The 138874-nt window shown below is 48.7% G+C and overlaps 5 protein-coding genes and 1 long non-coding RNA gene across 12 annotated transcripts in view; 2 read left to right on the top strand and 4 right to left on the bottom strand.

The window, feature by feature from the left end:
- Positions 1 to 17234: 17234 nt before the first annotated feature.
- Positions 17235 to 32187, top strand: TARDBP (TAR DNA binding protein). Of its 2 annotated transcripts, XR_004681793.1 has the most exons (7): positions 17235 to 17359; positions 18327 to 18578; positions 20477 to 20640; positions 23616 to 23756; positions 24681 to 24851; positions 25235 to 26442; positions 27177 to 32187. XR_004681793.1 is itself a non-coding variant. In XM_035019812.1 (6 exons), exons 2-6 carry the CDS (start codon positions 18341 to 18343, stop codon positions 25763 to 25765), a joined length of 1245 nt encoding a protein of 414 aa, XP_034875703.1. In that variant the 5' UTR covers positions 17235 to 17359; positions 18327 to 18340; the 3' UTR covers positions 25766 to 32187. The 2 variants fall into 2 exon arrangements, 1 of the variants encoding a protein (XP_034875703.1); XM_035019812.1 differs by having other exon boundaries at positions 25235 to 32187.
- MASP2 (mannan binding lectin serine peptidase 2) lies at positions 31455 to 44531 on the bottom strand. Its single transcript, XM_035019811.1, has 10 exons — positions 44467 to 44531; positions 44151 to 44379; positions 43838 to 44015; positions 42888 to 43019; positions 40731 to 40927; positions 40510 to 40657; positions 36481 to 36599; positions 35065 to 35143; positions 32411 to 32542; positions 31455 to 31908 (listed from the first exon to the last, which is right to left on the bottom strand). Exons 1-10 carry the CDS (start codon positions 44469 to 44471, stop codon positions 31799 to 31801), a joined length of 1329 nt encoding a protein of 442 aa, XP_034875702.1. The 5' UTR covers positions 44472 to 44531; the 3' UTR covers positions 31455 to 31798.
- A 5847-nt stretch (positions 44532 to 50378) lies between these two features.
- On the bottom strand, positions 50379 to 54399 carry SRM (spermidine synthase). The gene is made up of 8 exons (XM_035019810.1): positions 54208 to 54399; positions 53492 to 53612; positions 52885 to 52977; positions 51947 to 52100; positions 51303 to 51386; positions 51001 to 51146; positions 50787 to 50909; positions 50379 to 50685 (listed from the first exon to the last, which is right to left on the bottom strand). The coding sequence occupies exons 1-8, from the start codon at positions 54372 to 54374 to the stop codon at positions 50665 to 50667; spliced, it is 909 nt and encodes a 302-aa protein (XP_034875701.1). The 5' UTR covers positions 54375 to 54399; the 3' UTR covers positions 50379 to 50664.
- A 317-nt stretch (positions 54400 to 54716) lies between these two features.
- On the top strand, positions 54717 to 60448 carry LOC118020011. Its single transcript, XR_004681792.1, has 3 exons — positions 54717 to 55724; positions 58655 to 58827; positions 59624 to 60448. It is a non-coding gene; the product is annotated as an uncharacterized LOC118020011 (long non-coding RNA).
- Positions 59085 to 80132, bottom strand: EXOSC10 (exosome component 10). Its single transcript, XM_035019808.1, has 25 exons — positions 79982 to 80132; positions 78258 to 78394; positions 76702 to 76825; positions 75276 to 75380; positions 74801 to 74966; positions 74530 to 74644; positions 73408 to 73483; positions 73120 to 73230; positions 72764 to 72907; positions 71624 to 71814; positions 70459 to 70615; positions 70176 to 70324; positions 69946 to 69996; positions 69183 to 69294; positions 67651 to 67701; positions 67412 to 67490; positions 67216 to 67325; positions 65011 to 65106; positions 64612 to 64686; positions 63340 to 63427; positions 62165 to 62238; positions 61501 to 61672; positions 60622 to 60683; positions 59883 to 59959; positions 59085 to 59226 (listed from the first exon to the last, which is right to left on the bottom strand). The coding sequence occupies exons 1-25, from the start codon at positions 80090 to 80092 to the stop codon at positions 59196 to 59198; spliced, it is 2664 nt and encodes an 887-aa protein (XP_034875699.1). The 5' UTR covers positions 80093 to 80132; the 3' UTR covers positions 59085 to 59195.
- A 3410-nt stretch (positions 80133 to 83542) lies between these two features.
- MTOR (mechanistic target of rapamycin kinase) overlaps positions 83543 to 138874 on the bottom strand; it is a 124292-nt gene continuing 68960 nt past the window's right edge. For 4 of the 6 annotated variants that reach the window (XM_035019805.1, XM_035019803.1, XM_035019802.1 and 1 more), the window contains 30 exons: positions 126906 to 126981; positions 123867 to 124006; positions 117335 to 117435; positions 115400 to 115515; positions 114123 to 114200; positions 113807 to 113914; positions 110235 to 110360; positions 110006 to 110137; positions 106321 to 106436; positions 105242 to 105359; positions 102565 to 102816; positions 101804 to 101904; positions 100638 to 100734; positions 100276 to 100374; positions 99874 to 99996; positions 99577 to 99759; positions 99034 to 99168; positions 98657 to 98831; positions 97256 to 97391; positions 96520 to 96667; positions 95553 to 95675; positions 94304 to 94386; positions 92631 to 92703; positions 91781 to 91855; positions 91256 to 91391; positions 90522 to 90587; positions 87879 to 87959; positions 87520 to 87600; positions 85165 to 85270; positions 83543 to 84473 (listed from right to left, as the gene is read on the bottom strand). In XM_035019805.1, coding sequence (XP_034875696.1) covers positions 84458 to 84473; positions 85165 to 85270; positions 87520 to 87600; positions 87879 to 87959; positions 90522 to 90587; positions 91256 to 91391; positions 91781 to 91855; positions 92631 to 92703; positions 94304 to 94386; positions 95553 to 95675; positions 96520 to 96667; positions 97256 to 97391; positions 98657 to 98831; positions 99034 to 99168; positions 99577 to 99759; positions 99874 to 99996; positions 100276 to 100374; positions 100638 to 100734; positions 101804 to 101904; positions 102565 to 102816; positions 105242 to 105359; positions 106321 to 106436; positions 110006 to 110137; positions 110235 to 110360; positions 113807 to 113914; positions 114123 to 114200; positions 115400 to 115515; positions 117335 to 117435; positions 123867 to 124006; positions 126906 to 126981 — 3400 coding nt within the window. In that variant the 3' untranslated portion in view covers positions 83543 to 84457. Of the gene's footprint in view, positions 84474 to 85164; positions 85271 to 87519; positions 87601 to 87878; positions 87960 to 90521; positions 90588 to 91255; positions 91392 to 91780; positions 91856 to 92630; positions 92704 to 94303; positions 94387 to 95552; positions 95676 to 96519; positions 96668 to 97255; positions 97392 to 98656; positions 98832 to 99033; positions 99169 to 99576; positions 99760 to 99873; positions 99997 to 100275; positions 100375 to 100637; positions 100735 to 101803; positions 101905 to 102564; positions 102817 to 105241; positions 105360 to 106320; positions 106437 to 110005; positions 110138 to 110234; positions 110361 to 113806; positions 113915 to 114122; positions 114201 to 115399; positions 115516 to 117334; positions 117436 to 123866; positions 124007 to 126905; positions 126982 to 138874 lie in introns of those variants that run through there. The other 2 variants (XM_035019806.1, XR_004681791.1) reach the window with 2 other exon arrangements.

The following is a 138874-nucleotide window of genomic DNA, read 5'->3' as shown; positions in this document are numbered from 1 at the left end:
CAGATGAACCTCAGAAACACTTTGCTAAGTGAAAGAAACCCAAAATAGAAGCGTACACGCTCATTGATTACATGTAGCAGAAGTTCCAAAATAAACAAAACTAGCCCTTGGGTTTGGAAATCTGGACAGTGGTGACCTTCAGGGAGGAAGGCAAGAGTAATGAACGGTTGGGAAGAACCTGAGAAGGGCTTCCAAGGAGTGGATGTTCTATTCCTTGTCCTGGGTGGTGGTCCTAAGAGGGTTCTCCTTGAAACAATGAATCGAGCCGCACCACAGAGCTGAAGAGAAAAACTGTGAAATTCTTAGAAGTGGATTCCCCAAAGCATGCAAGGTTTCTTCAGCAGAAAACTGGGTGTTGTCTAGTGCCCCCTTCAGGATTATTTTATTCTATGCACTCTTCATCATCTGAGCTGTTTTATTACAACGCTCTAAGTTGTTAAAAAAAAAAAAAAGACAACTCTCCACGTTGTTGACCTTTGGGAATTATGCAAATGATTCTTGTCCCGAAAAATACACATGGTGTCCAGCGAAGTTGCAGTTGGCTGCGGACCTATGGATGTTGACCAATGTTGTATCTACAAAGCTGATCCGTTCCGGCATTCTTGGCTGCCTTCAACCCCGTGATAACATGGTACTGGCTCCCTGAATGAATTAGATAAAATCCCTGACACACGTTCATTTCATATGTGTAGGAAAGTCATGCTGATACCCTTTTAAAAACTTTTTCCTTTCACAAAATCTGTATGTTTCCCTGTGTGAGTGTTAGACTTCCGTTAAAAAAAAAAAAGGTTAGGGGCGCCTGGGTGGCTCAGTCGTTAAACGTCTGCCTTCGGCTCAGGTCATGATCCCAGGGTCCTGGGATTGAGCCCTGCATCAGGCTCTCTGCTCCCTGCTCCGCGGGAAGCCTGCTTCTCCCTCTCCCACTCCCCCTGCTTGTGTTTGTTCCCTCTCTCGCTGTATCTCTCTCGGTCAAATAAATAAATAAATAATCCTTTTTTAAAAAAAAAGAAAAAGGTTAATAAAAAAAGTTAAATTCGGGGATGCCTGGATGGCTCAGTTGGTTAAGCGACTGCCTTCGGCTCAGGTCATGATCCCAGGGTCCTGGGATCGAGTCCCGCATCGGACTCTTTGCTCAGTGGGGAGCCTGCATCTCCCTCTGCCTGCCCACCCCCCGACAAATAAATTAATAAAATCTTAAAAAAAAAAAAAAGTTAAATTCAAAAGAGCAGGAAAGGTCACCCTGGTTCTGCATGAGGCTGCTATCTTCAGGCCCTTCAGTACCTGGGTGGGACGGGGCCAGGCCAACTGCCAAGAGTGGGTTGGCAAAGAATGACTAGAAGATATCCCCAGCCTGGAATCTGAGCCAAAGCCTGCAGCCTTAGGGCCTGAGGAGCCTGAGGCTGGGCTGCTCGCAGCCTAATTTCATTCACAGAACTCAAAAGTAACTGCAGAGTCCCTCTCCTAGAAGGTGGGCTCGCCCCCAGCTCCTCCTCTGGCTGATCGAATGGCTGGAGGATGCTGAGCCTGCTGGGGCCTCCCTCGGATTCCCAGCAGTGGGAAGCGTTATTATTATTTGATTAACTCACAAAACAAAGACCTGGCTGGGGCAATCGGGCTTGAAGTAAGGTTCTCAGAGGGCAAGTAAATCTGAAACAGAGTAAATCTGGAGCAGAGAAATAAACCAGGGAAGGAGAAGTGGATGTCCCTGACATTTAGCACCCTCCTCGCTGGGGAAATTCACATGCCCCGAATTTGAATTTCACATTCAAATTCGGGGAATGTGAAAGCCTTCACATTCAGGAAAGCTGCGCAAAATCCGAACTTGCAAGAGGCCAGGGGCGCTGGGGAGGTGGCAGACGGCCACCCCTCTTTCCATAGCTTCTCCGGTACTCCTCCTGGAGCTTCTGACCCCGGTGAAGATTAACATGTGGTTGGGAGAAAGATGTGGGTTTGGGGTTTTGCCCCCTCATTTCTGCAACCCAGCTGAGCTGGCCCCGTGAACTTGCCCATCCCAGCCTTGGGGTGGGGACAACACTTCATCCCAAAGCTGAGCCCCCTTGTTGGGCATCCTTGAGGAGTGGGTGGGACCCAGGAACTGCGGGAAGCGGGGAGGGGGACCGTACCCAGGCTACCTCTGAGCTGGAGAAGACAGGCAGCAGTTCTGTTACAAAGAAAAATGAGATTTTCTCTGTACTCTCACGATTCAGTAGCTTGTGGTGACAACCCCATCATTTGAAAACTCCTTGAAATCAAGCATCTCTTGGTCAGCTTGCACCCTCATTTGTGTTAAGAACCCCTCCAAGAAACACAAAAAGTGTTCAGTTTCCTCCGTGTTCTGGAGAACTCGAGATCCGGGAGGCAGGTGCACCCGACAAAGCCTGCCCCTCCCCTAGGCAGCCCCAAACCCAGTCCAGCCTCACACGTTTAGGCTCCTCTTTACACTATGAAAAAGGAGGCCACAGGCCCCAAATGGAGTCATTTGTGTGAGGCCCTGCGGCAGCAAAGCAAGACTTAATGCCTCACCTGATTCCAGGCACAACCTTCCTCAGAAGTGCAACCTTCAACTAGCCAGCCCGGAGTTTCCTGGCCGGCCCTCGGAAATGACCCACAGACCCTCCGTTCCCCTCAGGACCTGGGCCTTGCCTAAGTGTGTTCCCTGCTAATGATTTCCTCTTTTCTGTTCCTTCTTGGCCTTAAAAGCCTTTCTGTTCCTTCTGTTCCACGGAGCTCCCTTCCATTTGCTAGATGGGTGCTGCAGATTCATGAATCGCTGCATGAAGTCAATTTGATCTTCAGAGTTATGTGGATGAATTTTGCTGTTGTTGTTGTTTTTTAAGATTTTATTTATTTATTTGACAGAGAGAGACAGAGAGAGAGGGAACACAAGCAGGGGGAGTGGGAGAAGGAGAAGCAGGCTTCCCGCTGAGCAGGGAGCCCGATGCGGGGCTCGATCCCAGGACCCTGGGATCATGACCTGAGCCGAAGGCAGACGCTTAATGACTGAGCCACCCAGGCACCAGAATTTTGGTTTTTGTTTTGTTTTGTTTTGTTTTGTTTTTTAAAGATTTTATTTATTTATTTGAGAGAGAGAGAATGAGAGAGAACACATGAGAGGGGATAGGGTCAGAGGGCAAAGCAGACTCCCTGCCGAGCAGGAAGCCCGATGCAGGACTCGATCCAGGGACTCCAGGATCATGACCTGAGCCGAAGGCAGTCGCTTAACCAACTGAGCCACCCAGGCGCCCAGGATTTTATTTTTTTTTAACGCCACTTAGATGTGAGGTTTCAGGCTTCCAGTGGAAAATACTTGGTCTCTGCTCCAAGGCGTGTGGGGAGGTTTAGTGCTCCCCTGGCTTTTCCCAACTGCCACAGTGACCGGGTAAGGCCTTTCTGGATGGCTTAAGTAAGGGACCCTTAGCAGACAGCCGCTGGGGTCCCCCACATCCTGGGGCTCGGCCGCTCTCTCCTGCCCCGGACGAAGCAGAACCAAGAGCACAAATGAAAGGTCAGCCTCTTTCCTTCCCCTCCAGCGCAGGTCTCAAGGGGCACTGTGGGGCCTGAAAGCACAGGTGGGTGCCACCATCTCTCAACCCACCCCCCACGGCCCCCTTCTCTGGTGAGATTAGCTGCTGTAGCCCTGGGAGCTCCAAGTAAGAATGGATGCTCAGGAGGATGACAAGAGACCAATGCCCTGGAAAAGCAAGGCCCCCACCTCAGCTTGAAGGAAAAGGTTCTGTAGGGAGGAGAAAAAATTTCCTCCACTTCTTAGGGTCTCTGGCGACACTAGGGTCTGCAAATCAACCCGACAAAGACAGATTATAGGAGAAAAACACACACATTAATTTAACATGAGTTTTATAGGATGCGGGAGACTTCATAAGGAAATGAAGACCCGAAGAAATGGTTAAACCTGAGTGTTTTCATGCTAGTTTGATGCTCAGGGTAGTAAACTGGGGAGACCTAGCAAGGCCCGTGCACTTGGATGCCTCCCAGGGTCCCTCTATCTTGGGGATAAGGATGCTCCTTTCCTCCATGTCTAGGGAAGGTCTCCCACGAAGGTTCTGTGACCTGCTTCAGGGGAAGGTGGGAAGGCCACCTGCACCTGCCATGTTCTCAAACTCCATCAGCTTTACAGTATTCAGTATACCAAAGTGCCACATTTTAGGGGAGCGTGTCCTGAGCCCTGTCAGCTGCCTCCAGGCCAGATGAAGAAGCTCAGAAGCCATGTTTAGCTTGAGAAACAGTCATGTTCTCTTGACCCAACTTCCCAGAAACTCCCCGGGGCCCCTCCCGGTGGAGTCCAGGGGTTGCTGAGAGCAGGCCACACCAGCGGGCTGAGGCTTAGAGGGTTTCTGAGAGAATGAATGGAGATTTTCTTTTTTTTTTTTTTTTTTAAAGATTTTATTTATTTATTTGACAGAGAGAGACACAGCAAGAGAGGGAACACAAGCAGGGGGAGTGGGAGAGGGAGAAGCAGGCTTCCCGCCGAGCAGGGAGCTGGATGCGGGGCTCGATGCCAGGACCCCGGGATCATGACCTGAGCCGAAGGCAGACGCTTAACGACTGAGCCACCCAGGCGCCCCTAGAGATTTTCTGAATGAAGCAGCCGAGGCGAGAGACATCACAAACAGAGGAGGGAAATGAACTGACTTGAGGTTTTTACATTTTATTTTTTTTTTTAATTATTTATTTATTTATTTGAGAGGGAGAGAATGAGAGAGAGAGAACACATGAGAGGGGATAGGGTCAGAGGACGAAGCAGACTCCCTGCCGAGCAGGGAGCCCGATGCGGGACTCGATCCTGGGACTCCAGAATCATGACCTGAGCTGAAGGCAGTCGCTTAACCAACTGAGCCACCCAGGCGCCCTGACTTGAGGTTTTTAAAGGGTCACTGTGGCTGCTGGGTTGAGAATGGCTGGGAAGGGGGTGAGGGAAGAGGCGAGGAGACCAGCTGAGAGCCTGCTACCACCATCCATCCAGGAGACAGGTGTCTCCTGCACACACGTGGTCCTTCCTGCCTTCCAGTCGTGCCTTGTGCAGTCTGCACTCTGCTCTCCCACCCACCCCTCCTTGCACGTGGCAAGACTCAGCAGAGTGAGCATCCTTGGAGCTTTCCTGGACTAACAATGCGTGCCTGGATCTTCTTGTGGGATAGTTTTGAGCATGTGGCGCTTTAGTCCCACAAAGCAAGGCTGCCAATAAGACTGGAAAGAAGAACCGGAAGTTGGGAGACACATCCTGGCCCGAGTTCTGCTGCTGATGAGCTTGGGCAAATCGCCTCATATCCCCGTGCTTATCTTTCCATACCTGTTTTTACTGGCTGAGCTGCAGCCTTCCAGAATGCATAGGCCTAATCCTCAGTACCTCAGAATGTGACCTTATTTGGAGGTAGGGTCTTTATGGAGGTAATTGGGCCCTGAGCTAGTCTGACTGGTGTCCTTATAAGAGGAGTAAGGACCTAAATATACGCAAAGGGAAGACCACACGAAGACAGAGAAGACAACCACCCACAAACCCAGGAGAGGGGCCTCAGAAGAAAGCAACCCTGCAGACACCTTGATCTTGGACTTCCAACCTCCAGACTGTGAGACCATAAATTTCTGTTGTTTAAGCCACCTGGTCTGTGGTCCTTTGTTACAGTCCTTTGAACTCACAACCCTGAGATCAAGAGTCATATGCTCTACAGACTGAGCCAGCCAGATGCCCTGGATCTCTTTTTTAAAATGAGCCAGAACATTTTCCCAGCTACATCAAAACTGAGGGGTCTTGGGATAATATCCTTTTTTTTTAAATTGGATCTCTCTCCTTACCCAGAGTTTCATTACGATAATTTTTAAACATACAGAAAAATCTGATGTGTGTAATGAACCCTCGTGTGTATACCTGCTGCCTAGATTCTAGGTTCCTATCTTGTCTGTACCTGTACATTTTCCCCCTGCCCCCAAAGTCTTGCCATCATTGAAAAGTCAAGGAATGTCCAACCCCAGCAGGGTCCTGGGCACACTGTAGCTTTCAATAAACGCTTCCTGAATGAATACAATAACAACAGGGCAGAAATAGTAAGGAGTAGCGCAATATAGTGGATACTTATTTGACGAATGTTCGCTGAACACCTATTACGTGCCAGGCCCTGTTCTAGGTGCTGGGGTCACAGCCATGAACAGGAACTGTCTTCTCTGCCCTCATGGAGGTGACATTCTAGAGTGGAAGGAGCAGAGAATAATCCATAGACACATGACATGAGTAAATTATGTAATATTGCTCGTCGGTCAATCCCAGCTACTTACTGAGCAGCAATTTTGTGCCAGGAGCTGCCCCAGAGGGGGACAAGGCCATCCTCCTCCGTTTCAGTGACAGTCCAAATCAGCCGCTCTATTAGTGTTTGAGGGTGCCACAACCTCGGTGACTTAAAACAAGATCTATTCTCACCGTTCTGGAAGTCAGAAGTCCAAATTGAAGCCTTCTCTGAAGGCCCTGAGGGAGGATTCTTCCTTGCTTCTAGCTTGTACGGGCTGCCAACACCCCTTGGTGTTCCTTGGCTTGTAGCTGCATCCTTGCTTCTGTCTTCACACGCTGTTCTCCCCATGCGTCTCTGGTCCAAATTTCCCTCTTGTAAAAACACCAGTCAACAAATGATCAGAACCCACCCTAATCCAGGATGACCTCATTTTGCCTTGATGACATCTGCCAACATCTATTTCCAATAAGGTCCCATTCACAAGTACCAGGGGTCTGCACGTACCTTTTTGAGAGACACAAGTCAACCCACAATAGCCACCATCTTGCTTTGTTTGCTTGGTGAGCAAGATTATGGCAGAATTTAAAGGTCAGGACTCTGTCAACTATATTTCAATCAAAAAAAAAAAAAAAGTCAGGACCATATCTATGCTTGGAACTAACTAAGCAACTAATTCTGTTCATCTTTTTTGGATCCATTTTTGGTTTTGTTTTTGTTTTTAAAGTAGGCTCCAACACCCAACCTGGGGTTTGAACGTACAACCCTGAGATCAAGAGTCACGTAGTCTACTGACTGAGCCAGCCAGACGCCCTGGATGTCCTTTTTTATTTTTTTATTTTTAAAGATTTTATTTATTTATTTATTGGAGAGCGAGTGAGAGAGAAACAGCATGAGAGAGGAGAGGGTCAGAGGGAGAGGCAGGCTCCCCGCTGAGCTGGGAGCCCGATGTGGGACTCGATCCCAGGACCCTGGGATCATGACCTGAGCCGAAGGCAGTCGCTTAACCAACTGAGCCACCCAGGCGCCCATGGATGTCCTTTTTTAAATGAGCCAGAAGAACATTATCCTAGCTACATCAAAAATTGGGGGATCTTAGGATAATACCTTTTTTAAAAATTGGATGTCTCCCCTTACCCAGAATTTCCTTATGATAATTTTTAAACACGCAGAAAAGTCAGATGTGTATAATGAACCCTCGTATGTATCCCTGCTACCAAGATTCTACTTAGATTGTTGATCTATTGCTCCATCTGTGTTGGATTATCTCTCCTTTTAACTCATCTCTCTGTTCATCAACATCCTTTAATCCCACGTTGCTGCAGATTTATAATGAGCCACCTGAGCAGACTCGGGGTTGGAAGTCAGGAACCAGCGTGCTGTGTGGAGCCTGGGCGTTGGCAGGGTCTGTCCACACACAGATGACATTCAGTAGAACACACAGGAAGGGCTCCTGTCTTGGATATTCTTAGAGAACGCAGTTTCACTCCGATCTTTTCAGTTGGGCTCAAATTCCCTTTTTCCATTTGGGAAAAATCACACTTTCAAAACTGCTTTTGCTCAATAGATTAGAAGCACCAGGGATTGGCTGACTCGCAGCCCCTGCACAGTTTCACCACGGTTTTATTTATTAACACCCTCCCTCTCTTGCAAATGAGAAATTGTGAAATCCGGGACGCCTGGGTGGCTCAGTCGTTAAGCGTCGGCCTTAGGCTCAGGTCATGATCCCAGGGTCCTAGGATTGAGTCCCGCATCGGGCTCCTTGCTCAGTGAGGAGCCTGCTTCTCCCTCTCCCTCTGCTGCTCCCCCTGCTTGTGCTCTCTCTCTCTCTCTGACAAATAAATAAATAAAAATCTTAAAAAAAAAAAAAAAGAAATTGTGAAATCCTTTTTAAACTGAGGGCTCTTCTACTTACTGAGCCGGTTTTTCAAAAAAGCAGAAACCACTGACCTACTGACGGTTTCTTTTGATATTTAGAGGTCAAAGATTAATAAAATATACTTCCATTGCCAAGCTTCCAAGGCATTTTAAATGTGCCCATCTCGGTGAGATCTGGCACCATCATTACCACTTTATAGATGCGGAAACCAACATTTAACCAAACAATGATCAGACTGGCTGAAAAGCTCCCCGATGAGTCAATTACAAAACACGCACAGCCTGAGAACCAAGAAATGAATGGTCAACTAGTAGTGATATAGAAATACGACTTTCTTCTTTGCTCTATGAGGAGTGATTTAATCCATTCTAGGGAACAGTTCCTTCTCCTCCTGGAACAGAAAGCAAATCTTTGACTCTCCTTGCCTCCCAGAGGGGAGCCCAGCTCTGGCATGCCTCCAGAGCCAGACCCGGTTCTAAGACCCAGAGCATCTCATTTGGGGATCCTTACCCAGGGTCCACCCCGAGGCCTGAATAGAATCTGGGGGTCCTTGAATTTGGATGGGGAAAAAAATTACATCTTTATTTCCACTAACTTCTTTTTTTTTTTTTTAAAGAAATTTATTTATTTATTTGACAGGGAGAGAGAGCGTACAAGCAGGGGGAGCAACAGGGAGAGAGAGAAGCAGACTCCCCACTGAGCACAGAGCCCGACGTGAGGTTCCATCCCAGGACCATGGGATCATGACCTGAGCTGAAGGCAGACACTAAACTGACTGAGCCACCCAGGCGCCCCTAATTCCATTAACTTCTAACTGGACAGAAATCCCAAATATTTTTGTACTACAGGGCTATCGTCAGGGAGCTCTCCAGAAATCCTTTACATGCATCATTACTTTTGATTTAAAGTAGTGAATTGACCCACTGACATTTAGTTCCTAAGAAAGCGGTGTTTATTACATCATGCAGCATACATTTGCTTGATAGTTTAATAAGTGAGTTTTGATATAATTCTTTTCTGTAAAGCACCTCTTTTTATTATTTTTACATGTGGTAAAAACCACATAATATAAAATTGACTCTCCTAACCATTTTTAAGTGTCCAGTTTGATGGCATTAAACACGGTCTCTCGGTTGGGCAACCACCACCAACAACCACCTCCAGAACTCTTTCCATCTTGCAAAACTGAAACTCTGCCCCCACTAAACACTAACTCCCCATTCTCCTCTCTCCCCAACCCCTGGCAACCACTGTCCGACTTTCCTTCTCTATGAATTTGATTCTTCGAGGGACCTTTTAGGAGTGGAATCATACAGTATTTGTTGTGCTCGCTCTCTCTGTCTCTCTCTCTCAAATAAATAAATAAATCTAAAAAAAAAAGAAAGAAAAAAATAAAAGTCCAGTAGTATGGGGCACCTCAATGGCTCAGTCAGTTAAGCATCTGACTCTTGGTTTCAGCTCAGGTCATGATCGCGTGGTTGTGGGATCAAGCCCCATGTCAGGCTCCACGCTGAGTGTGAGTCTGCTTCAGATTCTCTCTCCCTTCCCCTCTGCTCCTCCCTGCCCCTCGCTCACACTCTCTCTAAAATAAATTTAAAAATAGGGCACCTGGGTGGCTCAGATGGTTAAGCGTCTGCCTTCATTTTGGGTCATGATCCCAGGGTCCTGGGATTGAGTCCCGCATTGGGCTCCCTGCTCCTTGGGAGCCTGCTTCTCCCTCTGCTTCTCTCTCTCTCTCTGTCTCTCATGAATAAATAAATAAAATCTTTAAAAAAATAAAAATAAAATAAAATCTAAAAAAAAAAAAAAGCCAGATAGTAAATATTCTAGGCTTTGGGACCATAGGGTCTCTGGTGCAGCCTTAGATGATATGCAAATGAAGGTGAAGCTGTTCCAATGAAACTATGGACATTGAAATTTGAATTAAATATGATTTGCATGTGCCACAAAATATTATTCTTCTTTTGATCTTTTTTCTCCCCAACCATTTAAAAATCTTCGACTGCACAGAAACCATACAACTTTGTTGTACCGAAACTGCGGTGGCCCAGATTTGTCCCTCGTTTGTTGAGCCCTGTTTTAGATACACATCTAAACATGACATCTAGATACACATCTATCCATAACATGACAAATTCTAAAAACACAACAAACAAAGCCGGTGCTCTCAGGCAGGATGACAGTCAGAGAGAGATGACCACACATCCTAGTTTTCCAGGGACAGACAGATAGTGTACCCCAAGTTGTCCCAGGAATTAATAGCCTCTCTTTCACTCTCAAAAGTCCCAGATGGGGTGATGAATTATATGCACCCCTCTACCCGGTAAAACCATCATTCTTTTTATATAAATTAAAAACATATGTTCACCACTGTGCCCTAACATCTAGAGCAGGGCTCAGCAATTATTTTTCCTGTAAAGGGCCAGATAGTAAATATTTTAAGCCTTGTGCCATAAAGCCCATGCAGCGTGAGAACAATATATAAATGGATGAATGTGACCGTGTACCACTAAACCTACTGATGGACACAGAAATTTGGAATTCCACATATCACAAAATATTCTTCTTTTGATTTTGTTTCAACTAATTACGTAAAAACCATTTTTAGCTTGTGTGTTGTACAAAATCCGGCAATGGGCTGTAGTTTGTCGACCCTTGGTCAGCAATAACACCTACTACCTGGTAGGCACTGCATGCATGTCTGGTTTTGCTGAGTACATTCACTGAACAACCGTGCATGTTTTGCAAGGACAGGTGCAAACTGAAGGACAAATGGCAAATTCCTGGGGGAAGATGGAAGGGGATAGGGATTAGGAATAAATGGGGAAAATAGTGAAATAAGAGAGACTTTGCTCAAATGGAAGAGGATGGTGGGTATGATATGCAAGGGGTGGTAAACTCAACACCACTTCCAGGGCCCAGAAAGAAAAAGACAAAGACAGAGACAAAGAAAGGAATGCCCTGAAGCTGAATAGCCTCCATTTGAAATCCTGGTGCTGCGCTCACTATCTGGGGATCTTGAGTAAGTTTCGCCTCTCAAAGGTTCTTTGCACAATGCAACTAAATACAATACCTACTTCATAGAACCATTGTGAGGATTACATGAACCCATCCATGTAAAGTGCTTGGAACAGTGTCTGGCACTTAGTAAATGGTCAATAAATGTTATGATGTTGTGGTCGTTTTCTATAAAGAATAGAGAAAACTGTGTTCGGGGAGGGGGTGGGCAAAATGGGTGAAGGGGAGTGGGAGATACAGGCTTCCAGTGATGGAATGAATAAGTCATGGGGGTGAAAGGCACAGCACAGGGAATACAGTCAACGATATTTTAATAGTGTTGCACGGTGACAGATGGTAGCTACAATTACGAGCACAGCATAATGTAGAGTTGTCGAATCTCTATGTTGTAAACCTGAAACTAACGTAACATTGTGTGTCAGCTACACGCAAATAAAAGCAGTTGTTCCCCGGGGTTCCAAATAAGGTGATTGATTAGAGGTGATTAAGAGGACAGGTTCTGGAGCCAAGAACCCCAGCTCTGCCATGTACTGGCTGTGTGACCTTGGCCAAGTTACACGACCTCTCTGTGCTTCCCAGTTTCCTCAGCTGGGAAGTGCTAACAATAATAGTACTTACCTGATAGGTTTGAGGTAAGAATTACTCAGAACAGAGCCTAGCATATAAGTACTCAAATAAATTAGTATGTTATCACTCTGGACCCACAATTTCTGGAGAAAGTAATAAAAGGAGTCAGAACAAAAACCGCCTGTGAAATACTCCAAAAGGTCCCAGGAGGTGGGCTGTGGACGCTGAGCAAAAATTCTGTTGAGAAAACCTCTAACATGAAAGACAAGACCAAACAGAAAATAATTATCCTGATGAAACAGACATAATGTTGTGTGCACAAAAACAGCAAGGAAATTATCATTAATGTCCTCAGAGAGTTAAATAAAAATATTACTTCTGTGCAAAAAGAACAGTTGCTATAATTGAGGAGAAATCAACAAATAAGAAAGATCTCTGGGAAAATAAAAATATAGATGCTAAATTTTTTTTTTTAAGCCAATAGAAGGATTGAAGGTAAAGTTGGAGAAGCTCCACAGAAAGGACAATGAAAAGGAAAATTTGCACAACAGAAGAAAAAAGATTTTTTTTTTTAAATGGTGGGTCATTGCAGCAACAGCTAGCTAATAGAAATTTCATAAAGAGAGAACCAAGAAAACAGTAGGGAAGTAGTTGTTAAAGTAATACTACAACAGATTTTTCCAGAACTGAAGAACAAGAATATCTAGGATGAAAAGATCACCATATGCCTGGGACAATGAACAAAAAAAGATCTCCAGGAAAACAAAGTCATCATCTTGAATTTCAGGCTATGAGTGATAAGGAGAAGATTATGTATGTTTCCAGAAAGAACATGCAAATTATATGAACGACCAAGAATGCAATAGACTGCTCAAAAGCAACAAGAGAAGCTAGAGGGTGGTGGGAAAATGTCTTCAAAATGTTGAGAAAAAATAATTTGCAACCTAAAATTCTATATGCAACCAGACTATCAGTCAAGTGTGATCACTGAATAAAGCCATTTTCAAGCATATGGATGTCCCAGGATGACAGCTGACAGATTTGACTACAAGGAAAACTTTGAGAGGTTCATACAGTTTTTTGAGGGTGTAAGAGAGATTTGGATGTTCAAGAACAAAACAAGTGGAAAAACAAGGCAATTATTAACTCCAGAAAAAAGAAAAAGTGCACAAGAAAGAATACTTCTTGGCTCAGTATTGAATAAAATTTATTTAGTTATAAATAATGAAAACATTGAATGTGTACTTAGCTAAAAATTGTGATATATTAAGAGGATGGAGGAAATGATACAGGAGTGTTTGTGAGATGAAAACCTTCACTGATCATAATAAGAAATCAACATATAATCTCTAAAATGAATGAATCAAAATTTTGCAGACTAGATTTATTATTTAAATATATATAAGTATATATATGGGGAGAACAAGGGACTACAGTTTTTTGTTATTGGTATTTTTGCACTAATTGGCTGTTTACAAAAAATAATTTTAAAAATCTAAGACCCAACAGGGAGGCATATCTTAACTTTGGCAGGTTCCAAGGCACTTAAATTAAAAGAAAGTAAATTGTGATGAAATAAAAATACCTTGCCTTGATATTATGTGTTTTTACCTTTCAAAAATGCTTGCGATAACCACAGTAGCAATGAATACACATAATGCCCAAATTCTACTTTCTAAATGTCTTTTCTGACTAAAAGGAATCAGAGCTCTTTAGAGGAATGGCTGATTCCAGGGCTGGTGCAGGGAAGGTATAAGGTGAACTTTCTGTGCCAGACAGCAAGAACAGGCTCAGAGACTAATAGGGACACATAAAAAGGACCCAAAGCTAGTTTAAAGGGCTCCCCTGGCCACCATTAGGACAATTTGATCATTAAAAACACTAATGACTGTAACCTATTGTAAATCATTGAATAAATAAAATCCAAGGGTTCATAGTGGTTATCAAAAAAGAGAGAAAGAGAGAGAGAGGCACCTGGCTTGCTCAGTCAGTGGAGCATCCAACTCTTATCTCAGGACTGTAAGTTTGAGCCCCGGGTTGGGTGTAGAGATTACTTTAAAAAATAAAATCTTTGGAGCGCCTGAGTGGCTCAGTCGGTTAAGCATCTGACTCTTAATCTCAGTTCAGGTCTTGATCTCAGGGTCATGAGTTCAAGCCTCATGTTAGGCTCCATACTGGGTTTTGAGCCCACTTAAATAAAATCTTTTTAATTTAAAAGAAAAAGAAGAGAGAGAAAATAAAATTTTCGTGATAGCATTGGAGGTGACTATTATGTCAACCTATTCTGAAAATTGATAAAAAGGTAAGTATTTAGAAGGAATTGTAGTTCATCCTCCGTTGATGAAGGAAAGTTCTTCCTCTTCTTCTTTTTTTTTTTTGCAGTGTTTCTGAAACATGTTCTTGTGTTTTATTCACCTGCAATGAAACAGACATGGCTTTACTCACATAGTGTTCTGGCCATTATGTCTAACCTAAATGTGATCATGTCTTTAAACCTAACTTCCTGTATGCAGGAAAAAATAGGGGAGAGAGGAATGAGCTAAGTTAATGCTATGAGGAACCAACCAAATGAACCTAAAATGTATTCTACAAACTATCTAGTTCAGATATCTTTAAAAAGTCAGTATCTTGGATGGGGAGATTATTCTAGATTTAAAATGATTAAAGGATGGGGCACCTGGGTGGCTCAGTCCAACTCTTGATCTCAGCTCAGGTCTGGGCTCCACACTGGGCATAGAGCCTACTTAAAAAAATAAATAAATAAAATGACTAAAGGACGTAATAACTGAAGGCAATGTGTGAAAATTAATTGGATCCTGATTCAAGAAAACGGCTATAAAAGACATTTTGGGAGCACCTGGATGGCTCAGTTGTTAAGCATCTGCCTTCGGCTCAGGTCATGATCCTAAGGTCCTGGGATCGAGTCCTGCATTGGGCTCCTTTCCCAGCAGGGAGCCTGCTTCTCCCTCTGCCTGCTGCTCACCCCCTGCTTGTGCGCTTGCTCCCTCTCTCTCTGACAAATAAATAAATAAATAATCTTTAAAGACATTTTGGGGATCAATTGTGGAAATTTGAATATGGACTGGATATGAGGTGATATTAGGAAATAATTGTTAATTATTTATAATTATAAATTATATAACAATTAATTGTTATATAATTATAAATTATATAACAATTAATTGTTAATTATAGCATTGTGGTTATGTAGAAGAGTGTCCTTGTTTTTACAAGATGCGTGTTGAAGCATTTAGGGGGTGAAATGTCATAACGACTCTAACTCCGAAATGGTCCAGCAAAAAATGGTCCAGCAAAAAATGGCCAGCTAGATAAACAAACAGTACAAAATAGTAACAGTCATTGCATGTGGGTGTAGAGATTACATATATACATACGTAACTTTAAAAAAAAATAAATTATTTCACAGTAAAAAATTTTAGAAAAATCTAAGTTAGACCTAGACCAGTTGGAGAGACAGCTTCTAATTTTGGTGGGACCTAAAAACTCAGGGACTAAGAGAAAAGTAAATCTTGATAAAGTTACTTTTATTTAAATACTTTTATTATCTTGGTATTTCTTTTAGTGTGCAAGAATGCATTTAGAACTCCATCCCATACACTTTCTCAAGCTGGCAGACCATGTTTGTTGGTCTTCTCAACTGGCCTGAAAACTTCTGGGGGAAGGGATGGCTTTTGTGGTTTTGTCCCTGTTTAACTTTTCTCCAGTTTCTGCATACCCTGCTCCTCCCACCTATGGCTGGCATCCAAGGCCCACAGAGCTGCCCACACTAAATACCTCAGTCTCAATCATGGCACAGAGAGTGGCCCAGGGAGGAGGATGGGACACAGCTTCAGGGACTGATAGACCTAGAAGAGGAATTTATGGGCTGGGTGACGCATTTGGGCAAGTGTTTGACCTCAGGCAAGTCACACGGCCTCTGAGCCTCAGTTTCTTCTGCAAAATGGAGAGATACTAAAACTAACTTCTCCCCACAAAATGGCCAAGTGGATTGGTTCAGATGACTCGGGCCTCCAAGCTCATCCAGAGCTTCAAAATGGGCCATGGGGGGCATGTGCCCAATTCTGCTGTCCTCTGTGTACAGGGCCGCCCTTGGACGAGGTAAAGGTTACTCAATCTGTCCTCTTCCATTCTCTCTTCACTTATCTCTGCAAATCGATTCAGGAGTAATCTGGTTAATATAAACAGCACCCATCTGGACTTGCCGGTCTTAATACTTATTCCCTAGGAGGCTGTAAGGAGGAGGCAGTAGAGCTCCTCATCCAGTGCCAGACTGCCTGGGTTCAAATTCCGGTTCCACCACTGACTGGCCCTCTGAGCTTGGGCAAGGCGTATCCTAATACACAGTATTATTATTAGAGGCCTGGAGCTGGAATATGTTAGCATTAGGGTTAGGGTTCAAATCCCAGGTCCACCATTTACTAGCTGGGTGACCTCATGCAAGATCCTTAACCTCTGTGTGCCTCAGTTACCCCCTCACCTGTACATGCGAATTGTAACAATAGCACCTTGCACACACGAGACCATCGGGGCAGATAGTAGGCGCTATCATTTGTTTCTTTGAAACAAAGTCATCTTTCCAGGTGTGGAGGTTGGCTAGGGGCGGAGGAGAAGATGCACCTGGCTGGCTTTTTTTTTTTTTCTCTTTTCTTTTAAAGATTTTATTTATTTGACAGGGAGAGACATAGCGAGAGAGGGAACACAAGCAGGGGGAGTGGGAGAGGGAGAAGCAGGCCTCCGCGGGAGCCCGATGCGGGCCTCGATCCCAGGACCCTGGGACCATGACCTGAGCCGAGGCAGACGCTTAACGGCTGAGCCACCCAGGCGCCCCCCGGCTGGCTTTTTTTTTTTTTTTTAAAGTTTTTTTATTTATGTGAGAGAGAGAGAATGAGATACAGAGAGCATGAGAGGGAGGAGGGTCAGAGGGAGAAGCAGACTCCCTGCCGAGCAGGGAGCCCGATGCGGGACTCGATCCCGGGACTCCAGGATCATGACCTGAGCCGAAGGCAGTCGCTTAACCAACTGAGCCACCCAGGCGCCCCCCCCCCCCCCACTGGCTTTTTAAACAAAGGGTGCTTGGCTCCCCTGCTCGCTCAACCTCCGGAAAGTCAGGAAGACCCCGCACCTGGCTCCCCGCCCCCGTTTGGCCCCGCCCCGCCCCGCCCCCACCTCACCTGGCCCCGCCCCGCCCCGCCCCTCCTAGCCCTGCCCCTGCGCTAGTCTCGCGCACTTTTAGAGTGCGCGAGCTCGGGCGACCCGGGGCCGACGGTTGGTCGGGCGGAACCATCTGTTACGCTACGTGGGGGGAGCCAACAGCCTAGGCTTCCTTATTTTTTCAACTTTTCGCTTTTCTGGTCCGGGTTCCTAGTCTTATTGTAGCCCTTAAATCCGCCCCGTTTGCTCAGCCTCCCAGCAGGGAGCGCTGCCTCTCTGGGGAGAAGGTCGTTGTGCCTCCGTGCGGCGTCCTTCCCCTCCTGACGCCGACCGGTGGGAGAGGACGACGGCCGGCGGGGGGAGGAGGCGGCCTTAGCGCCATTTTGTGGGAGCGAAGCGGTAGCTGGGCTGCTCTTGGGTCCCTCGCTGCTTCGGTTTCCCTGTCGGAAGAGAAACCAGACCGGGCTTCCTAGCAGCGGCCTAGCGGGTGAGTCGTGGACGCTTCTCACCGAGGACGCCCTGGGCGTTCCGGCCCCCGCGTTGCGCGGCCCGAGGCGGACGCAGCGGGTTCCGCCTCCGCCCCGGGAAGGGAGCCGTGGGGCCGGGCCTGCCTCGTCCTGCCCGAGCGGGCTCGCGCGGGCGCGTCGTTAGGGCTTGGCGCGGGGTGGCAGCCGGCGCCGAAGCAGGGACGCTTGGCCCGCGGGGCCGTGCAGCCCGAGGCGGAGCTTTGGCCTGGCCTCCGGGCCCGGGCCATTGCCCTGGGCCCTCCGGCACTTGGCACGCCGGGCGACCCTGCCAGCCTAGGCCCCGGGTCCCCGCGTCTGCACCTCGGCCGCCACGCACTGGCTTCTGGGAGGTAGCGGCCCGCGTCGGGAAGGACCTGTGGTCGCTGTCCTTGGTCAACTTTGGAGACCCCCCCCCCCCGGAAGTCCCACAATGAGGAACAGGGAGGAACTTTTTTCCTGCTCTCTTCACGTGGCTCAGTGCTTCTGTTCCTCCTCAGGACACAGCTTCTGCATCGCGTTCTTAGGGAAATGTGCTCTCATTCCCACACGCGTCTCAGCTTAGGTTCTCCTCGGCCCCCAAGATGATTGACTTCTTTCTAGTAGCCTGTATCATGGTTGTAATAAATAAATGGCTTGTTTGCTCTCATCTCTGCGTCCCCCCCGCCCCCCGCGCCCCTTGTAGCCGGCATGCCCCCCGGGACTGACGGGTTGCAGCATCTGATGCATAGTAGGCACTCAGCAAGTGTTTAGGGCAGGAATGAACTAGCAAGGCACTATCCTTGCCGTTATCTCATTTCAGTGATAACCAACACCTATAAGAACCCCAACCCCAAAGTTGTTCTAGAAGTCCTAGAAGATTGACATGGTAGTGTTTATTAATCGGGTGATGTTAAGGAAGCAGTTACTTTGACACGAGTGTTCGTCATTAATATTTCTTTTTCCTTTAAGAGAAATAAGAAAAGATGTCTGAATATATTCGGGTAACGGAAGATGAGAATGACGAGCCTATTGAAATACCATCAGAAGACGACGGGACAGTGCTGCTGTCCACGGTTACAGCCCAGTTTCCCGGGGCGTGTGGACTGCGCTACAGGAATCCAGTGTCCCAGTGTATGAGAGGTGTCCGGCTGGTGGAAGGAATTCTGCATGCCCCCGATGCCGGCTGGGGAAATCTGGTATATGTTGTCAACTATCCCAAAGGTGTGTTGCCCTTTGCTTTTGCAGTACTAAAGCATAGTCGTGTTTGTGTCTCCTGAGTTGGATCGTGGCCTCATTTCACGGCGTCTCCTGTAACACAAGTATTTCTTTAAACGTTGCTAATAGACTAGTTTGGAACGCCACTACTCTAAATTAGTAAAAATTGGAAATACAGAACATTTTTTAAAGGAAAAACTATGTACTTAATTATTTGAACAAGTGTTGCCAACTTAATGCCAGATTTAAGGAACAGCTAAGAATGTTTTGCAGTGATCAGTCTGTGGTAAATAGATTCTTTTTAAAGTGCCCGATATTTTGTTCTGGTTCCTTACAGGCTTATATCATTCATTCAGTTAATCTGATTTTTCCGTCCTTAAATGATTATCAGTTGCAGTAACCCAAATCTTGAATTAGTGCAATTGTAGTTTGGGGTTTTGGTCTTATTCTCACTGCCACTTATCCCTGATGTTCTAAATCTTAAAAAAGGAAACATGAAGTTTGTGGAGGAAACAGGTACATTTTATCAATAAGAATTTACTTTAGTTGATATATCTTTGTTACTTTTATTACAACTCGATGTTGCAACAAAGTATTGTAGTTGGTTAGTATGCAAGATGTTGACTTAAACTTTGAGAACATTTTTAACAGCATCAACTTGGTTTTTCTTTAGTATGCTGTTACCCAAATCTAAAATGTCATTTAGATGATGATATGTCGATGTAGGTTCATCAGTTGTAACAAGTGTACCATCTTGGATGGGGCAGGAATATCATGATAATGGGGGAAGCTATGCACCTGTAGAGGTAAAAGGAGGGTATGGGAAATCTCTGCCTTTCTTTCCATTTTGCTGGGGACCTAAAACTGCTCTAAAAAATAAAGTCTGGGCGCGTCTGGGTGGCTCAGTCAGTTGGGCGTCTGCCTTCAGCTTGGGTTGTGATCTCGGGGTCCTGGGATTGAGCCCCACATCAGGCTCTCTGCCCAGTTGGGCGTCTGCTTCTCCCTCTCACTCTCCCTCTGTGCGCGTGCGCTCTCAAAAAATAAATGAGAAATTTTTTAAATAAAATTTAAAAAATCTATTTTTTAAAATGTCATTTAGTTCCTCCTCCTCCCTTCCAAATACTGTTTTTTAAAAATAACCCAAGACTTTCTTTTTAATGACAAAATCAACATGAGTTCATGGTTGAAAGTTTAGAAAAGAAAGAAAAAGAAAATTGAAATCACCCTTAAATCCACAGCTGGAGATAAAAGTTTGATCACTTTTTGGTATATAACTTTTAAGTTACGGACATTAAAATAATTAAGCAAATCTATTTAATAGGCACAAAGATAGTACAGCACGGTTTTTTAGCCTGTTTTCTTTTTTTCCTTACTGGGTTTTTTTTTTTTTTTTTTTTTTTAAAGATTTTATTTATTTATTTGACAGACACAGCGAGAGAGGAAACACAAGCAGGGGGAGCAGGAGAAGGAGAAGCAGGCTTCCCGCTGAGCAGGGAGCCTGATGCGGGGCTCGATCCCAGGACCCTGGGATCATGACCTGAGCCGAAGGCAGACGCTTAACGACTGAGCCACCCAGGCGCCCCTCCTTACTGTGTTTTTAAAGTCGAAGTGAAGTAGAATTATTTTTGTTTTTGATGTACCTTTTGAGAGGGAAGAACAAACCATCATAATCTTGAGATCTCACAAAACCAGAGGTGGGAATCCCGGCCATTGCACCAGAAAGCCCCTCAGCCACTTCCTCAGTCCCTCCGTCTGTCTTTGAGAGCTGACCTCTCTCTTTGCCAAAAGTTTTCAGTATCTTATGCTTAGAATCTTTGTGCTTATCGTTGTTAGATGTAGGGGCTAATGTGTTTTAAGACCTGTTAAGTGAGGAGTTTTGAAAGGTTTCTGCTCATTTTGTTTAGATAACAAAAGAAAAATGGATGAGACAGATGCTTCATCAGCAGTGAAAGTGAAAAGAGCTGTCCAGAAAACGTCTGATTTAATAGTGTTGGGTCTTCCATGGAAAACGACTGAACAGGATCTAAAAGAATATTTTAGTACCTTTGGAGAAGTTCTTATGGTTCAGGTAAACTTTGATTTCATATTAACGATTTTTTTCTTCCCATAAATGAACATCCAGAATTCCTGTAGTTTGGTAACACTGCCCTTCATGCTCAGCAGACGGTATTTTTAATATTTATTACGTGCATGCATAGGGGATGCTGAAAAGAAATTTGGGTTGGGGTGCCTGGCGGGCTCAGTGGGTAGAGTACACAACTCTTTTTTTTTTTTTTTTTTTAAAGACACATTTATTCAGCGTCATGATCAGACTATTACATTTAGCAATCAACAGCATGGGTGCAAAAAAAAAAAAAAATCTACATTAAAACCCTTTGTTGGAATGCTTTACACTTTCCACAGAACAGAAACTAAAATAACCTGTTATACAATTAGTCACAAATACAGTCCTCGAGTTTTTTGCCCATACACATGAGTATTGGCTAAAACATGTCTTCTTTGTAGCAGCTAGGCCCTGCCACCACTGTGCTTGGCTGAGTTCACAAATCTGTTGTAACCTGTAGCTTCCCTGTCACTTCTCTGGCTCTCCTCACCTGCTAAGCTTTGTTTCCTGGCAGTAATTAAAACCTTCTGCCACTGCCATAGCTACTGCTGCTGCTGGAACCACCGTAGCCACCTTGGTTTCGTGGTTTGGCAAAGTATTGGCCTCCACCACCATAGGGGCCAGAGCTTCTGCCTCCAAAATTTCCTCCTTTCGTGGGTCCAAGATTTGAGGATTGATTGTTGTAATTGCCAAAATCATTATAGCTTCCGCCACCTCCAAAGTTGCTTCCATCATTACCAAATCCGTTATAGCCATCCCCACTGCCACCATATCCACCACCACCTCGACTGCCACCAAAGCCACCTCGACCACTGAAGTTCCCTCCACGACCAAAGTTGTCATTCCCACCAAACCACCTCCACGACCACCACCAAAGTTTCCAGAACCACTTTGACCTCTTTGGCTGGATGAAGCACTAGCCATCTCTTGCTTAGATAGGGCTTTCCTTACTTCACAGTTGTGGCCATTCACAGTATGGTATTTTTGAATGACAATCTTGTCTACAGAGTCACGGTCATCAAATGTTACAAAAGCAAAACCTCTCTTTTTGCCACTGCCCTGGTCAGTCATGATCTTGATCACTTCAATTTTCCCATACTGTTCAAAATAATCTCTTAGATGATGTTCTTCAGTGTCTTCTTTAATGCCACCAACAAAAATCTTTTTCACAGTTAAGTGGGCACCAGGTCTTTGAGAATCTTCTCTTGAGACAGCCCTCTTTGGCTCCACAACTCTCCCATCCACCTTGTGTGGCCTTGCGTTCATGGCTGCATCCACCTCCTCCACAGTGGCATACGTGACAAACCCAAAGCCTCTGGAGCGCTTGGTGTTTGGATCTCTCTATTACCACACAGTCCTTAAGCGTTCCCCATTGCTCAAAATGGCTCCTCAGACTCTCATCGGTTGTTTCAAAGCTCAAACCTCCGATGAAGAGCTTCCGCAGCTGTTCAGGCTCTTTGGGAGACTCTGACTTAGACATGACGGTGGTGGGAGGGGAGACTTTAACGATGCTTACTCGGCGGCGTCCACGGGCAGAAAGCGAGTACACAACTCTTGATCTCAGAGTCGTGAGTTCAAGCCCTATGTTGGGCCTAGAGCCTACTTAAACAAAAACAAAATTTGGGTTGTACTGTTTCTCTTTATGCATATAACCTATGTTTTTGCCTTTGACGTTATAAAATGCTGCATAAAAGCTTAAGGGAAGGTGGTGACATTAGTCTATTTCTTTTTTTATTTTTTTTTAAGATTTTATTTTATTTACGTTATTTCTTAACGACTGAGCCACCCAGGCGCTCCATAGCCTATTTCTTTATAACATATCACTGGGAGATTTAAAAACACTTATTTTTAAAAGGGGGGGGCAGTTGGCTGGCTCATTCGGGGGATCATGTGACTCTTGATCTCAGGGTTGTAAGTTGGAACCCCACGTTGGGTGTAGAGATTACTAAAATAAATAACTAAAAAGAAAAACACTGGGGGCACTTGGGTGGCTCAGTCGTTAAGCGTCTGCCTTCGGCTCAGGTCATGATCCCAGGGTCCTGGGATCGAGCCCCACATCTGGCTCCCTGCTCGGTGGGAAGCCTGCTTCTCCCTCTCCCACTCCCCCTGCTTGTGTTCCCTCTCTCGCTGTCTCTCTCTCTGTCAAATAAATAAATAAAATCTTTAAAAAAAAAAAAAAAACACTGGGCGCCTGGGTGGCTCAGTTGGTTAAGCGACTGCCTTCAGCTCAGGTCATGATCCTGGAGTCCCTGGATCGAGTCCCGCATCGGGCTCCCTGCTCAGCAAGGAGCCTGCTTCTCCCTCTAACCCTACCCCCTCTCGTGTTCTCTCTCTCTCTCTCTCTCATTCTCACTCTCTCAAATAAATTCTTTTTTAAAAAAAGTGATTTTCTGTTTTTCCGACTTAAGATTTGTAAATATTAGATCTAATTTATCTTTGCATTCTAAAACATTTTGTTAGAATTCTGTTTTGTGACATGATTAACTATTAACATGATCTGGATTCCTAATGATGTAATGTATGGGGATTAACATAAGAATAAAATTAAAAAAAAAAAAACATCTGGATTCAACGTTTACTCTCCTGTTGCTTTTTTACCTCAAGAATAACTTGGTTTAGGGGCGCCTGGGTGGCTCAGTCGTTAAGCGTCTGCCTTTGGCTCAGGTCATGATCCCAGGGTCCTGGGATCGAGCCCCGCATCGGGCTCCCTGCTCGGCTGGAGGCCTGCTTCTCCCTCTCCCACTCCCCCTGCTTCTGCTCCCTCTCTCGCTGTATCTCTGTCAAATAAATAAATAAAATCTTAAAAAAAAAAAAAGAATAACTTGGTTTAAGTTTTAATTAAGCAGTTCCATCGAAGTAAAGCCATTCAAATTACTCAGGAACTGATTTGGATGTGTGTGTGTTTCTAGTAAATTTCATTGTTTTTTTTCCCCCCCCAGGTCAAGAAAGATATTAAAACTGGCCATTCAAAGGGGTTTGGCTTTGTTCGTTTTACGGAATATGAAACCCAGGTTAAAGTAATGTCACAGCGACATATGATAGATGGACGGTGGTGTGACTGTAAACTTCCTAATTCTAAGGTACTTTGCTCTTTTTTCCTGTGCTTTGGGAATTTTTGCTGACAAACTCCCTTAGAAGACACCGTAAAATAACACATAAAATGCACTCTTAAAAGGTGGTGGCTGGTGAATTCCTGAAACCTTTTGCCTTGTTAAAGCCTTAGGACCTTCATGCGTGCTGAATATTTTGTTTGTTTGAAATCTTTAGTTTATTACCTCTCTAAACTAAAAGCTGGTTCGTTTTATTCTTTTCTTTTGTTATTTCTACTGAGTGGAGAGTTTCTTATGTAGTTACAGGTTTAAAACACAAGGACAATGAGAATACATTAATCTTGTCACGAAAGCCTGACTGGTTCCAAGCAAGCAAGACTGACTTGGAGAGTTCGCCTCTTTGCCAGGGTGTTTCTATCATTGACTGTCCTTAATCCAAATACAGTCTTTTTTTTTTTTTTTTAAGATTTTATTTATTTATTTGATAGAGACACAGAGAGAGAGGGAACACAAGCAGGGGGAGTGGGAGAGGGAGAAGCAGGCTTCCCGCCGAGCAGGGAGCCCGATGCGGGGCTCAGTCCCAGGACCCGAAGGCAGACGCTTAACGACTGAGCCACCCAGGTGCCCCCAGATACACAGTCTTGAACTTTAAACTTTAAAATGTGGGAGCGCCTGGCAGGCTCAGTCGGTAGAGTGTGTGACTCCTGATCTCGGAGTTGTGAGTTCAAGCCCCATGCTGGGTGTAGCGAGAACTTAAAAATTAGATCTTTAAAAAAGAAAATGTTATTTTTCACTGTTCTTAAAGAGCAGTGCTAATGCAGAAAACTAAGAATGTACCTCCTTTTTAATGACTAACAGAAAAGGCAGGTAACTTTTGTTATATCTGCTATCATAATGCTCTTTTCATGCTTGTAAAATATTTCTCATGTTTTTCTTTTCTTTCCATCCGCCCAGCAAAGCCCAGACGAGCCTCTGAGAAGCAGGAAGGTGTTCGTCGGGCGCTGTACAGAGGACATGACCGCTGATGAGCTGCGTCAGTTCTTCTGCCAGTACGGAGAAGTGGTAGATGTCTTCATTCCCAAACCGTTCCGGGCCTTTGCCTTTGTTACCTTTGCAGATGATCAGGTATTTTTGTCTTGAATAATTTTGTCCCAGCTCTGTTAGGTAATTTGTCTTGAACTTCTCCCACCCAGCTAATTGCCATCCTTAGCCAAGCTTTCTGACCTTGTGAGCTGTGGGATATATGGGTCTAGATAGTCGTGGTAATCCCTTGATTTTTTCAGTATGTGGCACTGACCTGGGAGTGTTCTATGTGTTGAAAATAAGCTGACAAATCCCTGCCGCCTTACTAGAGCTAAAGGCGATTTTATGGGTTTAAATGAAACGAGCGTTCATTGCTTGTTTTTCCTCCAGCTTAGACAGTGGCTTGAAATCTTAAGTGTTATTGCTACTTTGATGCGTGAGTCAGTGGTTTAATCTCCTTTATTTACACCCCTTATTTCTTATAGGTTGCCCAGTCTCTTTGTGGAGAGGACTTGATCATTAAAGGAATCAGCGTACATATATCCAATGCTGAACCTAAGCACAATAGCAATAGACAGTTAGAAAGAAGTGGAAGATTTGGTGGTAATCCAGGTGGCTTTGGGAATCAGGGTGGGTTTGGTAACAGTCGAGGGGGTGGAGCTGGCTTGGGAAACAATCAGGGTAGTAATATGGGTGGAGGGATGAACTTTGGCGCCTTTAGCATCAATCCGGCGATGATGGCTGCAGCCCAGGCAGCGCTGCAGAGCAGCTGGGGCATGATGGGCATGTTAGCCAGTCAGCAGAACCAGTCGGGCCCATCAGGTAACAACCAGAGCCAAGGCAACATGCAGAGGGAGCCAAATCAGGCCTTTGGTTCTGGAAATAACTCCTATAGCGGTTCTAATTCAGGTGCAGCAATTGGTTGGGGATCTGCATCAAACGCAGGGTCTGGCAGCGGTTTTAATGGAGGGTTCGGCTCAAGCATGGATTCTAAATCTTCTGGCTGGGGGATGTAGACAGTGGGGTTGGTAGAGACTGGTGGGAATTCAAATTTTTCTAAACACATGGTAAGTATATTGTAAAATACATATGTACTAAGAATTTTCAAAATTGGTTTGTTCAGTGTGGAGTATATTCAGCAGTATTTTTGACATTTTTCTTTAGAAAAAGAGGAAAAGCTAAAGGAATTTTATAAGTTTTGTTACACAAAGGGTTGAAATATTGAGTGTTTGAAAGTGAACTGCTGTTTGCCTGATGGGTAAAAACCAACACACTACAATTGATATCAAAAGGTTTCTCCTGTAATCTTTTATCCCTGGACTTGTCAAGTGAATTCTTTGCATGTTCAAATGGAAACCATTGATTAGAACTACATTCTTTCCTCCTCGTTTTAATTTGAACCCCACCATATGGATTTCTCCCTTAGGAAAATCTCCTTTTTGGAGATCATGGTGTCACAGTGTTTGGTTCTTTTGTTTTGTTTTGTTTTTTTTAACACTTGTCTCCCTTCACATGCAAAAGTACAATACGAAGCCTTCATTTAATCTCTGCAGTTCATCTCATTTCAAATGTTTATGGAAGAAGCACTTCATTGAAAGTAGTGCTGTAAATGTTCTGCCATAGGAATACTTCTGTCTGCACGCTTTCTCATTCAAGAACTCGTCAGCACGCTGCACAGGCTGCGTCTTTGACGGTGGGTGTCCCATTTTTATCCGCTACTCTTTATTTCATGGAGTCGTATCAACGCTATGAACGCAAGGCTGTGATATGGAACCAGAAGGCTGTTTGAACTTTTGAAACCTTGTGTGGGATTGATGGTGGTGCCGAGGCATGAAAGGCTAGTATGAGCGAGAAAAGGAGAGAGCGCGTGCAGAGACTTGGTGGTGCATAATGGATATTTTTTAACTTGGCGAGATGTGTCTCTCAATCCTGTGGCTTTGGTGAGAGAGTGTGCAGAGAGCAATGATAGCAAATAATGTACGAATGTTTTTTGCATTCAAAGGACATCCACATCTGTGGGAAGACTTTAAGTGAGTTCTGTTGTTAGGTGACCCGCGTTAGCTGAATGTGTTAAGTGACACGATACTTGTACCTCCCCCGCCCCTTTGTCAACGGCTGTGAATGCTGTATGGTGTGTGCCCTCTCCTGTTACTGACCTGTAAGTGTGCTCATGTGAACTGAAGCTGGTGGCTTGAGAACATGGACGGAGCTTGTGGCGTGCTTTGCAGGAGTACGTGGAAGCAGAGTTCACCAGTGAGCTCGGGGTGTCGCAAAGAAGGGTGGAGGTTCCTCTGTCTGTTAGCCGCCCATGAGAATGCTGTCTGATGCAGTTCTGTGTCCTGTGCTTGGATGCTTTTTATAAGAGTTGTCAACGTTGGAAATTCTTAAATAAAACTGATTTAAATAATATGTGTCTTTGTTTTGCAGCCCTGAATGCAAAGAATTCATAGCAGTTAATTCCCCTTTTTTGACCCTTTTGAGATGGAACTTTCATAAAGTTTCTTGGCAATAGTTTATTTTGCTTCAAATAAACTTATTTGAAAAGTTGTCTCAAGTCAAATGGATTCATCACCTGTCATGCATTGACACCTGATACCCAGACTTAATTGCTATTTGTTCTTGCATTGTCCAAAGTGAAAGTGTTTTTGTTTTTTTTTTTTTCTTTTTAAATCTAGTTTTTAATAAGTCTGGGTGACCGCACCTAAAATGGTAAGCAGTACCCTCCAGCTTCTTATTAGTGCCTCTGTGCATTTGGGTGATGTTCTATTTACATGGCCTGTATAAATCTCCATTGGGAATCATGCCTTCTAAAAATATTTGGGCGAGTGGGAAAAACAATGTTAATTATTTTCAAATGCTTTGTAGCAAAGCATAGTCAAAAAGAAGGGAATATCAGCACCTCTTTCTGGTTCGGGATTTGAAAAGTGGAATTAATTGCGGTAGGGATAAAGTAGAAGAAACCACAAATTATCTTGTGCCTGAATCCATTACAAAGCCTGATAGCTTTAAGAACTAGCAGGGTGGGTTGTCTGTCTGGAAGTGTTAAGTGAAATGGGCTTTGTCCTCCACAAGTGGGGGAATAGAGTAATGTTGAATAAAATCGTTTACAAACTCAGATTAGACTCTCACGACGCATTGTGAAGTATGTAAAAGCAATAATCTGTTGATTCTCTGTTGTACTTTTGATGTAACTACTGTGAGGGTTGAGCTTGTTTTCTGATGGAAGAATGAACAGTTTTTGTGTTGGTAGTTTTACCTGATGCCCTTATCTGATTAGATTATGATAAATAGGTTGGTTTGTCATTTTGCAAGTTACGTGTTTTAACTTGTAGAAATGAAGTCGTCCTTTAGACTTGTGATCGCCACGTTGTTTCGTTATTCAGTTTCCTCTGTAAAAGGATCTTGCGTTGTTTTAATTTTTTTTCTGCATCTAAGTTGCATGATTTCCAAACCCTGTACCATCTGAATTTTGCATTTTAGCACTTGCACTATTACTCAGCAGCAGTAACATGGTAACACTTAAAATGGTATTCGGGGACCTCCAAAGACTAAACTGACAAGCCTCCAAGGAGCCCGGGGTAAGTTCACTTGTCAATGGCATGGTTTTAATCCCTTATTTACACTTGTTGTAAACCCGTCTTAGAAGGCTTTCAGTGTGGAGCAGCCTTCTGTTAACATGTTCGCGGCACCAGTAGCTGCGGGTATTTAATTCCACCCTAAAAAAAAGAAAAAAAAGAAAAAAGAAAATGAAGTCTAGAAGTAAACCATTTCGCAGAGATTTGTTTTTAAAAGTCTATTTGGTCATCTCAATGCATTCATTCTCAAAACTTTTTTGAACCAGTTGAATAAAAAATTTGTTGCCACCACAGTTTAGTGTCTGGAGTCTTACTGGAAAAATAGTTTCTTTTTTGTATGTGACAAAGGTGATGGAAAGATACCTTTAAAAAGGGAGTCTCAAGAAGTTCCCCTTTAACGTGCACAAGAGGAATCGGGCCAAAACTCACAATGAATTTTTACATGAGTGATGATGATTTGGCTAGAATGAAACCCTTTGTTAAATGTGAACCTATTAGAACTTCTTAAGGAGGAACAGCCAACGAAAATGACATGAGATTTTTAAGGTTAAGTCGGCTTAAATTGTGTCCTTAGGAGAAGGAAGATGTATGTGATAATTAGAATAATTTGTTGTTGAGTACTAGGTGAGTAGCTCTTACTTGTGTATGAGTTCTACACTCAGCTATTGTATGATTTGTGATCCGTTGTTCGTTAAGTGTGCCCAAGTATTTCCATGTTTGTTGTAAGAAGGAAGAAAACACTATAGATTTATCTATAATAACACCACTTAATTCTAATATATTTCTTCTTAAGGAAATGGCACATTCGATTCAGCGCTTTTCTGTATGTGGACATTATTTAGTCTATTTTCAAGTGCCAGGAACATCCTCACAGCTAAAATAAATTCTTAACATTGGAATTACTAGGTCAAAGACTATGCATGCTCTCAAGGCTTTCCAAATACATTGCCAGATTGTCCTTTAGAAAATGTGTGTTGTCTTTGACAATGTGAAATAGTGCTATTCCATGTTCTTTTTGTCTGCCAATTTGATAAGTGAAAAATTAGGTCTCACCAATCTGTGGTATTGGTTTTTAAACATGGGAGTCAGCCAGCACCTAAGCCAAAGTTATCGATGTGTCCAGTTTATTTGCTAAAAAATCATGATTCAGTGTTATCCCTGAGCCAGTATTGCTATAATATATAAAGCTGTGTTAGAGATCAGTAAGAACAAGCCCCCCCTTGGTGGAATAGTCGTCAGAGAACATGAACAGGCAATTCGTAGGAATATAGATAACCATTACAAAATGTACTGGACTTTGTAAGTAATTAAACGCAGATTTAACCAGCGAGTTTCTGTTGGATTGGCAAAGGTGATCCCACCTAATTGTCTGTGTCCCCTTGAATCAAAGAGTAAGAGGCGAAAAACCTGGCGAGTGAGAAGCGCCCGGAATGGGTCTGACCCATGGTGTGGCGGTGGGTTGGGGGTTAGAGCGACAACTGATGTGTTCGTGTCTCTCAGGCCACATGGCTGCTAAGACCTTTTACAGGAATTTTTAAAACTAAGGAATCATTGAAGACCTACAAATTAAAAATTGTTAATTATGTTCTTGATCCAGGGAATATAGTTAATAACTTTGGTGTAGACTCCATACTGATTTGCTTCCCCACAATTAAAGGAACCCCAGGACACTATTCCTCCCACAAACCATCTCTGTGTCTCATTATCTTGAAACACTAACGCCCCCCCACTGTCCCCTCTACAGCTGTCCTTGCCCCCACCTTCTAAGCCAGCACAAAACATGTTCTCCGTTACCCTCCCCCCTGGATAGGAGTGCTTCTCATACGCAGCAGTACATTTCTGATGGTCGACCATTGGTATGTCAACAAACATTAGATTTCTGGCAAGAAAACCCCTCTGGGTTAATCCCCATCCAGATGCGGTCCCAATGTCATTTGTCCTCATGAAGGATTCAGCTTCCTTTCCTGGCAAACAGATAGGCAGGATGTTACTATTGATTACAACTCTGTTCTTCAATTTAATCAGTGCTATGTCGTTCTCAAAACCAGCATCATGAGTATAACCTTCATGTATAAAAATGGCCTCGGCCCAGGCTTGTGTGTAATGAGCCGACAGTCTCTTCACGGTACCCATTCTGATGTCTAAGGAGGAGGCAGCTTCTTTCTGCGCGTATACAGCGTGAGCAGCTGTTAGGATCCAGCCGTCCTGCAGGAGTGCGCCCGCTGCTGTAGCTTGACCTAGTAACAGGACTTGCCAGGGGAAATGACCAAGCTTCGCCTTCTGCCCTCCGTATATACGACCTCCTATGGTACGAGTTGATATTCCACAAACTGGGGAAAGAAGCAGAGCCTTTATAGAAACCCCGCGGTGGTTTTTCCCACAATTATTACCACTTTGGAATTGTGTCTGATGTCATCCAAAAGTTACCTCGGGTTGATGGGGCGCCCACCTAAACAGGTGAGGCTGCTTTTTAAAACACAGTTCAAAGACCCGATAAAACCTCTTGGTAAAAATGAGGTGAGTGGAAATTAACATTTAGAAACTAATTTGTTTTGCTAAAATAATTTGGTCTACACGATCGGGAAAATTAATAGGGCAAACAGGAATTGTATGAGCTGATGTACTGGGTGATGTGATTAGAAAGTGAAAGGAAATGACCTTTTCATTGCTTATTTTCCTACTTGTAAAATGGGGTATTTTCCATGTAGTTCTGGGAAAGCAGGAACTAAGGTCACTACCCCAGGATTTGCAAAATTCGTTTCACCTTTGAACATACAAATGTTTTAAAAATCAGGATGTTGCAGTTGTAGCCAGGAACCTTCAGGTTCAGGAATTTTTTGGTCTAGTTGAGGCTTCCAAACTAAATTTACTGTGTATGGCTAACAATGTGCTCATTAATGTAGCAGCTATGCTTCCTGTTGTGTCAGAATACTGGCATTAAAACTTAAAATGTTGTGTCAGCTAAGATACCATTTTTTTTAAGCCAAATAACAAAGGAGTAATGAATATATTACCACCTTTCTTATTTTTTTAATCACTGTACTCAACTTTATCTTTAGAGCCAATTCTGGTAAAAAAATTTTTTTTGAGTACTATTAAAAGGCAAATTGCATTAATGTTTAAAAACTAGATGTCACTGAAAACAATTGCTTAGGGAAATAATGAAGTTATTAGCTTTGGGGTTTTAATAGTTACACAGAGAAAAGTAACTCCGCAGCAGAACTCGTGTTTATAAATGTATAAATGGTTCAAGATAATTTTTAAAATAATTTTTTATGCTTGCCTGGTTATAAGGTCAGATATAATCAAGTGACTGATAAAGTCAGCACCTAGCAACCTCTCCGACCGGAAAGGGGGTGATAAGAACGTAGTATTTGGAAATAACAACTTGGTGTAAGAACCAAGTGCTGAAGTTCCATTTCTGCCCACCACAGCTAAAGCTCCGCTGATGTCTCCCACCCAGTTCTACTTCCATCAATAAGAATCTCCTGTATAAATGTATCCATTACCAGGCTCACAGACTGGGAGTGATGTTTCTCCTTTGGAGCTCGTCCAGAATCCATCAGCCTCACACACATATTTACCTGCAAGTCATTGGAAAAGCAAAAATGTTTAACTGCATGTATAAGGTGGTTGTCATTTGCTTGAATACCCCCTTGAAAAATGTTGATTCTTGAGCATCAGTGGGAAGTAGAGGTGTCTGAATAACCATTTTACATGATTTCATGAATAGGAGGTCTCTGCATTAACCATGTTTGCTTGCAAAGTGGAAACCTTTTAGATGTGTAACTTGAATATGTATCAAGATCTCAAGTGCTTAATGATAAGGTTTTGACTTGTTAAATTAAACCATTTGGAATATATTGTGTGTTTGTAGTAGTCATTTACTAGAGAAGATCTGTTTTCAGATTCCTGCAAATTGACATTAAAAGTCACTTAAGCTGTAATATTTCACTTAGCGGGTGGAAGAAGTGCCTTTTAATCTTTTGTGTAGCCTTAGCCAAAAATGTCGGCTCAAGTTTAGTTTCAGATCATGAGGGCTTTGGTTCCAAATACCACGCACCGCCAACTTTGAAGTTTGCTTACCGTCATCAGGTGTCATTGTGTAGAACTCATCACAGCGGTACTGAATCACCGCTTTGTACGTGGTCACTTCAGGGCCTGTGATGGACTCCGCTTGGCCGCTGGGTAGGTCATCAGGAGGGCCACAGTCAACAACTAGTGAACACGGGGGGAGGACAGTAAAAAGACAAGACTGACAGGTGGTTGTGCGCGGGGTGCTGGAGCTCGAAGCCATATTCATCCCACCCCGTGCGGTGGACATCCTCCATCTCTCTCGAGAGGGAATTGCCTTAGTGTGATTTTTTTTTAAGATTTTTATTTATTTATTTGACAGCGAGAGCAGGAACACAAGCAGGGGGAGTGGGAGAGGGAGAAGCAGGCTTCCTGCCGAGCAGGGAGCCCGATGTGGGGCTCCATCCCGGGACCCTGGGATCATGACCTGAGCTGAAGGCAGACGCTTAACCATCTGAGCCACCCAGGCGCCCGCCTTAGTGTGATTTTAAAGACAACCACTCCTTCCTGTTCTGAACTAAATGGCTCGAGTGAGGTGAGGCCCCTGGGGTAGGAGCCCTGTGATTCCTTTCATAAAGGAAGGGAGTTTGAAACCACTTGGGCTCCTTAGCACTTTTTTTTTTTTTTTTTTTTTTTTTAAGATTTTACTTATTTGAGGGGCGCCTGGGTGGCTCAGATGGTTAAGTGTCTGCCTTCGGCTCAGGTCATGATCCCAGGGTCCTGGGATCGAGCCCCGCGTCGGGCTCCTGGCTCGGTGGGGAGCCTGCTTCTCCCTCTCCGTCTGCCTCTCACCCTGCTCATGCTCTCTTGTCTGTATCTCTGTGTCTCAAATGAATAAATAAAATCTTTAAAAAAAAAAAAAAGATTTTACTTATTTGAGAGAGAGCACAAGCAGGGGGAAGAGGGAAGAAGCCGCAAGCAGCCGCTCGGAGGGAAGAACCGGGCCAGGCTGCACGTGCCTGCCCGGGCTGGATCCCCAGAAAATGGTCCTCGGTTTGCAGTTCGGTTGGCCTTAAAGGTCAAAGAACAACACAAAGAAGGACTTGGCTGCTTCTTAGGTTCCTTTTCAAAAATGTGTAGGGGACCCGGAAGTCATAATACCTTGACTTTGCATTAAAATGCACACCTGTGGGGACATAATTAAGGTGAAATAACTGCCCAGTTTAGGAGCCCAAGTGCAGTCTAGAAGTCTGGTTCCCACAGAAGAGCTAAAATTCGATGGATTTCTCTGGATATTTTAAAAGGTTACATTTAAGCCGTTTTCCGCAACTTCACAGCTGTGTGCCTGGTTCTGTGCCAAGTGCTGTCCACTTCTCCGTGGAGATGCCCACACCCAACTCGCTTAATTAAAGTGACCCGGCTGGGGTTCAAATCCAGACCTCTCACTCCTCCCAGCTCTGCTGCTTTTGAGACAGAGAGAATGAGAGAGCATGAGAGGGAGGAGGGTCAGAGGGAGAAGCAGACTCCCCGCCGAGCAGGGAGCCCGATGCAGGACTCGATCCCGGGACTCCAGGATCATGACCTGAGCCGAAGGCAGTCGCTTAACCAACTGAGCCACCCAGGCGCCCCCCAGCTCTGCTGCTTTTGAACTAAGGATTGACAGTCTCATTGGTGGGAATGTAAATTTATGAAATGAAAATATTTAAATTCCCTAGGAATTCTGTGGAGAAACGTTTGCACGCAGTATGCACAAATATATTTACAGGGGCGTTCACTACGGCAGTGTATGTAATAGTTAAAATCTGGGAGCACTGCGGTGGGGGCTCCATGCTGTCGTTAACAAGGATGAGTGAGCGGCTCTGCTACTACTTGGATTGATGTGGAAAGAGATCCCGACGACGTGGAGGGAAAGAGCGCAGTGCGATCAGACTTAGTACCCCATTTTGGTTAAAAAGTATGTAATAGCGGGGGCGCCTGGGCGGCTCAGTGGGTGAAGCGTCTGCCTTCAGCTCTGGTCATGATCCCCGGGTCCTGGGATCGAGTCCTATGTTGGGCTCCCTGCTCAGCCAGAGGCCTACTTCTCCCTCTGCCCCTCCCCCTGCTTGTGCTCTTGGTGTCTGTTAAATGAATACATTTTTTTAAAAAATCCTAAAAAAAGGTAATTTTAAAAAAGTATATAATAGTGAAATCCCTTCATGTATACAGCATAGGAATGAAGGAATGGGCCCTAAACCCTCAGCAGTAGTTTGGGGATTTGGGCAAGAGGGGTTCTCACTATGTTTTTGTAAATTTATTTTTTCTAATTAACATGTATTTTATAATTGAAAAAATATTTAAAATAAGATGTGATGCTTACAAAATGGTAATGTACCCCCTCACCCCAGTTTGGTGTGTGTGTACACACGTGTGAGAGACGTGTGCGATTGGAGGGATGTCGTAACAGTGGGATTGTGCGAATTAAAAGGTCTCATTTTCTCTTTCCCATCCTCAATGAATATTTTACACCTGGAAAAAGATTTTTAAATATCATGCTTTTCCAAAGGAAATACTTTTCCTGGTAGCTTGGTTCCGTTTGAACCTGTAAGTGCACAGAGAGGCTGGGGAAGAGAAGCGACTTTGAAATTCAGTTCCTGATAAGGAGACCGTTTCAGAAAACACCAGAAGCAGTGATCAAAGCAGGCAAAGCAGCAGAAGCCGCCCCAGGACCCATGGTCACGTGGACTTACTGCTGCACGTGGGCATCGGCTGGTCCCAAGATCCATCTTTCTGACAGACGGCAGCAAATGATTTCAGGGGCAAATCACCCTAAAGAAGAATTCAGCAAATATTACTTACCTTGTTTATATCATGACGCCGCGCCCCAAGGCTGAGCTCCTACACCCGTTCCTCTGGGGGGGGGGTTCGGGAGGTGCCCGGCGTGGGGTGCCACACCCACATGACTGGACACACCCCAGTAGCTCTGCGGGGTTTGTTCCCTACGGGATGATCTCCTCTTTCAAGATGTATTTGGCACTAAATGTGGGCCTCTGCAGCAGTTTATGAATATTTCTTGCTTTCCCCTTAAATCCAAGGACACATCAGATCTCACAAGTTCCTGCTGATTTCCCACCAGTTCTTTATATAAAGTGCCAAAGGGGGGTGGTCGGAATCTGGGGAAGGCCAACCTGCTCCAACACAGAGCGGGTGTGCCTGGATTTTTCTAGCCTGTGGCCATTAGCTGCAGGACAGTTATTAAAAATACTTCGATAAGCTTCACATGTGTATTCTCAGTTTTTACTGCTAGTATTGTTTACGGAGAAACATTTTTCTAAAGTTTATGAAAGATCACTTTGGCAGAAGAAGCCTTTATGCTTAAAAGGAGAGAAGGATGATTTTTTAATTTTTTCTTTTTTTTTTTTTTTTCAGATCAGAAACTGAAGAGGTTTGCAGTCCAAGGAGCTGTGGGAAAGAGCCTTCCCCGGGGCACTTTGCAAGGTGGGAAAAGTGCCTTCTTTGGGGGGGGGGGGGAGGATTTGTCCCTCCACAGGACTGGATTGAATAGCTATCACTTCAGTGTTATTACTTTTTACCACTGGGATTCAGTGACAATTTTGAGGAAGGTTAATCCCTTACCTGTGCCCCTAAAGCAACACAGTAAGCATTTTTAAAAATTACCCTCCCTTTCCCTTCACAGAGGTCACTATTTATAACTTTGCAGAATATACTGTTTCCCAGGGCCGTTTAATTTTTTGTGGGCCCAGGAGTGGTGGCCAGTTAAGGTCATCACGTGGCCAGGGGGCGGGGCCTCACTTAATGCAAGGCGGTCTCGCAGAGCAGGTGGAAGGAGGATGGCAAACTCATCCTTCCCTTGTTTCAGCCGCTTTACAAGAGCTGCTGTGATGTGTGACGGAGGAGTCCACTTTAATCACCAGCTTTCAATCAAAGCCCTTTTTAAAGCTCTTTGTATAAAGGCACAATTCCTAAGAATAAAAAATTCTCCATAGCCATCTCTCTTCTCAGCCGCGTTTTCTTTGATTTGTATTGTTCAGTCACGGGCAAAAGAAACCAGCATGCTGACCACAGCTCTTTTCCCACTTTCGCACATGTATGCGTTATCAGACCGATCGCGATCCTGCTGCACTTACGGTTTTGTATTAACTTACTTGGAGAAGCTCATAACCGGTCTCGCAAAAGACGGCGAGGCGATCCTTCAGGATGTACTCGGCTTGCACCGGCGCGATGTGGCCATTAGGTGGCGCCACCGGACCAGGGCAGGGCTGAGCTGTTGGGGGTGGGGCGGAGAGGGAGGCCGGGCTGAGTGAGGGCTTTTGATGCGGTCTCCAGCGCGCCGCTCTGAATTTAGCCATTTAAAGGTCTTGATTTATACATGGGTCCCGCATCACAAAAAGAGCTCGCCGCAAGTGGGGTAGCGTCCGTCAGATTTAAAACCCCAAAGGCAAGAATACACTGGGTCGCTTATTGCCCAAATGAGGAATTGCAGCCGGGCCTGGCCTCAGCCAAGGCTGCCAGGCAGGCGGGCACGCGGGGAGCCGGGGCGGCCTCCACACCCGCAGGGCAGCGTCCGCTCCGCGCCGGAACCTGAGCCACGCGGCCCAAAACCAAGCCACAGTGTCGGTTGGGGGAAAAGAGCTAGTCCGCATTCCCAGCAGTTACTTTCAACTCCGTGTGCGTGTTTCCTCAGCTGTGAGATGCGGAGGGGAGAACAGTCACTCACCCTCCAGGGTTGTCGTGAAGGCCGGATGTAAAGCACCTGGGCTGGGCAAGAGTGGGTGCATGTGACCCCCCACAACAGCCCTGTGGCATGGCCTTCGCTGCTCGGGGAAACCTGGGGTCCAGGTCCTCTCCAGCACCCAGGAAGCCTCCTGCTTCCCCTGAGAGCACGTACGTGCCCACAGTGTGCAGGCCTCCAGGGAGAGGTCCTTCACTCTGGTCCCCAAACCCTGGCCTGTTGTCACCCCAAGGCTTCAGCCCACCCCCATCGCTCCCCCTCGGCCTGTGCCAGTCTTCTGCTGAGTCACCTTCTCCCTCCAGCTGTGTGTCCCAGGGCAGCTCTCAGTCCCCTGCAGGCCTGAAGTCCCCACCTCCAGGGACAGCATAGGCCGGCGCCAGGCTGGCACCTTCCCTCCCTCACACAAGCCTCAAGGCTCTGTCCTGGCCCTTCCCCCACCAGCCTGGCAGACCTGACTCCCCCTTTGAGTCACTCTGAAACCAGCACCTCGGTTGTAGAAGTTTTATTACTTTGACCTACAGGAAAATGAAAGACTCAGAAATGAACAGGAGACAAACGAATTGTTCTCATAGTGCTGGGCTCCCTCCTACCAACCAGTCTCGCCCCTTCCCACATTTCCAACAGAGGTGGCCCAAGGGTTAATCTTTTCTAATCCAATTTTCTAATTTAAAAACTACCCCAATCCCTTTAATCCAATTATCACTTCCTCTATGCCACACCCTGCACCCAATGCTTTCCCTGCATTAGCCCACGAGTTGACACCTTTTGAAGGAGACATTGTCCTCAATTGGAATAATTGGGACATTAAGGCTCAGAAAAGTTTTGTGAGAGGTTCAATGTCACATAGTCAGGAAACAGGTTTGTGCCTGGACACAAACCTAGGCAGTCCGACACCCAAACCTGAGCTCTAAGCTTCCTGGATGGGTGGTTGGTTAGAGAGAAGGATGGATGGATGGATGGAAGGAAGGAAGGAAGGAAGGAAGGAAGGAAGGAAGGAAGGAAGGAAGGAAGAAGGATGGATGGATTTTGGAAGGAAGGAAGGAAGGATGGATGGATGGATGGATGGATGGATGGATGGAAAGATGGATGGATAGATGGATGGATGGAAGGAAGGAAGGATGGATGGATGGATGGAAGGATGGAAGGACTGAAGAATGGAAGGACAGATGGATGGATGAAAGGATGGATGGGGGGGCGCCTGGGTGGCTCAGTCGTTAAGCGTGTGCCTTCGGCTCAGGTCATGATCCCAGGGTCCTGGGATCGAGCCCCACATCAGGCTCCCTGCTCCATGGGAAGCCTGCTTCTCCCTCTCCCACTCCCCCTGCTTGTGTTCCCTCTCTCGCTGTCTCTCTCCCTCTGTCAAATAAATAAATAAAATCTTAAAAAAAAAAAAAAAGGATGGATGGGTGGAAGGAAGGAAGGATGGATGGATGAAAGGATGGATGGGTTGATGGAAGTATGGAAGTATGGATGGATGGATGGATGGAAGGAAGAAGGATGGATGGATGGATAGGTGGAAGGAAGGAAGGAAGGAAGGATGGATGGATTTTGGAAGGAAGAATGGATGGAAGGATGGAGGGAGGGAAGGATGGATGAAAGGAAGGATGGATGGAAGGATGGATGGAAGGAAGGAAGGAACAATGGATGGATGGATGGAAGGATGAATGGATGGAAGGAAGGAAGGATGGATGGAAGGAAGGAAGGATGGTTGAAAGGAAGGAAGGATGGATGGAAGGAAGGATGGATGGATGGATGGATGGAAGGATGGATGGAAGGAAAGAGGGATGGATGGATGAATGGATGGATGGAAGGAAGGATGGATGGATGGAAGAAAGAAGGATGGATGGATGGATTGATGGATGGATGGAAGGAAGGAGGGAGCCAAGGAAGGAGAGAAGTTGGGAGAGATGCAAGATCACCAGGAGAAGGTGATCTTGCCTAGAACAATCTTTTCTTTTGCTTATTATCTTTCTTGCCCTACCTTCCTTCCTATGAAAACCCTCCATTTTGTACAACTCCCTTCAGAGCTCCCCTCCACCTGGTAGATGGGATGCTGCCCAATTCACAAATCATTTAATAAAGCCAGTTAAGCCTTTAAATTTACTCAGTGGAATTTGGTTTTTTGTTTTTGATGGATGGATATGAAGGGTGGCAGAATATGGCACTCCAGAATATGCCTCTTTGGCATAAGGATTATTTTGAGCTGATTATTTTCAGAAATAGCAGACACAGGAGAAGGTCTGAAAACAGAGCAAAAGTTATCCTTTTGTAAGGGAACTTTATATTCACACAAGAAATGTCCATTAAGAGCGTCTCCCTCTCCGTCCCAGGAGAAGGATGACTAAATCACTAGAAACTCGTCCCTGGAGAAGGCAGGGTCTTACATCTGTATAACAAACCTTACTTTCATTTACCGTACTTTTCCCAGTCATGGGCACCTCCCCATAACTGGCTTCCCCCACGCCCTCCTCTCTTTTGTCTTTAGCTGAAGATGGTACTGACGCCTTGAGTTCTAAGTCCCCATTCTCCCGTGGGTAATCTCCCACGTATGCACGAGACATACACCTTAACAAACGTATTTGTTTTCCTCTTGTTAATCTGTTTCTTGGTCCCAGCCAAGAATTTAGGAGGGCAGAGGGAAAATTGTTTTTTCCTCTCCTACAGATGGAAGGAGGGCCGGTTGAGTGGATGGGTGGTTACAAGAAGGGAGGGAGAGAAGGAGGAGTGAAGAGAGGGAGAGGTGGGTGGGTGGGTGGGTGCGTGGGTGGCATTTCCCCTTAGGGACCACTGTCTCACAGACCACCCTCACTCAAACCTGGTTTGTCTTCTGATGGAGTTCAGGACGCACTACCCCAAAATACAGCTCCTGGGCATGTTGAGTATTTGAAGCTGAAGGAGTTTGAGAAAACGGAGGCAGGGAGATCCCTCGGACCTCTGCCCCCTCCCTCACCCTTCTTCCCCATCACAGTCAGAAGACCCTCACGTACCGTCACGTGACAGTTGCCCTCCCTATACCGGGAGGGAAGGAGCATCCTTATCTCCAAAGACAAAGGGAACCGAGAAGAATCCAAATAAAGAGGCCTTGCTAAGTTTCCCCCATTTACAACACTTGCCTTAACCTGTCATTTTTCCCCATGACTGTCTCCTCTTCTGCAAACCCCCCACATAGAAATACGCAAGCCTAAGTGTTCCTCTGGGTCTTTTCTGCCTTGCGAAGTCTCCCATGCCACGTAGACCTTACATTACGTAAGTGTGGATGTTTTTCTCCTGTTGATCTTTGTCAGTTTACTTTTCGGACCCAGCCAGGAACCCTAGAGGGCCGAGGAAAACTTTCGACTCCCCTGCACTCCCCAGGCCTAGTCAGGAAGAGTTCCAGCCTATGTAGCTCCTCAACACTCCAGGAAGAGCTTGCTGCCGGGATCCAAGACCCCCTTGCCCTCACCTGTGCTGGCGTAGTGGATCTTCCAGCCTGTGTGGTCCCCCGACTGATCAGTGACAAAGGTGATGGTCATGGCATTGCTTTTAGTTTCAATCCTAGGGGGCAACGTTGTCCCACAAAATGGGCCATATTCCTCTTTGTCTGTTTGAATCTGAAAGCAGAAGGGGCTCTGTCACCTCCGGACCCGCCAGAGCCAGAGGAGGTCTAGACCCAGGGAGCCGGACCTTGAGGGTGTCGTAGGGACACTGGGTGTCCGGGTGTGTCTCCACGTCGAAGGACCCCACAAAGTCCAGGATAATGCTGAACCCCTCCTCCAGCTGGATGCCATAGGTGCAACTTGAGAGTTTGGGGTACGGCTGCGGGTATTCAGGGCTGCTGAGCACCCCCGACCGGTTGGTGAAGATCTGACCTGAACACAGGGCTGAGAGAGGATGGGGCGCTGTGAGAGGGTGCCAGCAGCCTGATTCCGCCCCCCCTGGCTGCCCTCACTGCCCTCTGGCCCAGTCAGATAGAACACCCCACCTCATGGGTGAAGGAACAATCTAGAGTTTCTTGGGCTTCCTGGATTTGGTTGAAACAGGTGGCACTCAGATGTACATCCTCCAGGACCCCACCCACACCCCCAGGGGCTCCTGGGCCTGGGGAGTTCTGGGCCTGAGTCACAACTCTGGGGTTGACAAAGTGAGCGAGGTTAGATTCTGCTGAGGGGGAAGGAGACGAGGGGGTCCTTCATCCACCCCTGACCCCAGCAACTCCCAAATTCATCCACCACGGGGCTCCCACCTGCACCCAGCTGGGACCAGTCCAGCCTTCCCTGGGTCCCCACGGGGAACAGAGGGGCCTCCCCTTGTCCACGTTCCCTCCCACCCTGGGTCTGGGCACTGCCCTGGGGGTTAGTTGAGGGAAGTTCAAGTTCACACTGATCAAAAGCATGTCTGGTGCCCTCTTTCTCCACTGGGCCAGATGGTCGTGCGCTTGCAGAGTGAGCTTTTTCTGCACCAGCCATGGGAGGCATCTGCCCAACCCCACCCCAGGCTGCAGAGGGTGTCTGAGCTGGGAGGCTTCCAGAAGCGAGGAGTCCCAGCACAGCCCACCTTCCTCCGTGGGCCTGCTCCCCACAGGGCAGAGGGAACAGCCCCTGGATGTGGGGGACCAGCCTGCCCATCGATGGCTATCTCCCTGGGCTTTTCTGCTCTGGGTCAGGCTCCCCCAGCCCACCCCCCCCTGGGGCAGGAGTCATCCCCTGAACAGGAGCTGGTCCAAGGATGCTCCCAGCTCAGCCACTGGGGACCCAGTGGGAGAGTAGAGAGAGCTCGGTCTCCCTGTGTGAACTCAAGCAAGCCCTCGTCCCTCTCTGGGCCTCAGTGCCCCATCTACAGAATGGATTGGGGGATGCTGGACAAGGCTTTCTGGCAAAGGATCCGGTGGCCCCATGGAGGGGGTTCCCACCAACTAGGGTTCATCCAGGCTGTGATGAGGGGAGGGAGAGAGTGGAGGGGGCCAGGGTGCACACCACTGCCCTCTCCCCACCATGCCACCCAAGAGACACGAAGCAGTAGGTGGAGCCGGAAGCAGGTTTATTTTTAGGTCCATGGAGGGATGCATGGGGTGGCTGGGGGGCTGTAGGTAGCAGCAATCTCGGCCCAACCCAGACCGGAGCCAGAGGTGAGGCTAGGGGCTCTGCTCTGGAAGAGAGAACAGAGAGACAGGGAGAGACACTGGGGGAGAGGCCCCAGGCCGGGGGAGGCAGGGGCAGCACTGAGGCTTGGGGGCTGCCCCCTCCCCAGGGCACCCCCGGGTTTCCCATCTGGGCACCTGGCACCTGGCAGGAGCTTGGAGGGTGCGGGCAGTAGAGGCCAAAGGGGTCGGCCTGCTGGGGAGCCAGCCGCCTTGAGTGCGCCCTGCCCCGACTGGGAAGTTTTGTGCAGGGAAGCCTGTGTGAGCTGAGCCTCTGTTCCCCAGTCCTCCAACCTGGGAGCCCAAGGAGGGCGAGGTGGCTGTAACAGGGGCCCAGAGCCCAGACACGGTAGGTGCATAGTGGGGGCCCAACACATATGATCCAAGGGATGGGCTGAAGACCCATGAGAGGGAGCCGAGGATGGAACGGAGGAGGGGGAGGGATTCCGGATTGTCAGCGATGGACAGATGGCAGGAGCGGACCGAAGATCAAAGATGGCAGGAGAGGACAGCCTGCCAGGAGGGGACAGCCTGCCAGGAGGAGTGCCCAGTAGGCCAAGGTCAGTGGTCCCTCCAGACCCCTGGGCAGAGCACTTATGGCTTTTAGGAGCTGGCTGTATTCTGGGCCAAGGTGGGGGCTGGCCTGGGCAGTGTCCGCCCCATACCTTCCCCAGCCCCCGCTCACCTGAGCGGGTGCAGCTCACCTGAGCAGGTGCGCTTGTTCCTGTGGAGGACGTAGCCCCTGCGGCAGGAGCAATAGAAGCCACCCAGGTGGTTGTGGCAGTGGTGGTCGCAGGGAGATGCCTGTCCCGGCGGCACCTGGCACTCATCGATGTCTGGGGGAGGGGCAGGCCAGGCAGGGGGTCAGCGGGGAGGAGCCAAGGCGGTACTGGGGCCCGGGAGCAGGCTCGGCCTCACGGCTGACCCAACAGGTGTCTCCTCCTGTCTGGAAGTGGCTGATGCCCGGCCAAGCATCGAACAGGCCGAGGCTCATTATAACCTCAGAACACTTGGAGGTAGATGTCAGTACCCCTCTTTTTTCAAACGAGTGACGGGTTAAGTGTCCCTGCTCAAAGTCACGCAGCTAATGGGCGGCCAGCGGGCGGAAGCAGCCGTCGAGCCCAAGGAGCGGGGCTGTGACCCAGGTTCCAGCAAACCCTGCTGCAGCCTCCTGAGGAGCACAGAGAGGTGGAGCCACTTGCCCGAGGTCACACAGCTGGTCCCTGCAGGAGCCCCTATCTGAAACCAAGTGTTCGGCTGGAAGCCCACGCACAGGGAGCACAGGCTGGGTGTCCTCAACGGGGCTCAGGCCGGTGGGGCTGTACTTCCCATCCAGAGGGGGGCTCACTGGGCCCTGGCCTCACGGGGGGCGGGGGCTGCTGGGAGCACGTCCCTGGCTCAGCACCCCGCACACCATCGGGCTCAGCCGGAGGGCAGGGGTCACAGCTGTTACTGATATTTGCCCTGGGGCTGGTGTTGGATGCAGGGCTGGACTCCTCGCCCGCTGGTTTGCGCCCGCTGGTTTGGCAGGAACCCAGCCTCGGGGAGGTGAGGGGACCGAAGGGAGAGCTGGCCTGGCCTAAGACAGAGTCACCCCTGGGCAGATGGGCCATCTCGCGTCCCTCCCCCGGACCCCAGCCTCCTCTCGCCTCACCCTCTGCTGCATAGAAGGCCTCAAAGCCCGTGAACGGCTTCTCGTTGGAGTAGTCGGAGCGGAAGGTGACGTCCAGGCTGGAGGCCGGCGAGTAGAAGGTGTCATTGCCGGGGGCGCGCTCCGTGTCTGTGCTCTCCTGCCCGCACAGCGTGGTCAGCACCTTGCTCCCCGAGCTCAGCTGTAGGGTTGGAGTCATGGGGAGGGAGGGCGAGACGCAAGGCCCGCACTCGCTCCCTCCCTCCCTGCTGCCAGGGGTCCCTGTCCCCCAGCCCTCGAGAGGGTCCGGGTCGTCCCCCCCGCCAGCTGTCGGCACCTTGACATAGTCGTACTCGCAGAGGTAGGAGAGCTCCAGGTGGAAGTGGGTGAAGTAGAGGCGCAGACGGTAGCCGGGGGGTGCCGTCAGGGTCCAGCGCTGCTCCTGGTTGTTGGCGTACTCCCCGGGGAAGCCAGGCGATGCCAGGCGCCCAAACATGGGCTCAGGCCACTGTGGGCCAGGGAGTGTGGCTGCCCAGCCCCACAGCAAGCCCAGGAAGACCAGCAGCCTGAGGGCGGCGGCAGGGGGGCGGGTGAGGAGCCCTGTTCTGACCCCTCGCCCCTGCCGGGGAGGCGGTGGGAAGGCTCCCACTCACCTCATTGTGCACCCGTCCAGCTGGCCAGGCCCGGTCTGGAGCTGCACGGTGTCTCACCTTTGGTCTGTTTGTCCAATGCCTGGCCCTGCCCCCAGCCTCCCTGACCCTGGGATTCTGGGAGTTGACCCCATGACTCCGGATTGCCCCGAGTGTCAGGCAGTGAGGGGAGGTCGCTCTGGGAGCCAGGAGGTGGACCTGAGCGACACAGCCCCAGAATAAATCCTGGCTCTGTCCCTTACCCTTAACCTCCGTGTTCCCTCCCTCAGTGTGTGACTTCCAAGGCCAGCCGGGGGGGGGGGGGGGTGGGCAATGACAATGATCAAGACAATGATGGCTTCTGGGGAGACTTGGGGATGTGTCTATTTTTGCTCCCTCCCTCCTGCATCTACTTTTTCCCTATGCAAGATGGGAAAGAGAATTTTTAAAAACATGTGTGCACGAGGATGGGGGATATGGGAGAGGAGGCAGCCTCACCATTTTGAAAGCTGGAAACACAGACGGACAGGTGAAAACTGCCCTCTAGAAAGCAACTCTAAGTCCCGCTGAGCAGGGAGGGACAGCCAGAAAACAGCGCTGAGCAGATAGACTGAATGTTGACAGCCCCAGCCGTCCTCCCGATTCAACTCCTAGAACCAGGCAGCCCCCCAGACAGGCTTCTCCCTTGTTGCTGGACAAGTGTGGCCAGTCCAGGAGGAAGGGCCTGAGGACACTGACTTGGAAGGTTCTCCCGGCAAATGGCTCAGCCATGTCTCCTGGGGTGAAAACTCAGCAGACAAGTCCCAGTCATGTGCTCAGAGCTTCCAAATAGTTTTTTAGTCCCCACTCTTACATATGAGCAGAACATTCAAGGAAAACCTCAGACACGAGAGAGAGTCTTCTAAATCAGCCAACCAACCAAAGAGTACAGAAACAAAGTAGGGAGAAGAAAATGCCCCAAACCAAAGTGAAAGAATCATTAACATCTTCAGAGGGAAAAGAGAAGCAAGAACAAGAAGCAAGAACAGGAAACTACTTAAAAAGAACATTCAGGGTGCCTGGTTGGCTCAGTCGGTTAAGCGGCTGCCTTAGGCTCAGGTCATGATCCCAGGGTCCTGGAATCGAGTCCTGCATCAGGCTCCCTGCTCAGCGAGGAGCTTGCTTTTCCCTCTCCCTCTGCCTGCCACGCTCCTTCTCTGACAAATAAACAAATAAAATCTTTAAAAAAAAATAAAAAGGGGGTGCCTGGGTGGCTCAGTCGTTAGGTGTCTGCCTTTGGCTCAGGTCATGATCCCAGGGTCCTGGGATCGAGTCCCACATTGGGCTCCCTGCTAAGCGGGGAGCCGGCTTCTCCCTCTCCCACTCCCCCTGCTTGTGTTCCCTCTCTCGCTGTCTCTCTCTCTGTCAAATAAATAAATAAATAATCTTTAAAAAAAAAAGAACATTCAGAGAACAAAGAATAGTTTTGGGAAATAAAAAGTATGATAGAAATGAAAAGCTCAATCAAATATTTGGAAGATAAGATGGAAGAAATCTTCCAGAAAATAGAGCAGGAAAGAAGTGAAAAACAGTAAAGATGAGGACATTAACAGATTTGTACCGTATGTCAAAGACTGAAGAAGAGGAATTCCAGACAGAGATAAAGGAAATAGAGGAGAGGAAATTATAAAGAAAAGAATGCAAAGAAATGTCCCCAAACAGAACATGAGTTTGTTGACTGAAAGTGTCCCCAGTGCCCAGAACAATAGATGAAAATAGAAGTTTACACATCATATCTCAAAAGGCTCGAGAGAAAAATGATTTTTTCTACAAACTGAGAGAGGAGAGAGAAAACAGAACAATCCGCATACAAAATATCAGGAAAAGAATTATTTTAGAGCTCCCCAAACAACACCAGAAACTAGAAGGCAGCATCCAAGATGGCCTTTAAAGGTTCCTGCTTTGGGGTCCTCACACCCTTGTATGCAGTCTCCTCTCAAATGGAGTAAGGCTTGTGGGTGGGATATGGCTGAAGTGGTGTGTTACTTTGGGGCTCGGCCATATAAGACCCTGCAACTTCCATCTGGCTCTCTGGAATCCGTTGCTCTGGGAAGCCAGCCGCCATGTTGTGAGGACACTCAGTGTCCCTATGGAGAGGTTCGCATGGGGAAGAACGGAGGCCTCCTAGCAACCACCGGTGTGATTTGCTGGTCGCGTGAGGGAACCGCCTGGGAAGCTGATCCTCTAGCTCCAGTTAAGGTCAGGTGATTGCAGCCCTGGTCTACAGCTTTACTGCAACCTTATGAATGACTCTAGGCTGGATCAACTAGCTAAGCCACTTCCCAAATCCTGACCCACAGAAAAGACATCACTCTGCTATGTCTGGGCTAATCTTCAACACAGCAATAGACAATCTATGAAAATGGAAAAGAGCAGGGCGCCTGGGTGGCTCAGATGGTTAAGCGTCTGCCTTCGGCTCAGGTCATGATCTCAGGGTCCTGGGATCGAGTCCCGCATCGGGCTCCCTGCTCCTTGGGAGCCTGCTTCTCGCTCTGCCTCTCTCTCTCTCTCTCTCATGAATAAATAAATAAAATCTTTAAAAAAAAAAAAAAAGAAAAGAAAATGGAAAAGAGCAAATCCCAAAATGCTAAAGGAAGATGATTTCCAACATAGAATTCTATACCCATCCGAATTCTATACCCACCAATTAAGCACGAAGATGGAACAAAGACATTTCATGGGTGTCAGAGTTGTAAAACTTTGCATCCCCTGTCCCCTTCCTCAGAAAGTTACCACAGAATATGCTCCACCCAGACAAGGGAGTAAACCAAGAAACAGGAAGGTATGGAGTCCAAGGAACAAGACTTCTGATAGGGAGTTCCACTGGGGCTAGTCAGAATGCTCAGGACAGAACACTCGTAGAGTCTAGAGGTTTAAAAAAAACTTTTCCCGTAGTTTTTGTTTCTTAAATGAGAGTGTTATAAACTTTCTGGTATAAATCATAATGGAGAAGTGCATGTTATGTATATTAATATTTCCTATTAGTGAAATTTCCAATTCAGTGTGATCGTGAATTGACTATGAGTTATAATGTGCTGGATACTAGGATCTCATAACCAAAAAATTGATTAGCATTCTGTCCAGATCCTCATGACATGTACTGAGTCCAGAGATCTTAAAAAAAAAAAAAAAAAAAAGCTTTCAAGATTTGGTAAAAAGTTCGAGGCTAAACTGGTGATGAATTTATTACGAATTAAGCAAATGCGAAACACCTCCAGGGGCAAGCAGCGGCTGCACGGGGGATAGACTCGAGTCCCGGCCGAGAGCGGTGTTTACAGAGATGTGACGGCACTAACACTATAAACATGGCCCTGACCGAGGTGATCATGTTGTTGTTGAGTGTGGTTGGGTCAGGGGAGGAAAGAACTAAATCCTCAACTTCCCTAGTGGCAAGTCAACAGATTATGACTGAAACCGACAAGCTAAAACGCGGTAATACAAGAGGATGCAGACGTGCAGGTAAATACCAGAACCATCAGCTGGGAGAGGTACACGTGGCTGGCTCTGCAGGAAGCCAAGTGGCTGAGGAGGGCCGCCATTTTCCTTCTAATGATCCACCAGCAACTACTGGAATCCTTAAACCAGGGCAGCGCTAGTTTCGATAAATAACTTCCAAACTCTAGGCAGGGGGGTGCCTGGCTGGCCCAGTCAGTAGAGCATGCGACCCTTGATCTTGGGGTCGTGAGTGGGAGCCCCATGTTGGGCCATAAAGCTTACTTAAAATAACAACAAAACCCAAGAAGCTCTAGACAGGATCAGTTTTATCCTCGATGCCACAGGCAGGGCCTGTTCATGACCCTCTCTGGGATTTCTGGGACCTCGGGGCTCAGGCCACGCCTGCACCAAGTGCCCCACTTCTGCTTCAGGCCATCAGTCTGTGTCTCCATCACATCTGTCTAGATGTGGGGTCCAGCGCTAGTCCTTAATGTGCACCCCTTCAGGGAGGCTTTACTAAAAGTTGGGGAAGTGGAGGGATTTACACAGAGACAACCTCAATGTCCAGGTCAGGCATCCTTGTTTCCCCAACGACCCCTCTCTTTCAACAACTTGGGGCCTCCTCTTCCCTTCCTCTGCCCCGACGGGCAGTCCTGATTCCCACTAGTTGCACGAGCATCACATGACCCATGCTGCTTAACAGAGCCTGTCACAGGTGAGGACCATTGCTCCCAGAGACTTGACAGACAAGACAAGCAAGCCAGGAGCTGTGAGTGGCTCAACGCCAGTCAATGGGAAGGCAGAGTTGAGATTCAGATTCAGGCCCAGAACCCCTGCCAGCAGCATTCCTGGGGTCACCCTAGGGATGGACCTTCCTGGAGCTTGGTAAGATGAGCTGGGGGAGAAGAGTGGATGTCTGGTGATGTCCCTGTTGGGGCCCAAGGGTGCTTGGGCTGAGCTGCAGAGGAGGCACGCAGGGCAGGTCGAGTGGAGTGGCTCTCCAAAGGCCGGCTGCCTGGTATCCTCCACCGTGTGCTTACTAGGTGTGTGGCCTTGGGCATGTCATCTACCTTCCTCACGAGCAGCTGGAAGGTTTAAGGAAGGAGAGAGACCTGGGTTGGGTCAGGGCCTCATCAGTAGCCACCACGTCTTCCTTTAACGGACACTCTGCCGTGTGACCCACACATCATGACCCTACCTCATCTCCCCAGGAGTGGGGAGACCTGGGGAAACCATGTTCACCCCCAAGCCTGGGTGTAAGATTGTTCTAGAGTTGGGGGGTGGTGGGATGGTGAAGTTAACTTGCAATCACATGTCAGAAGGTGCTCCAAGTCCAGTGAGGGGCTGGGGGTGGGGTGCGTGGAGCCCAGAGCGGGCAAGTGACCTCCCTGATGCCACTCAAGAAGTGGGCTGTGCAGCTGGAGGCTTGTTCCCCACCCCCACGATGACTGCAGTTCCAGGCCTCCTGGAAACTATCAGGTCCAAGGTAGCTGCGCAGGGCAGGTGCAGGTCGGGGGTGTTCTAGCACCCCACCTCCCTGCCGGGGCCACTCCCTTGTCCCCTTCCTGCCAAGTCTTCCAGGTCAACCCATCCTCTGGCAGTGCTTCTGTTCAGGGTGGAGAAAGGGGTTGGTGAGGTCAGCTCTTCTAGAGAGCAGGGCCCTTTCCTGCAGACCCTGAGACAAGAGTGGGCTGGAGGCCCCCTTCCCCAACCTGCACCCTGTTATGGTGGCTCTTCTCCTCCCAGGAGAGCCTCAGTCCTGGTTGTTGGGAAGGGTGAGGTGCCTGGGGCAGAGGATGGAGGTTCAGGACCTTGGAGAGGGGACAGTCCTGTGCCCACAGAGTCCTGGTACGGCCACCCACACCTGCTTTCTCAACCTCTCAACCCTTGGGGGGTACTTCTGAGAATTTACCAGAGCATGCTCATGGGTTGGCAGGCAGGATTTGAACCTAAGTCTGAATCCTGAGCCAAGTCAGGGCACCTGATGTGCTTAAACAGGCCCAAGTAACTGGACACCAACCACGCACCAGCCAGCCGCCTCTGGAGTCCCATCCAGCATCGCCCTGAACCCCCAGGATGGGACCTGACAACCCTGTGAGTGACCTGGATTCTTCTGAGACAACAAAGCCCCTGAGTGACCCCACCATGATCTTCTCAACCCCACAGCCCTTGCCCCAGGGGTCTGTCATCTCCACCCTCTGTGGGGCTTGGTGAAGGAATGACTACAGCAGTGTCTTGGTACAGATTTGGGCCCGGTCTGCTAACCGCTGCGTCCCCTGGTGCCAGAGGTCAAGGGGCCAGTCCCAGGCGACACAGAAGGGCCGGGTCTGCCTATTCACCGACATGTGGTGGATACCTGGAGGCCAGACGCTGGGGTCAGCTCCAAGCCCAATACACAGGAACGCCCAACACTGGCTGATGTGGCACCTGCCTGGGCCCATTCAAGGTCTGGGGACACACGATTCGGAATTTGTTATAAATACACGTGTTTGGTGAGTGAGGGCGACAGAAGGTGGAGAAGGTGCTGTACACAGCTGGTAGAGGCTTGGAGGCTGGATGCCACATCGACAGAGAGACAGTCCGCCCAGCAGGGCAGCCCGGGCAGCATTCTGGGGCCTGTAACACTTGCTTGGTGGGCACACCGGCGGGGCGGGGGGTGGGGGGTCTCGTCCAGGGCTCGTCGCGCCCAGGCACCCTGGAGGCTCCCTGGCCTGAGGTCCTGGGCGGTGTCAGCAGGGGCGCCTGGGCTCAGCTCACATCATTCAGGGCCTGGTGGGACAGAAGGCCTCGTCAGGAGGATGCTGGGTCATGTGGGGGCTCGGGAGGCCCCGAGTCCCCTTGGTTGTGGCCCCGGCCGACAGGCGGCTCACCTTGCGTGCAAACTCGGGCAGGACGAAGGCGGCCTGGTGCACGTCTGAGTTGTAGTACTTCAGCTGCATCTGCTCCACCTGTTTCTGTGTCAGAGGCTGCACGGGCTTCTGGAAGTCGGTGCTCTGGGGACAGGGGATGCGGGCATCAGGGAAGTGCTTTCGGTGCCCGCCTGCCCCACCCCCCCTCCAGCCCCCGGGAGGGCACGCAGCTCACGGGATTTTTGCTGCACAGCATGAAGCCTATCTGGCCGCTGGGGTAGGTGGGGATGGTGCAGTACGCATAGGCCACCACGGGGAAGAGCGACTTGCAGAACTGCCGCATCTGCTTGATGAGGTCCAGGTGCAGCCACTGACACTCGCCTGTGCGGGGAGCAGGGGGGCATCAGCCCCAGCAGGCCGGCCAGCCAGCCAGCTGCCCCGCCCCTACTCCCATGCTGGAAGCCTGCTCACCCTGCCCACGCTGGAGGGCTGCCCCGCTTGCCCGACCCCCGCGGCCCCCCACGCTGGCCTGCTCACCCTGGCAGCAGAGGACGCCATTGTCCTTGAGGGCCATCTTCATGAGCTGGTAATAGGACTCCTTGAAGAGACTCTCTGCAGGGCCTGCACCGGCGGGACAAGGGACAGTGAACACTCCGGCTGAGACCTCCCAACCCGGGCCGGGATTTGAACCCCGGTCTGTGGATCCAGAAACCAACCACAAAGATGGTGCTTTTGAGGAGCGCAGGGATCCAGTGTCCCAGTATCTGAGGGGGCTCCACGTTTCCATCCCATTCCTTGGGGGGGGGGTCCTCACTGCCACTGTGTCAGGGGACTCTGCACCCTGGGCCTTGGGTTGAGACTAGGTCCCACCCCTTGCCCCGATGCTAGCCTATTAAGAGCAGAGAGGAGACTGAAGAGGAAGCTGGGGCCTCCGTGGGCCACGGCCGGAGCCCCACTCTCCTCCAGGTCCCCAGTCAACTCGTAACTTTGGGCAGCAGCATCCTCTCCCTCCTCTGCTGAGCCAGGTCTGGGGTGGGGAGGGGAGTGACCAAGAAGGGGAAGGTGCAGCTCTCACTCTGGACCCGCCTGTCCTCCGCTCTGCAAATCAGCTGTGGGCCCAGCGGGAAGGCTGGCCTCCGGACGGTGGCTGCCCGGGGCCCCAAGGCCCATGCCTTGCTTACCCATAGGGTCTGAGGAGTCAGTGATGATAACATCGAAGGCATCCTGGTTCTGTTTCATGAACTCAAAACCGTCGCCCACGTGTAGGGTCAGTTTGGAGCTGGAGTAGCCCACGGCCATGCCCGGCAGGAACTTCTTGGAGACCTGGATGACGTCCTGGGGAGGGAGGAGGGACCCGGCTGGGCCGTGGGGGTTGAGGGCCCTCCAGCCCTCCCTCTAATACTCTGGTCACTTGGGCAAGCCATTCATTTTGTGGAAACCTGGTACTCTGCTGCCTCGCCTTCCATCATGGAGGGCTGGCTCCTGCCTCACCATCCCCGTTCTCCATCCCCGGACCAAACCGTCCCATCCGAGTGACTTTCTTGCTGGGTCAGAGGAAGGGGAGTCCAGCCTCCACCAAGAGGACCTCCCCTGCCTCCACATGGCCAGCTGCTTCTCATCCAGGCCTCAGCTGAAACCCATCTCCTTGAGGCAAGCACTGACCAGCCTTCACCCCTAAGCTCTGAGCCTGCTTTTTCCTTTCATGCCCTGCACCCGCCGTGTCTTCATCGGGATTCCTCCTCACTAAAATATAACTTCAAGGGGGCAGGGACTGGACCTGTCCATTCACCACTCTACCACCAGCATCTAGATCATTGGCTGCCACGTATAAGATGCTCATTAAAAACGTGCCGAGCGTAAAGTGTAGACACACAGGTAGTTGCAGTGCTCCTGGGTCTTGCCTGGGACTTGACGTAAAAACCAGCTTAGTCTTACTAAGAACCAGCATCGTGGCACACCTACTATGTGCCAGGCCCTTTGCTACCCAGTTTTCCTACCGAATCCTCCCAACACGTTTTTGAGATGAACAAAGAGGCCGAGCAACATTGAGCGACTCGCCCAAGGGTATACAGCCAATTCAGGGTGGAACTGGGATTCGAACCCAGAGCCCGGCACTCACCTCATCAATCTCACACTGGACCACAGACTCCACGGAGGAATGCTTCAACACCTCCCGCAGGACACCTCCGTCCCCACCCCCGATGATCAGCACCTAGGAGGGGCAGGATCATTCAGAAGCACAGCCCCGAGCCTGAGCACCGGCCCCACCAAAGAGGCTCCAGCAGGACTCGGGGGCCCGGGCCCGCACGGGGCAGATGCACTCACACAACACCATCCCAACAGGGTAGGTTTCTCAACTCCTCAGATGCACAGACAGACCTTATTACTTCATTTGCTACTCTCAGAAATGCTTTCCTGCCTCAGGAACCTGTCACAAGGTGTCCCCCTGTCCTGGAAACTCCTCCCAGGGCTGCTCCTTCTTGTGAAGCAGGCCTCAGCCTGAACCGTTTGCTCCTCAGAGGCTGTGGCAGCCCCACCGCTTGTGAAGTGGGCCACTCGCCCCACTTACTTCCCTGGTTCTTGCTAGCACTTTCTGACAACCATTTAGGAAGCACCTGGGCTGAGCATGGGCACAGCTGGGGCCTCCTGCACTGTTCTGTGGGGCACTGAGCAGTGGGCTTCCTATCTCCGGGCTCGGGGCTGAACCCTGGCGGGAGCGGCGATACCTTCCGTGGGTTTGGGTGGCTGCAGAGGGGCAGGTTGGCTATCATCTCCTGGTAGGAGAACTCGTCCCTCTCCGTGCATTGGATGACACCGTCCAACACCAGCACGTTGCCGTAGCTCTTACTGAAGGCAGGAGTGACAGTCAGGGACCTGGGTCCCCTGGAGTGGGGGCAGTGCGCTCCCACTCGCCCCCGGTGAGAAGAATCTCCCCCAGCCTGCCAAGGGGTCCCAGGGGTGAGTGCTGGGGGTGACACGTGGCGAGGATGGCCAGGCAGGCCCGCCGGGTGGGGGGTGGGGGTGGACTCAGGGTCCCGGCTCTGACGTGTCCGGGGCTGACACGTGGAGCTCGGCGCGTGGGGCCGGCGCAGACTCCGGCTCCCTCCCCGCCCAAGAGGACCGCCCGAAACGCCGGCCTCCTGCGCAGGGAGACGGGATGCAGGGTGGGGAGGGGGTCTCGGGAGGGGAGGGGCCTAGTTCCCCAGAACTTCTGACAGTTTTGCAGGGGGTGGGGCGGGGACAGAGACGGCCCGCGGGCGGGGCGGGGGGGGGGCGTCCGGAGGTAAAGGGCGCAAGACAGGGGTCCGGAAGGAAGAGGGGCGGCCGGGGCTGAGACCGGGGCAGGAGGAGCCCCGGCTGGCTCCGGGGCGGCGGGCAGCGGGCGGTCTGGGCTGAGGGCCGCCGCACGCTCGGGGGCGCGGGCCCGGGCCGGCGGTGGTACCTGCGGAAGACAAGGATATCCTGGTACTGCGAGCGCTGATGGTGTAGCAGCTGCTCCACCTGCAGCGACAGGGCCTGGCCGGGCCACAGGCTGCACGTCTCGCGGAACCAGCCCTCGTGGATGTCAGCGGGGCCGAAGGCGGCAGGGCCGTCGGGGCCGGGCTCCATGGCGGGCGGGCGGGCGGGCGGCGCGGGGCGCGGGCCCGGGACTGCAGGCCGCGCGGAGCCGCAGCACAACGGGACCAGCTCCGCCCGCCGCCGAGCGGCAACCTAACGCGCCCGAAGGGGCGGGGTCCACTGGTGGGGGCGGGACCCAACCCCACCAATGGAGGCGCCAGCGCGGGGCGCGCGGCGACCCCCGAGGCCCCGCCCTCGCCGGCAGTCGGAGCGCGCTCATTGGCCGCCGGTCCAGAGCGCGGTGCCCAGTGGCTGCGGCGGACCGTCCGTCGGCGGCAGCAGGGTAGTGCGGCTCGCTCCGAGGGGCCACGTGGGGGCCGGGGCCGGGCTGCCGGGCCCGGGTTCCGGCTCGGGGTGGGCCGGGCCGGCGGAGGGGATCCGGCTGCGTCCCCGTGCCCCGCGTTGGCCGGGCGGTACAGCCCCCAGGGCCCTGTCCCGTTTCTGGGGTCCGGGAGGCGCCGAGGGCCGCAGAGAGGTAGCGGGGGGGGGGGTGCCCGGCGCGGACTTTCCGAGCGCTGGGACGAGCGGGCCGCCGGCTGGAGCCTTAGGGCTCAGAACCCGGAGCAGGCGGCTGCACTGTCGGGCGCAGAGTTACGTTGTTGCGCCGGGGCGGTGGGGTAGAATGTATCTCCCGCCGCGTCCCCAAATGTGGCTCCTTGTTGGACTTGAACGGAGCGTGTGGCTCGTCAGGGGCTTACTGAGGGTTTTTATTTACTTGAAAAGGACCAACACAGCTCCCTGACTTTAGGGAGATCTTGCCATTTTCTCTCGATCCTCCAATCCGTGAGCCGTGCGGCTGCTGGATAAGGAGTTCTTTTCTAAGCGAGTTTCTAAATTTACCAGCAGTGCCCCGGAAGAGGCCAACACATGCATATTCAGCACCAAATAAGACTGGCACGCGGTTTTTTTTTTTTTTTTTTTTTTAAACGGCTTTGCTGTTTGAAGGGTGGGCGGGAACGTGCTGTTTTTAGAAAAATGTCAAGAACTTCTCTGAATCACATTAGGCATGCTAATTACCAAATATTAAATGCTAATTGCTCTACACGCATAGTTCTTCGCATGCCAGGGAAGGGAGGTGGAGCTGGTGTAAGCTACTGGGGACATGACAGGGATGTTTTTTGACTGACATTCCGCAGCCTCCACTTGGAGGTGGGAAGCATGTTCTCTGTAACCTCAGATGAGTAACACACTAGTGTTTATCAGTGCAAGCCTCAAGGCTTACAGCAACAATGTGTCTTGGTTGATTTTAAGCTGCTTTTCGGGGGAAGGTGAGCCAAGACAATACAAGAATTGCTCGGGGATGTCTCATAGGGAGCTGCTTCGAGACCCGAGGTCATTCAGGTAAGAGACAGTCCACCCCTCTGTCCAGTTTTCCTGCAGGCTTGCCTGGGTTCAGCCCTGTACTTCCTCCACCGACATTTACACCTCTGAGCTGTGATGGCCTGTTCACTTGTGTGTCCCCTGAACCAGACTGTAAGCTCCATGAGACTAGGGATGGTGTCTGTAGCCGGCTGAGTTGACACTGGAGGCTCGGGCGCTGGTCCAGGCACCTCGTAGTCAGCTGTCTTGGCCGCCTTCCAGGGATTGCACAGCCGAGACCAGACAGGGGCCCTGGCATTCCAGGGGCACTGCAAGGTGGGGGTGGGGGCAGTGGAAGATCGAGTCCATCCGTCCCATTCCTCCCACAAGTTGAACAAAGCTGCGCCAGCATGTATATCCTCAGAGGAGAAGGACCATAAATGACACCTCTTGCCCTCCTGTAGAGGAGGTGAAACCACGGTTTTGGCCTCAACACCAACAGTGAATGGGATTTCTGGGATGGTATGTATAAGCAGTAGCTCAGACCTTCCCCGTCCAAAGGAAACAAAGGCCCAAATGCAGGCAGAAAAGTCCCTAGATGTCCAGGGCCATGATCCCATAAATGTCACTCAGCTTCAGATCACAAGGAGCAAACGCAGTGGTTCAGCCAGAAGTAGCTAGCTAGCACAACACTGCCCGGTTACATTCACAATGGATACGGAACATCAGGATGCAGAAAACCAAGGTACAGGATGAAACGTTTCCTTGAATTCAGACCCACGTGCATTTAAGATTCAGTGGGAAAGCATCACTGTCTAGTGGGTCAACTATCCCAATCTGTTAAGATGTAGATGATTTAGCCACCGGGAGAGGGGAGAGGCGGGCGAAGGCCTGCTGTGTCCAAGGCAGAGGCTGCAGTGTGTGTCTGTCACTGAGAGACGTTCAGCAGTTCGCACCTGAGTCCTGTTGCAGGCACTGTGTTCAGCCAGGCAGATGGGGCTGGCTGTGAGTGAGAATGAATTTGGCCACGGCGTGGGATTACTTGGTTGAAAATGTTTCTGGCAAGCTGACTAAGGTACCACCAACAGCACTGTGCCTCCTGGAGCAAAGAGCCCTTCTCCCCATCAATTCTCTCTCCACCCCCAAGCCCGCTGGCCCTGCCACACCCTCTCCCAGGGCACAGCGCCATCCTCCATGGCCGTTCGGACACACAGCCCTTGGGACACTCACCCATCCTCCCAGGGCCCTGGGGATCCAAGTGCTCCCCCCATGGCCTTAAACTCCAGTGAAGGGAACTACAGCTGTTCCCCAAACATCCCCAAGGCTCTCATCTCCATCCCGTGGCTCAGTAGTCCTGGACTTCTCTGGTTTCGGGGACCAGTAAAATTTCAAAAACACATTTGGGGATGGACATCAGGTTGCCAACTCTTTCTTTTGCAAGGAAGGACATTTACAAAGACCTCAACTAGTACTGTCTACGGTCCCCATCTTTTTATAAAACAAACACAAAACATTGCCACAAAGACAAAACTAATAAGGGTCATTTCCAAGTAAAGGACAAGGAATCACCTTACTTCTCTAAGAAACTTAATATACTGTCTTCGTTCTCATGTCACCTCTGGCCCGTGGTGAGCCTGCCGTGGCCCACTCAGCAAGGCCTGGGGCGCGCTGCCACGCTTATCCAGTGGTTCTCAGACTTCAGCCAGCAGGGGAATCATCTGGAGAGCTTGCTGTGCCCGGCTTCCCAGGCCACCGGCCCTCCCTCCTGCTTGGCACGTATGGGGTAGAGCCTGGGGTTCTGCTCCCTGCAGGTCTCTGGCAGAAGTCCACACTGTGGAGTAGCACTTAATTAAAAGGTTCTCTGGACTTTCTCCCTTACTCTCCAAGGTCCAAACAAAATGTACTTTTCGTGAAGGCTCCTCAGTAGAAAATCATTTCTCGCTCTTAAAAATTCCCATCTGTCCACCTTTTTTTTTTTTTTAGCAGAGACTCCACCATGTTTGGGCAGACTGCTTACTGTGCCTCTGTGTCTGCTCTTTCCCAGCTCTGCACCAGAACCCTGGACTTTTGGGGGCCCGTGGACACTGAAATGACTTTCCCAGTAGCCTCTGCTGTGGCATGTGACTATGTGCTGGCCAGTGGGAAGTGGACACAGGCCATATCTTTTTCAAGGGAGACTGGGTGTGCATCTCTTCCCTTCCTTCCAGCTGAATGGAATGCAGATGTGATGGATGGAGCTGGGCCGGTTACCCAGCCCATGAGGTGGAAGCCCTGGGTTCCAGTCGAGGGTGGTAGACCCACAAGTAAGGGCCAGAGTGAGAATTGCCAGTTGCTGCACTAAGCTCTGGACTAACTAGGACTGAAGAGAGAGAGAAAAAAACCTCTGTTTTGCTAAGTCACCGAGAGTCTGCCTTTTCTGTCAGTTGCAACCATTCTAGTCCCAACTAGTCCAAACTTAACCTATCTGGGGCCTGGGCTGTTCTCTGCTGTTCTGCTTGACTAACTGCTCTCTGGCAGTGATGTCTGGGTTCGTGGCCCCTCAGGGTACTGCACACAGCCAGCCCTCCCAATAATCTGTGAGAAAAACTTTTTTTTTTTTTTTTTTGTGAGAAAAACTTTTAAGAAAATAGGCTCCTTGTTTGAGTATTTGTGAAAACAAAAATAATGGTATTTTGTGCTTTCTGAATTTAATAGCCCATCCCAGGACTAAAATCATATGGAATTCTGAAGAAATTCAATGCTACATTATTAATACAAAAATGGAAATCTAAATGTTCAAAAATGGTGAGCTAGAAGGAATTTTGGAATGAGGAAAGATAAAAACTTTTTCAGTGTGAAAAACTGTAGAAACATGAATCCAAGTTTGGAAATGAACAGACACGTGGTACAAAGCCTTGATACCAAGGTGTGAAAGTTTCTCTCCGCGTGGAAGGATTACAGATGTAATTTTTCTCGTTTCCTCATTCCATCAGTGAACGTGCCATTACTTTTCCAATTGGGGAAAACGACGTTAAAAAGAAACAAAAGGGAGCGAGACAGGAAGAGGGAGGGAACCCGCAGTGGCTCGGAAGCTGCACCAGCCACCTCCCCGAGGGCGTCTGTACCCTGCGGCTTCGCTGACATGACCTGAGGGCACGGGAAGGAGGTAACGTGGCCCACAGACCCCCCTGAAAATGCAGAGTCAGTGCTCCGTGCCTCGTGGAGGCCGCCCTCTTCTGAGTCACAGGAGGCTCTCCTGCATTCCCTCTCAGGGGTAACTGGATTTCTCCAGAAATCGCAGTGTCCTCCAGGGTGCACTTACCCACAGACAGCCGAAGCTGGGGATCCGAACGGGGGTGGGGGTGGGGTCTGTCTTCTCCTGCCGGAACTGAGGTGGCAGCAAAGGAAAAGTCAGGAATCTGCTTTCTTCCAATAAGAATTATTTTTAATGGTTTAAAAATGAGTCTGTACAAAACCTGCACCACCATTTGGTGCTTCCAGTCCACCGGGGAATTCCAAGGGTCTCTTCCACCACTATCTCTTTGGCCAGCTGTGCCTGAAACCCCTGCAGAGAGAGACAGTGTGAAAACAGAAGAGTTACTTCTCCCAGTTGGGCTGGAGGTTTGCTCTCAGCCGGTTTACAAAATGCTGCAGACCTCAATGACGCACAACTGGGGAGGCATGGGTCGTCCGGGGCTCCTGGAGAACTGAGCTTGGCAGCAGCATGTCCCTCACACTCCGGCAGACAAGAGGGGACTGGGGAAGCGCTCTGGGGCCCCACGAGGGTGGCTGTGTTCATCAAGATCTAAAGGCAGATTCCCTCCTCATCAGGCCACACCCTAGGGGTGAATCCTCTGGCTTTAGGCTCTGCCCTGGGGATGAGGGTTTCATGTTTTTAACGAAAATATTCTTAAATGATGACCCACATTTACTTCCTGATTTTTTTCTCCCTCACTCCTCAGAAATGGGAAGATCTGGGAAAACTTCAAGTCTATTTGCTCGGAGGTGACCCCGGGAAGCTGTATGGTTGGTTAACAGGCGGTGAGGGACAGGAATGTGAGTCCTGGGACGCGGGGACCGTCAGGTGGATGGCACTTGGCAAGGCCCTCCCCTCCTCCTATCTCAGCTGCCCGACCGACAGAGAGGGATCTGGCCAAGAGAGGCTCTCTGAAGCTTTCCAGCTGGGCCCTGTGAGCCCGTACGCCAGCCTCCCCCACATACCTGTCTGACTTTCCAGTTGGAAAGGACATACTTTTGTTTCCCACCGACTGTTTCAGTTTTTTGGGTGCAATGCATTTCTGAAAAGATAAAAAGCCATTTCAGCCAAGGGACAACCTGACCACAGGACACACACAGGAAGCAACACAGGAGCCCAGCTGGCCCGTCCAAGACTCCAGTGCCACCAGTGTGACTGGTTTTCTTGCAAATGGACCTTTCTGGGTGCTTCTGAAGGCGAGGCCGTCCAGACGAGCTCCCAAAGGAACAGGAGGGCTCCACACAGGCCTCAGCCTCCGCATGCCAAACTTGCGGTCACGTTTGGCCCCGCCTGGCAGCAACGCCCACAGGGGCAGATGCAGGCTTGTGCGGGCGCCCGAGGGAGTGTTTGTGGCCTGTAGCTGTAATTCCCATGGCAGTGAACAGCAAACACCCCTTCAAACCACACGCCAGCCTTCACAACCTCTTTAAAAGTTCATTTTTATTGCTGGAATAGCTGGTAGGTATTGTCTGTACTTGGGGAGAGATGAGGTGAGGGAAAGGATGTGCAGAGGAAGAGGGTTCCTAGCCAGGCTGTCTTCCCAGCAAAGGAAGAGGGGGAAAAAAAGCACCACGAGGAGAGAATTTTCAAGAAGATTTTTCTTTCTTTTTAATGGTATCTTGTATTTTGTTTTTTGAATTTGGAATCAAAGCCTAGTTGACATATACGAGCCCATTAGTTTTCCACATCAAGTATATTTCTTACCTTGCCAGGCTGGGTCTGCTTATTTGGATCAAATTGGGAAGAAGGTTTCGGTTTGCTGTCTCCTGGAAGGTGAGAGAAGAGAGATGCCAGTGAGTGTGTCCGTGAGTTTATATACCCAACGGGCTGACCGCGGGGCTGGCGCACGATGTTCAGAAAGGGTGGGATGTCAGCTCGCCGCCCCCTGCAGGAGAAGGGACTTAGGCTGACAACAATTCACGTGGTGTGTTCCCAGTAGGGAAGGGCAGCCCGAACACCAGGCTCATTTCTCACAGATCTATTCTCAGCTCAGGGGCAGGTGGCTAAAGCATTAGCTCCTCTTACACCAAGGACATCCAGTCTGGTCTCTCTGTGCCCGTTAGGAGGTGCCACTGGCAGTCACTTGGGCCCTGGGGTGACAATCCTGTCCTACCTTCCCTCTCTCAAAGGGTTGTGTTGCCAAGGAGGCTGCCCTACCGTCAGGAGGGCCGGCTGCAGCCCCTCCGAGGCAGATGGACTCTCACCGGCTAAGGGGCCAGAGAGCAGCCCCCGGGCGTCAGGTTTCTTCGTAAACTCCTTGCCGTGTTTGTGTGTCTGTCTGAGAAAATGTGTTTCTGGGCATGAGCTACTGTGAGGAAAGATGGAGCCGCTATTAGAATGGACGCCATCTTGCGCTACGACCAGCGAGGCCACGGCGAGGTAGCTGCAGCCCAGGAGGGTAGGGGTGGGCGGTGCCTTCTGTCCCCGCACTGCGGTTCCCCTGCATGGCTCTCAGAGTGCTTGGGTGAGAGCCGTGTCTTTCTCGGGCTTCATCGGTGCCCAGGTCATGCTTTCTTTCCTCTACGGCTTCCTCCCTCCTAGCAGGGCCAGACATTCCTTAAAGGGGACCAGTCCCGGCCTCACCAGCAAAAGCCTTGAAATCCGACTTGCTGTAGTCATAAGGGGTGAAATCCTTTTCTGGCGGATCTGGGTCTTTTGGCTTCTTGGAAGTTTTGAGTCGCTTCTTTTCTTGTTTCTGCTCTGTGGTCCTTGGGTCACTTGTGGTTCGCTCCCTCTTCTTGGCGGCACTTTCCAGCTGTAAGGTGAACACACCGTGGGAAGGACGCACGGGAGTGGATGCGACAGCCAGGCCCGCGAGCCTCCAGGCCTGCTGTGCTGGCATCTATGGGCTCGGGGGCAGGGAGAGAAGTGCGGGCGGCTTGTGAGCCTGGGCAGGGCTAGCACCAGGTGGGACACGTTCCTCGGTGGAGAGGGACATCAGGTCATTTACGAAAGGCACAACAGGCTTGGATATGCATAAGCTTTAGTACCTTGTCTACCACTAGACTCAGGGGTACGGTCTGTTTACCTAATAAATTCATCACAAAAAATCATGTAAGAGAAATTACCACATAAACGTTTTTGACGGGAAATGCAGGCACTGATTGACAAGCAAAATGAACTAGAAAGACGTAGAAGCATTTACTCTGAAGCACAGGACAAGCCCTCCTGCTATTCGGGGAAAATCCTGACCATGACCAGGGGCAGCTCATTTCTCAAAAGAGAAAGCAGAAGGGCCAGCACGTACGGCAGCCTGCTGTCGGACAGACACGGCCTGTTCCGCTGTCGCTTTGTACTCTTCCTTGGCCTGGTCCCGAGCAGCTGCAAGAGAGCACGGTCTGTGGAGCTGCTGTCTCCAGCAGCCAAGCCTCCCTCCGCATCTGGCTGCATCGACTGCTGTGGCTGCCACAGCCGGGGCGCCCTCCCTGCCCCCCAGTCTCCTGCACTGGCCCCCCGCCCCCAGCCCCTCAAGGATGGCCGCCTTGCAGCTCAGGCGCGGATGCTCTTCCTACACTCTGTCTGAAAGCCCACCTGCCCCTCCCCTGAGAACCCAAGCTGGACACCCACCAGCCTACGTGACGCCTCTCTGAGGTCTCAGAGGGGCCGCAATCAAAACACATCAAGGACCAGAACAAAGCCACTTCCCCAACTGGCTCCTCGTGCACTCTCACTCTGTTGCTGACCACCCTGCTTTTCTAGTCGCTCAGAACCAGCCCTTCTGGCACCCACGGCCCCCTTCTTCCTCTTACGTGCCACACACACAACTCATCATCAAGTGCTGTCGGGTCACCACGGGGTACACATCGGCTTCGGGCCACTTCTCACCATCTCTGCTACCATGCTGGTCAAGCCAACAGCCCCTCACCTGGCCTCCCACCCTTGCCCTCTTTGCTGGACTCTCCACAGTCTCGGAGTGAGCTTTTCTGGTCAGTGCAGGCCACTGCTCTGCTCAGACCCTCCACAGCTTCCCGGCCCGCTCGGAGGACAAGTCACGTCCTTAATACAACGGTCCTGTTCTCCCCATCAGCCACATTGGCTTCCTGGCCACTCTCTGCACACGCCCAGTGAGCAACTGCCTGGGGCTGTGGACTCGCTGGGCCACCAGCATGGGACCACTCTTCCCCTAGAAGCAGCCAGTCTTTGCTCAATGTCACATTTATCCGACTGCCTTCTCTAAACACCGTAGAGAAGTAGCCACCCCCCGCCACCCCAGCACTTCCTACCCCTCTCCCTGCCATCGGAAAGAACGTACATTTATGGGTACACTGTCCGCTACCCCCGGGAAAAGGCACGCTCCACAGGGCAGGGGCTGTGCTTTGTTCTCAGCCGTACTGACACTTCGTTGAACAAACAACAGGATACACGAGGCCTGTTCTTTGACAGACACCCCGACAGGCTGAGTTACAAGGAAGTGAGGGCTACCTGTTTGCTCCGCTGCCTTCCCCTTGGCAGTTTCTTTAGATTCCTTGTGCACCTGGACCTGGCTTGCCAGCTTCCAGCGGTTGCTGATCTACAAGGAAAACAAATAAAACAAAAACACTCCAAAACTCAGCCACCTAGGAATGCTTTACTTTTTTAATGAGGGGATGCCGGCCATGCTAATAACCTAGTCACTACACACATTTCTTAGTCATGAATTCCAAATCTGATGACACAAAAAATAAAATCTCTCGCTGGCTTTATTTATAAAATACTCATCAAGAAGGACAAAGTGCAACTGGATTCCAGGCACGGGGCCGGATGCCTTCCTGTCCGCCATCTCACTCAATCCCTTCCATAATCCCGGGACAAAAGCATCCTCATCACCCCCACTTTGAGATGGGAAACAGGCTCAGAGAAGCTAAATAATTAGTCTGGGGGGACACGGTTAGCAAATGGTGGAGCTGGGCTTCAAGGCAGGACTTCTCGAGTCGGGTCTGCTGTTGTACGATACCACATCTGCTCCTGGCGTTAGAACAGGTCTCGCTGGTATTAGAAGCACGGTAAGGGATGTGTGGTTGAATGGGCCACAACCCGTGGGGGAGGAAGGGAAGAAGCCCAAAAAATCCCCCTGACTCCCCATTTCTAAAGACAGCAGGCTAACCACTAGCGACAGGGCGGAGGCCCATCAGGCTTTCTGGCCTGACCTTTGCTGCCTAATGAAAGGCGGAGGGGGGCAGAGGGAGCCAGGCCCCCGTCTCATCAGAGCAGGTCCTTCCTACAGGAAGGAAGAAGGCTTTTAACAATTAACACGGTGGCTCCCAGGAACATCTCATGGGGCTCCAGGGAAGGTATTTCCTTATTCTTATCCATAATGCTGTTAAAAACAAACCAAACAATAGAAGACAGAATGTTTTAAAATTTAAGCTGTCACCTGTGAGAGCCTTAAAGTAATATTCACATATAAAAATGCATCAAGCTGAACACCTAACACCTGGGCACTTTACTATGTACAAACTAAACTTCAAGTAAAAACCAAACGCAAAAATGAAAGACCTGTTTCTTAAAAGGTTTGCAAAGGCTTCTGAAAATCAGAATAAAGTTCTGGCCCCCCTCTCTAGAAATAATGCTTATATATATTTATATATAAAGCGTTTTTTGTATTCATTTTCAAGGGGCTCAAGATGGGCTTAAGACAAAAACCTCGTTCAGATAATTAAGAAGCCCCCTTTTCTTAGAAAGTCACTCTTGGAAAAGGGTGACAAATCCACTTACTTCGTAGATTTTTGATGATGGATCAAACTTTGCTGCCTGAGAAATGTGAGCGCGGTGTTCGAGTGAAGGCAGGAACTGGAGGGATGAAAGGAAACGGTTGTTTAACTGTGCTCAGGACCTGCATGGGGGTTTTTGGTGGGGTTCATTGTGGGAGGCCTAATTCACAGCGTCCACCTGGCCACAGCTCACTGGCACTTGAGTGAGGTGTCCTTTCTGGTTTCACCTGAGAAGACCCCAACTCCGTCTCCACCCAGACACCAGGGACAGCGGACACATGCTGGGTTCAGAGACTCCCTCTCTCCAAAGACTGTCGGCTGCTTTTCTGGGCAAGAGGCCCCTACAAGCTGCAGAAAGCTCTGCCTATTCTGTCAGCCCTAAACACACACAACGCCTACTTACCATCTTAAATGGATTTTCGAAGGACTCCATTATGTTCTGGGCTTTCTTCTGCGCAACTGTTAATGGGCTCTTTCTACTTTCTTCGGCACTAGGTTCCTGCAGGGACAGAAAGTGAGCAACTTATCCCGTAATCATTCTGTGGCATTACGATGCAAGCAACGGAATAATCCTGGGTGGCTCAGTCGTTAAGCGTCTGCCTTTGGCTCAGCTCATGATCCCAGAGTCCTGGGATCGAGCCCCGCATCGGGCTCCCTGCTCAGCGGGGAGCCTGCTTTTCCCTCCGCCAGCCGCTCCCCCGTTCGTGTTCTCACTCTCTCTCTCTGACACATAAATAAATAAAATCTTAAAAAAAAAAAAAGTAGTAAGAATACCAGCTTTTAGATCTCTCACACGTACGAGGCACTGTCACAGTCTGTGATATAGCACAGGAGGGCGCTATAACACACATTTATTGAACCAATGAATTCTCACTGTGTCCTTACAACTTACGAGGTACGTGGTATTATTCTCACCATCTTACAGATGAGGAAACTGAGGCACAGAGCGGTTAAGTCTTCCAGAACCTGACAGTGAACAGGGGCAGAATGAGGACGAACTCCCAGGTCTGTCTCGCTCTAGAATGTGAGGTTGTAACCAGACACTTACAAATTAAGAATTATAAACTGTTGCGGGGAATCAGTACAATTAAGCGACAAGGTGCTGCTTCCAACTGGGTTCAGAATGTGTGCTATCCTTCTGCTTCCTCCATGGTGATAGTCCTGCCACACAGAGCATGGGGACACCACCGCCTCTGTTAGACGGAGCACGGCGCTTCCGGGCTCACGTGGCCCAAAGTTCATGCTCCTATTTTTAGCTGCCTGTTCACCGTGATGGCTCAATTAAGCTCCCAGACTTCTCTGCTCACAAATTACTGAAGCAAGACCCAATCTAAATTTCTGTGATGATGTAAAAAAGAACGTTAACTCGGGGCACCTGGGTGGCTCAGTCAGTTAATTGTCTGCCTTTGGCTCGGGTCACAGTCCCAGCGTCCTGGGATCGAGCCCCACATCGGGCTCCCTGCTCTGCAGGAAGCCTGCTTCTCCCTCCCACTCCCCGTTTGTGTTCCCTCTCTCGCTGTCTCTCTCTCCATCAAATAAAATCTTAAAAAAAAAAAAAAGGTTAACTCTCAGGAAGTACATTTTGCAGGCGGTACTGCGCCTTCCTGGCTTTGGGCCCGCACTCTGGCGTGATGGACTGGCTGTGACCCGTGATCCTGGAAGCTCTGGCCCACCCAGCTGTTTCCCATGTGACACCTGCTAAGCTGGAGATGCGTCTTTATCCAAACGGATCGTATGCCTGCTTCTCTTTCTTTCCAGAAATTATGATTTTTCCTTTACCACATCTGTTGTTTGCACTATTCAGAGTTTTCTCTGTGTATTTTCCTTTCATGCTGGCCAATTCAGCGCCTACCCATCTTGACCAACAACTGCACCCTGGTCCTGCTTTTGCACAGAGCCTGTAGTTCAAGCCCTGGCAGAAACGAGACACCTGCTGGGTAGGACGGACCGGGATAAGCTCTGTCACATCTCAATGCATAGTCCAGGAATACAGCTGGGTCCCCATTGCCCACATGTGGTCCCGGACTGGACAGAGTCACTGCCTACCATGACTCAGCCCCACTTTGGGATGTGAAACAAATTTCTATCCATGTACTAGTGCTTTCCTACCTCGCTCGTCACTTGCCCTAATCAGCCACAGCGTAGAGGAACGCTTTCAAAGCCTCCTCTCTTCCAGCCCAAGCACACGCAGATGGTGCTGGCGCGTATTGCAGAGGGATACCCAGTCCCTACGGTTGAGCTGAGCACTCAGCCCGCCACTTCTGGGAGTCAGGATGGGCTGTGCCTCCCCTGCAGATGGAGCGGGGAAGGTCCTGCTTCTGAATCACCGTGGCGCACACCGTCCTCCCTGCGAGGCACTAGTGAGTGTCCAGATGTCAACCCTTCCTTGGGGCTGTCTTCACATGGAGCTCCCGAGAGGATCCTCCACCCACCTCTCACGGACTGCCTCGCAGATCTGTCTCCATGCCTGTCCCCACGGCTGCTGGGTTTTACACCTGGCATTAGTCTCAAAAGTCGATGCAGCACTCCAGGCAGACAGCCTGTTTGATAAACCCAGTAACTCCTTACGGGTCTACGCACCACCCGCCCAGCGTGTCCTAGCACTCACGTTAAATAGCGTGATGACGGCAGTAGCAATAAGGCATCTGGTATCTGGCAGGGCTTCTTCTTCTCTTTGGTCGGGGAACAGGTGTGCCTGTTTCTGCGCTGGCACAGGCCCTAAGGGGATGGAAGTCAGTCAGGTCAAAGCCTCGTGGAGAGTGCGCAAGGCAGTTTCCAGAACGTTCCAGAGACCTCTACATTACCGTTGTTTGGGATGACAGCGTAGACATCTGAAGAGGCGTGGGAGCAGTCATGGGGTCCAAAAAGCACATTCTCCAATCTCTGCAGCAGAAAGAAATCAACAGGCCTCAGGAAGGATTTGCAAGCATGCGGCAGCTTGCTGCCGCAATGCTGGAGGCTGCCTCTGACAGGGACGTGTCTTCTGCACCGACTCTGACTGGTGCCCTCCCGCAGAAAAGAGACGTCAGATACAGCACTCTACCTCAGGACCCGGCAGCGGGCCACTCTTCTTCACGCCGGTTGCAACTTCAGACTGAGGAGGAAAAATAAAGAGCATCTGAGGAAAGGTGCCTAAACTCGGTGACCGCACATGTTTCCCTCAGCACAGACTGGGTCCCTTCACTAGATGTTTTACAAGAGCCCAGAGATGTTCTTTTGTCCTTCATCCCTTACAGTGCCTAGCACTATAATCACACAGTGCTCAATAATTACTTGTTGAATGAAAGAATGAAACCCTTTATCGTGACAAGGCACAATGCAGAAGATTTCTAAGAGCTTGAAAGAGATTGTCCTCTAGAAACCAGGGTTTCTCTTTCTACTTGGCCAAACTATAGAGCTAACAAAAGATTTTTTTTTTCAAGACTTTATTTATTTGAGAGAGAGAGAGAGAGCACAGGCGGTGGGGGGAGGTCAGAGGGAGAAGCAGACACCCCACACAGCAGGGAGCCCAATGCCGGACTTGATCCTGGGACTCCAGGATCATGATCTGAGCTGAAGGCAGTCGCTTAACCAACTGAGCCACCCAGGCGCCCCAGAAGATTCTTTTTAAAGAAATTTTAACATGAAGACTGAAAATGTGTTTATCCTCAGTCTCTTCTTTATCGACCTAAAGGAACTGATTTTGTATCTTTCTGGATCCATAATCTTTCAAAAAATTGCAAATATAATTTACCATACACCGATATTACTACTGAGGCAAAACAAAAACTGGACCCCAAATTGAAATTGAAATTGAAATTGAATTGGGTGGCTCAGTTAGTTAAGCAACTGACTCTTGATTTCAGCTCAGGTCATGATCTCAGGGTCTTGAGATCGAGCCCCATGTTGGACTCCATGCTCAGCGCAGAGTTTGCTTGAGATTCTTTTTCCCTCTCCCTCTGCCCCCTCCCCTGATGGCGTGCACCCATGCATGCTCTAATATAAATAAATAAATAAATAAATGAAATCTTAAAAAAAAAAGAGGAGTTTTAGCTTTTGATAATCATAAAGAAGACATGTTGGGGCACCTGGATGGCTCAGTGGGTTAAGCATCTGCCTTTAGCTCAGGTCATGATCTCAGGGTCCTGGGACTGAGTCTCGAGTTGGGCTCCCTGTTCAGTGGGGAATCTACTTCTGCTTCTCCCTCTCCCTCTGCCCCTCGCCCAGCTCATTCTCTCTAATAAATAAATAAATAAAATCTTTAAAAAAGGGGCGCCTGGGTGGCTCAGTTGTTAAGCGTCTGCCTTCGGCTCAGGTCATGATCCCAGGGTCCTGGGATCGAGCCCCCTATCAGGCTCCCTGCTTGGCGAGAAGCCTGCTTCTCCCTCTCCCCCTCCCCCTGCTTGTGTTCCCTCTCTGGCTGTCTGTCAGATAAATAAAATCTTAAAAAAAAAGACCTGTCTACTGGCTTTCCTAACCCCTATTATTTTCTTGGGGCTTTTAGAATGGAGACCAGATCGTGTATGGAGGAGACCACAGGTGCCAGCAGACAGACGGGTCTGCTGAGTTGGAACCTTTAGCAGCAAAGCTTCTCACCTTGAGCAGGGGCATCTCCCGAGCCTGCTGGATTAAAAGATGCATCTCATTGATCTGCTGCCGTACAAGAGGTGGTACAGGGTTACAGCAAGCTATGATGCCCTGAGGTTCCCTGAAGACAAGAAAGAACACAACTCATCATTTAGGGACACAGCCCTCCCCACCGAGGCTTGCAGACGAGAACAGAGAGCTACGGCTAAGGTGAAGACCTGGGAAACACATTCCCAGCAGGGCAGGCTGGGCCGACTGCACCTACGCGTGTTCTTTATGGCACCAACCTCTGAGCAGGCGCCTTTTCTGCACTCGCCTCTGGCTCACCGGGAGAGCTGGGGAGGAGCCCCACAGCTCTGCTGAGCCGCAGTACTGCAACAGGCTCAACGGAAGATGATGAAATTTGATTCTTTGCTTATTCTTCAATTAACATCAGAAAGCGTTCAAAATCATCAGGTGCCTTGGTTTGGAACAAATTACAGCTACGAGACTCTGACACACTTTCCTCCCTTCCGAGTGGATGCTGGAGGCTCGGCCTTACACTGGATCTCATCTGAGGCATAACCACTGTAATGGCTGCATCCCAGAAAGTTAAGTCCCTCCAGGGCGACCCAGGAGCAGACAGTCTGAATTCCCTGGGCTTGTGAATTTCCTTAGAGCACAGTTTCTCCGTCAACAGCCTTGAGGCAATAACTATCAGAGAAGCTGATTCTGAAGGATAAAATTTCTCTACTGAGAAAGGCAAGACATCGTTATCAGTTCTCAGACTCACTTGGGCAGTTCTTCAGCTATCTTCAGCATCATGTGGTTTGGCAGTATGTATCTGGAACAAAACACACAGTGCGATCACATTACATTCAGCCAGCCAGCCCCGTTAAAGGCTACAACTTGGGGGAAAACATAACCAACTTTCATGGTGAAAAGAAAAAAGGCCATCATTTCCTTGTTACCCGAGTTGCTCGGTCTAGAAAGCAGATATTGAAAGGATGTCTAATCGCTTACCCATAACTTTCATCTTCCCTACGAGCTGTTTTATCCCTCCAGGCGAACAGCAGCTGAAAGGCTGTCAGCTGCTGTGTGTTGAGATGCTTTTTCTGCTTCCTGTACAGCTCAAGGTAGGACTCGTCTGTGAAGATGGGCTTGACGAATTTCTGCAAAATAGGACAGAACATGCAAGATCAATGGGGATCAGAATGGCGCCCTGGGCTCCTCAGAACATTTGGCTCTTTTCAGAAGTGTAAGGAACAAAGCGAAGCACCAGGACCCAGGCAGAGAGTGGCCGTACCTTGAGGCAGATATCCCTGCTGCGTTGCCACACCACCCGCAGCTGCGCGGGATGCTCGCTGCCTCGCTCCCACAGCTCCAGCCTCATTTTATCATAAATGTAAAGCAGGTAATGGGTGTCATCCCGGGCGTAGTTGAGCATTTCCTCGGGCAGAGGTCTAGAATTGCAAGGGAAGAAATTACTTCGCCGCTCACCCCTAGGAGCAGCAATGTCGTCTATCAGCTCTGCGTGCGAAGACTCTGGATCCCTTTGGTATCACGGCCAATACTGTAGTTACATCCATAGTCCCTCCGTCTCAACATGACAAGCCATTGTTTTCACAGCTGGGGAGAAAGGGCAGCAGGGTCACAGTGCGGTTGAAAAGAGAGGCCCTTCCATCCTGAGTTTGAGCCTTAGCTCCGCACACGTGTCCTGGGACAAGTCTCTTAAGCTCACTTTCCTCACCTGTGAAATGAAAGGCAGCACCTCACAAGCTGCTGTGGGGACCACCCAGCACAACACCCCAGAAGCTCTTAGCTCAGTGCCTGGCACATGACAACGGCTGAATGACAGGGAGTGGCTTTTAGACTTTGTCAATTTTCATCTTCTATTCGAGCTTTATCAGATTCTCTTTAGAAATTCTGCCCTGCAGAACTGGAGGAAAGCTTCTGGAGCCACTGGAGTGGTTCTTCAGACAACAGCTGCTACCTCAGGGAGGAATCCGGCCACCTGACAGTGATGGAGCGGAGCCCAGACTCCAGAAAGTGTGGCAGGACCCCACCACGCTCTTAGGCTACAGAACACATGCATGTTAAGATGCAATCACTCATGTACCTCAGAAACCTCTCGAACCTCTGGGAGATCACCTGACACACACACACACACCCTCATTACTAGGGAGATCCGAGTTTCAAACGGGACACAGGCAGAGACACAGATCCTGACACGGCACGCCTCTTCCAACTACGCTCTCCGTGAAGTGTGAGAGCCTAACACACACACTCCACGTGGTCACCCTAAAACTTCTGGTTGTGCTTCTGCTGCTGCCACCAGTGGGAGAAGACACCAAGGCCAGTCAAGCCAAGGTTCCACTACTGTCACAGCCTGCGCATGGCTGTGTGTGGCTGAGAGGCTCAGGAGCACCCCGCTTCCTGCTGCCATCCACACGTCCTTGTCGAGCACAAACCGTATTCTCCAGTCAGCCAGCTGATACTGCTTGTTCGAGTCCACACTGCAGTAGAGTTTCAGGAGGTGGTCCAGAGAGTGCCGGCCCAGGTTAAGGAGGCGTGCTGCCTGATGGGTATCAAACATGTTCACTACATACAAGCCGAAGTCTTTCTGTAGCCATTCGATGTCCGAGTCAGCACCATGGAAGACCTGAAAACAAAAGCAGAGTCATGCAGCACAATGCGTACAAGGCCACTTGCGCTCTGAAATAAGCTCGGCCTCTGGGTTAGTACAACATTGGAATTAGAAGCCAGAAGGAAGGGGCGCCTGGGTGGCTCAGATGGTTAAGCGTCTGCCTTCGGTTCAGGTCATGATCCCAGGGTCCTGGGATCGAGCCCCACATCGGGCTCCTGGCTAAGCGGGGAGCCTGCTTCTCCCTCTGCCTCTCCTTCTCCCCCTGCTCATGCTCTCTATCTCTGTGTCTCAAATGAATAAATAAAATCTTAAAAAAAAAAAAAAAGAAGCCAGAAGGAAGATTGAGATGGGTTCAGTTTTAAAGATTTTATTTTTTAATTTTTTTTATTATTTGACAGAGAGAGAATGAGAGAGAGAGCACATGAGAGGGGGGAGGGTCAGAGGGAGAAGCAGACTCCCTGCCGAGCAGGGAGCCCGATGCGGGACTCGATCCAGGGACTCCAGGATCATGACCTGAGCCGAAGGCAGTCACTTAACCAACTGAGCCACCCAGGCGCCCCAGATGGGTTCAGTTTTAAAAGCTTCTTTTAATTTGGACCAACGGCCTTCCACACTCCTAAATGCACACTCTTAAAGTCTGAAACAGCTCCCAGCCAGTGATTCTAAGCAAGCAGCTCTACTAGCTTCAAGGATAGTCATTAAGTGCAAAGGATCCAGATGGCATGGCCTCGCCGCAGTCGTCATTAACATGATGGAACATTTCTCCAGGTGGTAACAAGCTACAGCTTAAGCTGTTCTAATTGGGGCTTAGAAACAAAAGCAGTTTAGCGTGTGGGGCCGGAATGTAGGAAATTACAATTATTTCTCTCAACTTCACCAGGTCTATGTTGAAATGATGAAACAGTAAAGTGAACAGCACTTAAATCCTAGGCTTACATGCAAGAGCTACAAGAGGCTGGCTGACCTTAACGATGGCAGGGTCTGTGAGGCTCTCATTGAGAATGTACATGTCACTTCGAAGCTCCAGCGTGTCCACGATGAAGTCTTCTGTTCGGGTGGAGATTTGCATCAGGCAGGTCAGCCCCAGGAAGCTCCTGTACGAGTGGTGCTAAAACCCAGAAAGAGGGGAGAACAGGGAAAAACGATCACACCAGGCTTTCCTTTCTTGATTTTGGGAGGGCAGCTACAAAAACAAAGTTATACGATGGATCAGTTTTTGCCAAAAAACCCCAGATCTGTTAGTCTTAATTTTGTACTCCTCAGGTAGGGAGTGAACTCCTAGAAGATGTAAAATTTCACTCCACATCATTCACAACTTACCTCTAAGTCTACCGCGAATTCTTGACAAGTCAAGAGCTTTTCATTGAGCTCCACCAGCTCGTCCAGGGAGGACACAAAATGGCAGGGGGTCTCCCCCACCGGCCTATATAACTGGGGCACGAAAGCACAGGTAGAAAGAGAGAGGAATATTATGAATCATCCTTTACTAAAGCACAAAATGAATTAGGAGTTCAAGAAATGACCCGAAGTTGCAACCTTTAAGGATATTTAAGGAAAGCCAAAATTGCACTGATTTGATTCATCCATAAATTAAGTTTGGGTGCTAACCTGGGGTTGTGGCTTTTGAAGGACTGAATCTGGTGGAGTGAAGTGATCTAGTTCATACTGATAAGGATGTGCAAACCTGAATAAATGAAACAAAAAGAAAAATCTTTTTGATGAATTCCGTGATTCAAGGAAAAACAACTGCTTTAGTCCAGTTTGTAAAAACAAATGAGAAGAGACCACTGTGAAAATATTTTCTCGCTATAAAAACTACCATTCTTTAAATGATAATTAAAGGGTATCAGAAAAAAAAAAACAAACAATACATCAGGTCAAACTGGTTCACCCTTATAATGTGATCATTAAAAATGTACTCATCTATAAGGATTTGAGCTCTTATTTCAAAACACTGCATGGCTGCCATTGTGGAGGATATAAAAACATACAATGTGCAATTCCTTGTGGTCTGGAAAACAAACCTGTGGGGTGAGGGAGGACGGGGCCACTATTGCAGTTGGTCAGATGCCAAATGCTGTATTTTTTATTCCTCTATCATCTACTTGCATAAAAATCCCAAGTCTGGGAGTTCCTTGAGGGCAGGGCCTCTCATCACCTCTGTTTCTTTAGCACTTGGCCTGTGGCCTCTCAGTGTGGAGCTGGGCCTGAAGGAATGCTGCTCAGGCAGACTCTGGCTACACATGACAAAAAGACCAACACCAGCCAAGTTCTTACCACCCTTTTCCTTCATGCAAGGTCCATCTGTCTATTTTAAGCCTTTTCCTTGATGAATTTATTAGGGGGCCCCTACCTCACTGTTTGAGTCCCCACCCGCTAAGAAAGGCAGAATGGCAGGGACAAAGGACAGTTTTAAGAAAACTTGGGGTTTCAGGTTCTGGTTGTGTGGGAAGGCAGCATCAGCATCTCTTGTTCTGTCTTCACATCTGGACAAAGGGGGAGAGAGCAACTGCTCCCCCTCAGGGCTGCCGTGAGGGTTACCTGAGATGCCACTTGGGCAGGCCCTCTGTGAACACAAACAGGAGGTTTTACCAAAAAGATCCACATTAGGATAAGGATAGCAATCACCCATTCCTCACATTCTTTGTTTACAATGATGTATCTTACAAAAGTGAAATTGAGGGAGAATGTAGAAAGTTCTCATAGTAGAAAGTTCTGACAAATACTTACATGTCCTGCTCCACCTGCTGGGTTCTCTGCTGATGGATGAAATCTGCCAGGGCAGGGGGCACATCCAGGTCCTCCGGACGATCCTGTGGGCGCTCCCTCCTTTCTTTAGAAAGTGCTGGAGACCCAAGCAGTGACAACAACACCATCACAAAAGAGGTGAACACATTCACATCTTGTCTAGTTACGGAGCGGGTAAGTGGCTCCTTTTGAAGAAAGGAAGGTGGGAGGGAGACGTTTTCCCCTTTACTGAGGCAGAGTTCGCATGCCTTACCCTGAGGGAGGGGTTTCTGAGCATTGGGCTTGATGAAGATCTTGGGAAGAAATGGAGTGTTGGAGTTGTCGATCTTTTCTCGGAATTTAAGCTGAGGCCGGACGATGTTTTTTGCATGAAGCAACCGGAAAGTTTCAGATTTTGTTTTTTTGCTATATTCTCCTGCCTATGATAACAAATACAAAGAATTTATAACACAGCAACTCGATAAATCAGAGAAGTAAATTCCAAAAAAAAAAGAGTAAATTCCCATTTGTGCCTTCTGAGGGCATTCATTTAAGAACCTGTATGTGTGAGGCTGCGGGGGCCAAAGGAGACAAGAGGTAATTAGGTTGTGCCTGTTTGTGAGAACAAGTTAGGCAGCGGCCAGTTCTGTGCCCAATAAATCAGAACAGAAATGCAGAACAGAACCAGCAAAGGCCCTATTATAAAACTGACACCTGAAGCTCTAGTCGATCGGCAAAGAAGCCCTCACCTTACGGTTCCAGCTGGACACTACTGTTTTGGGAACCTGCAATCCTGCTGGGAGGACAGGCTGTTGATTCTTATTCACACCTGATGCTTCATCCAGTAAAATACCCTAAGGGCAGAGGATATAATAGTTTAGCATTTCCTTTCAGGGTTAACAAGTTAATTAACTAAAATTCTTAAGAAATAGATTCAGAGAACTACATGTGAGAACATATATATACAAGAGAGTCATCCCAAGTAATTAATGCATTATTTGTTCAAACGCAGGGCGGTAACTGGCCACTCCCTACTCTCGATCAATTCCTTTTACAGCTCTCAGTTGGGCTGGAAATTCAAAAACGATTTAACAGCGTGATGTGGCCCACCAAAGGAATTAAAAAGACCGTAGATTGTAGCTATTAAACACAGAAGGATGGTACTCTGAGAATGAAGGGCGTTCTGATCTCTGTCCCATTGAAGCAGATGTGCGGTATCAGTTTGGGAATCTAGGTGACAAAGAGTAGCATGGCAGGACTTGAAATCATAAAATATGAGAAACTGCTGAAAGACCTGTGGGCATTTAGATTACGGAAGAGATGACTTCATGGGACAGGAGAGCGTGATTTAAACATCTGCAGGACTGTCACATGGTTGAGGGTTAGCTTTGTTTTGGATGATCTCTATGTATTTCTATAAATAACACTGTGCTGTGGAATTAGGTCTAAGTAGACAATAAGCTAGATCATATGATGCACATCTCCTTCCAATCATGCGAGTCAGGCTGTTTAGCCGATTGTAGATAATAGTTTAAAAAAAAAGACTAAATTTTGGTTGGGCTCTGTACCCAGAGGCCTCTTCTCTTGCAATACAAACAGGATTTGCAAATCTGGAACACAGATTTGTAACAGACCTCCACTGAGCAGTGATAGGTTGAAATAATATATTTGAAGACAACTATGTTATCTTTGGGAAAAAGAAGCCAACTATCAGGAAGGGAATGTTGTTGGAACAAGAAGTCCTAAACTTTTCATTTCCTTGGATGCTGGAGTTTCTTTTCATATTTTAATAATAAAAAAGTTCATTTGTTAATTATCTTTTTTTTAAAAAAGATTTTATTTTTAAGTAATCTCTACGCCCAATGTGGGGCTTGAACTCACAACCCTGAGAACAAGTGTCACCTGCTCTTCTGACAGAGCTGGCCAGGAGCCCCCATTTGTTAATTATCTTAAGAGTAAGGTGATGGGGCGGCGCCTGAGTGGCTCAGTCAGTTAACCATCTGCCTTCAGCTTAGGTCATGATCCTGGGGTCCTGGGATTGAGCCCTGCATCAGGCTCCCTGCTCAGCGGGGAGTCTGCTTCTCCCTCTGCTGCTTCCCCCGCTTGTACTCTCTCGCTCTGTCAAATTAAAAAGAAAAAAAATCTACAAAAAGAAAAGTAAGGTGAAACACTCACCACTCTTTCCAGAATGACATCATTGGTATCAACTAGTAAATCAAACTTGTCCTCCAACTCAGTCACTTTACTTTGGTCCTTAATGTTGCTTCGACACCCATGGTACTGCATTACCCTACTCATGCTAGGAAGGACAGGAAAACCAAGGTTACTTTGTATACTTTTATTCATTTGTTCCCAATCTGGGAGAAAGCTTAAAAGGCGTGGCTCAGACTGTTCCCTATATATACATATATATATATATTTTTTTGATTTTATTTGTTTTAGAGAGAGACACAGAGAAAGAGAGAGAGAGGAGAGCACATGCACGAAATCAGGGGGAGGATTAGAGGAGGAGGGAGAGAGAGAATCTGAAGCAGATTCCTCACTGATCTCGGAGCATGATGCAGGGCTCCAGCTCATGACCGAGAGATCATGACCTAAGCTGAAACCAAGAGTCGGAGGCTTAACTGACGGAGTCACCCAGGTGCAACCCAACCCCCTCCAATACTTTTTTTTTTTTTTAAAGATTTTATTTACTTATTCATGAGAGAGAGAGAGAGAGGCAGAGGGAGAAGCAGACTTCCCGCAGAGTGGGGAGCCCGATGCGGGACTCGATCCCAGGACTCCGGGATCATGACCTGAGCTGAAGGCAGACGCTTAACCATCTGAGCCACCCAGGCGCCCTCCAATACTTTTTGACCAAACTAGTAAAACTTGCACCTTTATAGCAGAAACACTGCTATTTGTGTGGTCTTGGGCAATTCCCTAAATCTCACTAAGACTCCCTTTCCTCATCTGTTAATTGAAGGGTTGGAAGAAATTATCTCAAAGCTTCCTTTAAATTCTAAAAAATATATCATACTATGTAAATTATATACTTTGCATTCATTATTTTATCATGAAATCTAAAACATGCTCTAACTCTGTCATGCAACAGTTAAACAAAATCACTGTTTGTGTCCTCATACACTTATTAAAAAGGTAATACCCACGGCTCTGCAAACTGTGTGAGAGAATCTTGGATCTAGGCTTTCAAGACCCATATTAATTCAGAAAGATTCACTGTCTACATATAGGTGCAAAAGTCAATATATTTTTTAAAAGTTAAACTCAAAATTTACCAAATAACATTACCCTAATCAAAATCTTTTATATATTTTTTTAAGTAATCTCTACACCCAACATGGAGTTCGAACTCACAACCCCAAGATCAAAAGTCGCATGCTCTACCAACTAAGGCAGCCAGGCACCCCCACTGTCTCATTTTTATATTTTATAGCTCTTCCTTTTCTTCTTCTTTTTTTTTTTTAAGATTTATTTATTTATTTGAGAGAGACAGAGAGAGAAAGAGAAGCAGAGCAAGGAGTCTGACTCAGGTCTCAATCTCACAACCCTGAGATCATGACCTGAGCCGAATCAAGAGTCAGATGCTTAACCGACTGAGCCAGCCAGGCGCCCCTATAGCTCTTTATAGCACAGAAAAATATGGTTAAGAAAAAACTAATTTCAGGAAAAACTACCTATTTCTTTATATTTATTTCTCTCAACATGAGAAAATCATATATAGTACTTACCACTGAAGCAATCTGTCTCCCTGTGTTTCACAAAATGCCTGGAAGCCAGGAAAACTTCGGTAGAAATCATACTCATCGCCAAACTGTGGTAGGCCCCCAGATGCCTTGGTGACCGCCACCACTGACCCAAGAGCAAACTGTCAAAACCCAGAAAAACAAGCATGTTTTAAACATGGATCCCCATTCATTCAGCAACTCTCTTTTCTCAAGATATACTACATATAATACATTGTGCTAGATGATGAATTTTACACATTCAACAAATACTCATTTAGTGCTGATTTTACCCCAGGCTCTGAGGATACAATAGTGAACATGGAACCAAGTTTTGGAGCTTACATTCTTGGGAGAGTGGAGAGAAAAAGAACAAATAACATATAAGACAAATATTCAAAATGGCCTAGGTTTGAATCTTGGCTCTGCTACCTATTAACTGTGATCTTGGGTAGGTTATTTATCTGGACCTTAGCCTCCTCCTCTGAAAAATAGGCATAATAAAAGTGACCACCCCATAGAGTTGTTGTGAGGATTAAATGAGCCAATAAAATCACATTGGGTAGTGCCTGGTAGGCACATAAGTTCTATTATTATTACTATTTAAATTCAGGTCCATGAGTTTTCTATAGAATTTATTTTTGTGTTTTCATTTGGGCAAGCATCTAAAACATAAGAATACCCTAGATCCTTTGCTGACCAAGTTATAACGGCCACTGCCCACAACTGGACTTGTGTTTTATGTTTCAGTTAGTGCCAAGTAGTTCTCTAATTGCTGTGTGGTAATAAGAAAAAATCTGAAGTGGTTTTCATAAAGAAATGATGGTGGGTTATGTGAAGGCCAAATGACATCACTGAGAGTTGTGCAATCAATGTTTTCCGGGGGGAGAAGAGAGAGAAAGGAGGTGGGAACTTGCTTCGTGGTGGGACACACGGTAGCTGGTGAACATGAATGCCACCAATTCAGGACCATGGCTAGTGGTCCAGGAACTATCAGAACCAAACAAATGCATAATGACATCTACTAATGTTCCACCTAACCCAGTGGAGTTTGGGGGAATACACAGTGCTAACTTACAAATTATTTTAGTTTCCTGGTTTTTAAGAGCTATGCATGAGGTGTTTAAACCTAGTTTTGTTTATTCATATACAATGCATTACACAAATAATCCTCTCCGCGTTCCTTCGAGGAGGCACTGATACACGTTCTAAGGCACCTAGAGGAAGCCAGCTCGGTGGCAGCTGTAACAGGTGACATTAAACCCAGGGTCTGGGATTATGCAGGACCGCACCACAGACGAGGGAAAGGGGACCATCTTGGCCGCGGGAGGGGAGGACGCCGACTGGTGTGGCCTACAGCCCTCCCGAGAGTTGATTAGGTGGCTCAAGCCTGGGCCGAGTCGAGGTCACGAGGGCTGGGGGCATCAGGGTGACAAGGAAGCCCTTCCCACGACGCGGACACGGCTCTCCACACTCCACACATTTGCATAGGTTCAAATGTGAGAAGGAGGGCCCTGGGAAGCGGGGCGTCCCTCAGTGTCCGCGTGCGATCTCCGCCCCGGAGAGGAAGTGAGAGACTGTGCCCGGCGTGGGCAGCTGCCCCTGGACCCCAGCCCCGGGCTCCGCAGCGGCGCGCGCGCGGCCGGCTGGGCGGCCGCGGACAGGGCCCGGGCCCGCTTCCGGCCGACCGCGGGCGGCTCACGGTGTCCACGGAGGCCCCGCGAACTCACCTTCACGAAGCTGTCTGCGTCCGGGAAGCCCGGCAGCACCATCTCCCCGTCCGGCTTGGCTGCGCTCGTGGCAGTCGGGGCCTTGGGCTCTCGGGGGCTGGGAGGCGCCATTTTTCCCGGCCTGCACGCGTCTTCTCGCGAGAGTGCCTCAGGCCGACGCGACGTGTGCCCACTGCGCATGTGCAAAGTTCGTCTGCTCTGGGGATGAGCTGGCGGCGAGAAAGAGTTAGTTATCCGTGAGCCCCACCCCCACCCGCCCCACCCCCGACACGGGGAAGTTTACATTCTCTCTTTAACCTCACATTTTATCATCTGGATAACCTTGTGATTTACGGCGGGACCCGCGGGGCCCAATTAATCTCATACGTAAGGCCAGCCTCTCCCAAGCTCGGCTGGTGCCCGCCTCACCCGCTTGATCTGGGCTCCTGCAATGATCCCCTCTCTCTGACATCGTCTCTCTTCTTCCTCGCCACTGGTTCATTCCTAACGGCCTGCACGTATGCTGGCATCGCTGCCAACCACACAGACACAAAACATCACCGCACACCTCCTTCCAGCCCCTTACAGGCAAACTACTGGAGAAGGCTCCACGTGCCCCGCAAGCTCTCGAGCTCTCTCGAACCCCTCCATCCAGTCAGACGTTCCTGCCCGTCTGCACCGCTGGAAACACTCTTGCTGAGGCACCTGTTGGGAACTCACACATTTGTGAAATGAATCCGGGAAGAGCTTCTGTTCTGGGGGAGGCAGTTCGGACAGTTCAGGTGAAGGCTGGGAAGCTTAGTGGAGTGTGGCCTTTCTCCTAGAAGCAGGTGTGGCCCACCCTTAATTCATTTGGCTTAGTAAGTGTTCAATAAATGTTAGCTGTTGCCCTTATTTAGAATATCCTATAACAGGAAACTTGTTTTCACTCTCCCCACCCTCCCACTCGCACTGGTACCCTGGCAGAACTAAGACCTAGCCTAGCTCATTTTAACAACAAATATTTTTGAGCCTTGTTCCATGTGGGTCAACCTGATACCACATATCAGGCTATGCTGTGTGCTTTACGTGAATTATCTCATCCTCAAAACAACCTTTCGGGCTAGATCATAACAATTATCCATACTTTCAGAGGAGGAAGCAAGCACAGATTAAGTAATATGTTCAAAGTCACATGGGTAGTACGAGGTGGGGTTGAGATTTGAAACTAAGTAATTTGATACCACAGCCTTAATTCTTTCAAACTACTTTACATGCCTCCAAGAGTTTTCAGGCCTAACCTATAGAACTGTACCATATGATAATTGTCTTTCTCTGACTGACTTCTTTTGCTTAGCATAATACCCTCTAGTTCCATCCACCTCATTGCAAATGGCAAGATTTCACTTTTTGATGGCTGAGTAATATTCCATTGTATACATATGTACCACATCTTCTTTATCCATTCCTCTGTCCATGGACATCTGGGCTCTTTCCATAGTTTGGCTATTGTGGACATTGCTGCTATAAGCATTGTGGTGCAGGAGTCCCTCCGGATCACTACATTTGTATCTTTGGGGTAAATACCTAGTGCAATTGCTGGGTCATAGGGTAGCTCTATTTTTAACTTTTTGAGGAACCTCCATACTGTTTTCCAGAGAGGCTGTACCAGCTTGCATTCCCATCAGCAGTGTAAGAGAGTTCCCCTTTCTCCACATCCTTGCCAACATTTGTGTGGAATTTAAGAAACAAAACAGAGGAGCATAGGGGAAGGGAGGGAAAAATAAAACAAGACAAAATCAGAGAGGGAGACAAACTGTAAGAGACACTTAACCATAGGAAACAAACTGAGAGGGTTGCTGGAGGGGAGGGGGATGGGGGAAGGGGTAACTGAGTGATGGGCACGAAGGAGGGCACGAGATGTAATGAGCAGTGAGTGTTATAAACAACTGATTAAACACTGAACTCTACCTCTGAAACTAATAATAGACTGTATGTTAATTGAATTTAAATAAAATTAAAAAAAAAAAAAAAGAACTGTACCAATGCATGCAAGGATCCCAAAAGTCATTCTTTGCCACATCCCTCCCTTCTTACAGGTTTACATGAAACCATCCTGGATTGATAGGTTAATGAGACTGTCCTTAAAGCTTCGATTAGCTCATCGGCCTTTGGTAATTCACTTCAACAAAGTTGGAAGGTTTTGTCTAGATGTAACTTGAAACCCACTGGATTCACTAAAGATCTAAATCCTGAGGACTCTATGTCTTAAGGAGTATGTCTTTTCCATTGATGGCCACTATTTTCCAGAGTCCATTCATTCCCATGCCCTTTATCTTTCATGAATGGTAACATCACTGGTCATTGATAGTTATTTCATGTAGAACCAAAAAAGTTATGGTGATCATATTTTCGAGAGCAAAAGAGTTGATGCATGGTTTAGAACTATAAAAAATCTGAGACAGGTATGAGACTAACTACGAGGGTTAAAGCTTATCAGTATTACTATTGATATTTAAACTCATCTTTGCTTTTAATAGAGGAGTCCTCCAACAAATGTGCATGGAGCAGCACTGTGGTCCAGGTCTCTGGCAGATTTGGGGGATGCAACGTCATGGGACATAGGGTCCCTGGCCTTGTAATGTTCTTGCTCTTCCTAATACAAATTCTTTGAACAGCTTTTATGATTCAGTATTTCTCACTGGGTAGCTGCAGCCCATAGGAATTTAGAAGTAGAAAATTTACCTGAACTGAAAATGCTGTTCTTTGGAAGCACTCCATAGGCATGCTCTCTGTAGAGGAATCTCTGCATGGCACTTGCCACCTTCATTTAACGCTCTCTCCTCCCCATTATGGTAGGCCTCTTTCCTAGGTCCTGTGGCATCTAGTTTTCTCTTTACCTGTTTGACACTGGTTACCTGTTTTAAAAATACTACTCATATTCTACTTCTTGGTTTTAGAACTTCACACGGTTCCCTGTTGTCCACACATCAGGCTCAAACTCCTTCTTGTTGAACCGAGGCAGGTCACAGTCTGGCTCCACATTCTCCTCTCTGGCCCCCTTCTAGTTGCTATCATTCCCTTTGTTCTCCACTGACCACTCAGCCAGCTATGCTGAACTATGAGGTCCGACTGTGTGAAAATGCCATTTTACATATCAAAAATGGTTTAAGACTTGCATTCGGATAGGGTTCAAGTTAATATTTGCCATTCCTGCAGGATATTGTGCTTTCAGACCGACTTTCTGCTGAATGTCTTCACATGCTTCATCTGATCAAGTCCTACTCATCCTTTAACACCCATGGCAAATGTCCCCTTTCCATGAGGATTTCCTGGCTCGGCCAGTGGAATTCGCACCTCCCACTGAGGCTCACACTCTGGGTGTGGTTCTACTCCCCACTTGGCTTGGGGGAGTTACCAGTCCACTCTGACATGATGGCGACCCCGCCTTGTCTGGCCTGTGAACACGAGGAAGGGGACCACGCCAGGTAGCTCCCGTGTCCTGCATGGTCCCTTGTACCACATGCTTAGTGAATCCTGGCTGTTGAAGGACCTGCTTCCTTTATAAACTCGTAATTATGAATAAAAAGACACCCATACACGTTTTTAAAATTCTGATGTCATTTATTGGCACAAAAATTATTCAGATACAACGTGGTGTCTAGAATGGCTACACTTGATACTTTGTGCATTTAGTTTACTATTTCTTTTGCTCAGAGTTCCCCGCAGGTACCAGACCTCCCCGCTCTGTGGTCAGCACCTCCAGGACAGCATTTGTTTTCAAGGCCTTGCTCTACACAGAGAGCGTTCAGACTTCACTGAAAACATCCCAGGACTGTGCTGGGGAAGGCTGCTGCGGGCCGCCCTACTGCACGTGGGTCTCTGTGCGTCTGCTCCGTGAAGGCCACCCAGCCATTGCGAGAAACTCCCCTCCCAGCATTCGGGTCTTGGATTGAAGTGTGTAAGTCGCAGCATCATGGGTGAGGCAGAAGACAGACACTTTCCACCCATTTTGGCCCATCTTACAAATGATGCTGTCTGCGGACCAGTGAGGTAATGGGATGGGTGGAAGTGACCAAGTCAGCTTCTCCCGATTCCTAACATGTGTCCTCCATGGCCGGAGGCTTCTTGGCTGTGCAGAGTTTGCTGTATCCTTGTTGAGAGGAACAACTAGGCCATTGTTCTATCAGCAATGCTTATGAAGAGTTCTCTTGTGAGTTAAGTCAAAACCCGTATTTCTAAGTTATGAATCTTCTGTTCCCCCAAATCAATGGCTTGATTTGTGTAGTATTACTGTGTTGACTGTCCTGGGAACCAAATCAAGCCTTGTGTTTCTGACAATATATTCTTCAACAGCAGCCAAAGAGTTGGTTCAAACCAACGTTTAATATACAGTAGTACGTTTCATTTACATTTCAAAATATAAACAAAGTCGAGCTCTCCGACCGTGGTTTCAGTTTAGTGGAAGCATATACCCAAGTACAAAAGCCTCAAGAGAAACGCGGTCTGGGCCTCGGGTTACCAGAAAGGACACCTAAGATGAGAGAGAGAAAAGAAATGTTTTAATAATTTGAGCTTTTTCAAAGCTTTACATGGATACACTGAAAATGGAGAGACCAAGGTCTGACAACCCCCGGGGACATTCCTTGAGATCTCCCACAGCTAACTGTGTTGGACACACTCATCAATTCCAGTCAAGGGCTGATGCCTGCTGGCCCCAGAAGGACACTCCCCCATTAGCCTCCCTCTCAAGTTTCTACCCTCAAGCGTGCCTCGGGCAATTAATCAAAGCAGACCCCAGAGGGGTCCTTGAGGTGACAATCCCAGATCATAAATTTGTCTTTGCATCTCCTTCTGTCGGTGCTCCAGCTTTTCCTTGGCCCTTCCCTCTATCTTGGAATTGACAGCAAAACTCCAGAAAGAACCCCAGTCCCCCCCCTCAAAAAAGAGGGACTTACATACATTTCTAAACCATTTTTAAGGTAATTTTAATTTACTTTGGTGTTTGCCTTCCAAATATGCACCCACGTTACTCAAGTTCCTTCCTTTTTAGAACTGGGAGCGCACATGGCGAATACAAACTTTTTTTTAAGAGATCCGACACTGCGATTCCCCTTTCTGGATCCTGCACCACCCCCCCAGGTCTTCCCTGCCACGGCGGGACTGGGGCACGGGGTGGGGCCCTGTGTGCATGTCTGCGCACCGCGCCTCCCACAGACGCTCACCAGCCGATATAGCACTGACAGAGGTTCTCGTGTGACGTGGCTTGTTTGATGAGCAGCTCCACCTGTGTCGGGACATCCAGGGTTTCGTCATGAGAAAAGTCCCGACCTAGGACAGGAGAAACACACACAGTCCTTCTGCACCACTCCGTCCCTGCCCCCGGTTCGGCTGGCCTGTCTGTGCAGCCCTGCTCAGTTTCTCCTTGTCTGAGAGTATGAAGGCTGCATGGCAGCCGGGTTTTTAAATTCACCTCCATGTGACTTGAATACACACCAGTCTCCTCCTAAGAGACTTGGTTCAAAGAGGGGAAAGGCCTGCAGTTGGCTGAGCTCAGGAGTGTCGAAGAGCTGGCTGCTGGGTTTGCAGAGATTCCTTCATCTATTGCAATCATCAGGCAAGTGGATGAGAAACTGTGCTCGGTTTCAGTCCTATAACCTCCATGGTTGGGCCTTTCCTCCCACAGGGAAGCTTGCTTCCATCACAAACCCATCATCTCAGCCCGGAACAGGCACTCATGGCCAGCTGATGAAGCCTCTTTGGCACAAGGGCCATTTCCTGTCCTCCCCTGCCCACCCCCACCAACCCCGTGTCCAAGCCTCCCTGCTGGCTTCTCACCGTCAGCACCCGCCCTCGGCTCCTACTTGACAAGTTCATCCATTCACTGAGCTCATCATTCTGGACCCCTGAGGTGTTAGGCAGTGCTCGAGGAGCTGGATCTGTTCCACAGGAGCTCCCTCTTCGGTGGTGCTGCTGCGACCCTCGGGAGCTGTCCCTCCTCCCGCTGAAGGCTAAGTTCACCTGCGCTCGGATCCCACCTCCTCCCGCTTCCTAGGGTGCTTTACACGGTCACCTACCCTCCTCTCCCTCCTGTCTTCAAACTTCTATAAACTCATTCCCTTTGCGCACTGAAGAACAAAAGGCTCTCGCGCACTAACCCTACTGCAGCCAGCCCCCACCCCCTTCCCCATGCAGCCGAGCTTCTCACAAGTTTGAAACTTGCCTCCTCTGCCTCACTTCCCTCACTTCACCTTCTCTTCAACCCCTTCGGTCTGGCTGCCAGGCTCTTCACTCTCAGAAGGCTGCCAGGGACTTGGAGCTGTCCTCGGTGCCTGCCGTCCCTCATGCCTCCTCATTGATCCTTCGCATTTTACCTCCTGAAGATCTGGGGGCCACCTCCCTAGTCTAGTCAACTGTCCAGCCGCAAATTCGGCAGCAGCTTCCTCCCTCCACACAGCCTCCATGGCCAGAGCAGGGAGGATTCCCCAGTGCAAACCCACTGGGCCCCTCCTGCCTCCCTGCTCCCCCTCCAAGCCCTCAGAGCCTTCCCATTGCCCTTAGGACGGAGGATGAAAGTGTAAGGCACTGTATGGTCCTGCCCCAGCCCGCTCAGAGTGTGTGCACTCTGCTTCTGTGCACCTCCCATCTCGCTCTCTGTGGCAGTCAGACTCGTCTGCGTTTAGACCATTTTTCTTGCCAGATTTGCTCCCACCACAGGGCCCTTGCATGTGCTGTTTCCGTTACCTGGAACACTCTGCCTCTAATTATGTCCTCCTTCAGATTTTAGCTCAAGGGTTGTTTCCCAGGGAAGCTTTCCTGGAACTCCGGGCACTTAAATTCCCTTGTGACTAGCATCACAGCCCAAGTCCTTTCTTGCACCTAATACGGCCCCTTTAGATGCCGACTCCATGAGGGCAGGCAATCTGTCGGCTCCTACCAGCCGTTTCATCAGCATCCAGGGCTTACAGGTGCTCAACAAATAAATACAACTTGACTTCAACACTTCTGTGCCAGGCCCCAATGGTGAGGCCTGGCATCCCATGTCTCATTTGAGCCTCACTGCCTTTTGAGAGAGGCATTCTTCCAGATGAACAGAGAGGCCCAGGGCTCACATAGGGTGTGGTGGAGCTGGGGTCTTTGAGCCCCTTGACTCCCACCTCCTGTCACACCATCTTGTCTATAGGACATGTCTTGCTTTCAAAGGTATGCATTTCTCTCCTTCCATGCTCTCCACTCCATAATAGTCCCCGAAGTGCAGGAAGGCAAAGGATCAGAGTGGTCAGGTCTGTTCCAATATCAAGCCATGATGATAAGAAAAACTTTCCTGAATTTGGAACCAAATGAACTTTACTCACCCCGGTCTGGTAAAATGAGATTAACATTACTTAGAGTGAGTTTAATGGTCATTGGAGAATCAGAGAGGGTCCTCAACTGATAGCCTCAGAGACCCTCCAGTTAGCTGCAGAGTCAAAGTTTAGGCACCAACACCACTGGAAAGGGGCCGACCCCCCACTCAAGGGGAGAAAAATCTCTTTAAGACTTTATGTTCCTTTTAAGTAAACACACACACACACACTCACCAGTGAGCTTGTCTCGAACCCTGTTAATAATTTGAATAGCTTTCTTATTTAGGGCCTCTGGTTTCACCAAACCGTCTCCAACTGGAATACACAAGAGTAGAAATAACAATAAGATGGGATCGTCATAACAGGTTCAATGGATGCCCCTGTTTTTCTCAAATATTCACTTTTGGAAGTGTTGAGTAATTCTTCCTCTGTGTCTATCTTTGTCTTCAGAATAGAATGAGATATTCATAGGCCCTTGTCTGCTCAAAGGCGGGCTTGTTGCTTTACCTTACCGACCCCTCTCGTGGTACAGCACAGGTGCTATGTTCTTAATGAGCTAGTCATTGGTGCGATTCCTCAGAGGTCAGACTTACTGAAAGAATGAATAGATTCTGGCACTGTGGTCCCTGTTTTCTTATGGGCAGGTTCCCCAAGTTCCACACCGTCCAAAATTTCTAGGAGGAAAAAAAATCGATTGGCAGAAAATTCCAAGACCAAGAAACCACTGTTGCAAGCGTTAGCTCTACTTCTTTACACACTATATTCCCTTGAACACTCACTGCTACCTCTGAGGGGAAAGGAGATGAAGAATGGTCACTATGTGTTTAAAAGATTTTACATCTCCAAAGCATGAATTTTCAAGCAAACGGCATTTATAAAATGTTCTGACATAGAGAACAGGAGCGTGAATGAATCCCTGGTGATAAAACTTGTCAAAACAACTGATGATAATATAAAGAGCACTAGCTTTCAGTGGGTCACACCCATGACCAAAGTGCTATTCATTCTTTGGAGGAATTTATACATCCTTTCTGGGCAGAGAGAGTCCTCAGGCTTACAGTCATCCTCCACTGAGTGTGGCCTTCAGGAGAGAAGAGTCTAGAAGCAGAAGTATGAAGTTATTTACACATTGTTCTTGTACACCACAGGCCTTCAAAATGAAGCCAGGGATGATAATACTTTTATGAATGACCACTTGGAACTTAACTTTCAAGCCACAGAGAACCAGCCAGGTCTAGCCAGAACCATGTGGGGCCAACAGAACCAGCTGTCCCAGTTCCCCTTGGCACGCCCTAGACAGCAGAGAGGAGTCACCCACTAACGTACTAAAGAGGTGGACCCTGAGAATGAAACCTGTTAAGTCTCACTTACTTACTCACATACTTTGGATGAGACCAGGCACCCGCACAAGGTACCCCAGACACCAGGAGTAATTCAGACATCATTCACAAATCCTGTCATGGTGTCCAGGCTAGAGTCCACACCTGTTCACAGACTGGACCATAACCTGGCACCTCAACTTCCTGCCCAAAACACCTTCTTCCTTCCCACCCACCCAGGAAGGCCAGCTTAAATCCAGCCAGCCCAGGAACCTCCGTAACGACTGCCGTTCAGAGCGGTACCTCCTTTCTCTCAGCCCCACGGCCTCTCCTCCAAACCCAGCTGTGAGCTGCTGGATCACACAGTGGACTTCACTGTTCTCTTAATAGTTCATAGGCCAGGGGCGCCTGGGTGGCTCAGACGGTTAAACGTCTGCCTTCGGCTTAGGTCGTGATCTCCGGGTTCTGGGATCAAGCCCCACGTCGGGGTCCCAGCTCAACGGCGAGTCTGCTTCTCTCTCTCCCTCTGTCTCCCCCCTGCTGTGCTCTCTCTAATGAATAAATAAAATCTTAAAAAAAAAATAGTTCATAGGCTATACAGTTTGGTCGATTCCATAACGTGATTCTGTGCTTCTCCGTGGTCATCTCTGTATGTCACATTCTTTTTGCACCCTTAAACATTATTTGGCTTAGCTAAGCAACCAGTTGCACATGTTCCATAAACGTCTGTAGAGAATATCTACTTTTTTATACCCCAACAGTATTTCCAAGGTGTGAACTATGTTGTTAGATGTTATGAGGGAAAAGGAGTGGGCTGGGGAGGGGGGCAAAGGGGGTGTGTGTGAAATAAAGTTAAACAGCTTTACTCTAAGACCTTTGAGAGGTTCCATATACAAACCCTATTCTGGCTCTCGGAGGGGCATTATCTTCCTGGGACCCTATTCTGTGGACGCACTCTTGGAAAGTGTTTCCTGTGGCTTCCCGGCTCCTCAGCCGGCAACGTAAATACGCTTCTACTGCTTCCATCCTCCTATTCCTGAGCTATTAACAAGGCTCTAGGACCATGTGATACAGCTAATAATTATCCCAGTCCAGACACCACTAAAGGGCATACAAAATACTGGCTAATATTCAGACATGCTTTTAATTGTGTATTTTTGTTTTTGTTTTAAAGATTTTATTTATTTATTTGTCAGAGAAAGAGAGGAGAGAGAGAGAAAGCACAAGCAGGGGGAGCGGCAGAGGAAGAAGCAGGATCCCCACTGAGCAAGGAGCCCGAAGCAGGACCCCGGGATCGTGACCTGAGCCAAAGGCAGACGCTTAACCAATTGAGACACCCAGGGGTCCCTAAATGTGTTTTTATAGATTAAGCTCGGATAGAAATTCGGATCAAAATTCCTGAGACTTAGGTACCCACTCCATCCTGAGAAGCATGAAATAAAAAACAAAAACAAAACAAAAAACTGGGCACCTGGGTGGCTCAGTTTGTTAAGTGACTGTCTTCAGCTCAGGTCATGATCCCGGAGTCCTGGGAACGAGTCCCACATCAGGCTCCCGGCTCAGCGGGGAGCCTGCTTCTCCCTCTGACCCTATCCCCTCTCATGCTGTTTCTCTCTCTCTGTCAAATAAATAAAAATAAACAAAATCTTTAAAAACAAAAAACAAAAAACTTATGCTCAGTAAATATTTCCAGACCAACTTTCTGAAGTTAACTAAGTGCCCATTAGACACTGTTTTAGCAGGGCCAGAATTGCTGCGGGACTGCATCACTGGTCAGAGCCTTTAGAAAACATGCTTCCGGGCATCTGTTACCGCCTCCGCTGTGCTTCCTAATGGCAGTCACAAAGCTCTCCCTGTTTAAGACACACTCTGGACAAAAGGAAACAGAAGCTGCAGTCTCCCAGGGGATGGACCCACCTACTGACTGGCCAGCAGAGTAGGAATCCGTCCTTGTTCGGGACCGCTTGTTGCCTTTGGTATTTGCTAGGGAAAGAAACAAAGAGAGGATAAAAAGGGCTTCAAACTCTGACTTGAAAGAAACTTGGTTGATACGGTATTTTCTTACAACCATAAAAATACAATTTTTTACTGAAAGCTAAAGTCCCTCAGAGAGAGCCCAGGATGGATCACTCAGGACGCAGGGGGTGTCAGCATGGGTATGCAATCCTGTGGGACACTCTGTGTCGCTGAGCTGAATTTAGACGCTGTGGATCAGATAACAGAAGGTGAGAGTGGGACTGATCGGTGTGGGTGAGACACCGGGGTCGGTCACCCCCTTCCAAGGAGGAGGAGCAAAGGGGAGACAGAGATGCAGCTGCCCTAGATTGCAGGCGCTTGTGTCTCCTGTCGAGATTCCAGCTTGCTACTCTGTATGAAATCCGAACAGACAAGAATCACCAGGGATTACCCTGAAAGTATTTTAATTAATATTTAAATTGATAATTGGTGTTTTTTGTTTTAGTTAATAAGAAAAAGTACTTGAAATTCATTTCCAGCCACTGGAACAGCTCTGTGAAAACATAACCCAACAGCCCAGTAATAGAGCTCAGGCTCCGGGCTGGCAGGGGGCAAGGTTAGTGAAATGCAACGTGTCCGATATTCCCAGTTTGGAGGGTGCTGGCTCCAGCTCCCAGGCAATTGCATTAACTCACTGTCCATCAGCCTCCAGTTAAGCAAGGGGTCGTAGACAAAGGCTTCCAGCACGGCCATGACACTATCCTTGTGTTCCCGAAGCACTTCCATCACCGTGTGGCATGTGATCCTATAGTTGCCATCCAGACCAGTAACCTGCAGGACCAGAGCCACTCATCACAGAAGTCACCGGCCCCAGCCCCGCCCCTGAAGGCCTCAGGACAGAAGCGAGTCGAGAGGGTCTGTCACCCGAACTTAGGAAGCAGACACAGGCCATTACTGATGTATCAGGCTGGGAATGTGTTCAGAGCAAGGGGTCAGGTCAGGCCTGTGATTCATATGACACAAGGTCTGATGTGAAGCATGGTGAGACTCTCTCAAAGGTCGATCATTTCTAACACAATGGAAAATATCAGGAAACAACCACAGAACCAACCCAGGCATTCTGGGGAACTGATGAGACCGAACAAGCCAGTCTGTGTGCAGAGGCGGTCTTGACTGTGTTGGTCCCATTCCAGAGCAGCTTATTCCCAAGACCCACTCACCTCCATAGCATTGGTCAGCATTCTTGTTAGTCTAAATGGAATCTTCTCTGGGAATTTCTCCCTGGTCATAGCAACCTATGGGGAAATAAAAGAGAAAAACCAAGTCCAATGGCTAGATTGTTTTTTTTCTTTTGTATTTTATTTTATTTATTTATTTTCCAGGCTAGATGGTTTTCTTTAGCTAAAGCCAGGCAAAAACAGGTAGCTTTTCTTTGCATTGATTTCAATTAGGGCATAGAAATGAAGTAGCTTTAGTTTAGTGAGGGAACTTGTCACCGGGCTTTTAAAAGATAACTAAAGGGGCGCGTGGGTGGCTCAGTCGTTAAGCGTCTGCCTTTGGCTCAGGTCATGATCCCAGGGTCCTGGGATCGAGCCCCGAGTCGGGCTCCCTGCTCTGCAGGAAGCCTGCTTCTCCCTCTCCCACTCCCCCTGCTTGTGTTCTCTCTCCCGCTGTGTCTCTGTCAAATAAATAAATAAAATCTTAAAAAAAAAAGATAACTAAAAAGACACACACACACACACACACACACAAAGGGATAGAGGGAACAAAGAAAAAGGACAAGTGTGCATCACACCAGGCCTCTGACCAGCAGGCCAGTTCAGGATGAAGATTCCTGAGTCAGAGGGTGTGTGAACAGTGGCCCTTGCCTCAAAAGGGGTTAGAGTCCAGTTACAGCAAGTATCAATGAGCACGGGCTTCACTTCTTAGTTTGACTTCCTATTGCTTTGGTAGGAGAGGCAGCGATCAAGATAATGCATTTTGAGCTTAAGTTTGCCTGAATGGTCAGAGGCGGAAAGGTGGTCATCTGGAAAGGTAAGCTTTACGTGGGGTTCTGGAACACGTGCTCACCTCAAAGCAGTCCCCAAAGTCGATGTGCAGGATCTTCCCACTCAGCCGGTCCAGCATTAGGTTGGATGGGTGTCTGAGAAACAGAAGAGACCATGGAACGGCCACTAGAGCAGCAGAGGCGGACAAATCAACAAGGATGGGATATTCCGGGCCCTGTCCACAGGCCAAAGCCAGCCCCCACCTGACTCTGCCAACACAGTTTTTCTGGACACAGCCCTGCCGATTTGCCATGTCCCGTCTCAGGCTGATTCTGTGCCACAAGCAGACATGAGAGGCTGTGAGATTATCATATGGCCAGCAAAGCCTAAATTATTTCTTATCTGGCCCTTTACAGAGAAAGTTTGCTGATCCCTGCTCCAGGTCCGAAACGAAGATGGGTCAGTGTGAAATCACACGTTGCATTCCTGAGGTCTTCGGTCACAAGATGAATCCTGTCTGGCGGTGCCGGCGTCTCAGAGTGACGAGGCTCTATCTTTACCCTTCAGCACCCATCACGGGGTCCCATCTCCTGAGCCCCCAGACTAGGAAGGGTCATCTGGCTTTTGTCACCAGGAATTCTCCTGGCTCTTTTTAAAAATGAGAATTCATTATTTTTGTGGGAAAAAATTATTTTTACTCTCAATTGCACGAGACATGATCCCAGGAGAAAGAGTTGACACCAAGGAACTAGTTTTTCGAAGACTTCCAGACAGTCAATTTCTGAATATTCCTAAGCTACTTTTTCAGTCAATACATGTGGATAAAATTCATTATGCAGAAATATCAGAAGGATCTACTGTGGTTAGTTTCAATTACAGAAATAGAATTATTTATCTCAGCACAGTGGTGACTGATGGTTACTGAATCAGTAAAATCCATCATATTTTTAAAATTGTTATTTATTTTATTTAAAAAAATTTTATTTATTCATTTGACACAGAGAGAGAGAGAGAGAAAGAGAGAGAGAGAGAGAGATACTGAGAGAGAGAGAGCACAAGCAGGGGGAGCGGCAGAGGAAGAAGCAGGCTCTCCACTGAGCAAGGAGCCCAACTCGGGGCTCGATCCCAGGATGCTGGGATCATGACCTGAGCTGAAGGCAGAGGCTTAACCAACTGAGCTACCCAGGTGCCCCCTTTTTTAAAAAAGTAAACTCTACACCCAATGTGGAGCTTGAACCCACAACTCCAAGATCAAGAATCACATGCTCTATTGAATGAGCTAGCCAGGCGCCCCTATATATGGTTTTTAACATATTTAACCAGCCTATGGAGAAAGTAGTACCCAAGAACTAGGTTCTAGTTTGCTGGGCTGTTCTGTTGCATGGATAATAAACAGGGACTAAGGCTGGTGCTGCAAACAAGACCTACAGGTACAAAATACAATTTTTTACCAAATGGTCATAAATATTACTGGAAAATGAAAGGAAACTGTTTAAGAAAGGTACAATATAGGGGCGCCTGGGTGGCTCAGTCGTTAAGCGTCTGCCTTCAGCTCAGGTCATGATCCCAGCGTTCTGGGATCGAGCCCCGCATCAGGCTCCCTGCTCGGCGGGAAGCCTGCTTCTCCCTCTCCCACTCCCCCTGCTTGTGTTCCCTCTCTGGCTGTCTCTCTCTCTGTCAAATAAATAAAATCTTTAAAAAAAAAAAAAGGTACAATATAGAAAAAGACTACAAAAACAAAATCAATTTACTCACCTATCTCCCAGGCCCAAAATATACCCAACCATGGACATGACTGCTAAAGAGCGGGTGTAGTTGGTTCTTCGGTCAAACCACACCTGGAACAGAGGAGCGCACATGAACCGAGGCTCTGGAAGCTAACTAGCTTCAACATAATTATACCTCAATCAGTTGTCTTCTTATGTTCCATCAGTAACTAGTTAATAACATAAAATGGAATAAAGACCTCATTTATAATTGTAACAATGGCAAACCATGCTTGGAATAAACTTAGAGATGTATAGAACCTAGATGAATAAAAAAGAATTAACCTTTGCTTAGGAACATAAAGACCTGAGTGAATGAAAGTACCCATTCAAGACCATTAAAATGTAATAACCTCCCAAATTATTTGATACATTTAATGTAATTCTACTCAAAATTCAGTAGCACTTTTTTTGGGGGACCATGACAAAATGATCCCAAAATTTATCTGGAAGAAGAAAAAATTAAAATAGCCAATGAGAAGAGACTTTTTATTAATAGTTGTATTAACAGTGTGGTACTTGAAGAGAAATACACTTTAGAGAGATCAATGAAATAAAACAGAAGCCCCAGAAAGAAATCCAATGGCATAGAAAAATTTTTTGTATCATAAAAATGGACTCTCTTAAATAGTAGAGAAAAGACGGATTATTCGGTAAATACTGTGATGTTGGCTAATCATCTCAAAAAAATAAAATTTAAATCTTAAATTCTGAATTGGGTTGAGGATTTAAATGGAAAAACAAACTTTATAATCAGTACAAGAAAATGAATGTAGAAAGATACATATCTTGAGGTGGAGAAGGCCTTCCCAAATACAAAGCCAAAGGGAGAAACTTCAAAGGATCAAAAATCTGGTAACTTCTAACTTTTAAAAAATGTCTATATATCAAAAAAAAGCCCCAAATCCCAAACCAAGAAACATACCATAACAAAAATTTAAAAACCAAATAAGCAGGAAATTTCTAACATGTATGAAAAAGATTTAGTATCCTTAATATAAACACAACTCAAATACTATTGTAAGAAACGGGAGAAACATTAAATCACTAAATCTGTATCTGCTAAACTGCACAGCTCGCCCACTTAATTTCTGTTATAAAAGACAGTACATAATCTACAGCTGCTCGTCACAAAGACGAGTCCACCAGGCGCACGCGAACAAACAAGAAAGCCAGCCCCGGTACGAGTGCGTGGGCCAGAGGGCAGAGGCGCGCACGAGGAGCCCAGAGAGTCGTACCTCGGAGCTGGGGCTTTTCAGCCACAGCAGCTTGGCCAGGTCATCGCCGGCTGTGTTATTGACGGCGTGCTCAAACACCTCCACCTTCTGCATCAGCGTCAGGTGATCGTAGTCTGGAGCCATCTGCATCAGGACACAACCGTTCTGAGAGCAGCCCCGGACTGGCAGCTTCAACCCGGGAGGAAATGAGGCCCTGGGTCCAGGCAGAGCTGGGTTCTGATCTCACCACCCCAGCCCAAAGGAAAGGAAGTAAGAACAGTACAAAAGGGAAAAAAAGGGTATGGCCAATGGGACCTGAGGACCACGGGAACAGCCAGGCCTAAGGGTGAAACATCAGGTCCCACCCGAGTTCAAGCCTACTGGTGTCAAAGAGAGCACTGGAGCCATCGAGGTTGTGGGTAACAAACAAATCTTTCTTTCTTTTCTTTTCTTTTTTAAGATTTTATTTATTTATTTGATAGAGAGAGCACAAGCAGGGGGAGCTGCAGGCAGAGGGAGAGGGAGAAGGAGGCTCCCCGAGGAGCAGGGAGCCCGACACAGGGCTGGATCCCAGGACCCTGGGATCAAGACTTGAGCCGAAGGCAGTCGCTTAACCAACTGTGCCACCCAGGCGCCTCACAACTCTCCTTCTTATTACTTGCATCTCTACTAACATCATTTCCCCATGTGGCCAGTGCCCCGTATACATCAGGTGTTCGGTCAATACACGCTGCCTGATAAGCAATACTGTGCAGTCTCACCTAGAATGCTGAACACCTAATTTCTGGGCTTTAGGGTCCTGTTTCTTAGAGGTAATCTGCTTTAGGACTCACTTCATGAAAACTTCTTCAGTAGAGAATTCTCCCAAATAGATTTTTCAGTGATGTACATACACAGAAGAACGAGAAGAGCAGCTTTGTAGAGATTTCCCAACTTGCGAGTTACGTCAAGACACTCAAGCACTGGGTTTGGCAGCCTCATCACATACCCGCAACATGATGCGATGCTCGATGTTGAGAAGGATCTTCTTTTTCTCTCTGTAGTCCCGGATGAGGGCGTGCAGCGTGTCGCAGTGCGGGACCCAGCCGATGAGGCCCGAGTTGGTGGATAAGGGGATGACGGCGTATCTCTGGATGCTGGCACCCCCGGGAAAGCAGGGTTGGTTATCAGACGGTAACCAGAGTGCACCTCTGAGCCCCTCACAACACATGCACGCGGGCTGAATGGCGCCCCCCGCACAGGGCTGCTGTCAGGTGTGCACGAAGATGGCCGGGGCTGGCGGGAAAGCACCACCAGCCTCCTCAACCTGCCTGACAAACTCACTGCTGTCGGGGAGCAGCCCAGGACTGTTTCCAAGCCAAAAACAACCTCCAACTTAATATCCATGTTCTTAACAGAAAGACGAGGAAGAGAGAAGGGCGGACAGGGAAGGTAAAACACACCAGATGTGCAGCATCCCTAGTCTAATGGCCACGGGCCATTCCATTCTGGACCCTCTGGTGGTTGTCACAGGCATTTCCCTTGAAAGTTCGCTAAAAGTATGGACAATTCTTGTTGTCTTTGACACCTTGGCTACTAGTGACTTCCTGTCAGATACATAGGTCTACAACCGATTTCATGAAGAGACACGACCACATGGGAGGGATGTAAGGAAACCCTAGAAGACCAGTCAAATCGCTGCTGTGCCCCGCCCTCCCCCGCCCCCCTCACCATGTCCTGAATACCTGAGGTTCTTGCGAAGAGACGTTGGGTCATTGGCCAGAAGGGTGTTCACCAGGCCAAAGAGCTGCATCACTCGCTCGTCCTGCCGCAGGTCTTCGTGGCCCTTCAGGAGGAAAACAAACTCATGCCCGTTGCTGCCTGTAGAAATGGTGGGAGCAGTAAGCACAGACCAGCCCTGTATTCCCGACCTCCCAGAGACTACGTGTACCCCACCCAGTCACACTTCCACACAAACACGAAAAGTACCCTAGAACTGATGAAAAGAATGGCCCTGCTTTTGATGGCCCCCAGTGAAATGTTGGTCAAATTACAAATAAATAAAATTAAAATCAGCTCTGTCTTTGAAGATCAGGAATGATTCTGCACAGAGATGGTCATTCTGTATGTTCCCTCACAACCCACTCTCTGCCCTTCTCTGTCTTGCTCGGGCCTGTGAAACCTGACCCCTAGAGACTATATCACCTGGGGTCCCAGTTGGGCTTGGCCAATGGGGGCACTGGCAGGAGGGAAGTCAGAGGGCCAAAGGGTTTGCCCCTGACAACGGCCAGGCTCCAGTTCTAGAATTTTCCAGTGTCCCTCCACCTGGGCTACAGCTTCTGGTGAATGGCCTCTCTTTCAGGGTTATGTGCTCTCGATGGGCTCCTTGCCCTTTCGGGTCTGGAGGGTGGGGGTGAGTGATAGCTTCTCACTGTTGGCTCTCTTAACTCTGCTCACAGAAGGAAATAGGTCCTTCTTTCAAGTCTCTAATGAAATACTGTGGAGAGCCTGACTGACCCATGTTTTAGTATCAAGAGACACCAGCCCACGGAGAGATGATCACCTGGGAACCACAATGAACTGGTGCTGGTGAGTAACTACTGCATTTAAAAAGCAAGAGCCATATTAAAGGTGAGAACACTCGAAGGGCCACCAGAGCATCCAGGCCTCCCACAACTACCTACCTTAATAGGTCACAGAGCTCACTGTGAGAACTCATTTCCACTTCAGTTTGTTCCTTTTACACAGTCATTTCCCAAAGAGAGAGACCGTGATGGTGAAAAAGAACATTCGAGAGCCCAGGAGCCCTTTCTTTAGCTCTGCTTGTCACCTACCACACCTGCATCCGGATGCCCCTTTGTCGGCCCTGTCAGTCCCCTGCAGCTGCCTGCCACCCCCACCTGGCCACGCTGCACACCTTTACAGTTCCCTCCGCATATTCTACTGCAGGGCGGTTAGGCTTCACGTAAGCATCGCGACGGTATGAACAAACTAGGAGTCCTGAGGAGGATGTAATGGGAAACCCACTGGTGCTCTATTTCTCTCTCCATAAACATGGGAAAGATGCCACATGGAAAGATCAGTGGTGTGAATGGCGAGCAGTGATTTCAGAAAAGGGGAGGTGGCAGAAGCACATGGGTCCTTACCCATGAGTGTCAGCTTCCGGGGCCTCTGCTTGGAGGTGATGACCTGCAGGGATGGCGCTATGGACTGAATGCGAATGATCGGCTGGTTGGGGTCATACGTTCCTGGCACAGCCAATTCAAGGTCCCGGCACATCAGAAGTTTGGGGGAAACATACTGCAGTTCTAAGGAGGTGAGCTGTGAATAAATTACCAAAGGGGTTAGCTTTCCGCCTCCAGGGAGGAATTTAAATGCAATTTAGGTATTTTTCAAGAGATGGCTAATAGCAATGACTTGTCCTAGAGTCTGCAGATAGAAGTGAAACCAGACACTTTAGAGTTAGTGTTAAGAAAACATAAGGGAAATGACAGTTAACACTGCTAGAACCTGAAGATCCTACCTGAGGCAGCTGCTTAGAGATTCGTCTGAACACGTGATAATAGAGGTCCCAGGCTTGGGTGAGGTCCTTGACGTTCCCGGATTTCATGTACTTCCTGCACCACTCTTGGGCCTCCATTAAGTCTCGACCATATGCCTGAGCGGGGAAGCAGGGGAAGTACGCAAGTCGTCAAGGTGTGGACTAAGCCGCAGGCTGAACCCCCAAGCAGACAGCACAACTGCTTGGCCGCACGTGACGGCTGGACGGCTCTGGGCCTTCGCAAGGCTTAGCAAGGACAGCATGGAGGCCCGGTCCTGGAGGCCCCAGTCTCAGGACGGCTTATGGGCAAAGTAAGGAGAGGCATGAGCTCAGGAAGGATCTCGTGGTTTTCCAGTTAAAGCTTTGGGAGGGTTCTTATAAGTTAGTGACAATTAAATTGCTGATGTTTTTATATTCTGTGACCTCCGTCAGAGTACATTTTATTCAAGTCAGCAGGGAAGCCAGAGAGAAAGGGGTCTGGTAATGGCTTTGGGTCACGTCAAGCCGTGCTTTCTTATCCCATACCTGATTAAAAGATGTTTCCTTCAGAGTCTGGGGGCCCCGTTCCATCATAGCATGCAGGGGCTCCAGCACCTCAAACATGCCTTTCACGTTCCTCTCCCCGAAGTACAAACGAGACGCTTCTTCTAGGCCTTCATGCCACATCTCGTGCCAGAGGATGGCCACGCGGATTAGCTCCTCGCTCACCTGGACCAAAGAGGGGAAAGACAGAAGTGCCAAGGATGAGCTAACCTCAGAAAGGCCTGTCTTGGAGAGACAGGAGGTCCTCTTGCCAGCAGCACCGTTGTGAGGAAGACTCACCATCATGGCCTGCTGGACCAGGGTGTTACTGTGCTCACACATGTTCTTCAGAATCTTGTTGGCTGCGTTGTGGCGGGCCGTCGTAGTGGACTTAGAGGCCACGGTCAGGGGGTAGATGAGGGCCTGAGGCAGACACGGAAGGAACACTTGCAAACTCTTTCAGGAAGATAAGAGAGACACAGAGGATGCTGCTGACACTCATTTGAGTCCACCACTCAATCTTGGGGCGGGTGGGGGGCTCTCTTCTTCAGGATGGCCCCTGGGCCTGGGCCTGCCAGCTGGACAGATGGGATGCCTGGCTCCCAGTTCCTGCACTTGCATCTCTAGAGCAGCTTTCGGGAAAGCTGAGACCCAGATCAGAAGGTCAGCTGCTCGAGGAGAAACTGCCAGGGTGCCACATACCTGGGGGTGGTACCGGCCAATGTCTGTGAGAAGCTGGTGAATGAGGCGGCCCACCAAGGGCCTAGGCGTATCGATTCTTGCGATGAGCTGCGGTATAACCTGGTATTCAGACAGACACCATATGCAGCGCGTGAGATGTGAAAACAACTAGTTATTCTTCTGGGCAATGACCAGCTCTTGAAACTTGTGGTAGATGCTGGTAAGCTCTAAAACGGTTCATTCCCTTCAGTTCTCTGGGAGAAACTAAAGAAAATACGGAGTCTCGACCTTGGGACCGATCCCCCCTTCTTTACCACTGTTCACTGAACACCACATGATCCCAGGAGGAGACAGAGCAGGAGTGAGACCTGAGCCGGCCTTACCTGTAACCAAGTGTCAATCTGGATCGCTTTCACCCCCTCCACTAAGGCTTCATTTACATCTGGCCAGTGACCATAGTCAAACCATAAGGTGAGGACTCTGGAGAAGAAGAATGAGAAAATCACAGAAAATTGAGTTTCCAAATTTTTATCTTTTTTTTAATCTTTAAGACTCTTGAGAAAAGAATTGGCAAAGGGCGCCTGGGTGGTTCTGTCAGTTTTGTCTGACTCTTGATTTTGGCTCAGGTCATGCTCTCAGGGTCCTGGGATCAGGCCCCACATCGGGCTCTGTGCTCAGCAGGAGTCTGCTTGAGGATTCTCTCTCTCTCCCTCTGCTCCTCCTCCCCCTGTTCACACTTTCTCTTTCTCTAAAATAAATAACTCTTAAAAAAAAGAATGATTGGCAGGGCCTCAAATCAGTGGTTCTCCAGTGTCTGGTCTCGGGGACCACCTGGGAAGGGTGGTTGGTGATGGTCGTTAATACTTGGCTCAACACAAGGAGGGGCATCCCAAGTGAACCATTATTTTGTTTCAGATAATGTAGAGGGTTCAGCATGGTCTAAGCTCAGAAATCTAACAGATGAGCCCAGGGACAACGTATGCATAATCTTTGCACATACAAAGTCACCTGGAGACCAGTGGCAACAGGGTAAATGTAGGACTCAGCTGTCCCCGTCACCCATAGCCTCTGTGTCATTTGTTTCGGCCTCTCTAAGTGGCCTCTCAAAGCTGAGGGGAGGCTCCTGGGTGGCTCAGTCGGTTAAGCATCTGCCTTGGGCTCAGGTCTTGATCTCAGGGTCCTGGGATCGAGCCCCATGTCGGGCTCCCTGCTCAGTGGGGAGCCTGCTTCTCCCTCTGCCTGCCTCTCCCCCTGCTCCTTCTCTCTCTCTTGCTCACTCTCTCTCGAATAAATAAAAATCTAAAAAAAAAAAAAAGCTGAGGGGATTTCAGCACTACTGCCACAAACAGATACGCTCCTTCCCTTCATGAGAGAGCGCGCGCGGAGCATTCTCAGGCCAAGCCTCCTCCTCAGTCTTGGCGGGTGGAGGCTGGTCAGCCGTTACTCTTGGATATGCTCATCACGGTGGGGAAGGCGAGGAGGACGTCACGGGTGATTCCGTGTCCTGCTGCACACACAGCCTGCCGGGGGCCCTGCCCTCCTCTGATACCTCAGGGTGTCCTGGAGGTTGTTGCCTCGTGACAAGGAGATGGAACGGAAGAAGCCCTGGACGGCAGGGACGGTGTACATCAAGAGGGTTTTGGACAAATCCTGTTGGAACACACGCATGTTAATGGACACTCTGGCCTTAGTTTTCTCATCTGTAAAAGGGGCCTCACAGCATACCGATAGTACCTCCGCCTCAAAGAGAGGTTATGAGGTTAAATCAGTTAATGCGTGAGAAGCCTCTGCATTAGCACCTGGCACACAGCAAGCACTCAGGAAATGCCAACTGTGTCACAATCGCTATCACCTTGGGCTAATGGTGGCAGGGGGAGGGGGCCGAGACTGAACACGCCGCCCCCTGGGCCTGCTAGCCAACCTGGAGCACTCCGGAAGGACAGCCGGAGGGAGGCGGGGTGGGGGGAGGAAAAGGCAGAGGATGGATCCCGCCGGCCTCTGTCCTCAAGCGGACCCGCAGATGTGCACGGCCACCCACACACACAGGTGCAGGCTTTAAGGGGATGAGCTCATTCCCGTGGGAAGAATGACCAGAAACTCAGTCTTCAGCGTGGGGGCCAAAGCAGCGCCTCAAATACAAACACATGCACAAAAGCACCGTCTTGAACAATGCTGGCTGACAAGCCACACCGTCTAGGTTCCTCGGGCCCTTCAGAGTGAAGCCCGGGTTCCTCAGCGGCCCCACCATCTCACTCCTCAGAGCGCCTGGTGCCGGGCTCAGTCCTCGCTGGGGGAGGAAGGGAAGGGTACCTCAGTGACCTTCTTCTGCAGAGGAGACGGGGTGGGGCTGTTCTCGGTGCTCTCGGCCTCGCTCTCGCTGTTGCTGCCCTCGGTGCTGGTGGCGGTGGCCGTGGCCGTGGCCGCTGTGGTGGCGGCCGTGGTCGTGCTGGTGATGTTGGCCCCGCTGGCGTGCCGCAGCTTCTTCTTCTCGTCCCGGGCTTGGTTCTGATGCTTGTAGTGCAGTACAGCTTCGAAGTTCATCACTGCCCACGCGTGCCAGGCCTGGGTGGGGCGAGAGTCGAGGATGAGGAAGCTTGAGTGCCAAGGCCTTAGAGGCGTGAGGCCAAAGCTGAGGAGGAGCACTGGGACTGCCCTTTCTTCTCAGTGGCCAGCAGAGCAAAACTTCACCGAAACACTCAGGAATGGGGCCTTTTACCAGATTCAGCCTGATTCCTTCATTTTGTGGTGCCCTTACTGGAACAGGACTGTGGTGAGGGCTGGGGGGGAGGGGGGCACCCGAAGAGGAGCAAGCCAGGTCCTTGTCTCAGGGGCCTTCCGGTCTGGTGGAGGGCCCAGCAACCCGAGGACAGGCAGATGTGAGGGGGCAACGAGACGTACAACGGACAGCCAGGGTCAGGGAAGGCTTCGTAGAGGGGAGGTTTCTGGGGTAGGGACTGAAGGGAAGCCTTTGATGGGCAAGGTGGGGGTAAGAGCACAGCAGCAGGGACTTCCTGGCCTGGGGAGGGCAGGGACGAAGATGCAGGGTGGCCAGCACAGGGCGGTTCACAAGAAACAAAGAAACAGATCCGACTGGAGCGTAGTCCGTGATGGAGGGCGGTGAGGGGGAAGGTTGGCAAAGGGCAGGGTCAGATTGTGGACAGGCTAACATATTAGGCCGAGGAGATCCCATTTCATTCTAGATTTTAAGGATTCCTTTGGCAGCCATATATGAAACACTATTTATAGGAGCACAGGTGTAGGGGAGTGATGGTAAAAGTCTTAACCAGGCGGCGCCTGGGTGGCTCAGTTGTTAAGCATCTGCCCTCGGCTCAGGTCATGATCCCAGGGTCCTGGGATCGAGCCCCGCATCGGGCTCCCTGCTCCGCGGGAAGCCTGCTTCTCCCTCTCCCACTCCCCCTGCTTGTGTTCCTTCTCTTGCTGTGTCTCTCTCTGTCAAATAAATAAAATCTTAAAAAAAAAAAAAAAAAGTCTTAACCAGGCCCTAGGTCAGTGGGAAAGGGAGCACATCTGTCCAGCTCTCCCATCCGGCCCGGGTGTGCCCTGTCAGAGAGCCAGTGCCCAATGACCATTCACTGGGAGAAGGCTTTGGTGCTTCTTTTGGTAAAGGAGGAACTATCCATGCTCTGCAGTTTCGAGCTGCGGTGACCTCTGGTGCAGCACTGTCTTGTGCAGACAGCATGAGGCACACTTTGATTTGGGGCCTCCTAAGTTTGCACTGATGGCAGGACACTAAATACTCCGCTGGATATACTTTCTGGATCATCGGGAAATTCCTTTAGCATCCCTTGCTAAAAACCTTTCTTTAATATAAAAGTGTCCATTTTTCTACCTAAGCAGAGTAGGTTGATCATAATTGACCTTTATCTGATGAGGCACAATTCTGCAATGACCCAGGCTGTTTCCCCACACCTTTCATTTATTCAACAGCTCTTCTTTACCCACTCCGTGCCAGGCATTGAGCCAGGGGACGTGGTGAGCAAGACAGAAATAGTCTCTGCACACACACAGGACCACACCACTACAGTAAGACAGCATAAACCCAAAAGGAACCATACAGAGAAAAACTTAAAATTCCAGGAACCAGTTTTTTTTCCTCGTGATTTGTTTCTTTTCTAAAATTTGAGTGAAGAAAAGTAATCTGGTTAAGAGACACTTCCAATTGGTAAGGTTCCAGCTAATCCAGGGTTTACTGGATGGAACTGAAGCTGTCCTAGATAGAGTAATTATTGCTGCTATCACGAAACGGGCATTTTTCAGATCAGAATGAAGCATGCTTCAATCAGGGTAAGATTTTTACTGTAGATGCTTCTGTGTCTTCAGATACATGTTTTGATCTCAGAGGGATTAATTCACAAAGTATTAGCAAGTGGAGGAAATGCTGGAAATGAAATCGATGACGTTTGCTGTACCAAGCAGCTATTCCCAGGAGGTAGGTCCCTCAGGGAAGACCTAAAAACTAAGGCTATGTGCTCTCATCAAAGATGTGTTCTTCCCCAAATCCCTCCTCTAGCAGCCAACCGCATCTTTGATACATTTTCTAATTCTGTTTATCTTCCTGAAAAGTTCCCTATGTCATAACAGGATGTTACCCAGAGCTTTCCAATAAAAACAGAGAAAGTGAAGTTCTTAGATGAGGAGCAGGCAGGGATGGAAATCAGGAAGAAGCCGGGAAGGAACAGATGACCCGAGGGAAGATAAAGTTCCAGAGACTGACGGTGCGTCCAGATGCTCGTAGGAAAACAATCAGCTACGAGTCTGTAAGACAACAAGCATTCCCCCGTGCCACATACACAATAATGGTGTGATAAAGCGTTTCTCAAGAAAAAAAGACTCTATCAATCTTTCTGTACGATGAAGCTCGTAGGGGGCCTCTGGCAGCCTGGCTCCTGGCGTGCGGGCCAGCAGGGCTGAGGCGCTGGGCTCCCACCGCAGGCGGCGCGCCGGGGAGCCCGCAGCCCAGAGTTACCTTGTACCAGCCGCGGTCGTGCTCTGTGGCCGCACTGCAGTACTGCAGCACCTTGGGGATGGTGCTCTCGTTGATGCCCTGCAGGTTCAGCTGCCACTCCCCGAGCTTCAGGAAACACCTGGAGACAGAGCAACGAGCCCACGCTGCTACCCCCGCATGCTAGCTCCCCACCCGCCCAACAAGGAGAACAGCCCATTCTGTCCGCGGAGCAGGAAAGCCTCCCTGATGCTTGTGCTTGCTCCCAGGAAGCACCGTGAGGCTGGGCTTTTCAAGCACCAGGATTCTCCACCACCCAGAAGGAAAAAAATGGGCGTTAGGGCCGCGTTTTGAATGTATCATTTCTTCTCCTTGACCTGTGTTTCAATGCTAACATCAACCAGGACCTGGTACGGGGTAGGTCTGCATGGACCTACCCACACCAACTTCAGTTTTGGGAGGGTGTCGGCTGCTGAGTAACTTTTCCTATTGATTGCTACCGGCTTCCCCTCATCTCTCCTTTCTCCCCTCCATTTTTAATAATAGATGCATATCAATATATGATATTATATCATGCATCATATATAATGACATACGTCATTTATAATAGATCATATTTATCATGATAATATTAACAACCAATACTTACTGATTGCTAGTCTCTTCCAGGTACTGCTCTAAACGGTTGATGTGTTTGTTCTATTTAACCCTCATACCGCCTTCTACCGCCCTAACAAATAGGAGCTCTCATCATCCCCCTTTTATACGATGAGGAAACTGAGGCACAGAGCGGTTAAGTAACTCATCTAAAGTTGCACATCGAAGCAGCAGCAGAGCTGGCATTTGCAGACAAGGGGGTCTGACTCTCAAGCCAGACACCGGGAGGACAACAGCACATGGATGCTCTGGGGCTGAATCCTGGGCAAACAGCAGCAGGGGCTCTGGCGCAGCTCGATTCGATGGCTGCCTGGGGTTCCTACTGCAAAAGGCGGTGTCAGCAGCTCGCTGCCCAGGGAGTTCTGAGCATTCCCGCCATGCCGCAGAGGCTGCTAGCACTGGGGGGACTGGAGCACAGCTGGCCCCGGCCAGCGGGGACACCTCACCGGGCCATGAGCTTGTGCAGCTCTTGCTTGTGCTGCTGGTCCTCGGTGGCGATGGCGTGCTGGGCCTGCTGCTGCATGGTCTGCACGAAGTGTTGCATGTGCTGGAAGGCATCAATCTGTACCGGACAAAAGCAGGGGGAGCCGCTTGCCATTCAGCCTGGCCTCGCAGGACAGAAACCCCCATTCATCTCATGAGCCCTCGAGCCGACCCCCCTGTCCCAGGAGAGCACCCTGGAGCACAGGGCGAGGGTCCCCTAGGACAGGGGGCCAGGGCAAGACGCTGGGAGATGGTTGGGCTTTTCAAGAAGACTCATACTTTTCCAACTCAAGTCTCAGCTCTCCTTGGCTAACTGTACTGCTATTTTGAGAAGCCTCGGAAAAGCTACTTGCCTGGTTACCCCGAAATAACAATCCTTAGGAAGAAATGTGAAACAACTGCTTACTTCGCTGTCAACATATTGCCCCGGGGGAAGCCAGGCTTCTGGGGGATTGTTCCAGGCCCGTAAAACTTTAGTACTTGTTTAGAACTCTACGGTACCTTGGACACTCCAGCAGAGCCCAAACTATAGTTTTAAAAATCCGACAGAACCCTCAGTACCCAAATAAGAACACACAGATGGGGTGAAGCCCCTCATCCATCCATCCAAGGAAATAGGGGGAAGACACTGCCTGAGCAGACATCTAGGTGAACGGGGTGGCTTAGGAGTGAAACCGTCACAGCACCCTCAACCCATTCCATCTATTTACACCACAGGACTTGATACAAAGTGAGCCGAGGCACTTGGGTTAGGAACAGGGAGCTGAACAGGGAAGGGCAGACATGCAGGGTCAGAGATCTGGGAATAAGGTACCAGCCATCTGTAGAAGCCCACATGTCCACTCCCACCAGCATCTTGATTAATGGGATCCACACTATTTTTAAAGGGCCTCACGGGTGGAGACAGAGCATACAAACATGAAAAGCTCCAATGGAAAAAAGGGTGGGATGTAAATCCACCAACATGGGGAGGGGAAACGGTATGTGAGAGAGTGGAAAAGAGGCAACACATTCTTTGCTGCAGAAGACGGGGGAAAAAAAAATCAACGCTTCCAATAAATAAGGTCAGAATGGTCTCCTTCCATTTTCTTTTTAGAAACTGAAATGTGTCAGTAGTGATGGTCTTGAAGGAAAATACAACTCCCTGGCTTGGGGGCCAGGCCCAACCTCAGATACCTTTCAACGGAAGGAATTAATTGGCATCAACAGACAGGGCTCCCCCCAGAGCCAGAATGACATGACAAACGATTTATCAGGCAGCTAATCCACGCATGGGGACAGGGCAGACACACAGATGTTCCGACAGGTAACAAGACACCTGTCCCCCTCAGACAGCTGCCTTCACGGGGTTCCATTACTCACCCTGGCTTTAAAAAATGAATGACATTAGCAGTCCGCACCTGAGAAGTGATAAATGTTCCTTTAGTTTTTCCTCTATGAGAACTGCACTGAGCAGACTTAAAACTGACTAAGAAGGAAACAAAGAACTGAGAGGCAGCACTGGAAAGATCAACCACGAGATGGGGGATGGCTAAGCCGGTGTGCCGAGCGTGTCTGTCAAGCATGTAAGGGCTGAAGCAGGAGCTCTGACGCCAGGGCTATTCGGAGCCCGCACGCTCCGTGTTGCTGGCAGTCCAGACACACAGTGTAGATTCCTTTCAGGAGACTCAATCAGGCGCTGAATCAAAAATAAACTGCCCAAACCGGGGAGGACTGCGTAGTAGTTTGGATTTGAAGCTCAGTCTTAAGTAAATTTATCCAGCATGGGAGAATCTGTATCCTTCTATTCTGTGGCATGGAGGCCATTACTTTCAAGGAATTCAAAGTGTTCTATTAAAATACCCTCTTTTCTCCACCTCCAGAAAGCAAGGATGGAAAAACAGATTCTTTCTCTCTTACAGATGAAGGACTGGCTGCTCAGAGGAAGGGGCTTCTCTTGCGCCCAGAGTTTCAGCTGCACGTCCTACTCCTGGCTGGTGGGCAAGATCGATGTCCTCAGCTTAGTGAGATTTCACAGAAGGACCCACCTGTCTCTAGATTCTGGAGAGTGGCTCGTCTAGGAAAACATGGGACATAACACCTTCTGCCTGACGCCTTCCTGCAGAGCAGGCTCTGCTTTTCTCAAACTCTCTCACCTGCCTTATGCAAGGCAGAATACAATCACTTTACTGAATTATTTGTAGTGGAGGAAAGTAAAGCCCAGAGAGGAAAAGGGACTTGCTCAGTAGCATGATTATTATTACGTAGTTGGTTCTCTTTAAGTGACTCCTGAAAAGATGTAACATCTCTAGCTCTGGGCTTGAAGTTCAAGCACCTGACCTGAAAGAGGTTTCTAAATTTCTAATGCCTGTCGTTTCATGGCCTCCATTGGAATCTGGGCTCCTAAGAAGAGGCCATAATGTGTGGAGAGGTTGGGCTGTGGTCATATGTTGAAAGAAGTCACTCCCTGGTTGAGACATTAGCCAAGAGGCTCCTGCTGCCTCCCTTTGGCACAACGTTCAAACACTTGGACGCTGTACACAGGAAGGAAACCAGACTACACTCAGATCCAGCACCTCCTGTTTTTCTCATTTGCCTGGAGGAAGGTCAGGCTTTGAATCAGGAGTGCTCCTGCCCGGGAAGTTCGCAGAGACTTACAACAAAACCAAACCAAACCCCCCAAAACAACAAAAAGAAAACAAAACCCCCAAATAACACACGTAGAGAATGGAGCTCAGGCTGATCCTATTGACGCAAACCCCGTCGAAGACCCAGCGCTGGGGTGCAGGGCTCCCGATCCCACTCTGGGTGGCTTTCGCAGTCACAGTCAACCACCCAAAAAGAAGTCAATTTCCAGACACGGTCCCAGATTTCCTTAAGTGTGCCTTCCACAGCCTCGGCTGCAGTGGTCGCTCTGCACTCCTTTTTCCCAGCAGGCCCCACGTGGGGACCACGATGGGGAGAGGAGGAGAGCTGGGACGCTCCCTCTGTTTGGTAAGGGGGATGAAGAGCCAGAGCAGGGGCTGATTTTGCCTCCAGGGCCAACTTTTTGTTAATCATCACCATCATTCAGGGAGATCGTTTCAAAAAAGAAAACCAAAACCCCCACCAGGAGCCACACATATTTCCCTGTCTGAGGAAGGACCCTGTCTGTAAATAAAGGAAGAGGAATTCTATGCTGGCTCTAAGAAGACGCTCCCTACTGGATTCAGCATGACACTCTGGGTGTTGCTGCTTTTGAATCCTAACTGATGATTGGAAAGGAGACGAAAAGTCTGAAAAACCCGACTGGTCTTATGAAATTTCCAGTCTATGTTTTCACAGATATGCTGCCTTTTGGGTACTGAAAAGCCCACTTTCTCTTGGGAGGCGGGGGGGGGGGGGGGGTGGTGAGGAGGCCAGAAATTGTGCCCTTTCTATGTTCCAGCATACTCCGTCTGCTGATAAATACAACTGTGACTACACTCAAGAGTTTGGTCAATGGTACACGTGTAGGCCCTCGAATACGAGTCACTTCTGAAATCAGGCCAAATAGTTTCCTAATAGGAGCAGACTCCCTGACATGGTGGTTTGGAGGCTGTTTCCTTCTGGGCCCCAAGGCAGTGAGAGGCCGGTTAGTGAGCATTCTGGAGAAACATGGTCTACTGCTGGATGGATTCGGATACAGACCTTGCGAGCACTCTTCCACATGTTTTTCATGTAGGCGTAGGTCACTTGAGGGTGAACTGTTGGCAGAGGATGGTCAAGTTGCCGAGATGGATCAACTCCCAGGAGCAACACTAAGGTTTTATGAGCAAGGGCCTTAAAAACAAGAGAGGTCGCGTGGTAAACAGAATGGGACTGGGAGCGCCTTTCCCTCCTCAGCCTCCCACCCCACCCTATGGTGGGGGTTACTCACCAGCCTGCCACTCTTCCCACAGAGACTGGCATACTTGAGCCAGGTCCTCATGTCCTCATGAGGGCTGACCACGAGTGACCGCACCATCAAGATTTTCTGCCAGTCCTCCACAATACGCTGGCAGCCCTGGAACATTCAGGAGTGAGAATTAGGCATGTCCTCCGCTATAGCTTTAATCCCCAACAAGCAACAGCAAAACCTGCCTTGAATCAACAAAGACATTCATTTTTACAACCTCAACTTTCTCAAGTGAAGGGTACTGTGAAGAAACACACTTCTTAGGAACCTCTCAAAATCTGAGGATCAGGAGAGTATAGGCTCTGGTCCTTGAGTCCTGGCCCTGCAGCTTCCCATCTGTGGGACACCGCACACGTTACTTAACCACTAAAACGGGAGTAAAGATAGTACCAACTTCATAGGGCTATGATGAGGGCGACATGAATTAAACTACTGAAATTTCTTTTCTGGATTGTAAATGCATTTTTTTTTTTTTAAAGCCAGTCTTCTTTTTTCATAACGGATTGTATTTATTTATTTGAGAGAGAGGGAGAGAGAGAGAGAGTGAGAAAGAGAGAGGAGCACCAGTGGGGTGAGAGGCAGAGGGAGAGACAGACTCCTCGTTGAGCAGGGAGCCAGATATGGGGCTTGATCCTGGAACTCCGGGATCGTGACCTGAGCCGAAAGCAGACGCTTAACTGACTGAGCCACCCAGGCGCCCCAATAGTGCATTTTTAACTTTGATTTTTTTGCTTCAGCTTCTCTGGCTGAAGAAGACAATCACTGACAAATCCAACTTCAAATGTATCATACAGGGGAGCCTGGCTGATTCAGTCGGTAGGGCATGTGACTCTTGATCCAAGAATGTGAGTTCGAGCCCCCAGTTGGATGTAGAGATTACTTAAAAATAAAGTCTTGGGGCACCTGGGTGGCTCAGTCGTTAAGGTTCTGCCTTCAGCTCAGGTCATGATCCCCGGGTCCTGGGATCGAGCCCCGCATCGGGCTCCCTGCTCGGTGGGGAGCCTGCTTCTCCTTCTCCCTCTGTCTACCACTCTGCCTACTTGTGCTCTCTCTCTGTCAAATAAATAAATAAAATCTTTAAAAAATAAATAAATAAAAAAATAAAGTCTTTAAAAAAATATATCATTCAAAATTTGAAAGATGAATTAAGTATAAAAGAAGTTTATTTTTATTTATTTTTTTAAAAGATTTATTTATTTGACAGAGACAGACACAGTGAGAGAGGGAACACAAGCAGGGGGGGTGGGAGAGAATCAGGCTTCCTGCGGAGCAGGGAGCCCAATGGGGGGCTCGATCCCAGGACCCTGGGATCATGACCCGAGCCGAAGGCAGACGCTCAATGACTGAGCCACCCAGGTGCCCCTAAAAGAAGTTTAAATAAATTCTCAGATGCTGCTGCTTGTAAGCGGTGGCATCGTCAGTCCTGAAGTTATTAATGCCTAAACCTGCACGAAGACTTGCCTAGATTCTTTCTGCTTCATTTTCATTGGTCTCAGATCAAAAACTGCATGTAGAAGGAAAAGTGCCTCATTCACTCACACACATAAATTCCTTTTAATTAAAAAAGAGTGAATTCATTGTTATCAAAAGGGATAGGCTAATTTTATATCAAAAACTTCTGAGGGTAAGTGGCCCCTCCTCTTCCACCTTCGCTGTAAGAAGTCAGACTCAGAGACAAGCCACTAGGGGAGCAGGGCTGGTCACTCCATCAGCAAATCTGTCCATTTGAAAGACAAATGGAACCAAAGGAGTCATCCTCCATGGAGGTGAGTCTGAGAATCTAGCAACAATGGTCGCAGGCTTTTAAATATGACAGGATCCACTGTGAGCCTAAATAAGGAACCCAAGGCAAGTAAGGCTGACCCCTCAAACTGCCCCATGGGAGACTCTGGCAGGGGATTTCAACTTAAATGACTTGACCACAAAAGGGCAGCTCATTGAGTGCTTTGACAGCAAGCCATCCACAAGAGCCAAATTTCTACCACAAACTTAATGCTTTATTTTCAGGCCTTGGACCATATCTTTCCATCCCATTAAGTGTGACAACACTGATTTGGAAAGTTATGAAAATAGGAAAAAGTACATTGAGTGACTGTTTTGGAAACTTCTCACCATCTGCTAGTTTCTTCCAGAGGCTGAAATAATCTGGCCCCCTTTAAGCCAAAAAGCATCTTGTCTCAAGGTAGGAAAGTCACGAAGGCCTCAGATGCTGACAGTGTCTTGGACATGATAAAATCAAACACGGGTTTCCCCTCTCCAAGATGCATTTATTCCACCCCTGTCCGGATCTCTATTTGAATAAAGCCTCCCTTGTTAGAATGGCAGAACACTCATCAGATCTCTGATTTGGAAATTCTTCACCCCATTATGGGCACTTAAAAAAAATGGGGTGTGTACAAGTCAGGTGGGAAATGCTTGCTTTGTGGAATTCTCTTCTGGTGTCCAATAGACAATTTTCCATCAAAACATTCACTGGGCATTTCATAATTGCTAATAAAACATATGAAAGAACCGCATGTGCTCACTGCCACGCACAAACGACTGTATTCACACATGCTCCTTTGCCCGATGCTCTTCCCTTGCCAGTGGAATGTGCCCTGAGCTTCCCAGACAGGAATGCAGCCTGGAGTGAAAAGGTTTTGTCACAGCCTACCGAGGGGCCTGGAACCACAGACCCTGATTTGCCTGGAGACAGAATTTGGAAATAGGTGTGGATGGGCCAAGAGGAACAGTCTAAAACCAAGGAGGCTAATTATGATGCACGGGGGACAAGCGGCTTCTGGAGTGGTAAAGGCTTTCTCTCCTTTGAAAATGAACTTGCCCTACTACCGACTCAAGGAATGGGAGAACTGTCCTTTCCAAGAACACTTAAGACTGCTGACTTCCAGATCTGGAACTGACCGCGCCTCATGCTCAGATGATCAGAATGTACAATGAAAACACTGATGGAGGACTTGGAGAAGTTTCTCCATGAGGGAAACTTCAGTAGAAAGCAGTCTGAAGAGAGACCGTGCATGACTGTGACCGGAGGAACAGTAAACAGCAAGGGTTGGTCGGCTGAAACATTAGGCAGCCCCATTTAAAAAGCTGGATGCAGGCAGCCAGTAAGTGGACTTAGAGTAGTGGTTCTGTGTTGGCCACACACCGGAAGCATCTGGGGTGGCTGGAGAGATATTGATCCTGGGTCTATCCCCAGAAATTTTGTTTTATTTGGTCTGGGAAGTGGCCTGGGGATCCAGATTTTAAAAATCCCTGCAGGTCATCCTATCGGGCAGCTGAAGCTAAGAACCACTGATTCTGAGGTTAAGATTCTCAACAGGCTGTCTGTAAGTGTCACTTACTAAAGACATTTTCTTGTGTTCCTAGAGAAGGGTCAGAGGAGGCTGGAGAACTGGTCATTCGCTCACAGCTAAGGGCTGAGCCGCACAGCCTCTGAGTGCTTTGCCTTGAATGCCACCCCAGCTTCTGTGGGGAGGCAGGGAGCATGTGCTGGGCAAGAGCAGGGGAGGGAGAGTGGGGTCGGGGGGCTACTGGGGGCTTTCTAGCAGCCTCACCTGCAGTCTCTCCCACCAGATCTGGCGGATGATCTCCCGTCGCTCAGGGACAAGTTTGTACTGGATAACCTCCTCCAGCTCGGAGAGCATGTGGCAAGAGACCATGGCCTGATGGAAGCAAATCACATTCTCACTTAATACTGCATGAACAATCTGAAAGCCAGGATTCATTTCAATCTTTCCTTCTAGCGACAGGGTATCTGCTGAGAATACACAGGCACGTTCCCAGCAGCCTGGGAGTCCTCACTCGGCCACGCTGAAAAAAGAACTGAAGTGAGCCTCTGAAACGACCCTGTGCAGAATATTTCACACTCACCCCATATGCCCGACTGTAGCTCTCTCCTGCCATAGCGGTTAACTCAGCATCCAGCAGGTCTCTGGCTTTGTCGATGCACTAGAGGAGAGACAGGAGAACCACAGAACTGAGCTGTGGGCTTGGGGGCCAGGGGCGGTGCTGTTTTTTTTTCAGGCTTGTCAGCTAGCTGGAGTTTATTCATTTCACTTAAATTCTAGGGTGAAGAAAAAAGTTCACTGAAGAAGGGAAGAAACCTTTTACCAGATCTGTAAAGCTAAAGAAGAACGTTATCCGACTTCTCAGAAGAGAAAGAACGTATAGCAACTGCAAGCTTACCATCCTGAATCCCGGGGAACTAGGGAGGGAACATGCAGGCTTAGAGACGGAAGCACTGTGCTCTTGCGTCTCCAGAGGACAGCCTGTGGACCTGCTCTCTTTCATCTTCTCCTTGCTGGACACACTTGTGAGCCTAAACTGTGCACACTCTCAGTAGCCCCATGTGGTCGTCACTGGCTTCTAAGCCATCTTGTCCTCATGAGGGAGCGCCTCCACTCTGGCAGAGGAACGCCCAAACCTGCCCATGTCACGGGGGCTTCTGTGCCTCAGTTCTGGTCCTGTAAATCCCAGCTTGGAGGATGGCCGCGGGACTGTGGCTTGAGTCTTCCGTTTCATCAACCAAACACCCTGCACGTGGAGCTTTTCTTTCTCGAATGTTTGAGACTGAGGACGGTGTCCCCATCCCTTAGGTGCTCAGGTCACTTAACCCAGCACCCCATCCAAGACAGTCCAGTGCCTGTCAGGATGTGATTACTTCATTCTTTTATTCTGCAGGCCAGCATGGGATTTTTCAAATCTGATGCTAGCTTTCCCGGAAGGTCATCCCTGTGTGACACTCCTGCCAGAAGGGGCTCGTGACTGATCCCCGCTGCAGGGGGTACTGCTGCTGTCCCCATCCTCCTCGGGTGAGACAAGACGGTTTCTCTCTACTATGAGGAATGCTAGCAAAGTGATCAAAGCATGCAATGATGACCCGAGAAGTTCACTGCAGAGCAATGTAAATGGTAACTTCCCCAACACCTTGGTTCCTCTCAGAGCAGAAAGTGGCCCTGGCCGATGTGCTGGCAGTCTTCTTCTGAGTATTCTGCTCCAAAGCCTAGATTCCCGTCAGCTCACAGTGCCAAACACCAGAGCGGAAGTACATTAGTCCCTTTCTGCAGGCATTGCGTGCCTAGGAACTGACAGGGCACACATTACTATCTTTTCTTTGCTAGATGGTCTGAGTCCATGTAAGTTTTTACCTGTTGCGCCAAGGAGAAGAGGTCCTGATGCAGCGCCAGCACAGCTCTGTAAAATGCCCCATCGTGGGTGTCCCGAGGGATCATACAGGTGTACTCCTCCATGCTGTCCCACTGACCTACACACACACACACACACACACACACACACACACACACACAGAAAAGCATGGGGGGGGGGTCAGCTTACTGGGCTAGGGTAGCAGCTCAAATAGGCCTTGTCATTGTTACTTGCATTTAGCTTGGGGTTCAAACAAGACAAACTTATGCCTGATGTATCAAAACCCCACGGAGACTCTGTACACTCTATGGGGTTGAGTGAGCCAATTTAACAAACAAAGCCACATCTGTCTTCCAAACACAGGACTCCATTGCTGCCCCAGGGAGTTCTGTGATCGATGGGAGAAACAGAGTGAGTGCAAAGCCTACAAGTCAAGAGGCTTTAATGTAGCACCTCATTAACCCAGAGAACTCTCTCCAGTTTCCCTAGGTGAGATGGAATGGCTTTCTTCCCTACTAGCAAAGCAGCTCACAGTTCAATGGTACGTTGGAAATTACATTTTCCCCTAAACAATTGAAAGTGGTCATTACCCAGACACGGGGCAGGATTAGACAAATAGTTTGCCCGTCTCTGGCAGTACCTGTGCCTCAGGAGGGAGGAGATAAATATTAAAGAGGCTCTGTTGTAACAGAAAGATGGGCTAGGTCCTAGCATGGTAGTCTCTGTGTCAGGGCAGACGAGGGAAATGGCTGCATCTGAGAAGAGATATTCACTTCCCCTGATGGGGCGGGCATGTATCACATGCCAACATTTCCAAGGCCATCTGCAGAAAAGATAGCAGCCTCATTAGCTGCAAACTGCAGGGCAGCTGATTTTACAAGGCATTTTCCTGCCTTTCACTCCAGACCATCGGCTCATTCATTCTCTATGCCTCTGGGCAAAAGCAAATGGCAAACGATGACTCCTCAGGAAGCAATTTGTTTTTGAAAAATGTTCTGGATCCAGCCAAGAGCTCATGAATGGCAAGGATATAAGCTCTGTGACTCAAGAGGGATGGAATGGAGGTAGAAGGTTATGTAACCTTCTTCTGGACTCCATAGGTGAAGCTTTTCACTTGGGACAGCCTATGGATTCTTTCCCCTCTTACTGAGAACATCTCTGGAATAGACAGTAATCCTCTCCCAGCTGGGGCTTGGTGTCAGAAATCTACACGTGTCTGTGGGGACTAAAAGGAAATCTCTCCCTTAAAATACTCAGGGAGTCGGAGTAAGGGGGTGAGCGTTGGGCAGCAAGGAGAACAGAAAATACAAAACTGTCAAAATTTTTATAACTGTTGGAGAAGGTGAGGGCATATGGGGATTCATTACACTATTCTCTTCGCTTTTTTGTTTTAGTAAAGTTCTAGAATAACAGTTAAGAAATAAAAGGGGACAGAAAGTTGTCCTCTCTATTTCTGCTAGGGGTACAGACATGATGGGTGGAGCTCCAGCAGCCATACCGGATTATGAGGTAGACTCAAAGATGGAGGCCTCATGCAAAGCAGAAAATATGGAGAGAGGCTAATGACAGTGGAACCAGGACACCAAGTTGGAAATTTCTACTTCTAGATTTTATTTATATGAGAGAAAAATTTTGAACCAGTAACTTGTTTAACATAAACAATACCAAACAAACCTCACTAAATATCTTGATTTTGATGCTTGCTCACCAGTTTCCTTGGCTTCCCCAGGAAGGGCCATTTTTACCTGAGTCTAACAAGTTACTTGTGGTCATCAGGTAGAAGGGAGAAGTGGGACAAGTACCTGTGGATACAGATTTCTGGACACTTTTGTGGACCTGACGTCTCTACCCGGAGCCACAGTACCTTCCTTTTCGAATGCGAGCCCCCCGCCTCCCTCTCCCTACCTTGACCGGGGTGCCTGCGAGGGAAGCCTCACCTAAACCCCATGCAGCTGCGGCAGCCATGCGGGCCATCTTGGCTTGGGTCTCATCATTAACCAGGGTCCACTTTTCACAGCACTGCTGGTGGAGCTGCCCCCTGAAGGAGAAGAACCATACAGTTGGGTTAAGTGAAATCACCTCCATAACCTGCTCATCTTCCTCTCTAGTCCCTTTGCTTAAGCTGGGGCTACACAGAGACTGGATGACAGGGGCCTGCCTGGAACTGGGAACCTTTAAATAAAAAGCATTTTTGACTGGGTCCTAAGATACAGGAGAAGTGGTCGGTTATTTGTTGTTTCTATGGCCTGGTGGCTCACAATTTGTCTGCGAGTGACTTTATCAAAGACAGGGACTGTGCCTAACTCTATGTGATCTGAAATGTCCTGAACATCTGGCCCTCTTCATAAATATTAATAGCTTCTGTCCTATGCCAAGGAACTGCGGGCTCTGTCCCCCAAGCAGGCCTACAGAGAAAGCAACCTGAAGAGACACATCTGGACACATTCATTTTGGGCTCAAAGCTGCAGGGAGAACAGGCTCTTACAAGTGTGATACGAACGGCTGCAGTCTGGGACGAGACTCAAATGAAATCAGCCAGCACAGAAGAAAGAAGGCTCTACCGTGGTCACACCCCCAGAAATCCAGATGCTCACTCTTAGATTTTGCAAAACTACCATGAGTGTGGGTCAGGACTAGGAAAACTGAGATCTGAACGGTGCTCCCCAGACTTCAATACACAGACAGCGTGGACAGCCTCTCAAGAAAGATGTCCCGTTGACTGTTGATGCTGTTGCCTTCCCATGTTCCCCTTCTGAATGAAAGGAGATGAGACCTTGCTAGTGGGTGAACAGGAGCCTGTTTTCCTGTGAGCTTTGAGACTCAGCTAGGAGGCTCTAATCTTCCCTGCTTTCTGAAAGAGATGTTGCAGGAATTTTTTTTTTTTTTCTAAAGGATGTTTTAACTTGGTCTCGGCAGTGGAGTCAAGAGAAAAGGTCCAAGTTCCAAGTGGCCCAGCTCAGAAGCCGTGAGGGACGTGAGCTGCACCGCATGTGACAAAGATGCCGAAGTTGGGCGGTGCTGAAGGGCTCTAGGCGGAGCTCACCGAGAAGTGGGCTGGCGACCACATCTAGGACGACTGCTTGGGGGCCGTGATCCAGCATCGTGTCAAAGGCGGTCATTACCCTCACCGTCTCTCTGGCGCATGATCAAGAGAGCCAGGGACATAACATTCTAGTTCAATACACAGCTCAGATCAAAAAGAGGAAGAGGAAGTGGGCAGCCTTCATGCCCTATGCTCTTACTGAAGCTCAGTGACGGAAGCAGGATGAAGTGGGATGTTGGCTTCCTGCCATCCACACCCAGAAACCTTCCACTACTGGCCCTGGGAGGGCTGACCTAAGAACAGCGGTTCTCACACTGCCCGTGCATCACAATCCCCTGGAGGCTCCTTCAGATGGATTGCTGGGTGCCACCCCTTGAGTTTCTGACTCAGGAGGTCTGCAGTGGGTTTAAGAATGTACGTGTCTAACAAATTTCTTGGTGATGCTGCTACCGTGGCCCGGGGGCCACAGTATGAGAACCACTGGCTCAGCAGCCGATTTTTGCTGGGGTTCCTCCCGGACGTAGGGGAGAAAGCTACCTGATCACCGAATGGTCCTTCCAACCCTAGATTTCAAATGTGGATAGCTGGTGGCCACAGGCAACTCAGCATCCTCTAGTCTTCTGTGAGGACCATCCAGTTCTGGGCCATGGGTCTGGGGATTTGACTTTGCTTTTCATCTAGAGGCAGGGAGAGTTCAGTATGAAACGCCACAACCTGTGACCTCAAACGACAAAACAGGGAGCAGGAGAGGAGCAGCACTCTGGAAACGCGGTCCCCTGACAGGAGACAACGGGCACCGCCTTCAGGCCACGGCTATGGCGAGAGCTGCCAGGACACACAGAGGCGGGTTCCTTTCCCATAAGCACTCGTTTCCAGTAAGAACACAGAATATACTGAGTCCTAACTCTCAAAGGCAGGGGGAAAACCAAATCAAATAAATAAAAAAATATGAGACTATTTGTGGGGCAAACACTAGGCTCTGTTTTCTTTTTCTTTTTTTTTTTTTTTTAAGATTTTATTTATTTATTTGACAGAGATAGAGAGAGGGAGAGCACAAGCAGGGGGAGCGGCAGGCAGAGGGAGAGGGAGAAGCAGGTTCCCCGCTGAGGAAGGAGCCCGACATGGGGCTCGATCCCAGGACTCCGGGATCATGACCTGAGCCAAAGGAGCCACTTAACCGACTGAGCCACCCAGGCGCCCCAAGGCTCTGTTATCTGAGACCTCTCACAGCACACCAGGGAACACTGGGTAGAAGGCCCGCCCTCCAAGACTCTGACTTTCCCACCTAGTACAGCAGCAAGAAGCTCAGAGAACATTCTTTCCTGTGGAACACTTAAGTGGTTGGCTGCCTGTGTTCTTGCTCCTGAGCAGTCTGTTCTCCAGGACCCAGAGGCCGTGTTACGGAGCAGTGTGGGGAGGGGGCTGACTTACATTCACCATGGCAGCAGGTGTGGCTGTGTGTGCCATGGGGCGGGGGGGCGGGGGGGGCGGATAGCTCTTGTAGTTAGCTTCTTGGGGAACGGGGTACATTCTCAGCTCACTGGTAACCCCTGATCACTGCGGATGCCACCTCTGCTGAAAACCGGCCTCAGTCAGGCATGTTCCGGATATATACTTAAAGTGAAAGCCATTTAAAAAAATTGCACACTCAAGAGAACTGACCGAACAAACCATATAAGAATCCTGCAGACGATCAGGAAAAGAATTCTGTTTCTTTCATCTCTTTTTTAAAATCTCTTTCAGTCTGCTGCATTTCTAAAGCCCCTGGTCAGCATCACCAGCCACTTACACTTTGTAGGTAATTATGAAACTGGAATTAATCCAAGAGAGCAGAGGTAGAGGGGGCCGAGTCCTGCCATGGCAGGAGACCCAGATCACTTGCTCTTGGGACCCCTCGGACAGGCTGTGTCAACTTCACAGAGTCAACTCCCCTGAGTGTCACAGGGGATTAGACAGTCACATCAAAAGTCTCTTCAGTACACCCAAGCTATCCCTATGTAACCCGTGGAAGGAAGTGCTTGTCTCTAATTCTTGAAGTGAGGGAGGGCCTGGGAGAGGCCTCAAGGAGGAAGCAACGGTACAGGTGGACTCTGAAAGGTGGGGAGAGTGTCCAAAAGTGGAAAAAGGAGCAGAGGAGGAGGCGGGCACTTCCGGAAAGCGAATGAACAGACGCAGACAAATTCTGTGGGGTTTGGACAAGATTGAAGTTTGGCCCGAGTTCGGATTGTGAGGTAAAGTTCACTGAGAAATGGGCTGGAGTCACAATAAGGCTTGGATGTAGGCTGTAACACTTACATGTAAACCCAAGGGCAACAAGGGAGACACTAAAACATTTTAGGAATTGGTTAGAGTTGAATTTTAAGAATGTTTACACCTTGTTTTTTTTTTTTATCTTTCTCTTAATAACATGGTTGCATGATAACCGATCTGAAAATGGAAAAAAATTGTTTTTGAAATAATGTGGCTAATTCTCGACCCACTACTCTTTTGCTTTAGATTAGTGCTGTCCAAGAGAAGTTTTGAGAGTGATGAAAATGTTCTGTATCTGGACTATCCAAAGTGGTAGCTGCTAGCCACATGTGGCTACTGAGTCCTTGAAATGTGGCTAGTGTGACTTGAATTATTAGTTTTACTTAATTCTAAATAGCTACACTTGGCTAGTGGCTACAGTACAGTTTTAGATACCTGTTGGACGTCAAAAAACAAAAACAAAACTCAAAAACCTTAATTGTACAAACTAATGAGGTAGATTTGATAGGATATCCTTCTCCATGGAGGTGAAGGAGTATGGAATGCTAATTACAGAAATAAACAATGGCACTTGACTCTCCCTAATAATGGTTAAGCCAGACAAGCCAATTTCAAGTAATTTTACACTATTATTTGTATATATGTGATCCAATGCCTAAAGCTAAAATCGTTGACATTAAATTTTCATGCAGTACAATTACATCTTCTATCTTAGGAATACAGTAACGACTTTATATTAAGAAATAAAAATAGCAATCATTTACCAAAGAATATCTATAATTAGGTACAGAAAAAATGTGTAGTGGGAGAACGTTCTTTTTAGAAGACTTCCTTTGATTTTTTTCCCCCCAATAATAACTGTCCAAGGTATAGAATTTCAAAACAAATCTAAAGTTGCCTATTTAGGTAGCCTGAGGTTGGCTAATCCAATGGAACATTATGCGGCCCTTCAGAAAGGGAGGCAGCACCTGTAGGCAGTGATGTGAAGGGTGGCCTGCACATGCTCAGTGAGAAAATACGGTGCAAACGGTGTACAGAGTTCACCATCATAATGTATACGGGTGCACAGACCATCGCGCGAAGTCTACACGGAGACCCGGTCTCAGTGGCTGGGGGGTTGGGGGACAAGGAGAAGACTTGGTTTGCATAGTTCTGACACCGTTTTGTACTAGTGAATTTTGTGCCATGTGCACATTACCTTTTCTAAAAAATAATGCTTTAAAAATAAAAAAATGAATACAAGAATGTAGATTAAGGGGCGCCTGGGTGGCTCAGTCGTTAAGTGTCTGCCTTCGGCTCAGGTCATGACCCCAGGGTCCTAGGATCAAGCCCCGCATCAGGCTCCCTGCTCGGCGGGGAGCCTGCTTCTCCCTCTCCCACTCCCCCTGCTTGTGTTCCTTCTCTCACTGGGTCTCTCTCTGCCAAATAAATAAATAAAATCTTTAAAAATAGGCCCCGAACGCAGATCCAAATGGGAGGGCGCAGGCCTGTGGAATTCTCCCTCCCCCAGATGGCTCCTCGGAGGCCTGCTTTCAGGGGAACCTTAGACTTTAGGTTGATGGTTCCAGCCTTGCTTTATTCTGAAAACTAAAACTGTAATTCCTTCCGCTCTCACTTCCACCTCTAATAAGCCTCTAAATCCTGTCAACACCACCTCCTAAACAGCTTGGGATCCAGCCCCTTCTCTCCACCCCTTCCCTCTCCACCACCCTCTCCCCTTGGGCGGCCTCTCATGTGGTCATGCCGTCCCTTCTCTGGTCTCCCTTCAATCCACTCTCTGACTTTGCTCCCAAAAGGGTTTTGTGTATAATGCAAACCTGCCAACCACGGCCCTCCAAGTCCTTGGGTGGCCTGTCAGTAGCCCCAACTCCTCACTTGGGAGTATAAGCCCCACACCATCTGGGCCCTAGCTACCTCTCCTGCCTCACCTTCTACCTTTCCACATCACACCTGACCCTCCAAGCCACACTGAGCCTTCCAAACGCTGAACAACTGTGCTCACTCCTTCTCACTGCACCCATTTCAAGTTAGGTATCACTTTCTCCTGGAAATCTTCTAAACCTGGATTAGGGCCCCTTCGTATTTTCCACAGCCCCCTCTGCTTCCTCTTTTTAACTGTATTCACTCTGTATCACAGCAGCCCAGCTGTCTGGCCTATAAGCTCTGGGAAGGCAGAGGTGGTGTCCGTCTTGTTCCCTGCTGTGTCCTTGGGGCCTGGTGCAGGTACTGGCCATGAATAAGTGCTCAGTAATTACTGTCTGAATGGATAAACAGCGGGACCTTTGGTCTCATGTCTCAGAGAAAGTCTGGATAATCTACTCACGGGCAGGCGGTATGGCATGTTAACTATTTGAAACTGTAAAATATTTCACCACGGTACTATGGCACTTCGTTTCAACTATTTTAAAAACTGCACTAGATGCTGGCAAACACAATAGGGGCCACTTTTCCTTCAATGCCCCCCCAAAACTCCCCAGACCAAGACCTCGGCAAGTGTTCTCAGCTAAGCATTACCGTTGCTTCTACCTGGGGGACCCCATCCCCATCTCCTTCAGCTGTCCCCCAGCCTTAGTCCTTCCTCCAGGGAGAATGGCAAGGCCATCCCGCTCCCTCTGGTGGCCTTTCAAAGTTGTCTGCTCAGACCATTGTCACTGTACTGTCTAGCCTGAATAACTATCTGCAATGTGCTTGTCTCATGAGCCTCACGATGGAGGAAGGCCTTTTTTTCTTGTCTTTTTAATCTCTGGAGCCTTGTAGAGTGCTGGGTATGTCGTAGGCATTCTGTAAAGATGAAGCATCTGGAGAGGGGAGTGATTTGTTCTTCTTTTCCAAAATCATTAGCAAGAGCTAATAAAGAAAAGAGAACACTGAGGCTACAGAGTAAGAACCTGAGGTCCTCCTAGTTGTTGGTCAAGAGGCAGACAGAAGGAGCAGGTGTTGATCCCAGGGGCTCACCTGAGCCTGTCCTGTCCCAGAGCATTACAAAGTCTAAGTTTGAAAAAAAAAAAAACACCCCAAAACCCCAAAGTGGTAGATGATTATCAGGAAAATACCAGGTGAAACAAAAATGAGTGTCTTAGGTAAGAACTCTGCATGGGGGAATCCCTTCAAACCCCCTAAAACTCCAGCAAGGACGTCTCTGGCAGCCACTCGGCTGCCGGGCCGCCGCGGCTCACCATTCCCCCAGGGCCTCGAGGCAGCGCATGCGGCCCAGCATCAGCTCCGGGTCATCCTTGTTGGTGTCCATCTTCTTATCGTAGGCCACGAGTGCATCCTCCCACTCGTGCAGTTTCTCATACCAGGTAGCCTGGATCTCCTGCCAAGTGGAAAAGAAGGAGGACTGCTGTGGGCTGTGGGCATGGAGAACATGGGGGTGCATTTTGTAATCCACACACTGCCTTTCCTAAGGCGCTAGATGCTTCACCTATCCCTGTACAGCTTGGCTTTGGTTGAAAAGAACTTCAGAATATCTGGAGGTATGTTTGGTGGTGGTGCGAATGCCGGGGGACTTGGCATGTGGACAGAAAGATCCTGGAATGATAATCGGAGAGCAGATGGGAGGCCGTGTCCCCACAGTTCCAGCATGTGGGGATGCAACGACAGGGGAAATTGTTTGGGACAGCAGGAAGCCCCGACCAGAACTCCTGCAAGGAGCCAAGGCCTTGATCTGCTGGCTGTGGACGGTGGGCCACAGGAGAGGGATGGCAGCTGCTTTCCTGATGGGGCCGGAAAGACCAGGCATATATGTATAGTTGCTGGAGGAAAATAACTCGCTTTTGAAAAGCTCTTGATTCTCTGCGTTTTTAAACTTTCAGGAAATAATGATTTAAGATACAATATAACACTACCACTTAAAATTCTTGGGAAAACCTTTCCTCCTTCCATCCAATGTTCCCTCCTGCTCAGCACTTGGCAGCTTTACCAGTGTCAGGGGCCAAAGGCTGGTTTCCATTCCGCGGGCAGATGGTGTGCCACGCTGAAATGGAGTGCTGGCCATGTGAGGAAGAGCGGCTGCAGTCTCAAAGCTGCAGGCTCCGGCTCTCTAAGTGGTCAGGGGACGGACCGTTTTATGCCTCTGCCTGCCCCCCACCGACCCCCCACCTCCGTCTGTCTTCTGGGCTTCTCCATCACCAGCTTAGTAAGTGGCTATTTCTCTACCAGGCCAGGGTAGTGGCTCTCCAGGGATTTCTCTAACAGCAAGATGATTCCGCAGTGGAATCTGCATGATATAATGCAGGGCCCACGTGAGTTTTCCCCATTACCCTCCGCTCCTTTCTAAATAAAACTGATATTTGAGTAGTATACACGCTGACAGCTACTCCGCTAAGCTCTCCGAAAGGACCTTTTCTTCCTGAACCTCTGTGAGGAGGTCACTTCTGTTTTCGGTTGTGAACTCGTGCCGAAGTCCCCTCGTCTGTTTTTGGCATAGCCAATCCCCTCTGCCACCCGGTGGCTCCCTCCCCAGTGTCAGCGAATGGTAGGGTTCACCAACACAGACGTATCTGGCTCTGTGGAAGGCCAAACTACCTACACCTCACCTTCCAAGCCTGTTGGGAAGAATATTAAAGAGAAAAGGTAGAAGAGTCACTGTGAAGACGGTGTCCCATGAAAAATGCTTCAATTGGAAAGGAACACCAGTCTTTTGCCATTTTGGGTTTCTACCCTGGGTGGGCAAGAGAAAGGGGCTTGTGATTGGCGGATGGCACAAACTCGGCACGAACGAGCAGAAAGCAGAGGGAGCGGCATATGGAGCAGGTCAGGTGGGGGGCAGGATATTCTGAATTGCAATCGATTGCAGAAACTATAAGGTTTAAGCAATGAATCACACAAGATTCTAATGAGATTGCTATTACATAAATTGTGCTGAGAAAGCACAGGCTCTGCCAAGAAAAGGCAAACTGTTGTCAAGCTTAATAAGGGGCAGCTACCTAAACCTAACAGAAAATCCACCCTGGGTTTGGCAATAATCCTGGAGCAGAGGGCCACCTTTAGAACCTGGAGACGGAGGAACTTTCACGGAAGGTTGGCCCTCTGAGCCGCTGGGTAGAAGCTATCGGCTGGCAGATCACCTGAATGCCAGATGGTTGCGAGTCCTTGCTTCTCTGGGCACTTCCTGCGGCCCACGCTCTAGGGACATCGAAGGAGGGGGCGTCTTTGTCTGGGAGGCTACGCTAAGTGCCCCCTCGGCCGACTTTCTTCCCTCTACAAATGAGGATGGTGGCAAAGGTGGCTGAGATGTAGTCCCTTCTGCTCTGTCATCGGGAGAGTTGCCGTCTAGGTCTCATTACAGATCTGTCCCCGAGACGGCAAAATACTCCCTGAAAAGTTTTAGTCCAATTTCCTAGCCCCTGTGTGAGGCAAAAACCTGTGAAGCAGCCCAGAATTTCTTCACTCTAACACACTGGGCTCTGGATTCTGGCAAATCCGAGTAAGTGGCCTACATGACTAATGAAAGGTTCCTCATCAAATACATGGGCCCAGAACATCTTGACCTTCCAGGAAGTCAATGCCGAGTTGTTTAAGTCAATGCACCCTCTCAGGACCACAGAGGGTAATGGAAACATTTTAATACTGATAAGGCAAAGATGGCAGGAGAGAAGAAGCTATGTGAGCAATAATGAAATGGAACAATTCCAATAGCATGTATAAATCATAGAATGCTGTTTTCTGGAGAATTGGCCATGGTTTCTTCTGAGGTATGTACTGAGCATTACCTGTGGGCCAGTGGCGATGCTAGCTGCCACAGACAACACGGAATAACTCAGGTCGGGGTTATACAGATGATGCCAGACTGCCTGGGTTCAAGTCCTGGGGCGTCCACTGATTCACTGAATGCTCAGGCAAGGCTGTTACTCTGTTGGGACCACATGCCCCTTTCCCATAGAATGGGATAGCAATGAGACCTTTATTCAAGGGGCCGTCGTGAGGACTGAATGAGATGGAGTACAGAAAGTACGCAGCAAAGGGCCAGGCACACGCCAAGAGTTTGATATATACCAGCTACTCCTTTTAATCAGATTCTGTCCTCACGATCTAGATTTGGTTAGAATATAGTTCATAGGGCCATGGTCTCCTTCAGTACAGGAGAGTCAGCATCGAACGTCACCGATTGAGGAAAAAACAGAAAAGGAGAGTGACTTTCTCAGGGTTGTGGCCGAGTGCCTCCCTAGCCACGTCTCTACCTCTTGCTTTTCTAAAAGGAACGAGGCACTTACCAGCTCTCCGAAGTGTTTCATGGCATATTCTAACACCCCGGCAGCTGCCTCTGGTTGCTGTAGCTTATTATTAATGCTGGGAAAACAAAAGGAAGAGGTGGTTACACTCAACATGTCGGAGGGTGGGAGGCGCGGGGGTCTTTGCAGGCGGATGGCTCACCGGCACGTTGGGGACAACATTTTGCAGATGGAAAGATAGCACTGATTGTGCATGACCACCCAGCAAGCTCAGCCCGAATGACTTCATCTGAGGGATGATTTCATCTTGATCCCACACTCCCGGTTTTGAGGGGGCAGCGTCTGGTAGACAGGAAGCGTCTCTGACTCTGGGGCCCTTTCTCCAACCAGCACGGACTGGTTTCCTCTCAGATACTGTCAGTCAGGCAGCATGTGTCTGTTTTCTAAAAACTACAATCCGGGGCCCCTGGGTGGCTCAGTTGGAAGCGACTGCCTTCGGCTCAGGTCACGGTCCCAGGGTCCTGGGATCAAGCGCCGCATCGGGCTCCCTGCTCAGCGGGAAGTGGGCTTCTCCCTCTCCCACTCCCCCTGCTTGTGTTCCCTCTCTTGCTGTGTCTCTCTCTGTCAAATAAATAAATAAAATCTAAAAAAAAAAAAAAAAAAAAGAATCTACCAATAAATAAATACATAAATAAATAAACCCCACAATCCCTGGGTCCCAAATTGGCCCAGCTGTAGAACACAACCAGACGAGGTCCCTCTGCACTTCTAACTCTCACTTCCTCTCATCAGTTGCCTTCAGAAATAAGACACAGAAGTGGCGCTGAGGCTGGGTCACCCCCGCTCCTGACAGAGCACCCCAGGGACTGTGGCTGTGCAACCATCTCGACTGCTCCCCTGACAGAGCCCATTTCCTTCAAAGCTGGACGCTTCCTTAGACCCTCTTCAAGGACCACCCCCACCCTCTGCAGAGGGCAGCAAAGGGACCCCACCCAGGACCACGTGCCTGGCATCTAGCGCAATGATGTTTTTCACTGACAAGGCCCTACTCTGCTGTCATCGGGCAGCACGTGGCACCGGGACCGACTGGGGGAATAACGTATCGGGACAATTGGGCAGTAGCAGCGACGGTCTGTGCCTGGAGCTGGTTAACCAGAGAGGCTGTGGAGAGGTCCTGGACACTGGACAAAGCAGGGCTGAGACCCTTGTTCCAACAGGAACGTACATACGAAGGGAAATGGCAACGAAGCCTACGATTATGTTCAGGAAGGAAACGAGGGATGAAGCAGGCCTGAGAAAGTCACGGGCCAACAGTGATGTTATCTGTTCACAGGTGGGGAGCAAACTGACAGTCCAGCTTGGGAGTCTAGACTGTTCTAATGAGCAAGGGATCCAGTTTACTGCCCTAAGTACAAACTGTCTATTTGACTAGAATTAATTTTTAAGTGGTTTTGGGAAATTCCAGGATTTGGGTTTAATGTGGTAATATGGCAAGAGATTGCTGGGATAAATACTATTTTTTAAAATTCAAATTCCACCACATTTATTCCAATAAAACCATGAAGGAACTGCCCATAATCTGTCAAACCAGAGAAGTTAACATTTGTGAAAGTAATAATCTAATGCCTCATGTTTACAAAGCACATTTCAAATAATCTTTCCAACCTATCACTCCTTTGACCTCAGGCATGCCCGAGAGAGTGGGCAGGAAAGGTATTACCAGTATTGTTTCACTCCTGGGGAGACTCAGGCCCGAAGGGGCTGCAAATTTCCCCAAAGCCCACCATGAATGGGGACAGTTCCCGTATGATCTGAAGCAGTCTTGTGACTCTCCTTTGGTGCGTACGAGGTGAAGCAGCTTTGGATGTAGGGCCAAAAAGCTTGGGCTTGTGCTCTTGGAGGCCCAGCTCTGCTACCTATAAGCTGTGCGACCATAAACAACACATGTAAATATATATAATTATACAGTCCATGTATTCTTTTTGGTTCCAGTGTGGATTACTGGGATGGCCGTGGTAGAAATATTAACTGCTCTGGTGAGGAAGAAGACAATGTGTTCCTTGCCTAAAGCAAAAGAAGTTAACTCTAAGAATCAGACATAAAAATACACGAGTTCCAATAAATGTCTTCCAATCTTGTGTTCTGGAGCATATGCTATTTTCTTTTTTTTTTTTTTTTAAAGATTTTATTTATTTGCGAGAGAGAGAATGAGAGACAGAGAGCATGAGAGGGAGAAGGGTCAGAGGGAGAAGCAGACTCCCTGCCGAGCAGGGAGCCCGATGTGGGACTCGATCCTGGGACTCCAGGATCACGACCTGAGCCGAAGGCAGTCGCTTAACCAACTGAGCCACCCAAGCGCCCGCATATGCTATTTTCAAGAATAAATTATAAACACCGCCAAAGCTTGCCTCACTCGGGACAAAGCAACACAAAACCGGAGACAAGCAAAAGGCTCTCCCCACTCCACTCTCCCACTCATTATGCATAAAAAGGAGAGCTTTACAACAAACTGACCAAAATCAAGAAGTAGTGGTTAGGAACCTCAGAGGAAAAATATGAATTTTACCTTCATATTGCTATAGCTTTGATATCCCTCTTCTAAGGACAGACCAACTTAAGTGTGCAAATTAAAAACACACAAAGAAACAACCCAAACTCATCAGATGGCCCCCACTCCTTTACGGGAAAGTCCAAGTAAGTCACCTGCCTGATGCCTCCCACCTAAATGTGGGCGGAGGCAGGGGAGGGTGCAGAGCCCAGTGAGAAGGAAAGAGAGGGGGTGGGTTCCTTGGGGGAACCAGCGACCAGGCCTTTAGCAACTGCCAGGAAACCTGGAGGTGTGCCATGAGACTCCTGATAAGCTCTGTCCAAGAGTACGGACAATCACTGCAACATTACAACTTCGACTAAATGGACTAAAACATAACCATGCAAAAGGGGTGGGATCAGTCGGAGAAAGGGTCCCTTTCAAATGTGAAATCCCTGGCCTCTGAATCGAGGACCTGAAGGAAAGGAGACGGTACGCACCTACGGTCGACTGTTCAGAGTAGGGATTTTAAGTTACCCAGCTGCTATCCCCGTTTATTCTTTCTTCCTCCCTGCTCCCCCTTTATTTTCCTATAGGATTTTCTCCCCAAGCTCCATTTCTCTCTTCTTGCCTTCCATGGAGTCCCCCACGTGTGCTCTAAGGCTGCTGGAGGGCGCAGCTGCTCAGGCAGAAGTTCTAGAGGTAGGTCAACAAAACTCCTGGTTGTTTGGGACCTTTGCTTTTTCTCCTTTTCCATGACTTCTGGCATTCCACTGTGGGAGGCAATGTATTATAATAACAACAGAAAGATACCTAAATTTATTGAGAGCTTACTGCATGTACCAGGCACTGGGCTTACTGCTTATATGTATTATCTCAACTCAATGAAGTAGACTCTAATATTAATATTCCCATTTTACACATGAACCAACTGTGGTCCAGGTCACAGGCTACTGTACCATTAAAAAGGATCTTAAGTAATAACTAAGGGTGTGCTGTAAGCTCTGCAATGTAAGCTCTGCCTTAGCCTTCTACCCTTGCATCAGTAGGCACGCGTGAACAGCTATGCAGTGAAGGAAAGCAAGGACTGGACGGCGTGTATCAATTAGCTAACTCTCTCCATACAATTTGCCATGCAGGAGAAAGCAGCCCTGCCAGGCTTTCATTTTAACTTCCTCAGGGATGCCGTGGCTGACGCTCCCCTCTGACCCCTGAGCTCCCATCCCCTACTTCTCCTTCCCTTTCAGAAGCTGCTGCTGTGCCTTGAGCCTCCCAACCAAATGGCCAGCCAGGTGGCCGCAGCAGGCTTTTCCAAGGCAGCCTGTTTGAGGCTGCCAGGCTCACAGAGCCCAGACTGCAAAGTGTGGGATAAGTAAGTGTATGTTGGAAACTCAGTAGTTAAGTGCCCAGTCTCCTGCCTACTTGGGTGACACGCGGCTGTCCTCTGAAATAGTCCCCTTTTAAAAACTCCGATGTGGTTTTATGAGACTGAAGGGAAAGACTGGCTCGTGGGAGGAAATCACCTTCACTCAAAGCCCCGTTAATGATGAGCTCTTGTTTTACGGGGCAGCTGGGAGTTTTCTATAGTCCATTCTCTAAACGCTCCCTTGCGTGCCCCTCAGTCTCTCCCTGTTACTGCTGCAGGCGTAAACAGGGCAAACCGTGCCAAGTCCCGGCTCGACGACACAAACCAGACCCCACTGACATCAGTCCAGGTAAAAAGATCTCACAACAAACAAGCTGAGGGAGTTGGAGGTTAGGCGGCAACGTGCCAGAGCACAGCGTGCTGGAATGACATGTTGACGGATTTCCCATCTCCTCTGGACGAGTGCTGAGGCCCCAGGAAAAGAGAGCTTTGTGAGCTGGTGGATGCTGAATCCCACGGCTGTCTTCACGTGGCAGTGGGTCTGTCTGCATTCTGCTCCGTCTCCAGCAGGAACAGCAGTTGAGAACTGACATGAATCTTCAGAGCAACCAGAAATGGCCTCTCCGTGTGATAAATCCCAGCGCCCACCACTGAACCTGGTGCTAGAGGGACCGTGAAGAGACACGAGCCAACACAGTGAGGGAGGACAGCAAGAGGGGAAGAGGCGATTACAGCACTTTCGCTCATTCCCCACCTCCCCTTCACCACCCCAAGATTTAATTTTTATTACGGGAAGCTGAGTTGAGAACCAGAAACTGGGAAAACTCCTAGCAACTGAGGGAAACGCCTTCTAGAGCCGGGCCGAATTAACGAGTAAGGACAAGGAACTGCCTCAATGCCTTCCCTAGCACACGGATTACATCGGAATCTTCCCCCCCCCACCCCCCACCCGAAAATTCCTCTTCAGAAGCAGGGAAAGTGCTAGGGTGAGTAAGCGACTCAGATGCGAAGGAGCGTCTCTCGTGGCCCCAGCAAGAGTGATGGCTGAGGAGCTAGGGCGGCGAGGGGGGCCTGCTTACGTCTCTGTGACCCTCCCTTTCAAGCTTTTCCTCAGTGCTTCTCACGTGCAGGATGAGGCTGACCACAAGGGTCAGTGGCTAACTGCTCAAGGCCTTAATGCTGACCCACAGCACAGCAGTAAGAAGGCTTCTGGCTTGGCATCCAAATGACCTGAGGAATTCTGTTGTTTCCTGAAGGGGTTTCGAAGTCATTGCTCCATAGGCTTCTGGACTGATGTCAAATCCAAAGTAATTTGGCTGGTAACTAATTCCTTCTTGTATGGCTCATCTGGTTATCGACCTCATCTCTTAGCCTCAGTGCCTCGGTGACCTTTAGGCTATTAAGAGCAAAGCCCGAGCCTGTCGGAAAGTCAGTCAAATAAGAAGCATCTGTGGTCACATCTGGGCGACCACTTAGGCTTTCCTAGTGCTCCCATCAGGAATTTATGAGAACATTATGCACTCGCTTCCCAAATGGCTCTGGGCCTTCTTTCTCCTGTCTATTTCTAGTGCAGACCACAGTCTGTGTTTTATTTGGTTCCCTGTCAAGCAAGAATTCTCTGAATTCCCTTAGCGCTAGGCTGGTGACATGCAACACAGCTGACAGGGACCCTGGAGGGCCTAACCGAGGAGCTCCTGACCAGCCAAGATGAGGCCAAGCTGGACACCGCTCTGGGTCCTCACCACTGCATCAAGCAGTCTATCTTGCTTCTCTTATAGAGGGTTAACTGCTTCAGACACCGTTCCCTGTCCCTTCTCCGAGCCCCGAGACTTAGCTCTGTGCCCCAAGCATGATTAAAAACAGAACGGCTCGATTCCGGCCCAGAGCCAGGAAGATCTGAAGCCAGCTGGGCCCCGATGTCTTTATCAGGCAATTACCCTGGGACTCTGGGGAATTCAAGGATGTGGCAGCCTCTCTCTGAATAGGGTAAATGAAAAGCAAAAGGAGAGCGTGACGACAGAAGGCAATGTGAGAGCATCTGCAGTGTGACATGGAGAGAGGCCGCGAGGGGCGATTTAAACGCAGGAGGAAAGTGAAGGCAGGCTGGTTGGCCTCAGTCATCCACCGAAAGCCACAGTCAGCTGATGACGATAGCACCCCTGTCTCTGTTAGGGTCAAACTTCCCTTTTCTGCTTCAGGAACTCAGGAAAAGTCACTTCGATCCTTTCCTACATATTAACAAAGGGAAGTCCAGCCTCGTTAGGAGGTTTCAAAGCCGCGACATTTGGTGTCCCTGGTGCTCTCTAGGGCACCTAAGGCATCAAGATACAAAAAGATTTGACGCAGAAGAGGGGGCTTGCCTTGGACAATCAAATGGGTTCCTGATGTCTCAGTGCAGAGTGTCTTAAGGGTAAAGAGCTCGTGCTTGGTCTTCACCCTTGCCCTCAGTAAGAGTTTAAATGGTACGTCTGTCACAATACCTAGAGGACATGCTAAATCTGTATGTGAGAAAGTGGGAATTCTCAAGAATAAAAAAAGACAGAATGCTAACAGCTGTGTAGGGACAGAGATTAGGGACAGGGGAGACAAAAAATCCTATCTTTCCAAGATTGTCTTTTTCTTCAACTTCACTGCAATTTAACCACCTTTTTAAAAATACTGTTTTCAACTATGCATATTCTACATAAATAAGTGGTGAGCAGAGCATTCATATAATTTTGTATTTTGCTTTTTCACACAACAGAGATGTTTCCCACTTGATCCAGTCTTGGAAATTACTTTTAACCTCCATGATTTCGTCCTGCCTATACGGCTCCCATGCCTGTAGATCGGTCTCCCGGGTGCACCTTCCCGGAGGCTGGTGGCGGGCGGCACTTGCATTAGGCGCGCTGCTCAGGAGCACTCGGCGCTTTCCCGCGAGTGATACGTGACCTGCCCAGTAGAAGTCTGCAAGGCCGGCTCTGGGAAGCAGAGCGCCCATCCCCTGAGGACGAACACAGCGCTCAGCGAGAAGCCGGCAAGCTGTCCCGTTTGACACGTCACATCCAGGCACCCCCGTGGCTGGATGTGGGGCCCAGGTGCCCCAGCACAACCCAGTGTAAGGCACTGGGAGGCCGTGTGGCCCCAGAGTGTCAGGGCACATAATTTGTGCTGCCTGGGTTTCCAACCCAGGGGCCTGTCAGAGGCATGCTGTAAAAATGATGAATGGCTGTCACATTTCCAAGGCTCCGGCTGATTTAGGGAGCCATGGGCGGACACATCACTCCCAGCATGTCAGCCAGTTAATTACTTCCAACTTTATCTTTCTTGTCAACACTTCTTGACAAATTGGCCATTATCTTTTTATTCTACAACAATGAGCACCGCTCCTTTTCTGGTGATGCCTAGAGGTTTTTCTCCTTAATGCTTCTTGGGATGCATCTCAGAGCAATGACGAGCTCTGAGAGAGATGAGTAGAAAGAGAAGCTGTCAGGGAGGGAACAAAAGTGGGCTGGGCTGCTCGGGTGAACCCAAAGCTCATTTTCAACTACCCTGACTCCCAAGCAGAGTGGACATTTTGGCTAACATCCTGATTTCCTGGCTTCCCGATATCCAATGAGCTCTGACTCCGCCCCTTATGGGCATGAAGCTGGGACACGAAAGGTAAACGAGCTGGCTTCTAGTGATCCGGCAGCGTTGAGCCCTCCCCTCGTAAGGGGGTAAGCAGAGGTGAGATGGCCTTCTGCTCCACTAGGGAGAGAGGTCGTGTTGTTGAAATGCCGATGCCCATTCTTGAATCAGGGAGAAGAGAAAAATAAGCCTACTTCTGGGTCAGGACAGGCTGACAGAAGATGATCAGGACACGCTATCATTGGGCTACCAAGATTCATAGCCTATGAGGTGACCAAAAGAATCTGGAGAGACCAGTGGGGTCACCACCAGCACAGCTAGCCAACACTGGACAAACCGTGTCAGAGGCGGGTGTGGGGCAGAACCCAGCACCTACTGCATTTCATCAGTTGTAAGACGTGTACTTTAACATCTCTGAATCATGATATGGCATGTCATTCAAGGTTTCGGAGCACTGGGACGTGGTTTAATTGCCAGCAGTAACCCCCGCCTGCCCCAGCCCCAGGGGTACATAGAACTCAGAAGCAGCTCCTCTAACTCACCGTAGGAGAGGTCCCATTAAATCTCAAGGCATCCCGGAGGGTGAGGTAGACACAGCGGAGGGGCAGACGTTTACTACTGAACTACCGCAAGCTTCCCCCTTTGGTCCTGGGCTGCACTGAAAGACCCTCTGTCCTTTTGGTCAGCTTTACGAGAAACTCTAGGACTCCTCCCTTTGTCCCGCTCCTCGCTGATGGCCAGCTTTCTGCGCTGAAAAGCACCTTTCCTTGGGGTTTCGAAGGTGCTCCATAAAGACAAGCTGTTGTACAGTGAAGCTGTAGGAAGTCTTCAGAAGAGCCAGAAATAAATGTATGCTCTGCCGGTGACTGGCGAGAGACCTGACCTCTTGAGTCTGGCCGGATGTGAGAGGGCATTACAGAAAAAGACGGGGCTCGGGAGATCTGGTCTGTGCTCACGCTCTGGCCGCACAGGGGCTTCCCTGGTCCATGCACCCTCTTGCTGCATGGAGCTGCCCCCCGGGGGGGACAGATTCCTAGAGGCACACTGCACTTCCGAAGTCAGCATGAGCCCAGAGGCTTGGAATGTGTTTTTGTCGAGAAGTGAGGAGCTTTGAGCAAATCCTCACCCCTCTGGCCAGAGTGCTTTTGCTTCCAGCAGAGGTAGGGAAAAGAACAAGACTGTGTACCTTTTCTGGAAGCCAGGACACAATGGGAAAAGCAAAACTCATACTTCCAAGCAACACAGGGGTGACAGTTTGGGAACATGTGTTTAGAATTATGACAGAGTGGGTTTTATACACGCTCTAGCCCCTTGCCCACAGACTGCAAAGCCCAGGCACGCTTGCCGTTAACTGGTTGCTCTGGTGCAACTGGCTCAATTTCTCTAACATTCTCAAAGAATTACAGTCCCCTTTCCCCGTTAGTGCGGCTTACGTCAGGGAGGCAGAGGTCCGGCCTGAAGGGAAGCTCTGCAGTCCCAGGGCAGCTGGATACCAACGTGTGGTCTTATCCTGTACCTCAGACAGGGTCTTGTCTCCAGCAACAGTGACTTTTGCTATTGCAATGTAATGGGCATTTCATCCTCTTTCGGGGACGGCAAGATGTGTCAGGTTCCTGGGGAAATTATGGGGAATAGAGCTGCCCAGAGATGCAGCTGTTTTTATGGGGACATGTTACTTTGTTCTGTCTTCAACACATGCTGCTGCACGTGGCCCCCCCAGGCCACGATGATGGTTCACTAACAGGCTGATGCAGGCTGAAGTAATCAGATATGCCGGTTACACAGGCCTCTGCAAGAAGGTAGAGCAGGACAAAACCCTGCCCCAAATGCTCTGTGGTCCTCCTGCTGGTCATCTTCAAATGTAAAGAAAGAGGGGTGAGACACAAATCAATGGTTTCCAGGGAGACAGAGTGATTATACAGTAAGGACGCTGCCTCCAGTTACTGATTAAAATACAAGGTTGAACCAAGTGATCTCAATGCTTCCAGTTTTCACTGCCTTTGATTCTGTAACTAAGACCTACAGAAGAAAAATGGACTCGGAGCAGGAACGAATGTGGTGGCCAATGATGAAGGCCTCACCCTGACAAAGTACTGCCAATGACCATGGAGAGAGACTCTAAGTCTCCATGACAGATGTTTATGTAGGCAAAGAGAACCTTCTGTTGGGAATTCATTCTTTCACTGGACAAGTTCCAGTGAAGGACCTTTTTGGTCTCAGGCTTTGTGCTAAGAGCTAGATGTTAGAACTACAATGATAAACACAGCAGATAAGGTCTTTGCTTTCACAGAGCTTACAGGTCAGTTAAGTAGATATGCAAAACAAAAAAACAAACCCCAAGATAAGTGCTGTGAAGGTAAATACCATGAAGAAAACCGAGCGCTTAGATGGAGACTAACGTTGGCGGCTTAGTTTAGATTCGGGAGGGCAGGGAGGGCTTTTCTGGTGAGATGATAATTATATACCTAAATAATAATACCTTTTAAAAAAAAGATTTATTATTTGAGAGAGAGAGAGAACAAGCAGGAGGGGCACAGGGAGAGGGAGAGAGAATCTCAGACTCCGCACTCGGCATGGAGCCAGATGTGGGCCTTGATCTCACAACCCTGAGATCACGACCTAAACCAAAACCAAGAATCAGATGTGTAACCGACTGCGCCATCCAGTCCCCCCTAAATAATAATACTTAAGACACTGACTATGTGTCTGCCACTACTGTTTCATGAGCCCTACGTATTTTTGAAATCAACTTCCTAGTTCAAGTATAACACACATATATACACAAGTATACATAGGGTACAGCTTGATAAATCATCACAAAGTGAAGATACCCTGGTAGCTGCCTCCCAGACCAAGAAAGAGAACACAACACACAACAGAGGCTTCTCCTGACCACGGCTCCCTGCTCATCTCCAGAGGCAACAACTATCTGACTTCTGACACAATTGGTTGGTTTTGCCAGCTTTTGAACATCACCTAAACACTCAACATGATGTTGGGAGATACATCTATGTTGTTGCATGCTATGGGAGTTTGCCTTTTTACCGCTGAAGACTACTGCACTCTATGAATATACCACAACTTCTCCACCTGGCTGCTGAAGGGCATTTAGGTGCTTGTTGGCTCTTGGCTAGTATGAGTGTGGTGTTCCTACAAACGTTCTTGTACATGTCGTTGGTGCAAGTGTGTTCGCATTTCTGTTGGGACTATACCTAGAGTAGAACTGTACGGGGTTTGTTCAGCTTTCAAGGACACTGACAAATTGCTCTCCAAAGTGGTTTTCCCAATTTACATTTCCGTGGGAAGTATATGAAAATCCCCACTTGGCTACTGTCAGTGTTTTCCACTGTAGCCATTTTAGTTGGGGTTTAGTGGTGGCATGTGACAGTTTTAATTTGAATTGCCATCATGACTAATGAGCTTGAGCAGCCTTTCATGCGTTCACTGGCCTTGTGGAGATCCTCTTTTGTGAAGTAAGTGCCTGTTGACATCTCTTGCTGATCTTTAACTTGGCTGCCTTTTAAAAAATTGTTGGGTAAGAGTTCTACATATCCTCTGGAGACAGTGTACATAGAGGTATGTACTGGAGATCTCTTCCTGCTTTTTTACTCTCTTCATAGCGTCTTCTAATGAACAGAGATTACTCCTTTTTTTGCATTTGATAATGTTTTCTTGGATGGTTAGTGTTCTTTGTATCTTGCTTAAGAGATCTTTGCTTATCCCAAGATGCCAAAGATAATATCCTATGTTACCTTCTGGAAGCTTCAGTTTTTACCTTTCACATGTAGAACTCAAACCTCCTCTGAACTTGAAGTTTTGTGTGTGGTGTGAGGTAAGGGTCAAGAGCCCTCTTTTGCCCCATAAGGCTACCTAGCTGACCTGGAAGAACTTACTGAAAAAACTATCCTTTCCTCCCTGTTCTGTGGTGCCCCCTTGTCATAAATCAAGTGTCTACATATGTGTGGGTGTTTCTGGACATTTGATTCTGCTCCATTTATCTATGAGTCTATCCTCATGCCAACACCATACTGCCTTAATTACTTACGGTAGCTTTAAGATAAATTTTGTTTTCTAGTAGTTTAACTCCTCCAAATTTAATTTTCTTTCTTTCTTAAGATTTTATTTATTTATTTATTTGTCAGAGAGAGAGAGAGAGCACAAGCAGGGGGAGTGGCAGGTAGAGGGAAAAGCAGGCTACGAGCTGAGCAGGGAGCCCAATGTGGGGCTCAATCCCAGGACCCTGGGATCACCAACTGAGCCAAAGGCAGACGCTTAATCTACTGAGCCACCCGGGCATCCCCAAATTTAGTTTTCTTATTGAAAAATGCCTTAACTATTTTAATCCTTTGCTTTATTTAACCAAAAATTCTGTGAGGTAAAGTAGTTATGATTTTCATCTCCACTGCACAGATCTGTAAACCCAAAGAAGTAATTTGCCTAGGGTCATATAACTATCAAGTGATGGAAAGGGATTAGAACCCAGATTTGCCTGATTCTAGACCCAACTAT

This window comes from Mirounga leonina, unplaced genomic scaffold, assembly GCF_011800145.1.
Source record: "Mirounga leonina isolate KUSES-001 unplaced genomic scaffold, KU_Mleo_1.0 Mir_173, whole genome shotgun sequence".
In the NCBI taxonomy this organism is placed as follows: domain Eukaryota; kingdom Metazoa; phylum Chordata; class Mammalia; order Carnivora; family Phocidae; genus Mirounga; species Mirounga leonina.
Note: the sequence above shows the minus strand (reverse complement) of the source record. Positions and strands in the feature narration are given on the sequence as shown.

What these genes read in the sequence shown, in the direction of transcription:
- TARDBP (XM_035019812.1), top strand. Translation starts at nt 18,341, where the DNA reads ATGTCTGAATATATTCGGGTAACGGAAGATGAGAATGACGAGCCTATT. An exon ending in GAGAAGTTCTTATGGTTCAG is followed by an intron (nt 20,641 to 23,615) that starts GTAAACTTTGAT and finishes TTCCCCCCCCAG; the next exon opens with GTCAAGAAAGATATTAAAAC. An exon ending in TTACCTTTGCAGATGATCAG is followed by an intron (nt 24,852 to 25,234) that starts GTATTTTTGTCT and finishes TATTTCTTATAG; the next exon opens with GTTGCCCAGTCTCTTTGTGG.
- MASP2 (XM_035019811.1), bottom strand. An exon ending in GGCCTTCTATGCAGCAGAGG is followed by an intron (nt 43,020 to 43,837) that starts GTGAGGCGAGAG and finishes CCCCTCCCCCAG; the next exon opens with ACATCGATGAGTGCCAGGTG. An exon ending in GAACAAGCGCACCTGCTCAG is followed by an intron (nt 40,928 to 42,887) that starts GTGAGCTGCACC and finishes ATCCTCTCTCAG; the next exon opens with CCCTGTGTTCAGGTCAGATC.
- SRM (XM_035019810.1), bottom strand. Translation starts at nt 54,374, where the DNA reads ATGGAGCCCGGCCCCGACGGCCCTGCCGCCTTCGGCCCCGCTGACATC. An exon ending in GCCACCCAAACCCACGGAAG is followed by an intron (nt 52,978 to 53,491) that starts GTATCGCCGCTC and finishes TGCCCCTCCTAG; the next exon opens with GTGCTGATCATCGGGGGTGG. An exon ending in TGACTCCTCAGACCCTATGG is followed by an intron (nt 51,387 to 51,946) that starts GTAAGCAAGGCA and finishes CCGCCGGTGCAG; the next exon opens with GCCCTGCAGAGAGTCTCTTC.
- EXOSC10 (XM_035019808.1), bottom strand. Translation starts at nt 80,092, where the DNA reads ATGGCGCCTCCCAGCCCCCGAGAGCCCAAGGCCCCGACTGCCACGAGC. An exon ending in TTCAAAAGCCACAACCCCAG is followed by an intron (nt 73,231 to 73,407) that starts GTTAGCACCCAA and finishes TTCGTGCCCCAG; the next exon opens with TTATATAGGCCGGTGGGGGA. An exon ending in CTGGCTGACTGGAGAATACG is followed by an intron (nt 70,616 to 71,623) that starts GTTTGTGCTCGA and finishes TTGCAATTCTAG; the next exon opens with ACCTCTGCCCGAGGAAATGC.